At 29.0% G+C, this 119547-nt stretch overlaps 14 protein-coding genes across 22 annotated transcripts; 6 read left to right on the forward strand and 8 right to left on the reverse strand.

Annotated features, from left to right (window-relative positions):
• The first annotated feature begins 400 nt into the window (after window positions 1–400).
• LOC127250219 (cytochrome P450 86A22-like) lies at window positions 401–2873 on the forward strand. The gene is made up of 2 exons (XM_051273379.1): window positions 401–516; window positions 1145–2873. Exon 2 carries the CDS (start codon window positions 1196–1198, stop codon window positions 2765–2767), a length of 1572 nt encoding a protein of 523 aa, XP_051129336.1. The 5' UTR covers window positions 401–516; window positions 1145–1195; the 3' UTR covers window positions 2768–2873.
• Window positions 2874–3151: 278 nt separating this feature from the next.
• LOC127250220 (short-chain dehydrogenase TIC 32, chloroplastic-like) lies at window positions 3152–8628 on the reverse strand. Its single transcript, XM_051273381.1, has 8 exons — window positions 8463–8628; window positions 6836–7067; window positions 6603–6682; window positions 5631–5784; window positions 4997–5075; window positions 4569–4653; window positions 3682–3728; window positions 3152–3589 (listed from the first exon to the last, which is right to left on the reverse strand). Exons 1-8 carry the CDS (start codon window positions 8566–8568, stop codon window positions 3425–3427), a joined length of 948 nt encoding a protein of 315 aa, XP_051129338.1. The 5' UTR covers window positions 8569–8628; the 3' UTR covers window positions 3152–3424.
• Window positions 8629–14844: 6216 nt separating this feature from the next.
• Window positions 14845–22633, reverse strand: LOC127250525 (signal peptide peptidase-like 2). Of its 2 annotated transcripts, XM_051273854.1 has the most exons (15): window positions 22546–22631; window positions 22203–22461; window positions 19480–19635; window positions 19286–19397; window positions 19055–19174; window positions 18305–18456; window positions 18036–18221; window positions 17876–17910; window positions 17167–17323; window positions 17049–17102; window positions 16748–16840; window positions 16483–16625; window positions 16272–16342; window positions 15399–15482; window positions 14845–15309 (listed from the first exon to the last, which is right to left on the reverse strand). In XM_051273854.1, exons 2-15 carry the CDS (start codon window positions 22350–22352, stop codon window positions 15197–15199), a joined length of 1626 nt encoding a protein of 541 aa, XP_051129811.1. In that variant the 5' UTR covers window positions 22353–22461; window positions 22546–22631; the 3' UTR covers window positions 14845–15196. The 2 variants fall into 2 exon arrangements, with proteins under 2 accessions (XP_051129811.1, XP_051129812.1); XM_051273855.1 differs by lacking the exon at window positions 16748–16840 and having other exon boundaries at window positions 22546–22633.
• Window positions 22634–26612: 3979 nt separating this feature from the next.
• Window positions 26613–27608, reverse strand: LOC127250437 (uncharacterized). The gene has a single exon (XM_051273721.1). It carries the CDS (start codon window positions 27606–27608, stop codon window positions 26613–26615), a length of 996 nt encoding a protein of 331 aa, XP_051129678.1.
• A 4148-nt stretch (window positions 27609–31756) lies between these two features.
• Window positions 31757–38736, forward strand: LOC127250628 (kinesin-like protein KIN-14J). 2 transcript variants are annotated; one of them, XM_051274008.1, is made up of 19 exons: window positions 31757–32173; window positions 33191–33338; window positions 34231–34328; window positions 34411–34494; window positions 34591–34668; window positions 34749–34841; window positions 34932–34961; window positions 35391–35732; window positions 35815–35896; window positions 35993–36088; window positions 36160–36339; window positions 36423–36529; window positions 36616–36794; window positions 36878–37042; window positions 37133–37386; window positions 37473–37636; window positions 37714–38090; window positions 38159–38256; window positions 38342–38736. In XM_051274008.1, exons 2-19 carry the CDS (start codon window positions 33221–33223, stop codon window positions 38401–38403), a joined length of 2607 nt encoding a protein of 868 aa, XP_051129965.1. In that variant the 5' UTR covers window positions 31757–32173; window positions 33191–33220; the 3' UTR covers window positions 38404–38736. The 2 variants fall into 2 exon arrangements, with proteins under 2 accessions (XP_051129965.1, XP_051129964.1); XM_051274007.1 differs by having other exon boundaries at window positions 31758–32173; window positions 33178–33338; window positions 38342–38735.
• A 2010-nt stretch (window positions 38737–40746) lies between these two features.
• Window positions 40747–45135, forward strand: LOC127250485 (uncharacterized). Of its 2 annotated transcripts, XM_051273795.1 has the most exons (7): window positions 40747–40906; window positions 41018–41171; window positions 41310–41376; window positions 42248–43615; window positions 43693–43761; window positions 43843–44041; window positions 44134–45135. In XM_051273795.1, exons 3-7 carry the CDS (start codon window positions 41374–41376, stop codon window positions 44202–44204), a joined length of 1710 nt encoding a protein of 569 aa, XP_051129752.1. In that variant the 5' UTR covers window positions 40747–40906; window positions 41018–41171; window positions 41310–41373; the 3' UTR covers window positions 44205–45135. The 2 variants fall into 2 exon arrangements, with proteins under 2 accessions (XP_051129752.1, XP_051129751.1); XM_051273794.1 differs by lacking the exon at window positions 41018–41171 and having other exon boundaries at window positions 44134–45134.
• A 483-nt stretch (window positions 45136–45618) lies between these two features.
• Window positions 45619–49282, reverse strand: LOC127250438 (WAT1-related protein At2g39510-like). The gene is made up of 6 exons (XM_051273722.1): window positions 48927–49282; window positions 48432–48494; window positions 47502–47850; window positions 46705–46866; window positions 46279–46430; window positions 45619–45925 (listed from the first exon to the last, which is right to left on the reverse strand). The coding sequence occupies exons 1-6, from the start codon at window positions 49106–49108 to the stop codon at window positions 45619–45621; spliced, it is 1215 nt and encodes a 404-aa protein (XP_051129679.1). The 5' UTR covers window positions 49109–49282.
• Window positions 49283–62949: 13667 nt separating this feature from the next.
• Window positions 62950–67816, forward strand: LOC127250312 (AT-hook motif nuclear-localized protein 9-like). Of its 2 annotated transcripts, XM_051273514.1 has the most exons (7): window positions 62950–63176; window positions 63440–64037; window positions 64674–64741; window positions 65061–65192; window positions 66187–66348; window positions 67020–67259; window positions 67665–67816. In XM_051273514.1, exons 2-6 carry the CDS (start codon window positions 63539–63541, stop codon window positions 67251–67253), a joined length of 1095 nt encoding a protein of 364 aa, XP_051129471.1. In that variant the 5' UTR covers window positions 62950–63176; window positions 63440–63538; the 3' UTR covers window positions 67254–67259; window positions 67665–67816. The 2 variants fall into 2 exon arrangements, with proteins under 2 accessions (XP_051129471.1, XP_051129470.1); XM_051273513.1 differs by having other exon boundaries at window positions 67020–67816.
• On the reverse strand, window positions 67666–71913 carry LOC127250313 (probable glutathione peroxidase 8). Of its 2 annotated transcripts, none has more exons than XM_051273516.1 (6): window positions 71795–71913; window positions 71362–71438; window positions 70545–70606; window positions 69292–69410; window positions 68911–69078; window positions 67666–68834 (listed from the first exon to the last, which is right to left on the reverse strand). In XM_051273516.1, exons 1-6 carry the CDS (start codon window positions 71843–71845, stop codon window positions 68799–68801), a joined length of 513 nt encoding a protein of 170 aa, XP_051129473.1. In that variant the 5' UTR covers window positions 71846–71913; the 3' UTR covers window positions 67666–68798. The 2 variants fall into 2 exon arrangements, with proteins under 2 accessions (XP_051129473.1, XP_051129474.1); XM_051273517.1 differs by lacking the exon at window positions 71795–71913 and adding an exon at window positions 71530–71767.
• A 1782-nt stretch (window positions 71914–73695) lies between these two features.
• LOC127250676 (probable phospholipid hydroperoxide glutathione peroxidase) lies at window positions 73696–77087 on the reverse strand. Its single transcript, XM_051274074.1, has 6 exons — window positions 76806–77087; window positions 75636–75712; window positions 75095–75156; window positions 74747–74865; window positions 74078–74245; window positions 73696–73978 (listed from the first exon to the last, which is right to left on the reverse strand). Exons 1-6 carry the CDS (start codon window positions 77070–77072, stop codon window positions 73946–73948), a joined length of 726 nt encoding a protein of 241 aa, XP_051130031.1. The 5' UTR covers window positions 77073–77087; the 3' UTR covers window positions 73696–73945.
• A 5322-nt stretch (window positions 77088–82409) lies between these two features.
• LOC127250607 (octanoyltransferase LIP2p2, chloroplastic-like) lies at window positions 82410–85210 on the forward strand. Its single transcript, XM_051273970.1, has 4 exons — window positions 82410–82724; window positions 82807–83071; window positions 83971–84121; window positions 84894–85210. Exons 1-4 carry the CDS (start codon window positions 82606–82608, stop codon window positions 85208–85210), a joined length of 852 nt encoding a protein of 283 aa, XP_051129927.1. The 5' UTR covers window positions 82410–82605.
• LOC127250608 (glutathione S-transferase T1-like) lies at window positions 85103–92665 on the forward strand. Of its 2 annotated transcripts, none has more exons than XM_051273973.1 (7): window positions 85103–85251; window positions 89630–89703; window positions 89784–89844; window positions 90449–90499; window positions 90607–90686; window positions 91357–91562; window positions 92228–92665. In XM_051273973.1, exons 2-7 carry the CDS (start codon window positions 89676–89678, stop codon window positions 92420–92422), a joined length of 621 nt encoding a protein of 206 aa, XP_051129930.1. In that variant the 5' UTR covers window positions 85103–85251; window positions 89630–89675; the 3' UTR covers window positions 92423–92665. The 2 variants fall into 2 exon arrangements, with proteins under 2 accessions (XP_051129930.1, XP_051129929.1); XM_051273972.1 differs by lacking the exon at window positions 85103–85251 and adding an exon at window positions 87497–87649.
• Window positions 92666–94788: 2123 nt separating this feature from the next.
• On the reverse strand, window positions 94789–100488 carry LOC127250695 (probable LRR receptor-like serine/threonine-protein kinase At1g63430). The gene is made up of 13 exons (XM_051274102.1): window positions 99857–100488; window positions 99625–99763; window positions 99474–99545; window positions 98806–98949; window positions 98569–98718; window positions 98083–98199; window positions 97932–97996; window positions 97608–97862; window positions 97329–97534; window positions 96635–96767; window positions 96372–96529; window positions 96085–96300; window positions 94789–95244 (listed from the first exon to the last, which is right to left on the reverse strand). Exons 1-13 carry the CDS (start codon window positions 99942–99944, stop codon window positions 94999–95001), a joined length of 1989 nt encoding a protein of 662 aa, XP_051130059.1. The 5' UTR covers window positions 99945–100488; the 3' UTR covers window positions 94789–94998.
• A 10708-nt stretch (window positions 100489–111196) lies between these two features.
• Window positions 111197–116447, reverse strand: LOC127250600 (uncharacterized). Of its 3 annotated transcripts, none has more exons than XM_051273963.1 (9): window positions 116024–116447; window positions 115545–115745; window positions 115344–115466; window positions 115113–115153; window positions 114952–115030; window positions 112683–114764; window positions 112426–112584; window positions 112267–112307; window positions 111197–111523 (listed from the first exon to the last, which is right to left on the reverse strand). In XM_051273963.1, exons 1-9 carry the CDS (start codon window positions 116099–116101, stop codon window positions 111322–111324), a joined length of 3006 nt encoding a protein of 1001 aa, XP_051129920.1. In that variant the 5' UTR covers window positions 116102–116447; the 3' UTR covers window positions 111197–111321. The 3 variants fall into 3 exon arrangements, with proteins under 3 accessions (XP_051129920.1, XP_051129921.1, XP_051129919.1); XM_051273964.1 differs by having other exon boundaries at window positions 111197–111520; window positions 112683–114767; XM_051273962.1 differs by having other exon boundaries at window positions 112683–114767.
• Window positions 116448–119547: the final 3100 nt, after the last annotated feature.

Consider the following 119547-nt stretch of genomic DNA (forward strand, 5'->3'; position numbering starts at 1 on the left):
ATCTTTATATTTATATATACTTTTTTTTACAAATATCATTCTATTAGTATTACAAGATACTAATAAAAATATTTTTGCAATTTTTTTTAATAAAATAATTAATATTCAAATATAACACCACAAAATAAATGGAATCAGGCGGACGACATAGGTAGTGTAAAATATATAGAAAGAGAAGAAGAGTGGGTCAGGTCAGCCACCCAAAACCTAACCAAACACTTAACCCCATTCTAACCTCCCATCATTTTCCCAACCCTTTCTTCCCTACTCAATCTCATCCATTTTCCACTTAATTTCTCCTTACTTCACCTTAATTAATTTCAACACACACATATACATACATATATATATATCACATATAAATCCTCTCTCTCTCTCTCTCTCTCTCTCTCTCTCTCTACACAAACACACAGAAATCACAAATGCATGTTGATGAATCCACATGTATGCATGATTGCTCAACTAATCCTATTCAATACTGGAATTTATGAAGCTCCCTCTCCCTCCTAAAATTAGGTGAGTCTCTCTCTCTCTCTCTCTCTCTCTCTCTCCAACTAATTAATCAATCATCCACTTTCACATTGGCATTTCTATTTTCTGCAAATAAGCAAAAGGTAACATACATGATCATTTTTTCACCTAAAAACAACCAAGGGTTAAGTTTTCCATGATTAATTAATTGCATCCCACCCTTTTTAGAGTATGAAAATCAGAAAAATCTGCACATTCATGTAATCTAGCAAATCATCAGATTTGGAGGTGGGGTTTTAATGGTGTTGTTTGTGGACTCTTTCTACTAACCACCTCTGCTGCCATTTATTGCTATCTTTTTTCCTCACTATTTCTCCCTCCCTAAATCCCTCCCTCTCTCTCTCTAGAAATATGTATATATTTGTGTGTATGTAAAGATATATCAGCAGCCTCACCCCCCCAAATATTTATTGCCTAAGCCTCAGTTATCTCTTTATAAATCATCACTTAAATTTCTGCAACTCTGTCAGAACTCAACCTCTTTCTCTATTCTAAATTCCTCAAAAATTCGATCTTTCCCTATTCATCATTTCTTCAAGAGCTTCTGCATTTTTTTCTTGTCCATTTTATTTAGTTTTAATATTTTATTATTTCCTTCTTTTTCATAAATCAGGGAGAAGGAGAATTAATATTATTATTTCATTAAATTGAAATACTGTACCTGATGGAGATATCAACGGCCATGATCATTTCCGCCTTCATCGCAGCATACTTCGTGTGGTTCAGATCAATCTGCCGGTCTATGACCGGTCCGCGTCTCTGGCCGGTCCTGGGAAGCCTCCCCGGTCTAATCCAGAACAGCCACCGCATGCACGACTGGATCGCCGACAACCTCCGCGCCTGCGGCGGCACATACCAAACCTGCATTTTCGCCGTGCCGTTCCTCGCCCGGCGGCAGGGGCTCGTGACTGTCACGTGCGATCCAAAGAATTTAGAGCATATTTTGAAAATTAGGTTCGAGAATTACCCCAAGGGTCCGACGTGGCAAGCCGTGTTCCACGATTTGCTCGGTCAAGGCATCTTCAACTCAGATGGCGACACGTGGCTGTTCCAGCGTAAGACCGCCGCACTGGAATTCACCACCCGGACGCTTAAACAAGCCATGGCTCGCTGGGTCAGCCGCGCCATTGAGAACCGGCTCTGCCCGATTCTCCAAACGGCTCAGACCGGAAACAAACCGGTCGACCTTCAGGACCTCCTGCTCCGGCTCACCTTCGACAACATCTGCGGCTTGGCCTTCGGAAAAGACCCTCAGACACTCTCCCACGGCTTGCCCGAAAACGGCTTCGCGTCGGCTTTCGACCGAGCCACGGAAGCCAGCTTGAACCGGTTCATTCTGCCCGAGTTCGTGTGGAAGTTAAAGAAATGGCTCCGGCTCGGGATGGAAGTAAGCTTGAGCCGGAGCTTGGAACACGTGGACAAATACATGACCAATGTGATCGAGACACGTAAGCATGAGCTGGAAGAAGGTGGGGCCCATCAGGATGATTTGCTGTCAAGGTTTATGAAGAAGAAAGAAATCTACACCGATAGATTTCTCCAGGAGGTGGCGCTGAATTTCATCCTAGCCGGTCGTGACACGTCATCAGTGGCGCTGAGCTGGTTTTTTTGGCTCCTAATTCAAAACCCTAGAATTGAGGAGAAGGTTCTAGAAGAGATATGTACCGTATTAACGGAGACTCGCGGCGGCGCCGGCGACGGAGATGTAGCTCCGGCGAGGTGGTTCGCGGCGCCATTAGAGTTCGAGGAGGTCGATCGGCTGGTGTATTTGAAGGCGGCGCTGTCGGAGACGCTCAGGTTGTATCCTTCCGTGCCGGAGGACTCGAAGCACGTCGTCGCCGACGATGTGTTGCCGGACGGAACGTTTGTTCCGGCGGGATCGAATATAACGTACTCGATCTACTCGTCGGGGAGGATGAAGTTTATCTGGGGGGAGGACTGCCAGGAGTTCCGGCCGGAGCGGTGGTTGTCGGAGGATGGACGGAGGTTCGAGGCGAAGGATCAGTTTAGGTTCGTGGCGTTCAACGCGGGGCCGAGGATATGCTTGGGGAAGGATCTGGCGTACCTGCAGATGAAATCGATAGCGGCGGCGGTGCTGCTCCGGCACCGGCTGGCGGTGGCGGAAGGCCACAGGGTGAAGCAGAAGATGTCGCTGACGCTGTTCATGAAGGAGGGGCTGAAGGTGAATGTGGAAGCTAGGGATTTGGGGCCAATTTTGGGGAAAATTCGGCGCTAGGGTTTTCAATTTGTGAATAGGAATTAATATGATAATTATAATAAATCATAATTAATATGCTATGCGAAAAATGATGCATAATGATAATGATAATGAGCATTATTTATAGTACTCGTATTTACATAAATTCTTTTTTTTTTTTTAAGAACTTTAGTACTATTTAATTTTTTAAAAATATGATAGGTTCAAACCTGGCAGCCTTGCAAGGATTGAGTATTTTTTTTTATTATTTGATTTGAAGGATTTGTGGATTTATATTATTCACACAAATTTTTTCCTTCAAAAACATCAAATCAAATATCTATAATTTTTTATATCATATTAAAATATTAATTTTATATTCCAAATATCACATCAATACATATTTATATTATGTCATACAACTATTCAAATTCAAATTTTTTACGACCGCCAAACAAACACACCCTTAGCATTCTTACAAACTCAAACAAAAACAATCCCCCACTTAAGACAACATCAAATAAAAAGCACGGCGACGTATGTAAGACCATCGCTAGTTAACACAAAGCCGTAAACTAGCACTCCTTAAGTCGTAACTTTCACACAAACTAATCAAGACAACATAAGCTGTTGCATAGTCGTACAAACACACATCGCAACGACAACATAGTAGGATAATAATGTTATGGAACAGACTTACACGGTTTTGGTTAGATCCACGGTGAAATCCCACAACTTTTTGGCCAATTCCACGTCGGTGCCTAACACACTCGTTTTACTAATGTTGCTGTCTGCAAAATACTCGCCGCTCACTCCCTTAACTTGTGGATGCAAAGCTACATAACATGTTGTCGCAGCTCCCTGGAAGGTTGGAGCCAAATACACAAATTACTTCGGTCTGCTTAAGTTGAAAATTATTTGGAATGCCGGTGAATATTTTACGAGTGACAAACCTGAGGAATACTCTTAAGTACGTATTTACCAAACCAGTGGCTCAAACCTGTGAAGACAAAGATTTAACGATTATCAGACAGTCGGCTGTATTTCGATATAAGGGTTTTGAAAACACATTGCATAGAGTGATGTAATAATTAGGCGTACGTGACTTGATGTTTAAAATAAAAGCCAACAATTTTTCAAGGACCTTGGCGTGACTATTGCTGATCCAACCATTGTTTTGAGATAAACTGATAATACTACTCATTAGTCGAATGTTTTTATAAAAATCACATTAAATTCCTAGGATGTGTTCTTCCAACAAACCATTTTCGTCACGATCCCCGATTAATATTATAAAAATACAATATACATATACTCACATAAAATATAAAACATATATTCTATCAACTCAAAAAATTAACAATTAATACAAAATGTTACTCCCTCATTTCGGGATATAAATTATATCCATTTTTATCCACTAAACTTATACATAATTCATTTATAGTAAAAAACTTTATGCTTATAATTTTATTACATCTACTTTAACAAATACTAATAGCTAATTTACCTCTACTTTTTATACTTACCATATTATTCTTTTATTAACTCTTACATAAATTTATCATAATATCCTCGTTTTAATTTTTATGTATACCAGTTTTATATTGAAATACTATTATTTTTAAATCTCCGTACTCAATAAAAGTGATTTAAACATCCCGAAAAAGGAAGTAGTTTTTATAATATTGACACGTTTCTCCATATCTAACATAAAAAAGTCCAAAAAACATATTTAAACACAACCTAAGAACTTGGAAAATATTTTGATGCAAATTTTTATGATTTTTTTTTAAAAATTAATAATAATAAAAATAAGCAAAAAGGATAAGAGATTAACTGTCAATCACGGAATTGTGTCGCGAAAGGTTGGTGGGGATTGCTCCAGGATGGAGTGAGTTGGCAGTTATATTAGCCCCTTCTTCCTGTCCAAGTTGAGACCAAATGTTAAAAGATATGCAAAAATTAACTTTCGAATATCAGATGAAGAGCAAGCTCAAAATACATAATGTTGGATAGAGCTTAATATATAGAAGAGTTAGAGAAAAGAAAGAGGACATCATTAGGTGGCTACTGTGTAATGGACTCATACAACATATTTGGTGATGGAATGATATCCTTCGCCAACTAATAAAATTTTTCACGCCGCCCACACCCCATCCCAAACCAAATTCCAAAAAACCATAAAATTTAAATATAGTGGTCTGTGCCAATTGTTAATCAATTTGGGAACAAATTGTAGTAACTAGTAAGTAGTGTAGATATTACCTTCAAGCGCCTCGCGAGTTCGTTAGCATGGAGTATGTTGGCTAGTTTTGATTGTCCATAAGCGTAAAAGCTAGTATAACTGTGAGCATCGATGTGAAACAAGGCTTGTTTAGTGGATTCAAGAAATATAATATAAAGAAAAAGCCAAAACAATTAGGTGTGTTCTTTTATCAAATTTTACCAAATTTCTACTATTTATCAAATATCTATTTCTCATTTTTCATATCATACTAAAAATCAATTTTACATTTAAAATATCACATCAACACATATTTATATCACATCATACAACTATTCAAATTCAAATTTTTTATTATTCAAATCCCAAATCCAAACCCCAAACCCCAAACAACCACACCTAAATGTTTATGATCTTAGATCAAAGCAGGAATTCCTCACACAGGATCGTAATTATGTTTCGTAATTTGGTAATATTTACTTGGTTAAACTTTCAATCGAACAGTGGAATTTATGTAATATATGATGTTCATATGCACTAAGGCAATCAAACCTGTAAGATTTCTATCTTTTCAACACTCCCAAACTTCACCTAACTAAACCAAACAACGAAGTTATTGGAGGAAATATCTGACTGATTCTTAGAGCAGTGTGGTAAATCGCACCAAAAACTTACCTTGAACTATCATTAATTTTATCAAAGCGAATGCCTTCACTATATGCAAACCGATGACCCTCAGATGAAACATTTACAATTCTTCCTTCTTTCTGACTCTCTTGGGCAGTCTTCTTCATGTTATCCAGTAGAAGATTTGTCAAAAGAAAATGCCCTATAGCAGAAAGTAAAAAAGAACAAGCTGAAGAATAAGCTCGTTGTTTAGAGAGGAGGATGTCTATATCACATATATGAGCATTATAGCATTATACTTCAAACAAATATTACAAACAACAAATAATTAACTTTCATTGCAGTGGTCCACAAAAGAAAATAATCAAACTCACTTAAGCAGAAAACTGGAAAATTATGCCCATTTGGTAAGTAGGCAATAATAGTTACTTTTTACTTTTACAGTAAAAAAATACAAAAGTGTTGCTTCTTTTAGTAAAAAAGATAAACGGAAATATTTTTTTTATGACAACCAAAAAAGAAAATAGGCATAACTTTAGATGACTGGTGTAGTATTAGTTTTATACCAGTTGTATATTAATAAGCAAAGCTAAAAACTGTGAAAACCAGGTGAAAGACAGATAACCCTGGGTTTAGGAAACATTAGAACTGTGAATTATTCTTGCATTAGAAAAAAAGTGTCACGGTATGGTTGACATTCGAAAAGTGAGAAATTTTGCAGATTTTTTTAACCTTGAATAAAATTAGATACTGATATAGCTTTCTAATGTTAAATGGGAGTTTGCAGATGCCCAGTCCATGGTTTAAATAAAACAAAGAGTAAAAAAACATTAGAATGAACAAAAGATCATGCTCTGAGCAGATAATAGTCACTTAAAGCAGAAAAATCAGAGACGAACAAAATTTTAGTCAAAGAATTGTCGCTTTGATCTTGTTCATCCAAAGAATTCGTTACTGCAATGTTGCTCGTATGATAAGCACTTAAAGAAAGAACTGTGGGATGACATGTAATTAACATACCGACATGGTTGGTTGCAAATTGCATTTCTATGTTGTCCTGTGAAAGCATGAAAGGAGTAGCCATCACCCCTGCATTGTTACTTCAATTGAACAAGAATGTCAGTTTTAGACATCGATACAAGGATCTCTGATATAGCTTGATTAGAAGCAAAAATAAAACTAATGAGGCGTGCGCTCAAAGCACAATCTAGTATATGCTGTAAGTTTAAAATTTTAAATCGCAAACTACTCACATGAGGAGGTTTAGCGGAAGGTTTGAGGAGTTATACTCCGATGCAAATTTCCTAACAGACGCAAGAGAGCTTAGGTCAAGCTCCATCACATCAATTTTAGCATTTGGCACCTTTTGGATTATGCTTTCTCTAACTTTTTTACCAGCTTCCACATTGCGCACTGCCATAATTACATGAGCACCACACAAAGAAAGAACTCGAGCGGTTTCTACTCCAAGACCACTTGATGCTCCTGAAACACAAAGGAAAGATTAAGGTAACATACTTCACCATTATCCTGACCAGATGAGGATCCTTTCGGTACAATCAATCCATATCGATAGATATATCACATTTCGTCATCCTACTCGCTTACAAACAACATAATAGATCTTCATTTACTATCTACTGATATTTCAGGGGGCATGTAAAATAATTCAAACACTTCCCAGTAACCTAAATTCCTGGATTTTGCTCAGTCTATAAATCATGTAATATTTTGATCCAAGAACCATCTTAAACTAATGGAGTCAAATACAGCTTAAGTGGCAACCTATTTAATGGACTTTGGTAATGTACTGAATTCAACATCTCAAAACACAAGCAGAGATAATTTCATGCATTACGCCTCCAAAAGATAGCAGTAGAAATCAAGAATCTAAACTACGTGGTTTACAATCCACTCAAAATCTTGAAATGATTTATTTGGACCGAAACTTAAGTTTTCATTGGAAAAACTTTTATAAACTTCGAAAAAAATATGAAATACGCGAAGAACAGTACACAACAAGTTATAGCCATGTGCCAAAAGAGAAACAAGCATATTCTATATTAAACAATCGAAAACAATGTGACTACAAGGCTCAGCTCCTAAAATCACCCAAACACAAACAAACCAAACCCTATCCTCACTTCCGACCACAAAACAGCACGGTCAAACAATAACCAGCCTGCCTATTACTAAAACCTTGTCTTGATAGTCATATCAGCATCCACATCCACATGAGCCAACGAAAATTTATCAGACCAATTTATACAGCGAAAAATCCTTCTTTTATCTGCGTGTGGATTTAAATCCACTTGTAACAATAGCCCCATTACAAATCACAGGGAAGGTTTGGAATATCAACAAGTGAATCTTTGAATAGATATGTTTGAAGAAGTATTCGATCATCTACATTTTCTGGCGTCATCATCTCATTAGAACCAAAACAAATAGAAATATAGGCAGAAAGGAATGAAGGAAAAAAGAGTTCGCCATTCAGCAGCCACATCTTACAAAAAAATCTTGGAACTCAATGGATTAATGGACAATGGATGCTCAGTCAACCAACAAGAGGGCGAACAGTCTTCGCTGTGCGCGTTCAATTTCACTTAATACATACGAATAGAAAGAGAGGCGAATCAACCTAGCACCTATTAACACACTCCATCCAATGAAGCCATGAGCAAACTACAAACATTTTTCATATCTCAAAGATAAAAATCCAATTCAATCCACAATCAAATAAATCATCAACAAATGAAAATATAAATATATATAAATAAATTTTGCAATACATGGAAACCAACCGATCTGACAACCACTAGAGCGAACCAAATTGGTTTTGTCTTATAGGATTATGAGCACAAAAAACACAACCTATACCTGTAATAATGGCGGTGAGGCCAGAGGCATCGATTCCTCGAGCAACTTCCTCCGCCGTGGACGACGCCGAGAACCCCGAAGCTCCCTTCCTTCCGAAAATCCACATCTTCGCCGGCGCACGGAAATGGAAAGAGCACTCCACTCTAATATACGCCACCTATTTATACGTCTCAAAAACCGCTGCGTAACGCACAAGCGAAAAAACGAAAATCCTTTCATTTTTAATTTTAATTATTACTCCCTCGGTCGTCCGTGATATGATGTTCACATTTCCGTTTCTGTTAGTTTATATTTCATATCACTTTATTTTTTGAAAATAATTACATACTTTAATTTTATTTTTAATTTTTTAATTTTTTTTTAAAATTTTAATTAAATTAATTAATTATTTTAATTTTAATTTATAATTATTTATATTATAAAATAATTATTTTTCTTAATATCCTCTTAAATACAGTGTCTAGCAGAAATTGCATGTTAAATGGAGGTAGTATAAATTAAATATTTCATAATTAATTAAAGGATAAATTAGTATAATATTCTTTGGGTTTTAAGACTATATTTTATTTACTGTGTAAAATTTTTTGTGTTAATATAATTTGCATTAAATATTTTTTTATTTGATGTTTGATTCTAAATAAAAATTTACAAATTTTACATAAATAAATTTTTTTAATTTTTTTTAATAAAATGAATAATTGACCGATCATTTATATTTATAATTTTTGTAAAATTCAAATAACAATTTGTCTAAAAATTATAACAGGTTAATCAATTATTTATTTATTTATTTATTTTATTCAAACAAATCATTTAAGATATTTTATTTCTTTCATTTGTATAAAACTTTGTCGTAATTTAAATATTTATTTAAAATCAAACATCAGTGTTTCGTGCAAATTTTATATTAACACGTTGAATTTAATGTGTTATACTCTCTCAGTTTCATAATTAGATATTCATTTACTTTTTGCACGTAATTTTAGAAATATTAGTATTATATTAGGATGTAGTATGAATAAAGTAAAAAATAACCTTATTAGTAGGTCTGATATAAAGATAATGATATTTGTGTAATATAGTGTAAGTTGTAAAGATATTTGTAAAGTTAGGTAGATAGTACCGTTACTAAAATGATAAATTAATACTTTGTTATGAAATGGATTAAAATAAAAATATATATATACTTTATTACAGACGGATTAAAATAAAAAATAAAAAAATTAGATACTTTGTTATGAAAATAAGGAGGTATAATTTACCCTAAATTAAAAATTAGTACTAGTTCATACATAGCTTTGATGGCATCGCTCTTTTTCAATTCCTTTTCTTTATTAATATTATTTTATTTTTTATTATTGTTGAAAGTTGTGCCAAGGCTGACCCAATTATATAAAATAATAAATAAATACCGCACATGATATGACATAAATAAATACTTCATTAAATATAATATTTTTAGATTTTTTTAGAAAATAAATTAGTAATGAATTATTATTAAAATTAAGTCCAAAAATGTATTAGATAAAGCTTATGATTATAATAATAATAGTAAAATAAATAAATACATTCAGTTACGTATAACTATTTTATATTAATTAAAAATAATTTGTCCAAAATAGTGATAAAAAACTGACAGTGACAGGTCAAAAATATTCGACCATATCGATGGCGGAGGCAAGCAACAGTAGAAAAAACAATGATATGATAATATATAAATTTAATAATTAAAAAAAATATATTAAAAAATAATATAATAATAGTATTAAATTTTTATATTTATGAGTATGTTTATTTTGAAGAAATTAAAAAAAATTAAATTAAATTTGAATTTTAAGATTAATTTGAATTTTTATGTTATTTAAATTTTGTAGGTTTGGTTTGAGTTTTTTGAATTTTAATGTGTATTGATGTGATAGATAATAATTGTATTGGCGTAAAAGTGTATTATAATTTTATATTATTACTTTTAAATAAAATCAATTTTAAGAAATAAAAAATGAATTATATTTTATATAATTCGTGTTTTAAATTAAAATAAATAAATTTTGAAAATAAATTAAATTACTTTTGTAGTGATATTTTCCGGAGGTAAACAATAATATTATTACATGTCTCATTAAAATTTGTTATTTTTAATTTTTGTCCATCTCAAAATAAAATTATTATTTTTTCCATTTAGTAACAATACTATCCATTAAAAAATAAATATATATATATAATAATTACAATTATATCATTGAATATATTTACACAAAACTACAAAATTTAAATGGAATCACTATCATTTTTCTAAAGATAGTATAATTACGGATGGAGAAATTTACCGAACATATCGAAATATCGATTTATCGTACCGTATCATGTTGAAAATACTGAAAATTTCGGTACGGTATGGATATCGTACCGAAAACTTCAGTACGGTATCGGTATGAATTTTCAGAAAGTTCAGTATTTTGGTACGATACCGCACCGATATTATTTTTATTAAATAATTTAATTATTAATATTTTTTTAAATCATAACAAAAAAAATGTAAACTATTGAAAATTTATTGATTTTTTCATAATATTTTTGTGGTGGAAAACAATGATATTTATTAATTTTTTAATTATTTTAAAATTTAAAATTATATTTTCGGTATAATTCGTATATACCCGTATCTACCGAAATTTCGGTATAAGCGGTATATACCAATATCGTACCGAAATTGAAATTTTCGGTACAAACGGTATATGCCCGTACCGTACAAAAAATTTTCAGTATACCAAAATTCGGTATATTGAAACTTTCGATACGGTATTGATATGTATTTTAATCATACCGAAAAATTCCCTATGGTATCTGTATCGACCGATATTTTCAGTAAAGGTATGTCATCCCTAAGTATAATAATTAAATCATTATTTTATTTTATTTTATTTTATTTTATAAATAAAATAACTTACCGCTCAAATAAACATGAATCCGCCCCCGGCGGAGGCTGCTTTGCTGTCTCGTTGATATTAAAATGAGTTGTGAACCCAGATGGTCTTTGTTTATTTTTAATTTTATTTTGCATGTTTGAATTTCTATTATTATTTCAAAATAATATTTGTTTAAATTGATTTTTTTTTATATTATAAAAAATATCTTTTTTTTCTAAGTAAAAATTCATATTACTATTCTATTTTTTTTACTGTAAAAGCAAAAGGTACACTACCGATTTGTTTGACTAATTTTTTTTACATAATTAATATATATATTTTTATCTTGTCTCACAAAAATTAAAATCCAATCAAATCCTCCAAACAAACACACAACAAATAATATGAAAAAGTCATTCATATTATTATTTTTATTATTATTATTATTATTCAAACATACACATTAACGTGGATTTAGACTTTTAGTCTTCATAGTCAAAATAAGACATCTTTTTAAATAATGTGCATTAAGAAATGTAATGGACCCTTTAGATAGAAGTTTCTTTTTGAGTTTTATGGTTTTACAAATTTTAAAAAATAGTACTCCCTCCGTCCCAAACAAAGTGCAATATTTACTTTTGGCACGAGTTTTTAAGTGAGTAGTATTAAGTAGGATAATTTAGAAATTAGATGATGTGATGAAAAGAGAAATATATTTTTTATTTTTTTTATTTGAATGATGTGAGAGGATAAAGTGTGGGGTAGAGATTAAGTATAATTAATTATTTCCTATTTTGAAAATGTTGTAGGGTGTTTGAGACGTACCAAAAAAGAAATGTTGCAGGATGTTTGGGACGGAGGGAGTACAAATTTGAGTATCTAATAATTTTTTCCTATTTGGTTGTTTATACAATTTTGTTTGAATATGAATATTAATTACTGCAATACAAAGAATTTAAAAAAAATATAATTAGTAAATAATTAAAAATATATTAATAAAAAAGAATTATAAATTTAAATTCAAATAATTAATTAAAATTTTAAAAAATATATAAATTGAAATTTTAAAATATGACATAAAATGTGGATGGGACATAAACAAAATTGTGGCATGATGCGTGTGAGACGGGAGAGTAAAAATTTATTTTATTATAATTTGAAATCGATGACATCATCATAATTATTGATATTTAATTATACAAACATTTAAAATTATAAATACTACAATTGAACCCCCAAACATCTTTAAAATTTCAATTAGGGTGTGTTTGCTTCGGAATCTTGATTTAAATAATAAAATTTTGAATTAAATAATTATTTTATATCATATAAATAAAAATTAATTTGATATTTTAAATATAAAATTATTTTTAAAAAATATATATATTTAATTTAATATTTATAAGAGAAAAGAATTTGTAAATAATGAAAAACAAAACAAACCATCCAAAACTGATATGCTCACATTATGGCACGTCAATTGAATACAACAAAATCTCAACTAAAAATTCTCTCCATTTTGCCGGCTGTATAATAATAATAAATAGAGCCGTAGGTACTCGGTATCGGGCCGGGCATGTAAAAGTTGTGCCCGGCCCGAAGCTTCTACAAACCAAACCGGTTCAGTTGGACCGGTACATTTTTTTTGAAAAAAAATAAAACAAATAACTTTTAAAATGCATTAATATATATATATATATATATATATATATAACACAACTAATAAAATTCTAGGCACTTAAGTTTAAAATACAGTTGTATTGCTCGTCATTAATATTTTTTTTTTTTTATTCGTCGAATCCGTAATTACTATCTTCGGTGCGTGCGCTTTAACTAAATCTTAGTCGAACCTAATATGATATATAATGAATATTATATTTTAACAATAGTTTGTGATATTATTTTTTTATATATTTTCCTCGTCTCATAACTAGGTATTCATTTGTTTTTTTCATATAGTTTTAGAAATATTAGTATTATATTGGGATGCAGTAAGAATAAAGTCGAAATGACTAAAATAACTTTATTAATATGGTGTGATATAAAAGTAATGGCATTTGTGTAATATATTGTAAGTTGTAAGGATATTTGTAATGTTAGGTAGATAGTACAGTTACTGAAAAAAAAAATGAATACTTTGTTATGGGACGGACTAAAATGGAAAAATGAATACTTTGTTATGGGACGGACTAAAATGGAAAAATGAATACTTTGTTATGGGACGGATGAAGTATAAAAACTACTTTTGTTGAGGTGCAAATTCAAGTCTTACATAGAAAAATTAGAAGAAAATTTATCACCTTATAAATTCCGCACAAACTCCACTAATATGAAGTCTTTCGGAGCATGTCCAAAAACAAATATGTGTGGATTCAGCCTAAAGCGGACAATATCATATTTGTATTGAGTTAGCCCAGTCCCAAAAATTTTGACTTTGAGATATAAATTAATACTCTCTCCGTCCACCAATTTACTCTCATTTTTTTATTTTTAGTTTGTCCACTAATTTTGACAAAGTAAAAAAATCAACATTTAACTATTATTCTTCATTTAAAGCTTATTTACAATTAATGTTATTGTCTTTATTACATTTTCTCTCTTTATTTTCTCTAATTCTAACTAAAATTTTAAAAAATACATCAACTACCTTTTTATTTTTATCATTTTTTAAATAAAATATTTATTTTTTTAATCTCGGGAGACAAATGCTCACAAAAAAACAATTCTTTTGTATTTGAAGAATAATAAAATATCTTTTGAATAGACCATGCACTATGGATTATTATTATTATTGTTATTATTCTAATCCAAACCAAATATAAACCATATGGCTATGTTTCTCCAAGGGGGGTTTTGGCCCCATTTTAAATATAGTCCAAACCCCACTTTTTTTTTTTTTTTTAAACCCCACTTTTTTTTTAAAAAAAAAAATTAAAATTTTATTTAATATTTATTATAATTAAATGAAAAATATATACAATATATATGTCATTTTGTAGAAAATAAAAATTTTCTATAATATAAATAAATAAAAATTTAAATATATATATATGTTGGATATAATATAAATTCATAATCAAATAAAAAATAGGTGTTTGATTTGATATTTTTGGAGAGAAAAAATAGAATGAATAGTGTATTTAAAAATCCAATCCCCCAAACAAACACACCCAAATAATTTTCTATCTCATATAAATATCATATTAAATACTTATTTTAAATTAAAAAAAAAAAAAAAAAAAAAAAAAAAAAAAAAAAACAGAAGAAGAAGAAGCAGCAGCAGCTTCCTACCTTATATGAACATAGAGATGACAATGAGTACAAATATACTCAAATATCTGACTCGGACCTCATTACTCATTCCTTCAATTAAAGGCAAATCCATAATAAAATATAAACATTACAATCCTAAAAATCTAATCATACTACTTCATTTCATAATGATCAAGATCTTATACACATCTTCTTAAATAAAATGAAATTTCAATATAACATTTTACATAAAAAAAATAAATTAAAAATAAGTATTGAATATAATACATTTACAAAATATGTTAGACTTCTAAATCAGATCTCGATCCAAATTCAACTTGTTACATAATACATACATCGATCACCTAAGGGATTTTTTTTCTTTTTACTAAGTTCCTCCCAAATATTTTTTTTTTACCCACACACCGACTCGGGATCGAACTCAGACCTAACACTCAAGCGAGAAATATCTAAGTTCGTCACGAATCTTAAGACTTAACATATGTGTATAAAATACGTACTCGACTCTTATACAACACTATTGCTTATAGTGTGTCGAAATACGATTTTTCTAAGCTATTCTTGCATCACGGATTCAAGTCGAACATGTGGGCACAACCTCTCGGGTTCCCCTCTCTCCCATAAAATCCTCAAGTCGCCTCTCTTTCTCCCCAACGCCAAGAAAGTCCCTAAACGAACCAAAAATAATAATAATAAATAAATAAATAAATCGAGACTTCTCAAAATATTTCACATGATGAGGAAGAAATGGACTTACCGAGTGTGAACGGGACAATGTAGAGCAATGCCGGTTGCCCGTGGCCGTCCATCAAGTTTAGCGCGACATATGTAATAAGAAGACCTACCATACAACGGCTCCAAAAGTTATTACAACATATGGGAAGAAAAAAAAAAAAAAAATAGAAATACAATCTGGTCTTGTAAATGATACTCTTTATCATTTTTGCTCTATTATTTTTTAGTTTTTCTTTTTTCTAATTTCTTACTATATAATTCCACAATTCTCCGTAAAAAAACATACTAATTTTTTCCTAATAAAACATCACATCAGCCAAATACAAATGCAACCACAAAACTTAGTCATCACGATTCTTTACTGTATAATGTTAAGCCTTTTTTTACAAAACATCACATCCAATCAAAATTCAAATACAGACACAAATCAAACACACTATTCTTTGAGTGGATCATGTTTGAAAATGACGGTGTAAATCATCGTTGCTTCAATAGTCATAATTATGCAATTGACATCGACGCGCCCGCCCTTACAAAAAGTGATATAAATGGGCGTCACGCAAAAATATTTAAAACCATTAGAGCGACGATGAATGAGATACAAAACAATTTTCAAATACGATCAACTTAAATGAACAATAGTAAAAAGCTGAATATGAACAATTGTTTGATGAGATATAAATATATGTTAATGTGGTATTTTGAATATAAAATAAATTTGCAGTATAACATAAAAAAGAAAGAATTCTTTGATGTGATAATTTTTACGGGAAAAAAAAAATCTTAGAATAGTAAAAATCTGTCGTAAAACCCACAAAAAATCACAACCTATTATTTTCTACCTTCTTGAGGAACCGTAAAACTATTGTTGGTAGAAAGATAAATCAATGCGTACCTAATCCATATGCGACCATCGCCCACAAGAAGTATCCGGTTCGTAGCCTTTTATTCGCCAGCCAATCGTACCTACAGTGCGCAAAACGTTCTAAGTAACTAAAAAGTTTCGATCTTTTTAAATATGGAAAATAACTTCTTAACTTTTAACTTCAAACACAAAAATATCAAGAAAAAATCGATACAAATAATAAAAGGCTAAACAATCAAACCTAAGGGAAAACGCAACAACCAATCCGGGCAAGAGGATGTCTCCGAAGCCGATTATACTATAGCCACCCCATGGATCGAACAAGCGTGGGATCTTTAAAAGCATAGGGATCCCGTCCTCGCCACTTCTATCGCCGCGCGCTACCTATCAAGACATCATCGACGAGACATGTCCAAAAATACTTAGTCGCTCCTTCTCGCATTGTCTCGATCTTACAAGCTTTGAAGAAACTAAGGATCAATATATATATATGTATAAATACAGACCACAATCATCACGCTTTCTTTGAACAATTTCTTCGAGATAAACACCCAAAAGATGTCGTAGATGAAAGCGCAGCCTAAAAGAACTGTACCAACCTGAAAAAAAATATAAATATAAATCCAAACCATCGCCATTGCATGTAATAATTACGAACGGGAAAAGAGTCAGAAGACCCTCTCTAAATCGCGACTTAGTCATTGCAAAATGACTATCACCTTACGGGTTCGATCCAAATTGCATGCACGAATTATATTGTACTCCGAAAAAGAGCCATACAACATATTCGATCAGTTGAGTTATTACCTTGAGATTAGGAATCCGGACAATCTGAAGAACGGTAATTATAAGCGCAATTCCCTGTCCAAACACAAAAAAAGTTAAACCTGTTTCGATAGAATCGTCAGCTATATATCATACTTACGAGGATGTCCTGCCCGATCCACGCAAACGAGGCGTCTCTATAAACTGCCCAAACCACAGCAAATGCGATGCAAAATGGAGAAACGGCTAAAGTAAGATACGAGACAGCCCCCAAGACAGGAACTTTAACAAATGATTCCCCCGCTCGACTGAACCACCTAAGAGAATTTACACAAAAGCACAATTCCGTTAGTCGTTAGGCACTGGTTGGTTTGGGTGATTTGAGAGAAAGCGATTTCAAATATTTGTTTCAAGGATTTTGGAAGACTTCCACTGTTCATACAAAAGTTTCTTTCCAAAAATATTAAATCAAACACCTCTTTTTTATTTTTTTATATTATATTAAAAATAAATTTTACATTCAAAACATCACGTCAATAATTATTTATATCACATCATACAAATATTCTAATTCAAAATTTGTATTATTCAAATCCCAACCCAAAATCCAAACCTCCGAACAAACACAGCCTTCAATACTTCATAATACCAAACAGCAGATCTAAATTCCAAAAGCATTTCAAATTCAAAGTAATTCAAATTCATTCATTTAAAATCGACCGTCAAATACAAATACATCAAACCAAACAGAGCCTTAAGTCATTTTCTATAACCCGAGCATCGAGAATTTCTATAGCCACATATTAAGTAGAAATCAACCGAGAAATATTCTACTCTCTAATCGAGGTATATACCGAAAAATCATATACCTTGAGAGTAATGCAACTAAGCAAGTTTGCAACCCCTGCAAAATGAAAACACCATAAATTCGACAAGTCGAAGCTCTTTGAACGGATATTCCGATTTCCTAATAACAAAAAGATTTTGTATGTCTCGATTCTCAATACAACACGTGCAAAAGATTCGTACCTCTACGCCACCAATGCAAAAGAGAACCACCAAGAGTTCAATGAACCAAATCGACATTAGCTTGTATATTAGAATCAAGAAGCACGAAGCGACGACTACAAACAGAACGGCGGATATAGTGTTGATATCCACCACGCTGCTTCTCTCCGTGCTTTTAGTAATGTTCGAAAAATCGTCGGTAGCATCCTAATACATGTTTCGATATTACTTCCATAATTTAACAATAAAAAATTGCGGGAATCGAGAAATAAAATTCAAATCGCTTGTACCTTCAACAATTTATCTTGCTCTATGGCTGCTTCCCGAGCACTCCATGCAGACCAATAAGAAGCGCACAAGATAGTCCCGACTGCCATCAACCAAAGAAATACTTCGGCTATGTCGACCTCGGGTCTCTTCGGAGAATAAAGCTGCACGGACACTATACATAGAATCGAGCTTTAATGTTAAAAGATTTTAAATGAATGATAAGTTGGTACTTCCTCCGTCCCAATTTAAAGTATTTTTTTTACCATTTTCGTACGTCCCACTTCAAAGTATTTCTCTTTCCTATTTTAGAAAAAATAATCAACACTAGTATGAAAATACTTTAACTTTTTCTTAAATTACTATATCATTACGTATAAAATTACTAAAAAACAAAATTATAAAAAACTGTTACACACTTTCACTAACTAATAAAATACTACTATCTCCGTCCGGCTCTCTAAGGGTCTTATTTACTTTTTGCGTATCGATCTTTGAATATTAATCATTATACGAAAACATAGTACAAATCAATAAAAAATGACAAAAATATTTCTATTAATGTCTTATAATACAATCATAACAACATTTCTGAAGAAAATTATACAAATATAAGAATATTTTTAATATTAAGTACAATGCAAAAGGTAAATGAGACGATTAGAGCCGGACGGATGGAGTATTATTTTTTAATTTGCTACAAAATCCCAAAAGACCCCATTGAATTGGAACGGACGGAGTATTTCATTTCGATAAGGAAATAAAATCCCCACCTGACGAGCCGTTCGATAGCATTTTCTCCAACGTATTACCGGCATCTTGCGGGAGCATGACAGCTGGAATTTGAATATCAAGATCAGTTTCGTCGGGATCGCAAACCATCTTGTAAAGTTCTGCAATTTAGCGAAAATGAAGCACAGTTCTCAGGTTCGAACCATTGTTCGTCTATAAAAACACATTTCGACATACAAGAAAGGCTAGAGAAATCCACAGTGAGTCATTACCTCGCTCGTTGTTTACTATGAGGACAGCCGACGCACCTGCTGCTTCAGCAAAATTTGCCTTAACAGTGAATTTGCACTTACCACGATCCACCATTAGAATGTCTCCGGAAAACTAAAAATATAACAAGATCAGAGCTGTAATTAGCATTGAAAAAACGGCTAATGCTGATTACGAATGCAATAAAAAATAAAACCTTTCTTTTTAGCGGGCTGCAGCAGTCGCGGGGGTCGGAGAGGACGAGGTGAGTTTGGTTTGCATTTTTTTCCTTCGATACTATCTTGCCAAATCTAGCTCCAACCCCGACGAATTCCTCGTCTTCCATGCCGTCAATCCATGTCTGAACTTTTACCTGACACCGAAGTAAAAGTCGCCGTAGATGTAAACCATAAAGTATAATCATAAGATGAATAACAAAGAAGCTTCATAGGCTGATTTTTAGTAACTCGAGTCGAATAGTGTTAAATACTTAACGAGACCCACGACCTTTAATGCGATGTTTTGTAAAAAAAAAGTAGTAAATTTTTATTGAAAACCATGCTAATGAATAATGGTGATTTAAATAGAAATCTCAACCAAACAAACCTTGTACTTTGGTTAACATTACTGAAAATCACAAATGTCACTAATGCAATATAAAATATCTAACTTTTATATCTCTGATAGACTTCCACATTCCTACTATAAAAGAACACCTCAAATTAAACATACCAAGCGTTTGTTCCTTTTTATCATTCAAATTTAAATCAACGATATATACCCGACACAATTTCCAATAAAAATAATTATTTCCTCACAAAATATCATATTGAAATATTATTTAAATAAAAATTAAAATCAATACATAATTTTAAATCAATTTCAAACCCCATATGAACACGCCTAACATACCACATAAATATTTCCTCAAACCATCTCTAAAGCATATTATGCAAGAAATCAATTGAACTAAAAAATATTGGTCACCATTGTTCGTCAAGAGATGCCAACTTTTACACCCGGCATTAAAAGTGAAATTTCACTAACAAATACTTATTTCACTATAGCTATTGATTCATTCTCGCGACAAAGTACAATAGAAAAGCATCGCCATAAAAACAATACGAAGGCAGTCCTCATTGTAAGCAAAAATGGATAAAAAGCAAGTCATTACACAAATAGAGGGTGCACTTACTTGGTGATTTTGGGATTCTTGTTTTGGTCTAAATAGTAGATTAAACGTAATGTTTTGTGAGAGAAAAATGACGAGAATTGTGAGAATTACATATGAAAGAAACTGAAAGAAAAAGAAATCGAAGCAAATAATGCCCAACTCACTAGATAATTGCATATTACCCAAATTCAAGGTATTCGACTCAAATGCATCGACCAACAATGCAATTGAAACCACTCAACCACCACAATATGTATTTATCAAATTTTTTTCCTAATATCATCAAATGAAACATCTATTTTTTATTTAATAATATCTAGTATATGCTAAATGTATGCATGTTTTCCTTTTTGGTTTGTCTAAAAAAAATATTACAACAAGAAAAATCTCTTAAACACTCCCACACATTTATGCATTCAATTTATCTAAAATAAAAAATCTTACATTATCATATGGCTTGTTACTTTCCTACAATACCCTATTTTATGTCTCAAAATCTCTTAAACACTCCCACACATTTATTTTATCCCAAGCATTTATTGTAATACCCCCGGAGTTGAATAGTAATATGAGTTGGGGAGGATGTGATACCCCGAGTAGAATAAAGATTAAATGAATTAATGGTGTGTTTGTTTGGAGGATTTGTAAAGATTTTAATTATTCACCCAATTTTTTTCCCAAAAAACATCAAATCAAACATTTTTTTTTATATTTTTTATATTATACTAAAAATTAATTTTGCATTCAAAATATCACGTCAACGCCTATTTATATCACATCATACAACTATTTCAATTCAGAATTTTTACTATGCAAATTCCAACTCAAAATTCGAACCCCCAAACAAACACCCCCTAAATAGACTACTCATATCAACAATGTGCACATTCTTTTCGGAAGCCCTATTGAAAGAACTCTTAATTTAAGTGTGTTTGATCTAAGGTTATTTGAGACTGGGTAACCATGTGGGGCCAGTCCCGACATGGCCAACTTTGCGTGGCTTGGGGTCAGGGTGTCATATTTATATATTCAATTATCTAAAACAAAATTTTACATCATCATATCCCATGTTGACTTTCCCACATGTTTTACCATTTCTGCTCGTCCAAAAAATAGTCTCATTTCAATAAATAATCATATCACTTTACAATTATCCAAAAAATAGTGTCATTTCAATAAAGAATCTTTTATCTACACTTTCTACCGGAATAGAGAGTAGCATATTAATAACACTCCCTCTGTCCCTCTCGTTAAATTTAGTCAATTATAAATTTTAACAGTCAAATTTTCAACATTCTAAGCTAATACTTATTTACTATAATTCTCTCTTATTCATCCTTAATTACTAAGTAAAATTTCAAATATACTCAAATGGGCTATTTTTACAGATGGGTAATATAAAATATTTTAGTTCAAACTTTTACTAGTATTATGAAATTCAAAACTCAAATCCAAACATAAAAAAAAATAAAAATAAAAACCCTCAAAAAACAAGAAATATTAACGAAATCAAAAACAAATCAAACACCAAAAAACAAAGACATCATCAACACAGAACAACATTAATGAAATCCATAACAAAAATCAGCTGCAAGAAAGCCCATCATCTAAGAGCAAAATCCCAGCTACAAATTCCACTAATTCAGCACCACACAAAGAAATATAAGTCAAGATTCAATCTATCTAACTACCAAATTCAAATCCTAAAACTAAAAAAAGGATTTTACCAAAATAATAAACATAAAAAAAAATGGTAAAATTCTCACCAGAACGAAGTCATTCTCACATCCAGGCTTCTTCGGGGCCAGATCGTCGTCATGGACTATGTCACCGGCGGTAACTTTAGCCGGAGATTCTGAAAAAATCAACAAAACAGCGCACAGAGTAAGTGAGCAGAGAAGTCTCCGGAAGGCCATGGAGATTGATTAATTGTGGTCTGTGATGGTTGTTTTCGTCACAGCATCGCCACAGCTGCCTTCAATCGATTTCTAGAGCGAGAAAGGGGCAGTATTGTATATGATCGATCTGCAATAAAAGAATGGCGAGAAATAAATTAATTTTAAATAAATAAAAATAATAATAATAATAATAAAATCTGGAGTTTGTTACTGTGCTTTCTTCTTCATCTTATTGACTGTCTGTTAGCTCTGTTTTCGAAGGGCAAAATTTTTCGCCCATGCTTTTGACGCTGAAAAGAAACTGACAAGAAAGAGAAAGAAAACAAAGCTGTTAAAAATGACAATGGTTTGAGTTTCTCTAGTTCTGGGGCAGATTTGGAATTTTGGAGAATTCGTAAGTATTCAATTTTTTTATTTTAGTCGACAAAAATATCTATTTCCAAAGTAACTATATTATCTATTTAATTTTACAAATATTTTTACAGCTTATAATATATTACATAAATATCATTATTTTTTTATCACATGTACTAATAAAGTAATTTTAGTCATTTTTATTTTATTCCTACTATATTTTAATATAATACTAATATTTTAAAACTACGTGCAAAAAATAAATTGATATCTAGTTATGGGATGGATGAACTATTTATTTTGTCGAGGTTTCAAATTGATTTGAAATTAAATATTTTTCGTTTCAAGATCGTATGGACATTTTAGATATTAAAATAATAGTATTATATTGATAGTGAGGTAAAAATAATTTTAGAAGACCAAAATACTCATATTTTATGTAATTATTGTGAATAAATAGCTATAATTTTATAATAATGTGGGAGCTAGTTACAAAAATAGGAATGAAACAACTATTGTGAACCATGCTAAATAATAAAATGAGACTATTGTTTCGGGACGAAACGAGTATTAAATTTGATTTTTTTTTAAATAATATATTAGTATAATATTTTACGAGATGAAATTGTGTGTTTTATTTAAAATGTACAGGATAAACGTGTTATTTTGATTTAAAAAATTTTAAATACAAACATGTATATTATTCATGTAAAAATATAATTTTTCAGTTCGGATTAATTTTATCGTAAATAATATTTTAATTCAAAAATAAAGTATGTAAAAAATAAGTAAAATATTAGGATAAATTTATTAAAGAGTGATAAAAATGTGATATGATAATAATAAAATAATAATAAATTAGCTATGATGTCTTAATAATTTAAATATTATTGCATTAATCCGAAATTAAATCCAAGTCTAATTTAAGCAGTGAATATCTCATCACTTGATTTACAAGAATTTGTCTATTGAATTTATAAAATAATGCTCAAAACTTTTGGACACATATTTAAATATATATATATAATTTAATATTATTTGTGTATTTTTTTAAGAGTATAATTAAAATTTTAGTAATATAAATTTTGAATTACACTACATGGGTCAATAAATGTTGTGGATGTATATAGACAAATAATGGGTATAAAATTAGTAGTAATATAAATTTCTAATTACACTATGAAATAATGAATCTTGTAATTTAGTCTGTTTGTTTGGTGGTTTGGATTTTGAATTGGGATTTGAATAGTAAAAATTTTGAATTTAAATAGTTGTATCATGTGATATAAACAGGTGTTGACGTGATATTTTGAATGTAAAATTGATTTTTAGTATAATATAAAAAATGAAATATAAGTGTTTGATTTGATCTTTTTTAGAAAAAAAAATAGGATGAATAATGTATTTAAAATCCAATCATCTAAACAAACACAAATATGTTTTTTGATCGGATATTCTTTTGAAAAATATATATAGTTTATTTTTTTATAATTTTAAATTGAAATTAAGACTATTTATCTTGAATATTTTTAATAAAAATATAAATTTTATCTTATAAAATATTATATTAAAAAGAAATAGAATTATTATTTAATTTTAAATCAATTTGAAACTACTATCAAATAAATTCCAAATAATTGCTCATTGTTAACGTTCAAATTCGAGCTTCTGTTTAGTCGTGGGATTTATCATAATTTTATTATTTTTATTTTTTATTATTTTTAAAAATATAAAATCAAACATCTATTTTTTATTTATTTTAAGGTAAATTATATAACAATTTCTTTGTGCTTTTAGTAAAAATGCGCAAAACACCTTGTCATTTTATTTATTTATTGCGTGAAACTCTCTTATATTAATATAAATCTTGCACGAAACACCTTCATTGTCCAAAACTGATGTCTGGTTATAAATTAGACAAGTTTTATACAAATAAAAAATAAAAAATATCTTAAATATTTTTTTTGAATAAAATAAATAAATAAATAATTTATCAATCATTTATTTGTATAGTTTTCATAAAAATCAGATAAAATTTTGTCTAAAAAGACAATAAAACAAATGATTAATCAATTATTTATTTATTTATTTTATTCCAAAAAAGTTATTTAAGATAGTTTACGTTTTTTTTATGATGTGGGAGCATATAGTTTACTTTTTTTATTTGTATAAAACTTGCGTAATTTAGGTTTTTATTTAGAACCAAATATCATTTTTTTAACAATAAGGGTGTTTCGTGCAAACTTTACATTAACACAAGAGGGTTTCACACATTAAATAAAACATACGATATTTTGAGCATTTTTACTAAAACAAGAGGGTGTTATATAATTTATCATTAATTTGATTACACTAAAATCTAATTTTAGTGTTAAAATATCACATCAACGTATATTTATATTTCATCAAATAACTATTTCAAATTAATTTTTTTTATTAAAAATAATTATTATTATTATAATCTTATAAGGGTGTGTTTGTTTGGGGATTGGATTTCTAATCCACTATTCATCCCATTTTTTTCTCCCCAAAAATATCAAATCAAACACATATTTTTTATTTTTTATATTATACTAAAAATCAATTTTACATTCAAAACATCACATCAACACCTATTTTATATCATATCATACAATTATTTAAATTCAATTTTTTTACTATTCAAATCCCATCTCAAAATCCAAACTCCCAAACAAACACACCCTGGGTAAACACTATCTTACAATCGTGTATGTAATAAATAGTGCAATGGCCCATTCGGTTTCCTTCTCACATGTGATGGGCATCCCTTCCCTTGTATTCTTTTCCAAAATTATATATATATATATATATAATTTATACTTTCAAGGTTTAATTATTATTTATTAATAATAATTTTTTAAAAAATGGTATATTTTTTCCAGTCTCATTTTAATTGATATTCGCCATCCGCCTCCAAATCTAACTGATATTTACTTTTTGTATCATTGTATTAATATTAAAAATATTTTTATATTTGTATATATATATTTTACAAATATCCTTTTATTAGTATATAGAAGTATTTTTAGAATTTTTTAAAAAATTTGTACTACGTTTTGATATATTAATTAATATTCAAATATCAAAATACAAAAAAATAAATGAGACTCTTAGAACAAAAAATATGTAATACTTTTTATTTGAAGTCCATATCTAAGATAATAATATTTAATTAGTTAATAATACATCATTCGTCCCAAATCAAATAGTCCTTTGGAGTAAATTAAGAAATAATTTTCAATCATTTTACAAACCAAACACACCCAAAAATGTGTTTATGATTTAATTTTACTCAAAGATCTATTTAGTAGCATTATGAATTATTATAAAAATGTTGAATTGATAAAATATTCCTTCGGCAATAATTTTCAATAGAATAGTTTTTCATAAATATCATTAAAAATATACAAATATACATAAATATTAATATAATATAAATATTATTTATTTATAAAAAAAATAAATAATTTAAACATAAAATATTATTTTATGTATACATTAATATAATATAAATGTTATTCATTTATAAAAAAAATAAAAAAATAAAAAAAATTCACCATAAAATATTATTTTTTATATTTTCAATAGACGTAACCTATACCACATAAAATAAAATATAAAAATTGATGCATTTGCCAAAGATCAAATAAAATAAAAACAAATATATTTATCTCGAATCCAATGAGATAGGTTGTTTGAGCTATTATTATTATTATTATTATTATTGTTATTATGTATCCTCTACACATTACATTATATTAATATTTTCTATCTTTTTATTATTTAATTATTTTTTTATTTTTTATGGTGAGACAATTGAGATCTCCAAATGTTGTAGATGATTTTAAAAATTCAAAACCTTCAAATAATAATAATAATAAAATTCATAATCTTCACTCACCATTACTGATTTCTTTCCTCCGACGTGTTAGAACTCATCTTTTTCGACAGCGCCGCCACCGGAAATCCTGTTTCGACAGTCGCCGGCGGCGCTGTCTGTGGGCAGCTCCGAATCTTCAAACGAGGACAAGTTTGATTCCCAAAGCACATAAAATTTCCATATTGTTCGCCTTCACGTTTAAATCCTAAAACTCCCGTCTCGACATCCATTGCCTTAAAAAGTTCCGTGTCCGAGTTTAAACCATTTGTCCGAACTTGGTTTCCCGAGCTCGGAATTTCTAAGGATTTCGGCATCACCAATCCCGCCGTGTTAGAATCCACCGGCGGCATCGCACAATTTTGAATTTTTATTACATCATCGTCCTTAACTATCTTTCGATCTTTTGTCTTAGGCTCGGCCGCCACTTTCCCCTGTTTTCGACCCCCTTTTACCGTTATGGCAGGAATAGCCACAATACAATTTTTGGGTGTTTTCAGTGATTTTTCTTTTTGAGGTTGCGATTTTTTCCTTATACTTTTTTTCTTATTATTACAACACGGCGAGGATACTTCCCTTAACTGTCGGGATAATCCTTCCCGGACAGTGCTGATTTCCCTAATCAACGAATCGGAAAATTTCTTAAGATCCTCGAAAATCATTTCCGGATTTTTAGGATCTTCGGGTTTGCTCCGCCGCCGCCTCTTTCGACCACTCTCCGTCGTCGCCGCCGCCGGACACTTCTTCGATTTATTACCGGGTCTGCCGGCGGCAGCGGCGGCGGGACCGGCGGCCGGAGTCTTTTTCTTGGCTTTCCTTTTAGGGGCTTTGGTGGGGTTTAAGACATTGTTTTGGATGCCGGATTCCGGCGCCGGAGAATCTCCGGTGATATTTTCCGGCGAGAATAAGACAAGGCTTTTCTTCTTATCCGATGATTTCGAGGAATCCGAGGATGAGGAATCCCATACGTTTTCTTTCCTTCTGAATTCCCATCTCTGATCGAATCTTTCGTCACTGTTCATCGTTTTCTTCGAATTTTAGGATCTTGAAAGATTCTAAGAATACAAACACTCGATGATTTTGATGAGAATCTTTAAAATTAAAAATCCCCAAATCAGAAAACCCTAATGGGAACTTGGATGAATCGAAATTGCAAACCAATTTCTAGAAAATAAAAATAAAAATAAAAAAATAAAAACCTCAGATCTTGAATAATCAGAGAGAACTTCGTATAGTATTGAAATTTTCGAAGTTGTACGAGGTATGAGCTGCTGCATTGAGATAAATAAATAAATTTTATATTTAAAAATAAATAAATAAAAATTGATATTTGATTCCTCACACTTTTAAAGACGAGGATATTATTTCCATTTGTTGAATTTCTCTGAATTTCTTAGGTAAATTTTATTAATATTCTTGCTTTATTCAGAAACGTTTTTATTTTTTCAAGATTATACATATGTTTTTGGAAGTATTTTTAAGGGAGCATCATCTTTGAGATTTTATTTTTTCTACTAGGGTGTGTTTGTTTCAGGGGATTGGATTGGATTTATACTATTAATCCAATTTTTTTTTTCTTCCAAAAACATCAAATCAAATACCTATTTTAATTTTTTATATTATACTAAAAATCAATTTTACATTCAAAATATCACATCAACACCTATTTATATCACATCATACAACTATTCAAATTCAAAATATTTACTATTCAAATCCTAACTCAAAATCCAAACCCCCAACGAACACACCATTTAAGTAATTAAATTTTATTTATGTACATTAATATTTTAATACTCCGTCCGTCCCATAAATATAGTTTTAATTGGATTTGACACAGAGATTTAAGGAGTAATGATATTATATTGATAGTTGGTAAAAAATATAGCAAAAATACTTTTTTGTTGTTGTGAGTGTATTAGTGTAAAAAGTAGTGACAATTGTGTAATAAAAATGAAAAAGTATAGATAATTTTATAGTGATATGATTATTCATGGAAACAAAACTATTATTTTGGGCGGACAAAAAATGATAAACAGAACTATTATTATTGGGACAGATAAAGTATTGTTTATTAATATACAGTTTTATCAAATGTAAATATTTTTATTTCACAAAATATTCATCAAACATTATTTTTTATTCCAAATTTCGTATATAATTATCCTATATATATATATTTTTTTATCTAAACAGAGACTCTATTTACTTGTAGAATTTTATCTCTAATTTTACTATTTTAATTTTTTTCCCCTCCAAAACAAATACCTAATTTTTATTTATTTTATTACACTAAAATATAGTTGTACATTTAAAACATCACATTAGTATATATTATTATATAACATCAAATAACTATTTCAAATTAAAATTTTATTATTCAAAATCAAAATCTGTAGCACCCACTGATTTCAGCTGGGTGCAATTTTCTTTTTTATTTTAATATAATTATCTATTTATTTATATAATTATCTATTTATTTATGTAGTTATTAATTTTTTAAATATCATCAACAAAATAAAAAATTGTATCAATTTTTTATTTTGTTTATATTTTTATATTTTATTTATTTTATTCTTTTATTTATTTTGTTTTAAGTTTATATTTTATATATTTTATTTTTGTTACTTTTAATTTTATTATTTTTTATTATAATTTTGTAATTAATATTTATAGTAAATTATTTATTTATTTAATATTTATTAAAATTTATAATTAATTGATAATGGTAAATAATTATAAATTATATATATTAAATTTAAAATATTATAAGATTTATAAATAAAAAATAACATTAATTATAAAAAAATATCATAACATTAAATAAAAGATAAACTTAAGAATACAATATAAAATTATGCCTACAATATTAATAAATATAATTTTTCGGTATAATATTTAAAATATTAATTAAAAATATTATTATAACTTAAATGTATAAAAATAATAAAATATTAAATTTTATTTGTAATTTAAAAAATTGTGTAAAATAAAATATAAAGAGAATATTTTTTAACCCTGCAAAAATAACGGAGGGTATGGTTGGAGAAGAGACCTGCAAAAATAGAGGGTATGGTTGGAGATGGGTTACTGTAACCCTGCGAAAATGGAGAAATGTATTGTAGACCCTGCAAAAATGGAGTTATGGGTTGGAGATGGTCTTAATTCTATTCATCATAATTTTTCTCCCAAAAATATCAAATCAAACACTTATTTTTCTATTTTTTATATTATACTAAAAATCAATTTTACATTCAAAACATCACATCAACACACATTTATATCACATCATACAACTATTCAAACTCAAAATTTTTACTATTCAAATCCCAAATCAAAATCCAAACTCGAAAACAAACACACCTTAAGAGAAAATTCCAATATGTAAATAAAGGGTATGTTTGTTTCTGTTTGTAATTTGAGGTAGTTTTTTTTCCCTAATTTATACATGAAAAAAGTATATCATAATATAAAAATTAATATTTTATATTAATATAAATATAAGTTTTTACTATATAATAGTCCATCCGTTCCATAAATATAGTCTTAATTGAGTTGGACACGAGACTTAAGAAATATTGATATCATCTTGGTAGTTGGTAGAAAATATGAATAAAAAACTGTTTTGTTCTTGTAAGTGTATTAGTGTAACAACTGATTCAGTAGCACGAGCTACAATAAGGGCCCGGTGTCATTGTGTTAATAAAAAATGGCTCAGCGGGAAGTAGTGACAATTGTGTAATAAAAATAAAAAAGTAGAGGTAGTTTATGGTGATATAGTTATTTATGAAAAAAAGAATATTATTTTGGGACGGACAAAAATGGTAATAAGACTATATTGAAACGGAATGAGTACTTTTTTTTCTCAATACAATGTATTTTTTTATTATTATTTTCGTCCGTCCACTAAAAAATCTTCATTCGTCTTAAAATAATAGTCTTATTTTATCATTTTAGTTCGTTATAAAACAATAGTCCTATTTTGTCATTTTCGTCCGTCATAAAACAATACTCCAATTTTTATTTTTGTAACTACTTCTCTAACTTTTTTTCACAACAATTATATACTTTTACACCAACAATGAATATAATACTATTATTATTATTTAATTCTTGTATCCATTTCAATTGTCCTTATTGTTTTTGAATAAAGGGAGTACTATAAATATCCAAATATTTTTAATTTTTATAAAATATACTATATCCATCCCATAACAAAGTATCAATTTTTCAATTTTAGTCCGTTCCATAACACAGTATCCATTTTCTTTTTTAGTAACGGTACTATCTACTTAACATTATAAATACCCTTACAACTTACAATATATTACACAAATGTCATTACCTTTATATTACACATATTAATAAGGTTATTTTAGTCATTTATACTTTATTTCTCCTATATTCCAATATAATACTAATGTTTCTAAAATTACGTGCAAAAAACAAATGAATATTTACTTATGGGACGGAGGGAATATTAATTTTATTTTGTATTTTAAAGAAAATAAGATAAAAAATATTACATATTTCTACTGACGAATAAAATATTATTAATTTTTAATAAAATAAGATGAAAGAAGTACTACCTCCATTTGTATTTGTCAGTCATTATTTTTAATATTAAAAATATCATTATATTTGTATATTTTTTTTTTTAAATAAATCTCATTAGTATTATAAGATACCAATAAAAATATTTTTGTCATTTTTTTAAAATTTGTACTATATTTTGATATAATAATTAATATTAAAAAATTAATATGTAAAAAAAAGTAAATGAATAGATAGAAGGTGACGCCAAGTTCAATTCGTACACTTGTAAGTAATATGAATTTATAAAATTCTCAAGATATTTTAAATAAAATAATGTTTTAATTTAAAAAACTCAGAAATGCCGAATCTATTTCGAAGCTGAATTATTTGTTTTTTTTAATGAATAAAATATATGTTTTTTTTGTAATATTAATAAAAAATGTGTTAAAATTTTACAATAAAAAAACACACCCAAATATAATAGGACATAGTAATACTCCAAATACAAAATACCACGCCCTCAAATTTTTTTATAATTACTTTTTCGACCCGGTAAGTTCACGTAATAAAAGAAATGTGGTACAGATAAAAGCAGGCCAGTCGAAGACGGAAACGACGAGTGAAAGCCAAGACAAGGCGGGAATCGCATTCCGAAATATACTGCCATGGTGGCCCACGCCCCTTTTCAAATTTCATTCTACACTCCCTTTATCACAACACAATTCAAAAATCCCTAATTTGGATTCCACATTGCTCTCGCTTTCTGTTCAATTTCCCCCTTACACCAACGGAAATTTGGTCCATTTCTACTAAACGGAGAAATTTTGGAATTGGCTTTACAGTACGTCCGAGAAGGGGCAGACAAGAATCTTCTGGTAGTTCATCTGCTCGTCCTTTTCCGTGTCGCCATTTCCGCCGAAAAATTAAGGAAAAAAGTTGAGGGGTAATGTTACAGCGTGATATGGAAGGATGGAGGTGAAGAGTGGGCTGTAGAATTTGGGAACTTTAGATTTGCTTGATCGATTGGGTGGGATTTCTGCTGCACTTTTAGGTATGTGCGTTTTAATCGAATGTAATTAGGGTTTTGTGAAGCGTTCTTCAGATGTTCTTTCGTTTCACTTTGTAAATCTTTATATTCCGATGTAGATGAAGAAGTCGTTAGATGCTGGGTTTAATTTAGGGTTTGGTAAAGAATGACATTTGCACCTCATTTACTTTTAAAATGAATGAACTCGGATGTAGATTCTTGTTGGATTTGAAGGTGCTAAATGATCGAATCCCTTCGTGCATTTTGGCTTCCATGACAGATTTGATTTACAGCAGTTGAGTTTAGGGCTTCAGCCTTAGCTTTTTAGTAACATTCTTGGAGTCCAGTTGAGCTGAATCGATTTGGGAAATTCGAGAAATCTGTTTTGCTAAGTGAGCTTCTTAGGTTTGGTTGAGTCTGAACTTGGCCCCGATCTATTCGATTCGGCTGAGCTAGAGGGCTGAGAATAAGGGGATCAAATCAATGTAGACAAAGAAAGTGGCAAAGTTGCTATTAGAGATTCATTTTGCAGTTCGTAGTATTATAGTTCTTGGGATTGTTTAGGTTCAGGATAAATTTGGTATCTTTTGTTGCTTTGATATAAATTATTTTGAACTAACTCATTTTTCGAATTTCATTATCGAAATTTGTGCTCTTGGTAATCACTTGGAGTTCAGTTGAGTTGAATCGATTTTGAGAACATCTGTTTTGCTCAGTGAGCTTAGGTTTGGTTGAGTCTGATCTTGGCTCGGATTTATTCGATTCGGCAGAGCTAGAAGCCGGAGAATATAGGGATGAAATTAATGTAGGCTAAGAAAGTGGAAAGTTGCTATCAGAGTATTCAAGTTGCATTTCTTAGTATTATGGTTCTCGGGATTGGTTAGGTTTATGATAAATTCGGACTTTTGGTTGCTTCAATATACATTTGTGCAAACTTGACAAATGGTTCCATTTCCTAATTTTATTATCGATTGTACTTTTGATAATTATAGAGATAAATCTTCCTGTATTGTTTTCTCACCTTTCAGCATCAAAATCCAGTAGTGGCCTTTGGAAGCATTTGCCAAGCTTATGATGGAGCAACTTCCGGGTGTCAATGCATCAAAATACGGGGAGATTGGTAGCTTACATGAAGTTTGTAATGGCCTTGCTTCTGAAACAACGGAAACTTTAAATGGTTTGGCTGAAGGTACAGCTGTTAATTGTGATCTAGTCGGGAATTGAGAGTGTTCAACTTCAAGTCTGCTTACATGAGCATGTAGTCTTAATTTAGGACATCTTTTACATGATTCCGGATTTACGGTTATAGCTGCAAGACAAGTTTCTGTTGACAATACTACAAACACTATCTATCTATAGGATTTCATTAAATTTTCTTTTCTCAATGAATAATCTTACCTAACCTTGGAGTAGTTTTATAAAATATCGTAGAGAATAAAGGAGGAATGAATTGATGCTGAAGAGAACTCCATAGCAGATTGTGCTGGTGCCAGAGGATCTGGCCTGGCCACTGCTCCGGGTCTATCCTATCTTGTTTTCAATGTGGAGTCCGCTTGATTTATACGTCTTTGTAATGTTTATTATATCTTGCATTCCTAGGATGTTCGGCTGTTGTTTAATTGGGTTTGAGGTTTAGTTACTTTAGTAATAGTAGAATTTTGAATTTAAATAGTATTTGATTTGATATAAATAGATGTTTGATGTGATTTTGTGAGTAAAAAGTTACTTTTTGTGTAATATATAAAATGAACGATTGGTTATTGATTTGATGGTTTTGGTGGAGGGAGAGGTGAAATTTAACGAATAGTGTGAGATCAAAACCAAACCTTAAAAAACCAGTGAGTCTAGGATTTAGGTTATTATACTGAATCTATTTTGTGTTTATGTTTAGATAATAATAATTTTTGTGTTCTATCAATTGATTAATTTGATTCGACGTACTGATTTGAATCAACAATATCATGAGGTTTAGACATTGTTGTCATTTGGTTCATCTTGGTAAATTTATGGTTGCGTATATGTAGCCATCCTTCAGCTATTTCATATAAATTTACCATTCTTCCTGTGTTTGTTTCATGTAGGGGGCCATAATTCTGATCTTGTCCAAACAAAGGGTGGAAATTATGTGGAAATCCCGATTTCTAAGATTTCAGAGCTGATTAACTACGGGAGTTTCAAGGTAGTGTGAAAATGAAACCTCCTTGGATCACACACTATTGTTATGGAACATATTTATGCTTTAATGCACTTAAATCTCGCAGACCGCCTCTATCCCGGCAACATTCAGTATCATAAATAGGATGATTGATAATTGCATTGAACAGAAGAATGACGACATCCCTAAGGTATCGTATCACCATGAGTTTGCATGTAAAGAAAGTTCATCCTGTTTCTGTCGATGCTTGCTGATTACTTATAAACTGTATTTTTTTTTTTTGCAGGGTGTTGCATCCATTTTGAAATTACTTATTTTGGAGCTTCAGCAGCAGGTTTCGAAACAATCCCAAAAGATGAAGAAGGTAGCCTATTGTCAGCAATCTTATTGTCTTTTTCTGTCGTAAAATATAATTTGTAACTCTGCATTATGGTGCTATTGCAGCAAAGCGCTCTGTACACGTTTCGTGAAGAGAGGTGCCTGGAAAAGATTAGAGTTTTAGAAACCCTTGTGAGTGGAACCACCGAAGAAAATGAGGTGCGATTATAGAAGTTGCAATCTATATGCATGCTGGTCTTGAATCATCACTTGTATCTCTTTCAACTTATGAAATTTCGAATTCTGCAGGTTGTCTTGAACCAGCTCCAGCAATCAAAGGTTCTTGTCTTAATCGAGCAAATAAATTTGTTTAAATCGATTTATTACATTCTGCTTTTTTCACAAACTGAAACTTAAAAACCGTCGAGATTTTTTGGCTTTTATATTGCTCGTGTTCTCTCAGTCTACATATATATTCAATGGAAGTGGTGAATACTAATATGTGTTTTTATTTTTTACAACACAATTCTTTGTTTTTCGACATTTTTGTTTAGAAATTATAGTATCTGTCGTTTTATATGCCTATATCAGCTTTATAATTAATGTTCACACATGGTTGGTGCTTTTTAACCTTCTGTTTGATGAAATACTTTCTTATTCCATTAGTTTTTGAGTATCATTTGGGACATCAACTTTTAAGCAATCCTTTTCTTCTTAAAAGATTGTTTCAATTTTCTTCGATTACTAACAATTATTCGTCTCCTACAGTTTCAGGAGAGTAAATCCAAGGAGGAGAAGGAGCTCATAGAACAGGGTTTAATTACATTGAAGCAAGAAAAGGACCACTGTGAAAGTGTAATTTCATCACTCGAGGAAGAGGTAAAATTAGCGAAAAAGGCCTACGAGGAGAATTGCTCTCGATTGGAAGTCAGGGCCGAAGAAACTGAAAATAAACTACAGAAGAAAATACTTGAGCTTGAGTACCTTCTGTCTGATTCAAGGAACAAAGTGAAAGAACTCGAGGAATTTTCCGAATCGAAATTTATGCTGTGGAAAAGAAAGGAGCATGTATACAAGCATTTCATTGATTCTCAAACCGGATCTTTACAGGTGCTCGCCTCATTTAAATTTAATCTTCATTTCTATAATTAGCCTGCCTTCAGTGACTAATGTGTGTTCGGAGATTGATCAGAGCCTGAGATTGTCGACTGAGTCCATAAAGCAAGAGGTTTCAAATATTAAGTACAAGTATGCCGAAGAATTTCATCGTTTTGGTATGAATATATTGGATTATCTTTGTACACATATACTTCTTGAATTGCGACTCGCTTGCGATAATTTTTTTATTTTGTTTCATTTACTATTATTAGGTTTGAATCTAAAAGGATTGATCGATGCTGCTCAAGATTACCACACTGTGCTTGAAGAAAATCGAAAACTCTATAATGAGGTTCAAGATTTAAAAGGTTCGTATGTTCGGATGGGCCGATTATTAAGTCCTAGTAAGTTTTTTCATAATCCCGTTCATGTTTTCCAGGAAACATACGAGTTTATTGTCGAATACGGCCATTCCTTCCGGGACAAAGTCGAAAACAAACAACCATACAGTATATGGGCGAGAATGGCGAATTAGTCGTCGTAAACCCGTCGAAACCCGGAAAAGATAGCCATCGTCTTTTCAAGTTCAACAAAGTCTTCGGTCCTGCCGCCACTCAAGGTTCCTGTCGTACCGTATTTCAATTTACACTTCTTGCATTGAGGTTTTTTTATTCGTCATCCTTAAATCGTTCTTGTTCGCAGAGGAGGTGTTTCGAGACACTCAGCCATTGATTCGCTCCGTTCTTGACGGGTATAATGTCTGCATATTCGCTTACGGCCAAACCGGTTCGGGGAAAACTTACACCATGGTATTCATTTTCATGCTCGTAAAATCTATAAACGATTCGTCGCTGTTTCTCTTTGTTATTCTAATCGTATTCCGAAATGCTTCCAGAGTGGACCGAGTGTTTCATCGGTCGTCGATTGGGGGGTCAACTATCGAGCTCTCGATGATCTCTTCAATATCTCCCAAACAAGAAGTGGCTCTATCGAGTACGAAGTCGGCGTCCAAATGGTCGAAATATACAACGAACAAGTCCGCGATTTGCTCTGCAACGACAATTTTCAAAAGCGATATCCTTTTCTTTATTTCGTTACACTTTTTCGGATTTCGAATCTCTACCGTGTCGTATTATTGGTTTCTTTGACTCGCTTACGCTTGGGATTTGGAGTACTTCCCAACCAAACGGTTTAGCTGTCCCCGACGCCAGCATGCATCCCGTTAAATCAACCGCCGACGTTTTAGAGCTGATGAATGTCGGGTTAATGAATCGCGCCGTCGGCGCTACTGCCTTGAACGAGAGAAGCAGCCGGTCTCACAGGTTGGAATGAACGCTTTTTTTTTTTCGATACTTTCCGGGTATTTAGAATTTTGCGAGAATCTAATATCGATTTCATGTCGTTTGCAAAAGCATCCTCACCGTTCACGTCCGCGGATTGGATTTGGAGACGAATGCTGTGTTGCGTGGCTGCCTTCATTTGGTTGATCTCGCCGGAAGTGAACGCGTCGACCGCTCCGAGGCTACTGGCGACAGATTGCGCGAAGCGCAGCACATAAACAGGTCTTTATCGGCACTCGGAGACGTGATTTTTGCGCTGGCGCAGAAGAATCCCCACGTCCCTTACCGAAACAGCAAATTAACACAAGTGCTTCAAAGCTCCCTCGGTAAGTCGTAATCTAAAACGCACCCAAATCTTAATTTTTAACGGGTTTTCTTAAACAGTCGCAATTTTCGACTTTTTTCGTCGCAGGTGGCCAAGCGAAAACGCTCATGTTTGTTCAACTCAACCCGGACGTCGAATCGTATTTCGAGACTATAAGCACCCTTAAGTTCGCCGAGAGGGTTTCCGGCGTCGAGCTGGGCGCCGCGCGGAGTAATAAAGAGGGGCGGGATGTTCGAGAGCTTATGGAACAGGTGAACGTCGTGTTCGTTTCGGGAGATCCGTTGAAAAATCGGGTTATCGTATCTCAAAATTTTAATCGATATTTTAGGTAGCTAGTCTGAAGGATGCCGTTGCGAAGAAGGACGAAGAAATGCGGAGGATAAAATGGCTCGAAAAGATCGATTCAGCGTCTCCGATAAGCTATTCGACGATCGGTCCGAACATATATTCGGGCGTCGAAAACTCTTGTGACCCGGACAACGATAAGCATTCGGATGCCGACGATTTCAAGCTCCGACAAGACTTGTTTCAGCAAACGGGAACAGCTTGTGCAGACGGCGCCGAAAACTTCCTCGGAGATGCTGATTTCGAGAAACTCAGCGAGACATCCGACAGTCTCTCGACGGGAATCGAATCCGAAGGACCGACGAACAGCATCGCAAGGCCCGGGCGATTCTCCGAGATCGCTCGACCGTCGACCGAAAAGTAAGGATCTTTCTTCTTTTGTCGAATGTTCAAATTCCGTCGCTAAAATTTGTTTTATTCGATCGCAGGCGCAATGCACGTGCCGAGCTCCCGCGGCCACAGGTAAAGCAAGGCCAAACGCCGCTCCCTCGACTGTCGTTGCACAAAAGTTCGACGAAAGTTCCGAGTAAGAATTCTTTCGCGAATTTTCTTGATTTTGTTTCGACTCCGGCGCCGAATCGTTACTCGTTTTCATGAATTTTTTTTTTCAGCTTCGAAACGGGCGTCGCTCAGCAGTTTCTCGGCGATGGCGAAAATTCCGAGCCGCCGGTGAATTTCTAACTCAGGTAAGGTTTGTTTAGTATGATCGATGGTAGCTTGTGTAGCATGTGTGGTTACGGTCTAACTAACTAATTAACTATGGTTAGTTAATAGGGTTGGGTTGACTAACCATGGTTACTAGGGGTGTGGTTGTGTCAATTTTTATGTTGGTTAGGTATGGTATGGTATGGTGTTTTTCAGTTTGTTAGATTGATTGCCATTGAAGAAATTCAATGTATTAATGTTATCTTGTCTCTTGATGGGTCACACCTCAGCTGTTTTTATTATCGCTAATTTAAGTTTTTATTTTGAAAATAGGGAAAAATTTTAATTGAAAATAAATTATACTTTGCTCCGGCAAATTTATTTATTTATTTTTATAAAAAAGTAGACTAAATTTATTGGAGGAAGGGAATATATATTATTTTTCTTAGAAAATATACTATTGTATCATATGTTTTTATAGTATATTTTATTGAAAAATTATACTTCTGTTCCATATACCATGTTTACGTTGCCGTCTCTGTTTGTTTCACATTCCATATTACTTTTCTTTTTTGAAAAATGATTACACCCTTTAGTTTCATTTTAAACTTTTTAATTTATTTTTTTTAATTTTAATTAAATTAATTAGTTATTTTAATCTTAATTTATAATTATTTATATTATAGGATAATTATTTTCACTAATATATTCTTAATTATTTAGTAATTACACAATTCTTAAAATACCGTATCTACAATGTAGTAGACACGGTGTATGGGACGGAGGGAGTACTACTATAGGTTTTATTTTGTTGTACATTTATGCAATACTTTTTAATCTGTTAAACATTGAGGGAATTGTTTTACTATTTATTTATAATATACTGCCTCCGTTCAGTTTGAAGTGTGCCGTTTGTTTTTTGCACATAGAATTTTTAATATTAGTATTATATTGAATTGTAGTAAAAAGATAAAAAAAATATCCCTATTAGTATGGCGTAATATTAAAAAGTAATGACATTTGTGTAATATATTGTAAGTTGAAAATGTATTTATTATGTTAAGTAGGTAGTACAATTACTAAAGTAAAAAACGGTAACCTTATTTTGGGTCGAACGAAAATGAAATATATATATTTTTCTATAAAACATCGTATGATATGTTTGTTCTATACTTATTGTAGTTAAAATTAATGTTTAAAATACTTATTTCTATTATTGAAATAATTAATTTATTTTAAAATACAAAAAAAACATTTTCATCATACTTCAAAATTTCATATAATTCTTTCAATATGATTGAGAAATAAGTTATCAATATTATTTTTTTTTATAAATTTAAAATTTATTAAACATTTTATATTATTTATTTTTATTCAAGAATTTAAGGAGATTTTATACAGAATAAAATATATTTTGAAAATTAGAAACATTTGAATAAATGTATATGATAATTAAGAACATATATATATTTCAATGTAGAATAATTGACAAATAAAATAAAAACACGTGTACTTGTTTTTATTTTAAATAAAAATCCTTCCATTCAATTTGAGTTTTAATAAATATAAATTATTTTATTTGATAAAATATTAAATTATAATATTATTTAAACAAAATTTCAAATTAATATATATATATCAATTTCGAACTTAATCAAACAAATATTTTTATCTTATTTTTTATTTTTTCCTAGAAAAGTTTTAAAAGTGAAAGGTATGTTTGTTTTGTAAAATAATTAGAAATAATATTTTTTTAAAGTGAGATAAAGAAAGAATTGTGTAATAAATATATAAAAAATAATAAATATGTATAGTGAATTATTGTTTTGAAAAAAGAATATATAAGGAAAAAGATAAAAGAAATATATTCGAAATATTTAATATAATATTTTGTTAAGAAGGTACGTCATTTATTTATTTTTTCCTAAAAAAAATAAATACTACTAAAATGTCCAAAAAAATATGTATGTAAATAAATAAAAATTTATATAATTATTATCTATTATTTTATTTATTTAAAGCGTGTGACTCATCATGAAATTTTCGGTAAATACTAATAAAGTCTGAGTTATTACAACGGAATCTTATGACAAAATTTCAACGTTACTTTCAACTCATTCTTATCTGTCGTCATTAACTCTAATCTCTCTTCTCTATTTTAATTCAAATGTAATTACGGCGGCGCCGATTCTCTGCATCAGGTGCATTACACCACATCCATTTCCGACGCTCCAGATTTAGCTTCGAAATCCGCAAATAATCCTCACCGTTCATTCTGTTCCCGACACGTGTCACAGATAGCGTGTGGTTCACGTGCACCGCGTCGCACAGGATCTGTCGTCTCTGTTTAAAACCGCGCTCACTTTAGCAGAACACATTGTAGTCTTTTGAGAACTTTCACGGAAAAAAAAAATGATAATTAAAATATTATTTAAAAAGAAAAACCTCTAGGGGACGTATCGTATTCTTCGCCGGTGCGGCGTCGCCGGAAAACGCGTGGACGATCGGCGGTGGGTTGGTGCTCGGGGAAGGTAAAGAATTTTGTTCTAGAGTTAAAGCGCGAACTGCAATTTGTCGAATCGTTTTGATTTTTGATTTTTGTTTTTGCTTTACTTCGTTTGGTTGCTGCTTCGTTTTCTTAGGGTTCCGACTGAAGTCTGCTTTGATTGAATCTGTTTGAACCTCTGCTTCATTGTTGATCCATTGCATGTTGATGATTTTGATGTTTGCGTGCGGCTTGCGTTTGGCATTTTTCATTTTTTTAAATGAAATTTGGAGGGTTTGGAAGTTGTATTGGTGAGATTGAATTTGTAGGGTGAAGCATATTTTGTTTTGGTTGTGATATCATTTCGTTGTGTGTTGATTATGGTTTTGTAGTTTTGGATGTTTGGATGCCTGACATTTTCTCTTTGGCTATTGCATGTTCGGCCACAGGAGGTGAATGGGGAGTTCATATCTGAATTGAGATTTCTCCATTTGAATCTTCAGAAGAAATAAAATGGTAAAATTTGATGCTCTGCTGTGTATTTCTTAAATGATGTATTGGTTGTGTAATCCATTTATGGAATGAACTATGGTGTTATATTATCCTTCAATAGTCACTGATTGAAACTGTGCAAATTTTTAAATGTACCCTGGAGCTTTTTTGCTGGACTAAAATTGGGTTTGCTTATATAATGAGTATAGATTGTCATCTGTCGGAGTTTTCCATGTGTGTCTCTTTGGTAGAATGTGGCATGATTGAATGATGTGTGTTGCTGTAATTGGATATCTTACTTCAACTGTTTTTATTCTACTGTACTTTGATGAAATTTTACATCTAAGTAGTTTCTGAAATCGGTAGTTTGTCTAGCAATTGGAGTAATTTAGTTTGACGATACACAGTGTGTTAAAGTGTATTTTTGGCATGATTGAATGAAGTATTTAGATTTCCCACTTTACCTTTTGCATCAGTATAGTATAAGGAAGTTTTGCCTTACGACATTTCGTACATTCGAAGTTTGATTTAGCAATTGGAGTACTTTGTTTGAGGATGTAATATGAAACTATATGTGCACGTGTTTATATTGTTGGATTTTGGGATCCTTCAGTGAAGTTTGTTAGTGTTATTAGATTTTTGTGCTTTAACCTTTTTCCTAGTATACTTTGACGAGGTTTTACCTTCTGACATTTCCTACATCAGTAGTTTGATCTAGCAATTGGAGTACTTTGGTTGAGGACCTGCAGTTCACGATATATTTGACATATACTTATTCCTTTAAAATGAATTTTAACTTTGAATTGTGACGCACAAAGGTCTCTTATCTTTTTTGTTTGCTTTATTACTTTTTTCTTTACAAGATTCTGATTGTAATGCTTACATGGTTCGGCAGGCTTTCCAGAACAGCAGTGCTTGGCTGCCCAATAGCTCCATTCCGTTGGTTAATGGAGAGGTGTGCTACGGCACTTCAACAAGAGACAACAAACGCGGTCACCAGTGGTTTCTAGATGCTTTTGAGGAGGGTCTGTATTTCAACAAGAGGCAAGCAATAGAACCTCTTAAAGACGCTTCTGGACGTGCGGTTATGGACAGCTCTTTATGGATTGATGGGTCCATTTCTCAGTCAGATTGTCCTGATGATCCACTGTTCAACATCAAGCCTGTTCAGAATTCAGTTTTTCTTAACGAGAATGGTGCTACTCATTCCAGTGTTTCTGCTGCAGTGGATACACCAAACAATGGTTTTCTTAATCAGTCAGAAAATGATTCTTCAGTTTGTTTGACCGTATCTCACGCAATGGCAGATCCGTTATGTCTCAGCTCCGGACTTCGGAGGGTAGAGGTTAGTGAGGTTAGGATGTTGGACAGTTACTTGCATGAGCTTGTCGAGAATTCCTGCAATGGAGAGAAGGATAAAACGGTGAACATGGGATATCACAGCCTGATGCCTTCTGACAGTATGATTCCTCTGCCTACTTATAATATTGCAGACGGAAATACTATGTCAGTGAATCCTGCCATAAGTACGATGGATAAGAATTTTATTTCAGTTGGACAGACAGGCAAGAGAGACGGGAGTTTCATGCTAACGAATCAGATCTACAATGGCATGGATAACAATGCGCTATCCGTTGGTCAAGCCTTCAGTCGTGGGAATTACAATTTCAGTAATATAGGAGAACAAAATGAGAAGGAAAACAGCAGTTTCACGTCTATTGGTGGTCCTACTTACAGTGGGAGCTATCAGAATTTCTTTTCTGTTGATCCTTACAGTAGAAAAGTAAATGAGTCGGTTGTTCCAGCATGTTCTACTTATAGTGAAGGACAGAGAAATGTAGTGATTCGTAATCAGCAAGATGCTTCTGTTGGATCATTACAAGCTCATTACAACGATGAGAATTCTAGCATCTCATCAATGGTTGAAAATGTTAGAAAAGGTGATCAAACCACCATATCTTTCGGAGGCTTTCAGGATAAGTTCGAGGAGAGGAATCACTATGATCAGATCATAGGAAGTTACGGGGCTCTGCTAGCTAATTCCTCTGTTGAATCTCCTGGAGTTTTAGGAGCGCACAATCCAGTCGAGGTAAGCTCAAATGTTGCTGTTATAGCCACTGGAAGAACAGATAACGCACAGAAGAACAAGGAGCTTAAATCAAAGAAAGGATCGTCCAGCAACTTTCCGACAAATGTGAAGAGTTTATTATCCACTGGTATATTTGATGGTGTTCCCGTGAAGTATGCTTCTTGGTCAAGAGAGGTGGGCTGAAGCTGTTCTTATGTTTCCCGTTCTTGTTGCAGTGTTGTATATCGACTAACAAATACTTTTGGTAACAGAAAAATCTTCGAGGAATTGTAAAAGGGACAGGGTACTTGTGCGGCTGCCATGACTGCAAACTTTCCAAGGTCAACAATGTTTTAAAATATGAACATATTATTTAATTTCCGTAGTGTCAAACAAGCTATTGTTCGAATTATTGTGCACAGGTTATCAATGCTTATGAGTTTGAGCGTCATGCCGGTTGCAAGACCAAACACCCGAATAACCATATTTACTTTGAGAATGGGAAGACAATTTATGCAGTCGTCCAAGAACTGAAAAACACCCCACAGGACAAGCTTTTCGACGTAATTCAACATGTGACAGGATCTACAGTCAATGAAAACAATTTCACTGCTTGGAAAGGTGTTTTTTTATTTCTTTAATTAAGGAGGGTGTCTTCGATTTCTCATATTTTACTTGTCAAACAATATATCTCATTCATTTTCCATTCTCAGCATCGTATAGAGCTGCGACCCGTGAACTCCAGCGCATTTATGGCAAAGATGATGTGGTTGTGCCGTCTTGAAAGGTATGCTCTCGATCCCCTATTATCTAAGGTGGGTAAGATGATTGGTGTCTGTTTTGTTTGTGAACTAAATTAGTTATCTTTTTGCAATGCTTAGGAAGGTTGCTTAAGCATTTCTGGTTTATCTTCTTCTAACATATTTTGTTACCGAAGGAAAAAAAGTGGCTATTTTGATCAGTAATGGAAATTTTTATTTTGGAATCAGATTCATACTATTGCTAAGTTGAATGAAGTTTATATTTTCAGTGCATTGTTTTTACCTCCTTAAAATGCAGACCGAACCGATTGCTTTTACTGATTATGTTTACTTGCTTAGAATTTTGTACATTGTTGTTATCTTATGAACATAGCTTGCCTATAGTTTTATGATCTCTGTCTGATTTGAACATACTTGTTGATTGTAACTGTGCTGATCTTACAACTCTGTTCTCATACAACATCACTGGTTTGTATTCATTTATTTACATATACATATATTGGAGGATGTTTTGGATTTTTTGGGAGAATCGTGAAATTTTGGGCGCAGATCCTATGTTGATCCGGCTGATTATGACCGAATCAACATATGCCATAAAGGTAAACAATATATATTTGTACATAGTACGACAATATATATTGTGTGATAATATATCATATGTTCTGTTATCGTATAACATATGTTAGTATTATAATTATGTTGTTGGTTAAATCAGCACCATGCTAATGTGACTGGATCGGATCAGCATAGGATCCATGCTCAAAACTTTTAATATTTGATGTGATTTCTTGTGGAAGAAAATAGTTATTTGATGTCATTTTTTTTTTTACAAAGAAGTTCTTGTAGATGAATAGTGCTAGGAGTGACTTGAAAATGTATATATTTCTGGAACTATCGAACAATTTTTGTGTTTTGGTTTTTAGTCTAAATAGCACTTGAACGTGTGATGTTCTGGGATAAGATATTTGCCAGAGTTGCATATGAAAAAAGAAAAAAAAAAAAGTTATCTATGAACAAATAAAATTATAGATGTCATTAATCACATAAATATTTTTTTTATAAGAATATAATAAATATATTATCTTGTGGAGTAGAGAAAATAGAAGTATAAAATTGTACCTAGCATTGTAGGTGCAATTTCATTTCAGTTTGGATTGAGTTTGTAAATTTGGACATATGTTTAATGTGCAGATCCGATCATCTATCTCATTAACACACCCTATCCCATGTGTGTGGGGATAGAGTTTATTTTTCGGACAGAGAATCCCATGGGGTTTAATACGATATTTTATGAAAGAAAAAGAAAAAAAATTATTTTATTCTACTTTAATTGAAAATTTAGAATTGAAGTAGTAAAAAAACTGTATAGAGACAAGATAAATCCAGCCCATCCATCCCAATTAAGTGCATATCCATGTGTGCCATATATATCCACCATTAGACAGGTGGGAATGTTTTGTTGTCTGAATGGTGGTGGTGTTCTTGTTTGTCTGTGTGTTGTTGATCTTGATCTTGTTCTTGATTGGTAGTGATGACCACCATCGTCATCATCATCTCTTCACCAGATTTAGGCTGTTGTACTGAATCGCCATCTTCTTTATCATCACTATTATTATTATTATTATTATTATTATTATTAATAATGATATCCTTATTATTGTTCCTGTTTGTAATATGCTCATCTTTGGCTTTGCCCCATATCACTAAATACAACCCTACCACTATCACCATTGCTCCTGTCAACCTGCAATTCACACATTACATATTTTGTCAACCCTCGTACATATACATATACATATATAGAGAGAGAGAGGGTTAGAGAGTCGGACTTCTTTATTATTTTTGACATTTATATAGAAGGCATCTAGTTTATAAATATTTACTATTTATAAAGATTTTGGATATGCATAATATAAAAAATGGATATGTCTATCAAATTTAGGGTTTTTTTTAATTGGAGTTTTACAAACTTGTATAATAATAAAAAGGTTTAGTATTTAAAATAATATAAAAAGAAGCAAATAAATTATAGTAAAGAAACACACACAAAAAAAAAAGAAACAAATACTGAAAAAATAATCTACAATGCTCACTTACTTTCCAATATTCATTTCCTCGGCAAAAGCGAAAGAGCTCAAGATTGCGACAATAACCATACTTAGCGGATTAAAAGAAGTGACGAAGACGGGCCCTTTTCCCTTTATTACCATCCCAGCAACATAGTAAGCCACCCCGGACTGAACCAATCCCTAAATTACCAAACAAATGATCCATCAATAGATCATATATATATATATATATATATGACATTTAATAAAATTATCTGAACCAATCCCTACATTACCAAACAAATGATCCATCAATAGATCATATATATATATATATGACATTTAATAAAATTATATAGTCGCAATATAATTATTTAATTTTCTATATACACTAAATTATATTTCAATACTTAATATAAACCAGTATATTCGACGATAAATTTGTAATAGAATATGTATAATATATTTTTCTTACACTATAAAGATAGGCGAGAAGCTTATTATCCCATTGGATCGACCATACTGATAAGTTGCGCCTCTCAACCACAAGAGTCACCGCCGCCCCTAGCAATGATCCCGCGGCGCATATTAAGCCCGTTAGAGACAAGGCCGCGGGGTATGACTTCAATGTGATCGCCTGATTAAGATGTCAAACATATTTGCACAATAAATAATTTCATTTTAAAATACATATTATCAAACACACCAAATTTTAAATAAATTAATAATCATAATACTTCATTAGTCTCGTAAGAGTGATATTATTTTCTATTTTTGTCATTTCTATTTTTGTCATCTCACGTAATAAGAGTATAATTTTCTAATTTAGTAATTGTACTACTTACCTATCATAAATGTCATTACTTACTCCCTCTGTCCCATAACAAACTATCAATTTTTTCATTTTAGTATGTCTCATAACAAAAGTATTCATTTTTTTTTAGTAATTGTACTATCTACTTAACATTATAAATACTCTTACAACTTACAATATATTACACAAATGTCGTATCTTTATATCACACAATAATAATAAAGTTATTTTAGTCATTTTTATTTTATTTCTACTACATAGTAATATAATACTAATATTTCTAAAACTTCGTGTAAAAAGCAAACAAATATATAATTATGAAACGGAGAGAGTAATATTAATATTCATAAAAATATACATGCAAAAAATAAATAATGCTGATTTTATGCAACAGAGATAGATCAATTGTAACATATTTTACGATCAAATAAAAACACAATTGAATGACAGAGATATACCTGAAGAATGTAAAAGGAAGAGCAACATAAACAGCCAGCGGCGACCATGAAAGCGCCCTTGAGCTGCGAGTGATCGTGATCACGTGAGATCACGTGCAGGGCTTTGTGGGTCCAGGGCAATCGGACGGCTGGGCCTTTGACAAGTGTCATGATCATAGCCCCAGCAAATGCGAAGATGGTCCCCACAATCTTAGCCTGGCTGTGCCTCTTTCTTACATCTACTGCCTCCATCCTGGCCATCCACGCCAGCAAGAATGTCAACGCCGGAATCATGTTGCACATCGCCGCCGCGAACGTCGCCGTCGTGTAACTCATCCCACCGTAGTACAGATTTTGATCTATCACCGGCCTATACATATACATACATATATATATTTATTGTTACAATTATTTTATCAAAAAATTTAAGATAAGAGAGTTTCACGCAATAAATTTAAATAGATTATGTCTGAAAAGAGTTTCGTAAATAAAATTTTTTAGCTAAAATGGTCCTCTAGTGCCGAATTCGTCACACTGGTCCGCCGTTGCTGACATGTCATCGCCACTTAGATATCACATCGTTGGGGGACTATTTAGCAAAAATTTTTATTTATAGGATTATAAAAGATGTTATATACAAAACTGAAAAATAGTTTATCAAAATATTTTATGAAAGAAAAAAAAATCTACATATCGCTGACGTGGCATCTATCTGACGATGACATATTAACGAAAATTTTTTATTTATGATATTATTTTAAAAAAAACAAAGTCCTAATAAAAGAAATTATATAGGAAACTAAAATACAGTTTAACGTATAAAAAAACTCTGTTAGCTCCCTGGACTTCCACTCCAGGACGATCCATGCCATCAACGGCAGGACCAATCAGCAATGGAAAGGAAGTCCCGGGAGCCGGCAAGAAAATAAGAAGGGATAGGCGTATTTTTACTCAAGCAAGGCGAGCAGCACTATCTTGCACGCCACCGACCACGTCATCCTCGGCCGGATTTTCCTGCCATTGTTGCACATAACATAAATTTTTTTTAAGTACATAGTAGATGATATAAAAATAATAAATATGTATAGTGTATTAATTTTTTTAAAAAAATACTTTCTTTGTTGGTTTTTATAGGGCACATTGATTGATTGTACTTAATATTAAAAATATTTTTATATTTATATAATTTTTTGTACAAATATCTTTATATTAGTATTATAAGACATTAATTAAAGTATTTTTACAATTTTTTTTAATTTGTACTACGTTTTCGTATAACAATTAATATTCAAATACCAACGTACAAAAATTGATGAGACATTGGAACCGAACGTAAATACTACATAAGAAAAAAATAGAAAATAGAGAAAGAACCTCTTCAACTACAATTATTATTATTATTATTTTAAAATCAATTATCGACTAAATTAATTAAATTTAGATAACCTCTCGAGAAAAAATGCGAGAGGCGCGACGACGACGGCGGCGACGATGTTTCTGTAGACGGAAAAGGTGTAATGACTCATGCCGTGGTTGAGCGCCGCCTTGGCGATGATGGCGGAGCCGGCGGAGCCTAACTGCAGAAGAATTACGGCCAAATATGGCCGGAGCTCCTTAATGGCTTTCATCTCTCTACTGTGACTACCCTGCAGTTCTGTGCAGTGACTCAATGGATTTATATATATATATATATATTTGAAAAAGCGTGCTTGTGGTTTCCCGCGAATTAACTAATTGTTCCCAAAAGGGAAATTGGAGAGAACCACTGGAACACGACTTTGGTTTGGTTAGTTCCTAGGGTGAAGGGTTTGTTTATTCATCCCTCAAAATAAAAGTGTCTATATATAAGTAATTTTATCAAATCTAAATCTAAATCTAAATATAAGAAATCTAATTCAGATCAAATCTAAATATAAATCTACTAAATATTTAAAATATTTCAATGATTCTTTTCTACAAAAAAATATAATAGTTAATGTAAAATATTGTTTTTTTTAATTATTAAAATAATTATCTATATCTTACATAAAAAATTATTTTTCAAATCAAAACACTAAATAAACAAACTCGAAGTTTCGATTTGATTGTAAATTAAATTATAATATAATATATATTAAATATTTTGAAATTTAGACTCTTTTTTAATGGTATCAATGTATATATTTTGAAATATTAGTATCACTTTGTTGGTGAGGAAGTTTTTGTATTTTTGTTTTTAAAAAGTAAAAATAAATTTTTGATCCTTTTTATTTATATTTGGATCAATTTTAATTCTTTGATTTTTAAAATAATAATTTTGATCCCTTATTGATTTTTTATTTTTTTGCAAAAAATTAATAGATATACTAGTCATATACATTTTTATACAAATAGATTATCCTTAAAAAAAAGCTTACAAAAATTATTTTTTTTTTATAATATCTTTAACAAAGATGTATATGTCGCTATATTTAATATCATGCTTATATAAACAATATATATATATATATAAATATTTTATTTTTTATGCCAACAATTTAATTGATACAAACAACTAGCGAAAAACTATTTTGTTTTAGACTAATGATTTTTTATATTTTTAACGCAACAAAGGTATTAATAATTATATTTATTAATTTTTATTAAAACAATGGTTAAATAATAAAATAGAATTAATGATCAAAATTGTCATTTTAAAAATAGAGGAATTAAAATTGACACATCGCTAAATAAAAGAGACAAAAAATATATTTTATTCTTTTTTCTTTTAAACAAATAACAATATTTTTAAAATATAAAGTGGTTTTTTTTAAGCATATCCTATGTAATTTGTTCATTTATTTTTAAAAGAAAATAATTATACACTTTAATAATATTTAAATTTTATAATCTTAATTATATTATCTAATTATAATAATATATAATTATTTTTACTAATATATTTTTAAATTTTTTATTAGTTATAATTTTTAAAAAAATTCTTGTGTATTCGATAAAATAAATACTTTATGTCAAACATTGGAGTAAATAAAAATAATACTCCCTCCGACCCATTTGAAATGATTCATTTTATTTAGGACACGTTTTTTTTTTTTTTTTAAGATAGTGTGATTTAATTAGTTAATAACAGTAAATTATAATATTATTTTATTATATTTTTATCTGAGTGGTATTGTTAGTCATTTTAAAATAAGAATTAATATACATAATTAAAATAAATTTGAAATATGTGTTTAAATATTATATTTTAATAAAATATATGCAATATGTATATCATGTTGTAGAGAATAAAATTTTAATTAATATAAATAAATAAATTTATTTGTTTGTTTATAATTAAGATATATTGATTTTATAAAACTGGTAGAGTTTTAAATGTACATAAAAAATATTTGTTTACTGAGGAGAGATGTATAAATAAAAGAATTTTGAGTGATCCTACATGATGTGTGATGTTATATAATTTATAAAATTAATTAAAATGATTTATATTTATTAAATATGTTTATATTTAGTAAATTTTACGAAAAAAGAAAATTAAATAGAGACAATTAAAATGTGACCGGGAATATACATTTTTATAAAAATCGGTACTAAATATTTTTGTCGAAAGTAAAACAAATCTAAAAGTTTGAAAGTAGTGGTGTATGATTATTGGTGATTTTTATTTGTGGCTGAGAATTGAAGTGTGGATTGAATAAATTAAATTAAATTAAATTAAATTAATGGCTTTTTATTTTTAATATTTATATATATTGTGTGTGTATTTGAGAGTTTATTTATTTATTTTTGGGTTGTAGTTTTGGAATTTCGTCTAACAAATAGGTGACGTGATGATTGGCTTTAATTTTAATTTGTTTTGGAGGTTTGTTGAATTTGGATATATATATATATATATAAATAAATAAATAAATAAATAAAGAAGTTTCACTTTGGTTTTGTTATTCCATTTAATTTTATTTTCTAAGAAAATATTAAATTAAATAATTGTTTTTATATGTTTTTATATTATATTAAAAATTAATTTTACATTCAAAATATTAATAATTATTCAAATTCTTATTATTAAAAAAAAAATTCAAACCTAAAAATCAAATATATATTCTTGGATATAGTTTTTTTTTTTTTAATGATAGGAAAATGTAAAATTTCGTTTGTAGTTTTTAATTAAATTTTAGAAAAAATATGTTAGTGTTATATATAAATTGTATGTGAATATTTATTGTATTATTATGATATTAATTAGGAATAGTTTTTAAATATATATATATATATATAATTGAGTTGGATGAATAAACAAAAAGATTGATGTTAGGACACGATTTTATTAATAGAGGTTTTGGGATCCACGCGAGAGTCATTGCCCATTGCTAATTGGATAATATTTCTACTTATATTTTAATTTCCATTATATTTATTTATTTATTTATTTATTACTATTATTAATGGATTGGATATATATATATATATATATAATATGTTGGGACGTGAATTGGCGCTAAACCAATCAAATCTGGTATATTGTATTATAAGATATCATATGTTAAATTATAGTTTCTTCGTCCCACATAGTTTGTCCTTATTTTTTATATTTGTCCTTACCACATAATTTGTCTTTTTCTTTTTTGGAAAATTAATTATACACTTTAATCATATTTTAAAATTTAAAATTTAAATTTTTTTAATCTTAATTAAACTATTTAGTTATATCAATCTTAATCTATAATTATTTTTACTAATATATTTCTTAATTGCTTATTAATTATACTTTACCTAAATTCTCGTGTCTACATTAATAGACCCATATTACATGGGACACGGAGGGAGTAATATAAAATATGTTATTATAGTATATAATATATTGATTATCGATGCACTTATTTTACATACTTTTACCGAAATATAGATTTGTATATGTAAGAGTATGTTTGTAATTTTTATCAAAATATTAAAAAAAAAAATTAGTATTAGTGTGCGATTATTTTAATATAATAAAAAATAAAAACGATAAAAAAGATATTAAGTTGGGATAGAAGGAATATGTTTGTTTACAAATTTCTAATATGTTGTTTTTATATATTTGAATAAATTAATTTATTCATTTATATGATAATAATTATATAATACGTTACAATATTATATATATTAGTTAGATCTATATATTTTTCTGTTCATATTATGGATTAGATTGTTAAATATTTTAATTTGAGAGGTCTTTTAATTTTAATTTTAATTTTAATTTTTATTTACGTGAGGTATAAGAGAATTATTTTGATAATTTTAAAAAATAATATTTTGAATTGAATTGTTAATTTTTGTTAGAGAATAAAATATTAAAAAAATTTAATTGAATGAACAAAGCTAATATTTATACTATGTTAGTATATAATTTATTATACATTTTATATTGAAATCAATTGTAATATATGTGTGGCATGGAGAACTGTATTGGTAATATAAAAAAAATATTTTGTATTGAATAATTGACTTTTTATGATTGAATTATATATATATATACTATATTAACATGTGTGTATATTTATATTTTTTTAAATAATATTTATAATAAATTATTTCATTAGAAAAATGCTAGGTGAACAAACTGATTTATGTAGTGCTAAGTATATATATATATATATTTGTAAGGTCAATTATAATTATAAGTATATATTTTCTAAAGTCTAAGGTAAACATTTATTTAATTAAATAAAGTAGTGTAATTTAAAATGGATACGTGTGTCAAGCTGTAAAATTAGTGTAATGGGGCGTGACACAAAGATAATAAATTATGATTTATTTATTTATTTTTAATTTAATGTGTTCCAAGTGTAGTGCTTCCAATAAACCCATAACGATCAATAACACATTATTATTAATTATAATCACTAAACACATTATATGATCATGATATCCACAATTAGACATATTCTTTCCCAGTTTAATTTCAATTTTTTTAATTATACAATATTTATTTTTATTTTTTATAAAAATAAATAAATAAATAAAAATAGCACTCAAATTAAATAAATATGCATGCATGCATTGTGGTGCTGTCTGCGCGTCATTTACCTGTCCTTATCCTCAACCCTAACTATGACTTGGTTTTTCATTTTCATTTATCTTCTACTTCCTTAGTCTCATATATATATATATATATATATATTTGTTTTTACATAAAATTTTAAAAATATTAATATTATATTAAAATAAATTAGAAATAAAAGTAAAAAAATTAAATTAATTTTATTAGTATTATATGATATAAATGTAATAACATTTGTGTAATATATTGTAAATTGGAAGGGTATTTGTAATTTAGGTAGATATACAATTACTAAAAAAAGAAATTAATACTTTGTTAAGGGACGGACCAAAATGAAAAAATGGATATACTGTTAAGGGACAGAGGGAAGTATCAATTTATACATTTTTATTTTTAATAAATATAAATAAATTAACTAACTTTCTAATAAATAATTTGGGCTGTAGACACGAGAATTTAGGTAAAATATGATAAGTAAGTAATTAAGAAGTGTATTAGTAAAAATAATTATGGTATAGTAAAAATAATTATATATTAAGATTAAGATAACTAAATACTTTAATTTAGATTAAAAAATTATAAAATATAAAGTTTAAAATATAATTAAAGTGTATAATTATATTTCCAAAAAAAAAGTCAAGTTATGTGGGACGAACGAAAATAAAAAATATGAACAAATTATATAAGAACGTGGGAGTAACATTTTATACAACATACATTTAAAATTCATCTATATTTATATATCTATTCAATAAATAAATATTCTTATTTATATTTAAAATTCTTTAATTTTTTATAAGATTAATTTATGTTAATCATAAATGAATAAATAAATATATAATACTCCTAACGTTCTTTATCTATCTATTTGTTTGTTTTTTGAACTAATTTTTAGTAATATTAGTATTACATTGGGGTGTGGTACGAATAAAATAGAAAAGATTAAAATAATTTTATTATTATTGTGTAATATAAAAGTAATGATATTTGTATAATATATTCTAAATTGTTGGGTATTTTTAATGTTAGTAATAAGTATAGTTACTAAAAAATAAAATTGATATTTTGTTATGGAGCAGAGCAAAATAGAAAAATGAGTAGATTGTTATGGGACAAAGTGAGTATATTATCTAAAAGTATTATTCTACACGGTGATATCCATATTATATACTTCTTCTGTCCCAATACAATAGTCTTGTTTACCATTTTTGTCCGTTCCAAAACAATAGTCTCATTTCCATAAATAATTATATCACCGTAAAACTATTAATACTTTTTCATTATTATTACACAATTGCCACTACCTTTTACACTAATATACTCACAATGACAAAAATGTCATTTATCATTACTCTTTACTGACTACTAATATAATATCAATATTCTTTAAATGTCGTGCCCAATACAATAAAACTATATTTTGGGACGAAAAGAATCCTATATTTTATTGGGATATACTATTTAAAATATTTAAACATATATTAAAAAATTAACCATACATCTTTATTTTTTATTTTAAAAATATCAACTACAAAATTCACATAATAATATTATTATTTACTATTCAAACGCATCATTAAAAAAATATTGTCTAATAAATATTAAATCAGGAGTTATAATTCACTATTGGTGTGTTTGCTTTCAAATTTCAGAATTCTCAATAATATTACATAATTTTTTCTTAAAGTATTTAAAAATAATATAAATAAATTCTTTAATAATACTTTAATAGTTTTCAATAATTGACATTAAAACTCCAAAAAAAATACTTGATGAAAAAATAGAACCTAATATAATTCAATATTTTTTTATCTGTCGAATTTAAAAAGTTTATAACACATGTTTTCAACATATAAAAATAAAAAAACATATAAGTTCAATATCTATAATATTAAATTTATACTCCCTCCGTTCCAATACAATAGTTTTGTTTACCATTTTTGTTCGTCTCAAAACAATAGTCTCATTTTCATAAATAATCATATCACTGTAAAACTATTCTTACATTTTTATTATTATTACACAATTGTTACTATTTTTTTACACTAATACACTCACAAGGGCAAAAAAGTCTTTTACCCGTATTTTTTTACCCACTGTCAATATAATATTAATATTCATTAAATCTCGTGCCAAATATAATCCAAATTATAGTTCTCGGACGGAACTAGTATAATAATACAAGTAACTTGTAAAGTTAAAAATAACTTACACACAAAAGTAATTTTCATTATGAATTGTTTATTTCATATTGACTATTGAGTATTATATACCCTGTAATTTTATTTATTTATTTATTTATATATACAATATTACATTTATCCACTAGTATTTTTTATTTAAAAATAAATAAAAACCAAAATCAAAGCATAAAAAGAAAAAGCCTAAACTGATTAGACAAAAATTATTATTTTTAGGAAAACAAATTTAAATGCTATCCATTTCATATTTGCACAAGTTTATAGGCCACGATTGAGGAGTGAATATTCTCTATAATATTCTGAATTTTTTGTGATTTTTTTTTAAAAAATATTAAAATATTTATTTTTTCTATTTATGTGAAAAATAATGTATTTTTTATTATATATTTGCAATTTTTTATTTAAATAATTATTAGATATAATAAATATTTTTATAAAAAAAAAATTGAATTTTAATTTTTGCCTTATCCGACCTAATTTGTAGGGTATTAGGTTCAGCCGGGATTTGATTTGATTTACTTGTAAATTTATTTTCATATTATTTTATTTTCTTATGTTTTTTACGTAATAAATGAGAAAGTGCGTTTGTGATATAAAAAAATAAATATTTTCAGTTAATTTTTTTAATGAATAAAATATATATTATGTGTTTGATATAAATATATATTACATTTTTCATAATTAATCAAAAAGTATGTTTATTTTTTATTTTTTTAGAAGACTATACCCAATATTAGGCAATTATTTTTTATACAAAATATTATATAAATTTTTTTATGTTTTTATTTAAAATATTATATCTAATACTTATCATGTCAAATAAGTTTTTTATATTTAATTTTTTAATTATTATCAAACCAACTCAATTTCATATTCAAGTTTTTTCTTTTACTATTTTTAAAGGAATAAAAAAAATTCAATATTTAAATAAATATACTATATTTACTGACAAACTATTCTAAATAAGTAACAAAAATCTTAACAAATGTAATAAACAATAAAAAAATTGTAGAATTTATATTTTACTGTGAGATATAAAAAAATTATGAAAATATTATTTTAAATTGTGAATTTTTATTACTAATTATTATATATATTATATTGAATTTTTTTTAGTAATATTATATATATATATATACAAGAAATTTAAGAGACCCAAATAAATTTTGATTGCTATTATCACTTCAATACCAACCACAAATCCACATCAGTAACACTCATTCTCCAATTATGTATATCTTAATTAAATTAAATTTATTGGTTCAATCCTCCACTAAATATTGTCAGTTGTCACCCAAATATTAATGATTTATTTACACAAATACTCCTGTCCGGATATCGTGTCTGCTACACTGTAAACAAGGTATTTTACGAGGGTTATAATTAGTAGATAATTAAGAATGTATTAGTGAAAATAATTATCCTATAATATGAATAATTATAAATTAATTAATTTAATTAAAATTAAAAAAATAAAATTTAAAAATTTAAAATGAGATTAGAGTGTATAATCATTTTCCAAAAAAAAGAAAGTGACATAGTATGTGAGACGGACAGAAACGGCAACATGGACATAGTATCTGGGACGGAGGGAATACTTTTTAAAATTTTTTGACATTATTAATTTATAATATATATTTTTTTGAATTACCATATTAAATATATTTTATTTTTCTAACAAAACACTAAATTAATTACTAATCTTTTCTTATCTATTACTTTTTTTAGAAAATTAAAATTAAAATTTCAAATATCACTGTCTAAATGGACCATAAATATGTTTTCATGGCCCAAATAATTTGGAAAATTTTAAATTTATTTTATTTTATTTTCTTCTTCATTTCAACTAATTTTCTAAATATACAGTAACTTCACTTGTACTCTTCAAATTCTATTTATTTTCTAAATAAACATATATATATATATGTATATATTTGATTTTTTATGTTTTATAAATTAATTTATATTAATTATGTATATATATATTTTTTTTGTTTATTTATATTGTATACTACTATAATTTTATTTTGTAGAAATAATATATTGTATATTGCATGAAATATAAATTTTAAAATATTAATAAAATTAATTTTATTTTCAATAAAATGTATACGGAGTCATAATTTAATCTTATAATAAAACTGAAAAATAAGTGTTTGATTTGATATATTTTGAAAAGAAAAATTGGATGAATAGTAAATTTAAAATCCAATCCATAAACAAACACACCTTAAATGGACTATTAGCAAATATATTCTCTAATTGGATTCTTTTATAATTTCGGGTGTGTTTGATGTTGTTTTGAAATATATTTGAAATAAATTATTAATTTGAAATTTTATTTAAATAATACTTTCAATATGATATTTTACAATTTTTTTTGTAGTTTTATAAAAAAAAAAAAAACAAAATATGCAGAGTAAAAATATTATATTTCAGTTTGATATAACAAAAAAAAATTCCTTACAATTAAGCAAGTTTATGTTGTATCTTAAATTATTTTGAATTAAAAAATAAATAAATCTTGAATAAAAATATTTTTTGACTATCTTATTTTCAGCAAGAATTTTTATTATTATTTTTTTAATTATAATTTTAAAAATGAAATAAAACAACTCCTTTATTGGGCCAATAATGGGCTACACTCTCCATTTTACATGGACTTCTCTACAGCCCATTATCAATCAATATTCTGTACATTTTGGTGATTATCTATGGGGACAAAAAATGTAAATTGTTCCTTAAATTATTTTTTTCCCTATATATATATTTTTAATATAATCTCTCAATTTTGATAGACAAAAATCAACGGAAAAATCTCATATTATAATATATATTTATATAATTATTATTTTAAAAAAATGTGCAATGAGTTATTAATTTTTTTTTTATTTAACCTAGAGCTATTAACGATCTGAGCCGAGCCAAATTTTAAGTGTTCGTTAACGTTCGCGAACAAATCTCGTGTTCGTTTGTTAAGCTTTCGAGCTCGTTTGTAGTGTTCGAGCTCAGCTCGTTAAAAATTTTTGTTGTTTGAATTCGTGTTCGTGTTCAGCTCGTTTAAGCTAGATTAAGCTCGTTCGAGTTCGTTTGTCTTATTTTTTGAAATTTATATATAAATTATAAACAAAATTTAAAATTATTTTATTTTTATATTTTAAATTAATATTTTATTTATTTATAAATTATAATTTTATAGTATATATAATATATATAATAAATATATTATTTAAATGAATGTTCGCGAACAAAGTTCGGACTGTTCATTAACCAAACGAGCCTATTTATGTTGTTCGGTTCGACTCGTTAACGTTCGCGAACGAGCTTTAATCGAGCCGAGTTCACGAACGACTCGGTTCGTTTAACAGCTCTAATCTAATGCATAAAGGTATCTTTAGTTGAAAACTATGGCAATCTTCTTCTTTTTTGGATAACGTGGGAACCTGCAGCCGCTACCCGAAAGAGCGCACTGGATAAACTCCCGACCGAACCTAATACCCTGCAAAACAAGCCCAACGAAAAAATCACACTAGATTGCACTCTTCTTTTTAATTGTATTTTTCCTATACAATGTTTGTTACAAAAATTAAATAAAACTATTATTTAAAATACAAAACCAAATAAATAAAAATAAACCCTACACATTTGTATAACATGGCACCGCATAGTGCTTGAGAGTTGAAACCTGCTACGTACAACACATGGAAGCACGCGACAAAATCATTTTAATTCAAAGCCCTATTTATGGTATAAAGGTACAACTTTCCTTTTCGTGCAATCAAACAGGCACTATTTTGTTTGGTTATGTTCTTTACCTTTTTTTTTTTTTTTTTTTTTTTAACTGTATACTTTTATCATTTTAATAAAATTAGGGAATTTTTTAAGTTAAATTTTTATTTAAATAATCTTTATTTGATATTTTATTAAAAAACATATACTCCTTCCGTCCCAATACAATAGTCTTATTTACTATTTTTGTCCGTCCCAAAATAATAGTATTATTTTCATAAATAACTGTATCACCATAAAATTATTCATATTTTTTCATAATTATTACACAATTGACACCATTTTTTACACTAATATACTCACAAGGGCACACAAGACATTTATCTTTACTTTTTACCAACTACCAATATAATATCAATATTCCTTAAATCTCGTGTCCAACACAATAAGGGTGTGTTTGTTTGGGGGTTTGGATTTTGAGTTGGGATTTGAATAAAAAAAAATTTAAATTTGAATAGTTGTATTATGTGATATAGATAGGTGTTGATGTGATATTTTGAATGTAAAATTGATTTTTAGTATAATATAAAAAATAAAAAATAGGTGTTTGATTTGATATTTTTTAGGGGAAAAAATGTGATAAATAGTGTAAATCCAATCCAATCCCCCAAACAAACACACCCTAAGACTATATTTTTTTGGACGGAGGGAGTATACATTTTAAAGTATGTAAAATATAATTAGTAAAATATTTGAAGAAAAGAAATTTCAATAAAATAGACACATACTTGCTTACATACAAAACATAATACTCAATTCGTTTCAAAACAATAATCTCATTTTACAATTTTCGTCTATTTCAAAACAATTGTCTCATTTCCATTTATAGTAATCAACCTCTCACTTTTTACAAACCTATTTTCATTTTTTATATAATAATTATATAAAGTATGAGTATTTTGGTCTTTTAACAATACTTTTACACCAATTATCAATATAATAATATTATTTTTTAATTCTCGTGTTCATTCCAAATATCTCTATTATTTTGAAACAAAAGGAGCATAACAATTGTTTTTTATCTAAAAAAATAATCATAATTAAAACCTATTGGTATTTTATATTGTTACTTTTAGTTTGAAATGTTTTTATATTCATTATGATATATATATATATATACAGGTATTATAAAAAATAATGGATTTGTATGTTCATAAGTTTCTTCCTAATGCGATTTTTAATATATATTTTATTTTTTAATTAAAAATTAATATTTAATATAAAATATTATTTTTATATTATGAATATGATTCTTTATGCATTATATAAAAATAAATTCAAATAAAAATACTAAACAAATAAATTCAAATTTTTTATATTTAATTATTAGTAATTTTTTTAAATAAATAGAATAAATATTATAATAAGTAAAACAAAGTGTGTTGATATTTTTTTAAGTGAATAGAATATGTTTTATGTATTTTTTAATAATATTTTATAGAGAATTTAATCACAAAAAATTTTGGATCAACATATTTATTATATTTTTATTTTTATTTTTATATTATTTATCAAAAAATTTATATATAAAGAACATTGAGCGTTGTATTCGATTAAAAAAATCCGATACACTTTTACAACTAACATAAAAAAATATCTTAAATTTTTTTTTTAAAAAAAAATTATATAAAAAAAAATTATATATATATATATACTTTTTAATTCAATTTATTACTACTATCTTCAAAAAATCAAAATTTTATCCCTCCAAAATTAATAAACAAAATGGTCTTTAAAAGTTAATATATTACTCATATTAATTGTATTTAAACTACATATGCAGTTCTTTTATGCATTTTAAATTGTATCTATAGAAATACCAACACAATTTTCAACTTATTTTATTATTTACATTTTAATAAATAATAATCAATTTACTATTATTTTTTATATTCATTCAGTTATTATTTTCTTTGATCAATTTTAATAAATTTTTACAATATATTATCTTTGTATGTTAATTTTATTTTAAAATATTTTTTCCTATGTCACAATTCAATATATATATTTTTAATATATTTAAAAATAATACTCCCTCCGTCCCATAAAAAAATATCAATTTTTCCATTCTAGTTCGTCTCATAACAAAATATTTATTTTTTTTAATTTTTAAGTAACTATACTATTACCTAACATTACAAATACCCTTACAACTTACAATATATTACACAAATACTATTACCTTTATATCACACATATTATTTTAGTCATTTATACTTTATTCTTACTATATCCCAATATAATACTAATATTTATAAAACTACGTGCAAAAAACAAATGAATATTTAGTTCCGAGACGGAGGGAGTAATATATTTTTTTTCACGTTGCTGTTTCTGTTCGTTCCACATCTTATGTCACTTTTATTTTTTTAAAAATAATTACGCATCTTAATTTTATTTTAAATTATTTTTAATTAAACTAATTAGTTATCTTAATCTTAATTTATAATAATTTATATAATGTCTACAGTAGAAAGTATTAGTTAATAAAAATATATAAAATGACTTTTGATATTTTTTTATTAAAAAAATCAAAGTAATAAATATTTTTATAAAACGAGTAGCATTTTAATATTTAGATATAATTTTTTTGTTATATTAAAAAAAATATTTTGAATAAGATGAACAAAAATTGTAAAACCATACATTTTTTTGAATTATTAGAAAGAAATACTTTTTTATATAAAGTATAAATAATTGTATAAATAATATAAAAATAATAAATATTTGTAATATATCAATTTTTTTTTTTTTATAAAAAATGTATTTTTAAAGAATTGTGAAAATACACATTGAATGAAAAAAATGTAGTTTTTTTAATTATCATTACATAAATATTTGAAATGAAGGAATTAAGGGTGTGTTTGTTTGGGGGATTGGATTGGATTTACACTATTCATCCAATTTTTTTTTTCCAAAAAATATCAAATCAAACACTTATTTTTCATTTTTTATATTATACTAAAAATCAATTTTACATTCAAAACATCGCATCAACACCTATTTATATTACATCATACAATTATTCAAATTCAAAATTTTTAGTATTTAAATCTCAACTCAAAATCCAAACCCCAAACAAACACACCCTAAATAATTTTGTATTATTTCAAAATATATAAAAAAACTCAACTAGCAAACAAACAAAAAAATCCACGCTAATATATTTCTTATCATAATTTTGAAATAAGAATATAATAATATTTGAAAATTGACCGCAACGTTGAAATTCAAATAACAACATAAAAAATAAAATAATTCAAATAATTGCAAATATGCGGTGGGTGCAGAACCGGCGTGGGATCTGGGCTTTCGAAAGCGTCATAGGCGCGGGCCCCACAATTGAACGGTGGAGATGCATCGGGAGTCGAAGTCCTAGGATCTTCTAATGAAGCAGAGACCCATTTCAAAGTTAAAATAGTGAAAAAGGTGTGGGCTTCTTCTCCCTTACTTTAGTTCAAAAGCTCAACAAGATTTTCCATCTCATCTCCACTTTTGTCTTTATCCTCCGCCCTCTCTTCCCACGCTTCCCAATCTCTCACTCTCTCTCCTCCCCACCCACAGTTTCGCGAGCCCGCATTTCAAATCTAGGGTTTTTATGTGGCGTGCAGGTGAGCTGCTGTTGAAATTTGGGCGGAGAGTTTGCGGTGGTTGGGCGGCAGCTGGGGAGATTTTGCATTTTCGGTGAGTGTATTTTTTTGAAAATATTGAACATTGCTATGCCAATTTGGATTTGAATTTCGTTTGAGCAGCTTTTGGTGTCGGTTGAGGCTTGTGATTGTTATATTTTTGGTGAATTTTTTGTTAGAATTGTGTATTTTGTTGCTGTGGTTGGGGGGAAAAACCTGTGTTAAACCCTAGTTGAGGTTGTTCGTGTTAATCGTGTTGGTTTCTGTAATTTAAATCGTGTTTTTGTGGTGAATCCGTGTTGGTTTTGGATTTTTTAGGTTTGTGCGGCGGTTGCGTCGGTGAATCTGCTCCAGATTTGCGAATTTTGGGGGAATTTCTTTTCGGATCTTTGGCGGTGTTCGTTAGAAAATAAATGAATGGATGGGAGGGAAGGGATGGCATTACAAGGCTCGGCTGCGTATTATCTGAATAGAGGAGGGGGTATTGGTGGCTCCGGCGGTTCTGGTGGCGGCTCTGCGGCGGGGCAGCCTGGTGGTGTTCATACGCCGCCAGGTTTCAAGAATTTTGCTAATCCTGGAATTCCAGTGCATCATTCCAATGTAGGGATGAGCGGAGGTTCCGTGGGTGGTTCGCCATTCCACGTTGAGAATCCGTCGCCTGGTTTTCCTCATGGATTGAACATGTCTGGCGGAGCAGGAATCTCAGCTGCATCTCAAGGTCAAGGGGGTGAGATTGTGAAGAAGAAGAGGGGTAGGCCTAGGAAATACGGTCCCGATGGGGCTAACATGTCTCTCGGACTGTCCCCGTCGCCGATGCCGGCCTCCACGCCGTCATCGTCTGGGAATGTTGGTACTGGGGAGAAGCGGCGAGGGAGGCCGCCGGGGACTGGTTGGAAGCAGAAGCTTGCGCCTCTAGGTAAATTTTCTTGTGGTGGATGACTGTCTCGAGGGTTGTTCTTCGTTATGATTGAGATTTTTTTTTTTTCTTTTTGCGTAGTTAATAAATGCTGAGAAAGTTTGTTAGAACGATGTGATGGGTAAATTGCTTGAATAGCGAAATGTGGCAGTGATGGAAAATAGCTTTTTTCACCTTCTCGAAAAGGATTAAAATTAAGTTGGATTTAATTGAGCTTAAATTGCCTTCTCGTAGAAGGATTAAAATTAAGGATAATTTAATTGAGCTTAGATATACTTTTTACTTATTCTTTGATAATTAAATGTGATATGTATGCTTGAGGTTTTAGATAGCTAGTGACCTTAGAACTCATCCACGATAAATTTACTGAATTCGTAGATGCTGGATGTAATTCTGTAAATAACTCCTCGGATTTTGCATAAATGGACGAAAACCATAGTCGAAATGGATTGCTATTGTTTTTGTAAAATAAATAGTTCATTATTCTCTGCTGACAGTGTTCCAAAATCAAAATAAAGGACGAAAATTCCAAGTAGTTGTTTTTTGTTGCGGCCATCTTATGTCCATCTTAGATCAAATCCTCTTCTCGTTTGTTTAAATTTTTCACTAGGTACTTGAAATGTTTTCTTTAATCAGGTGAATGGATGAACAGCTCTGCTGGGCTTGCATTTACACCTCATGTCTTGCTCGTAGAAAGCGGAGAGGTACGTTTTGTGTTCCCATAATACCTAGTATCAATCATCTGCAACTTTTAGCAGTTTTATGCCCTAAATTCTTTTTGATCCCGTATTTATAAAATTACGTGCACAATCTCTAAATACAATACAAGGCACATGTTTCTTTTAGCAACACCCTCGGCTCAATTGAAATTATTTTGGATGCTATATGATGAAAAGTCATGAATTTTAGTACGCATAAATACTAGATTTCTAATGACTCCCAACTATGAGATTTAGATGTAAGCTTTTTCTCTGCATGTTAATATACTTTTACATTGTGAAAATTATGGGTTGCTATTTTCAGGATGTTGCGGCAAAAATATTAGCCTTTGCACAGCAAAGGCCGAGAGCTCTATGCATCTTGTCGGGAAATGGGTCAGTTTCTGCATTGACACTCCGCCAGCCTACATCTTCTGGCAGCAATATAACTTATGAGGTCAAGCCACTTCTTTTACTTACTCAGTTACAGTTTCTTCATTTGATGATTGTGTTACTTTCAATTTTCGACCCATAGAAACCTGTTTTTTACCACACAATGTTAAATTGTTCAGCAGGTGTATCTGTTATCTTGGTTTACGATTTTTTTAAATGTAATCGGCGCTTTTCTTGATAGGTGTGTTTGTGGCAAAAGTTGGAATTTGTCGATTGTTTTCTTGGGTTATGTTTCTTCTTGGATATTATAACCTCTCTCTCCCTCCCTCTCTCCCTATATATATATATATATATATATATTTTTTGAATGGTTTGCAATTTGCAAAAAAAGTTATTGACTCCTATTATAGGCCTTATAAAAAATGTCAATTTAATTTACTTAAATCTTAATGCATTTGTTTGATTTCTGTGTTTCATTGCGATTCATAATTCAGTTTTATTATAGTGATAATTCCAAAGAACTGATCACTTTTTTTCTTCTTTTTTTTTCCTGTCTAGTTTGTAATGTTTAAACTTAAATTATATTTCTCTCTGTTCAGCTCACCACATGCTAATTTAATTCACTTAAATCTTAATGCATTGTTTGATTTATCTGTGCTTCGTTGTGACTCATAATTCAGTTTTGTTATGTGATAATTCCAAAGTACTGATGAACATTTTTCCCCCCACCTAGTCTGTAATGTTCAAACTTAAATTATATTTCTCTCTAAATTCTTTATGCTATTTATTTCGTTATTTGTTGATTAATAAAAACAAATCATCAATTGGAACCCCCTATATTAAGAAAAGAAATGGCATTATGAGTCTCTGTATTAGATACAGATCAAATCGGCTTTTAAGTCCAGCAGATTATTTGATTGCTCATAATATTTTTTTAACACTTGTTTCTCTTTCCCCTTATTTCGATGCTGTTTGTGCACCGTCTTGTTTCGTATGCGCTAACTTTGCAACTTGTTGAAGGGAAAACTCATAATCGCACATTCTACTGTTATATTCAGGGCCGTTTTGAGATACTATGCTTATCGGGATCTTACTTGCTCGCCGAAGATGGCGGCCCCCACAATCGTACTGGCGGTATAAGCATATCTGTGTGCAGTCCCGACGGCCATATGCTTGGCGGCGCAATAGGCGGTAGGCTTATTGCAGCAAACCCGGTGCAGGTAAACTTTCAACAATTTCATATTTTTTAAATCTCTTTCAATTATGTATAAATCCATATATTGAAATAGAGCTGGCATCTGGTTGATTCGTGTCGAGTTGAATACATTCGACGGGTCAAATCACTCAACTTTAACCCGACTCGTTAATTATCGTGTCGGGTTTGTGTTGATTCTTTTATTATCGTGTTGGATTTGTGTTGTCCTGTATATATAATCGGGCCGAAATTCTTTATTCAAATCTAATTATTTCTTGTCAGATTGTCGTATTATGTTAGGTTTTTTTTTTTTTTTTTTGATAAATTATGTTGAATTATTTAAAATTGAACTTAGTTTTAAATTAATACATAAGCTAGTTACCAAATTAGAATTATTTACATATATAATAAATATATTAATCAATATTAATATATTATAATCGGATTGTTGTGTCTAATTTGAGTCGAGGGCCTCAAGCATAACCCAACTCATTTATTATCGTTTTGGATTCGTGTCAGCTCGTATACATAATTGGGTTGAAATATTTGATCAAAATCCAATTATTTCGAGTTATCATGTCGTGTCAGTTTTTGCCAACTTTATATTGGAGTGTTTCTTCAACCACACTTGTCCGAAACTAACATATAATCGGTCTAATTTAATTTCCCTCTGGCACAAAATAAACGTACGCGCAGGTGGTGGCTTGCAGCTTCGTGTACAACGGCCCAAAGGCAAAGAGCAATGCAGAGTCCGAAACAGCCGACAGAAACTATCTTCTAGAACATTCCGGCGACAAGGGGTCGAACCCTATCGGCGCTCCGGGTCCCGGTCGAAGCCTTGCCTCTGGTTCTGGAACGAGCGTCTGGCCCCTGGGGTCCCGACTGGACGGCAAAAATCCCCAGGCAGATATAGACCTGATGCGCGGATAATCCCGGGTACGTTATACACACACACATGGGCAGGCTATTTTTGTTTATATGGGTTGTTGTAAATGAAGCGTTCCCGTCGTCGTCGTCGTCATCTTTAAACCATCGAATCCCAACTGTCGGATCGTATCTCTCTCTCTATCCCCACCCGAAATGAACACTTGCTCGGTCCCTCAGTCGCTGTCTGCTAACTAACTAGTAGATAGTGAATCATGCGCTAACATATATATATATATGTATGTATGTATCCTGCGTCGAAATTTCATTTCTTTTCCCTTGTAGCGTCGCAAGCGATGCTTAAGAGGGTTTTTATGGTTTTTCGGGGCTGAAAGGATATCTATATCTATTATGTTATTATTATTATTATATATATATATGGGTATTGATCGATCGGTAATTTGTTATTTGTATTAGGTGGTGGTTGTTGTTATTGTGTCGGTATTGTACCGTAGCAGCGGTGAATTGGAGGTGTATTTTTCTTATCGTTTTCTTTTTGTTGTAAAACTGTGTTGTAGCCGGATGGATTTTCGACCGCCTTTGTTGTCGTATTGTTCACTTGACTTGAATTTTTATGCTCGTTTGTTTGTTTTGTTTCTTGTTTGGTTGATAGAATGAAATTTTGTAAGATTCTAACTAAGGTGATTTGGTTCTGTTTTCTTTTGTGGCCTAAAATATGGGATTTTTTATTGAGACTAGACAACATTTTGGGTTGGTTTGTTTATTGTTTATGTAATTTTGTTGTTAGATATGAAAATTTTGTGTTGTTATAGAGAATGTTGTTTTGTGTAGTGTTATTATTAGGTTTTGGGTTGTGCAAAATTGATTTGTTAGGATGGATGATTATGCTATTTATAGTGTATGCGATTATTCACCCGCTAAATTATTCCCTACATCACTTTAAAATGACGTGGGAATGTATTTTTGGTTATTTTTTCGGTAAAAATACAAAAAGTGATTTAGGGTATGTTTCTTTACATGTGTTTGAAAAAAATTTGGTTTGAATTTGGTATTAAAATAATATATTGATATAGTAAAAATATGGGATTTTGGGCAAAAGAAATATATTCTTAATTATTTATTGAAAAAGAAAACAGAAAAAACCGGGTATTTATTTATTTATTTTTATTTTATAGGATGGGAATTTGCTGTTGACGAGACAAGTACATGAGTATTTTAATTTAGTTTTATTTTTGTATTAGGTGAAATGCATTGCACCTTTATGTTTAATAATATAAATAGTTTTAAAATAAATTTAATATATATGATTTTTAAAAATTTTAAATATATATTTAAATAATTTAAAAATTATATCTCATCACATCAATTTAATTTAATATATATGATTTTAAAAAATTATGATATATGTTTAAATATTTTAAAAATTATATCTCATTACATCAATTTCAAACTACGCAGTTTTTAATAAAAATATATTATTTTTTTTTAGTAAATATTATATCAAATAACAAGTATGCATATATATATATATATAAATAAATAAATAAACATGTATTGAACGTACCGTACAAAATGATCACCATCAGCTCATCACAAACACAGCCCCAAAAGCTTTCTGATATCTCTCTGCACCAAAACACACATCAAATTCTTAAAAACAAAATTGCACATCAAACGTTGTTTATGAGGACAGCTTTCATACCTCGATTGTAATAGGCGATGTCGTCGGGTAGTAACGGTCGACAGCCTGCCCATTTTTATCGACTAAAAACTTAGCAAAGTTCCACTGGATATCATCCCCAAAGATTCCCCATTTTCCAGATTTCAGAAACTTGTACAGAGGATCGGCGCCATCGCCGTTCACTTCAATCTAACAAAGACACAGCAGGGCAGCATTAGTTATTGCAGTCCAAATTTTTCGATAGGTTCATTAGTTTGGAGTGGTTTTGGACAAAATTTGTCTGAGCGATTAAAAGTTTGCATGTACTGACGTAAATGAACGTCTTACCTAAAAATTTAAGCTGTTAGGATAAGTATCATTAATTTATTTATCTACAAATGGGAGTTCACCACCAATACGTACCTTACCGAAGATGGGGAAATCTGAGTTGAAACGAGCGCAGACAAATTCGAGGATTTGATCGTTGCTCCCGGGCTCCTCTTCGCCGAATTGATTGCATGGAAATGCAAGAATCTCCAGTCCTAATCAGTAAGAATAGGAACATAAAAATGGTTAATGCCAGGTTAGTAAGGCTCTGTTTAATTTTAGATTTTTTTTTTTTTCAATTTATTTATTATGCAATCTTTGCGATTTCCAATAAAAATATGATATTTCCTCTCACAAGACATTATATTTAAATTACTGTTCAAACCAAAATATAAAACCAAACGCACTTACGAGAGTTTTGGATTGGATTTGCAGAGAAAACTAGACCTTGAGATAGAAGAAATATCAAAAAATGATTCTTGTAGGTGTTTATCTATTATAATTCAAATGCATAGTTAGCGTGTGTTTTTTTGTTTTTGGTTTTTTAATTTTTAATTTTGTTTTTAATAGTGATTTGGATGTAATACTCCCTCCGTTCCATAACAAAGTATCTATTTTTCTATTTTAGTTTGTCCCATAATAAAGTATCTATTTTCTAACAAGTGTACTATCTACCTAACATTACAAATACTCTTACAACTTACAATATATTACACAAATGTCATTACCTTTATATCACACATACTAATAAGGTTATTTTAGTCATTTCTACTTTATTCCTACTATATCCCAATATAATACTAATATTTCTAAAATTACATGCAAAAAGCAAATGAATACTTCTTTTTGAGACGGAAAGAGTAGTTTTTTTAGAAGAAATATATCTATATTGTTAGTGGATGGACGGAGCACTAAAATACACATAGTGCCAAAACAAGTATGAAAGCACAAATAATACAATATTTACTTTGAGTTCTTTTTAAATTTTTATAATTTTTTTTCACATTTTTCACTATGTAATTTCACAATTTTCGATAAAAAACATATTAATTTTCATACAAAACTTCGCCTCGACCAACTATTTAACCCAAAAACCAAAGTACAAACCCAAGGTAAACTTAGCCTAGTGTTTGGTTTTGTGTTCTTTTCATCCCATTGTACTCCAATTCTAAGGTCTATTTGCTATAGTTTTTACACTGTTTGCTACATTAAAAAAACAAAAAATGTTTTTATTATTACCAAAACAATCTAAAACACATGAATACAAAAGAATGCATCATCAGTAATGTCTATATAACATAATTCACGGAAAAAAAAAAAAAGAAAGTAAATATGTGCAAAGAAGATACCTTGATTTCTGTACTTTTCATATAGCTGATTGAGCTCAATGTAATTTGAATTGGTCATACCACTGCAACAATTGATTCAAATAAATGTTAATCTATCTGCCATAAAAAAACTTCTTATTTGTATATCACTAAAAAAATAAATCCATTTCCTTTATTAACAAAAAATTATACCATATTTACCATGTTAACTATATTTTCAACCTTTCTTATTATAAAAATTTAAAATAAAACATCACATTAGAATTCGTATTCAAACCATCTAAATATCACATAAATATCACATTAAACATCTAAATATTTAGAATTCGTACTCAAACCATCTAAATATCACATAAATATCACATTAAACATCTAAATATTTTTTTATTCAAAATACTACCTAAATATAAAATATATATATTCATAGGCATGGATAGAAAATGTAACTGAATAAGAAGGGAAATGAAGCATCAATGCAACCCTGATGAACCTGAGTGAATCCTTTCTCCATACTCATACAATTCATATGGAATACAATAAAAATACCTTCACAAATATGACCATGAAGGGCGTGTTTGTTTAGGGGTTTGGATTTTTATTTGAAATTTGAATAGTAAAAATTTTGAATTTCAATAATTGTATATATTATGTGATACTATTATAAAAAGGTGTCTGATGTGATATTTTAAATGCAATTTCGAATCATTTATGAGTAAAAACAAAGCTTCCATATGGCTAATGAGCACTCTTTTCTCAGAAAGTAGAAGTTTAAGTTACAACTAATGCAGGATATCATCAACCAACACTTGAAAAACGCAGAATCAAGTAAAACAAATACCATTTCGAGGCTACATTGACAATCAGCAACACTTTGCCTGTATACAGCCTTAGATCCACATCACTTCCTTTCGCATCCTGAAGCAATTTAAATGAGAGATTATTCTGCTAAGCATCGACTAATCTGGAACAAGGAGGAACGAGTTTAACCATGGCTATATACAGAAACCTTTTGCATATTATTGGGGGAAATTAATTGCGATTTAAGCGTGACATAACAGTTTTCTATCAGCAATTACTTCAAATACCGATCGAATAAGCGCTAATGAACCCTAAATTGTAAACCACGGAGAAAACAGATTGCGCGCCGCAGGCGATGGAGAGAGCATCTAATTAGCGAATTTGTAGAGAAGATTTCCCAAATTGAAGTCGAAATCGAATCGCAAGGGACTTGGAATGAAAATCTGATTACGGATGCAAAAGGATGAACTAACCTTGACTGTAAAATCGAACACCGATTGCGATGGTGGCGCTGCCATAGCCATATCTGAATTTCCTTCGAACCCAATCGAGAGCTAGAAGTTCAAGTCAAAGCAAAATGAAAATTCAGTTGAATACAGTAATAAAACTAATTTTGAATTTTAGTTACATTTTCTAAAATATACAATTAATTAAAAAAATATATTTAGTAAATTATATATTAATTTTTTATATTTTATTAAGTATTAATGAACAAAATATTTCTGTTGTAAATATTTATGAAATAATTAATAATTTTTTATTTCATAATCTTTTTGTTTAAATAGATTACTTAAGATATTTTAATTTATTTCGTTTATATAACAATTGCATAATTAAAATCATGTATTTGCAATTAATTTCGGAGGGAAAAATGATTTGTTTTTCTTGTAAAAAGTTTTCAAACACATTTTTTTTTTTAAAAAAAATTACATATACATATATTATACATAGTTATTATTTTTATACTCTTTTCGTCCAACTAGAAAATATATGTATTTTTATTTTTAGACGTCCAATTACAAAATAAATATTTCATTAAATACTTTTTTTTCCACAAATACTCCTGTTTTACATCACCTCATTACTTTTACACCAAAAAGTAAGGACAAAAATATCATTACACTACTTTTAACTCTTTACTATAATTAAAATATTATTATTTCTTAACACCGACGCCAAAAAGTAATTATATACTTTATGTGTGGACGGAGGAAATATTATTTACACAATTTTTTATACCTTACATAATTATTATTATTATTTTTTGTTTCAAACTAAAAACACAAAACAAACATACCCAAAGCATTTTGTGTATCTTCTAATTTTACACAAACAAATTTAAGATAATAAATAAAACAAAAGTGTTCTGTGCAATTATATAAATTTTATAAGAGATTTTTTTAGTTAGAAATATATATATTTTATTAAAAATAATATTGTTTCGTTCTACATATTATATTACAATTTATATTTTTATATATCTCACATTTTATATCATTATCTTTAAAGAAAATAGAATTACACATTTTAATCATACTTTAAATTTTATAATTTATATATTTTTAAAATTGTAATTAGTTGTTTAATTTATAATTATTTGCATTAAATTGTAGTTAATTTTATTAATATGTTTTAAATTTTTTATTAATCATGTTCTTGCTAAATTTTCAAATGTGTCTATAATATTATACTCCCTCCGTCCCACATGCCATGTCCACGTTGCCATTTCTATACGTTCCCACGTTCTATATCACTTTCCTATTACACATTTTAATCTCATTTTAAACTTTTTCATTTTATTTTTTTTTTAATTTTAATTAAACTAATTAGTTATCTTAATTTTAACTTATAATTATTTATATTATAGAATAATTATTTTCACTGATACATTAAATACTGTGTCTACAGTGTATCAAATCCGTATGTGAAAAGGAGGGAGTATTTAAGACGAAAAAGTATAAATCCAAAATATTTTATATATAAAAAACTCTGGGTTTACAAATAAAAAGAGACTGATAGAGAGAAGAAAGTGAGTAAAAATTAGCAGCTTCTCTTATTGAATTTTATTTTACAATTTTACCCTAGACCATCTTAGATTTGGCCGGAAATTTTTCGAATATCGACTGCGGAACTATAATAGAAGGCCATCTATGTATATATTTGAAAAAAAAGCCTCGAAAGGGTCATTTATACATGATCTACCGTAGCTCCAAACCTCAAGCTTTCACTGATCAAATAGCATAACTTCTTGTGCCCGAGACAAGTTCATCGAGCGACAAAACTACCACACATAATCAACTAATATTCAATAAAAATGTTCGATTATTAACTCATGTAAAACCGAGTATCATAATCCATTGTAGAGGCTAAAACACAACCAAACACAATTTTGTAAATAAAAGCTCATCGAGCGATAAGTTATCACACATCATTAATTAATATCCAATAAAATTGTTTGATAGACTCGTGTAAAACCGAGTATCATAATCCATCGAAAAAAGACAACCAAACACGTTGTGTAATGCTTATTGTAAATGATAAACTTCACCGCAATGAATAAAACCTTATTCGATGATAAAATTTACTTTTCTTTTGTGTCGTTCAACTTACGCCGATATGATAGATCAAGCTTTTTCGAGGAGCTTCTTTATGTCCTTCTGCAAAAAAATGGAAGTTTTTATGTAATTAGTTATTATGGTCTACATGGCACGAGAAATAAACAAGTCACTTGGTTTTTATTTTTATTTTTTATTTACCTCGATGCTCATCGGGGAGGTGGTTGGGGCATAACGATTGACAACATGGCCATCTTTGTCGACAAGAAATTTGGTGAAGTTCCACTTAATCCCGTCCCCTAAAAACCCGCCTTTGGCTGACTTGAGGTACTTGTATAGAGGATCGGCGTTGGAGCCGTTCACATCGATCTAAATTAATAAAATACAAATCCCAAATGAGTCGAGAATACGCATCATTGCAAATAATATAAGAAATAATAGAACCGTTTACAAGTACACAAAATTTGAAATTACCATTGTATTCAAATTTCCCAATTCATTCTATCACATTTTCTCAAATTTCTACTATTTATATAAAAAAATTTCTCCCAAAACATCAAATCAAACATCTATTTTTCATTTTTTATATGATACTAAAAGTCAATTTTACATCAAAATATAACATCAACAACTATTTATATCACATCATATAACTATTTCAATTCAAAAAATTTATTTTACAATTATATAATCTATTGAAATAATATTAAATATTATAATCTCATTCTTTGGAATAAACACACCGATAACGACGCGGAATGAGACAATGGATATGGAGTGTAAAAAACACAACATAAATTATTGCACACATGCATATTCGGCTCAGTTTCGCATCATTAGAACTTATTCAATAAAATTTAAACTACATACCTTGCCAAACACAGGATACTCGGCCTTAAAACGGGTGCAAGCGAATTGCTGAATCTCTTCATTAGTTCCCGGTTCTTGGGATCCAAACTGATTGCAAGGAAATGCCAGTATCTCCAAACCTGAGAAATACAGCAGAGATATATTCGAATTACGATTATACTCTATGGTTTAAAGCCTTCGAAAATCAACACATAGTTTCTGATGAGGGTTCCGATTGTTGCAGCTGCAAAATCTGATGAATGCACAGTTAGGATTTTGAAATGTGGTTCGAACCAGAAGAAGAAACAAAATTAGACAATAGATGTAAATGAAATAAAACAAGAACTCAAAAGTTTAAAGAAACTAAACCTTGATCCTTATATTTTTGGTACAAGTCAGTCAGCTGGGAGTAATTTGAATTGGTCAGGCCGCTGTAACAAACAGTACGGTACAATTAATCGATACACAGTCGAAGAGAAATGATAATTGACTCGATAGATTAGAAGTTTAAAGATGTTTCAATGATAGAACATTGTAAAGTGAAGATCAACAGAAAAGGCAGAAAGGGCATCGAAACACACAATTGTCCGAAATTTCGTATTTGCATACTCATTACTTATTTATATGCAAATCTAAACATATGCCTTTTCAAAAACGACGGCCCGGTGTAGAAAATATGATCAGTAAAACTATAAATGCATAGATAATTTAACTATGTATAGCATCAAAAGCTTATTACTGTAAATAATATGCCTATTCAACGATCTTTTACGGAGCACAATCTTAAACATAAGATTCAAAACAGGATTCAACAGAAACACACCATTCTGTTATATTTCCATGCTTTGTAAGATTACAATATTTGATCGAACGTGGAACATAAAATATTAAATAAAAGACACAATTATACCATTGTGATGCCACGTTGACGATTAGCAGAACTTTCCCCTTGTACTTGCTCAACTCAACATCATTTCCGCTAGCATCCTGCATTTGCCAGTTCACAAATCAATATGATCATGCATTGGAAAAGCCGGGTATAAACAAGCAGGTTTGAATGAGAATTGAAAACTGTAGCAAGGAAAAGAGTTTTCAGAACAAACTACAGCAATGTTGGAATTGATATTACACAAAAATGTAGATTTTAAATAAAACTAAGCAACATTTCAACCATATCTAAAAACTTGCACATATCCCATTTCCTAGCAACACTGAATTTTTTAATACAATAGACTCAACTCCATAGATGATTGATTTGGATTCTAAGGTATGAAACAAACAGAATGCTGCTTCCAGAAAAGGTGCTCTTTCTACTAATTTGAATCGAAGCGAAAATTCCACACTCCAAGTATCCATTTCTATCTCAAAATTGTTGAACAGAATTGGGCTCTATCAATATATACAATTTAATTAATATATATATATATATCCAAGTGTGGTTAATATATTTATACATTGTTCAACAGATTATTAATTTTTTGTCTTCAATTCAATTCCCAACATAATTCACATATTTACACTACTGAAACAACCCAGAAGAATCTAAATATAAATTCTCCACTGAAAAAACGCTTAAGCTTGCGGTGTGCTCTTTCACAAATTCCCAAAAACACATTTTTCAAAAAAATTAATATATTACATTACCTAAAAAAAAAAAAAAAAACACTTCAAACAATTTTACTAAACAAAGTGTTTTTTTTTTGTGTTTACGATCAAAAAATATTTTTACTATTTAATCTTTTATATCTTTTCCATTAACATGGCATGAATCATTCTTTTTGCATACAAAACTTCTCGTCAAACAACTATTCACTTTAAAAATAAAAATCATAACACAAAATCACAAAAAGCAAATCCTCAGTTGGATGTAAATTTATTAAATTCAAACTTCCAAGCTAAACCAGTTCAAATTCAAAGTTTTAACAAACGACAATCAATTCACCCAACCTAAAACTCCCCCAAACCACCATACACAAACACATTCGAAATCGTTCAACAGGAATCAACAAATTCCAACTACTAATAACAGGAAGAATCGAGAAATGAACAGTTATTAACAAGAAGAGCAAGAGTACAATACCTTAACGGTGAATTCATGGACAGATTGAGGCTTTTCTGAACCACTGGCCATCGTATGATCGAATCTCTCAACCGTAAACGACGCCGAGTGTCTCGAACTAATACAAGGCGTAGAGCACAAAAACGCCGTTCGAATCGGCTGAGAAACGGAGGAAATCGGCGAAACGAGCGCAGAATATGTACGCCGTTCCCTCAGAATCGAAGAAATCCGCGCAGAATAAATCAGATTTCGTCTTATTGTGAGACAGCGAAATGGGAAAGAAGTCATGGGGGAGAGACAGGATATATATATATATATATATATGTACGTCAAATTTTGGGTTTAAAGAGGGGAATTGCAATAATTTGCGATTTCCGTAGAAAGGAAGGAATACACGTGAAGGTCCAGTTTACACGTGTCATCATCTTACGCGTGCCACGTGGATCAAGGGTAACGTAGTAAGTGCTTCTTTGGTCTTGCAACTATTGTTTGTCTTCCTTTTCTTATACAAGATCTTTTGAGCTTGTTTTACAACAGTGGATGTATTTTACTATTTCCACTCTGAATTTCTAGAAAAAAATATATATTTTTTTTTATAAAATATCTCATCAAATATTATTTTAATATCAAATTCATATTAAAATTTTATTAAATTTATCAAAAAAAAACATAATTGGAGTAATTTTTATTTTTATATATATAAATGTTAAATTAAAATATTTTTTAAATCAAAATATAAATTATAAATTAGCATTCAAATTCAAACCTGAATTTTCTTTTTCATTTTTATTTTAATAGTGGTTGACTATTTATGTCACAAATAATTGTGACTTACCTTGTCGGATCTTTGCAAGTTTATCTAAAATGTGTGCGTGTGTTTTTTTTTTTTTGATGCGAATTCCTATATTATAAAATAAATTAATAATAAAAATAATTGTATTTGTTTGTCAAGGTAAAAGATGACATGGTAAATTGGGGTGAATCCGTGATCAATGTTTGCTTTTATATTTATTTATGGAAAAAATGAATAATAAAAATTAAATGAAAAATCTATATAAATTTTTGGTGTGTTTGTTTTTATTTTTTTATTTGAATAGTAATTATAATATAGTAATTTGTAAGTAAAAATAATATTCTCTCCCTCCGTATAAAAAGAGTTGTCTTGCTTTTTATTTTCGTCTGTTCTAAAACAATGGTCATGTTTTCTTATTTAGTAATCTTAGGTCCCGTTTGGATTGGCTTCTAACAGGAGCTTTTGGTGCACCTGTTTCCATTGACTTCTGTCCAAAAGTAGAAGCAGCTTCTGAAGTTGAAAAGTGCTTTTTTTAGAAGCACATTAGGGGTAACTTCTGAAATAAGCAGTAGCACTTTTAATTTAAAATTATTGTTTTATCCTTAATAATAATAATAATAATAATAATAATAATAATAATAAATACAATACGATAATATAATATAATATAAAAATAAATAACTTATATATTATATTTTAATAAAAATTAAAAAATATAATAATTATTATTGTTAATTTATGTATTATATTTGGATTAAATTTTAAAATTTAAACAGGAGTATATAAACTTTTTAATTATACTTAAATTACTAAATATAATTTATAAAATTTTAAAATAAATTATAAAATACAAATTATTTAATATTATATTGTAATTTTATGTTTAATCTATATATTATCCTTATATTACAATTTTAAAATATAAATAATCAAAATTTAAAACATTTAATTTTGTTCATTTTGATTTGAAATTTATGAGAATTTTTCTTATTAATTATTAAAAATTATAAAAATATTATAAAATATTATTTTTCGTATATTAACTATTGTTTTAATATATATAAATAAATTAATAACCTTTATTTTTTCTATTTGATTTAGTTTTAAAAATTTATATATTTTACAAATAAAATAATTTATATGTAATAATTAATAATAATAATTATTTTAAATTTATAAAAATAAAGATATAATTTAATAAATTAAATATATTAAAAATAATTAATAAATACTGCTATAAAAATATATTTATATGTATAAAATATATAATTAAATTTTAAGGGTAAATAAAGAATAACTAAAATTAAAATGAAATTAAAAAATAGATGAACTTTTCAGAAATTAGTTTTTTTGTCCAAAAAGCTCTTTAAAAAGTTAATTTACCAAACACCTAAATTAGCTTTTTGACCGGTCAAACAGTTAAAAGTTATTCAATAAGCTAAAAAACTTTTCAAAAAACTATTTCTCAAACACTCTCTTAGTATTTTACATTCTAATTTATACAAACTTTTATTAAAATACTACTCCCTCCGTCCCAAATACCGTGCAATATTTCCTTTTTGGTATGTCCCAAACACCCTGCAATATTTTCAAAATATGAAATAATTAATTATACTTAATCTCTACCCAACACTTTATCACATCCCATCACCCAAATAAAAAATAAAATAAAATATACACCCCTCTCTATCACATCACCTAATTTCTAAATTATCCTACTTAATACTACCCACCTAAAAACTCGTATCCAATACAAATATTGCACCTTTTTGGGACGGATGAAGTATTATTTTGTAATTTCGATCACAATTGTCGACAAGACATCTTTTATAGAACGGAGAAAGTATTGTATTTTATAAAGAATTGTGAAAATTTCATAGTAAAATTTTAAAGATAATTACCAATTAACACATAAATTTTACCTTTTGTTTAAGGTGTGTTTGTTTGGGAGATTGGATTGGATTTATACTATTCATCCAATTTTTTACCTCCAAAAACATCAAATCAAACACCTATTTTTTATTTTTTTATACTATTATACTAAAAATCAATTTTACATTCAAAACATCACATCAACACCTATTTATATCACATCATACAACTATTCAAATTCAAAATTTTTACTATTCAAATCCCAATTCAAAATCCAAATCTTCAGACAAAAAGACACCCAAATTGTGTGTTCTTTTGGAGTAAGTTTATTTTTATTTATTTAAAAATAATATTTTGTATGATAAAATAAATAAAATATTGATTGATTATTGCATTAAAATTTCATAATTATCGTATTTAACGTGCATTCCTTTTAAAAGAACTGCAATAATTATGTTAGCAAAAACAAAAAATTACACTCTCCCTATTTTAGAAAATTAAATTATTATGCATATTTAAAATTAAACCCTCCGCATTTGAGAAATTTAATTTTAGTAGGAATAATTTGCATTATTATTAATTGACATTCCTAATATGCAATAATTAAGTTGGCAAGTCATAATTTGATATCAATAACACGACGGCGATTAGGTGTGAATTGTCAACATTTTATTTAATACTCCGGCGTCCCAAATAAAAAGGGTTCTTCCGAATTTTGAAGTATATTGCTCCGTAATATGGGTGTATTACCGTAGTCACGGGAATTTAGGTAAAATAAAATTAGCAAGTAATTAAGAAGTGTATTAGTAAAAATGATTATTATTTAGTAAAAATAATTATAGAATAAAATTAAGATAAATAAATAATTTAATTAAAATTAAAAAAATTATAAAATTTAAAATGCGATTAAAGTACATAATTATATTTCCAAAAATAGAAATGACAAATTACGTGGGACGGACGAAAGTAGAAAATAGGGATAAATTATGTGGGACGGAGAGAGTAAAAAATAATACTCCTTCTGTCTCAAATAAGGCTCAATATTTGCTTTTGGCACGAATTTTTAGATGGACAGTATTAAGTAGGATAATTTAGAAATTATGTGATGTGATTGAGAGAAATATATATATATATATTTTATTTGGATGATGTGAGGGGATAAAGTGTGGGGTAAAAATTAAGTATAATTAATTATTTCATATTTTGGAAATGTTGCATGGTGTTTGAGACATACCAAAAAGGAAATGTTGCAGAATGTTTGGGAGGAATGGAGTAATATTTTTTTATATTTTTGTCGACTTTATATATAAAATAATTTTATGTGTAATGTTATATTCCCTCTGTCCCATTGAAAGGTTACCATTTTTCATTTTCGTCCGTCCCAAAACAAGGTTACAATTTTCTAGTTTAGTAATTGTACTACATACTTAACATAATAAATACCCTTTCAACTTACAATATATTACACAAATGCCATTATTTTTATATTACACCATACTAATATGGGTATTTTTGTCTTTTTTACTACAATCTAATATAATACTAATATTCAAAAATCAACGTGCAACAAGCAAATGCCACCCTTCCAACGGGACAGAGGGAATATTTGTATTTAAGTAAAAATTAAGAGTATTTTAATACTCCATTCCGTCTCTAAGGGTCACATTTACCTTTTGCGTAATTATACTTAATATTAAAAATATTCTTATATTTGTATAATTTTTTGTACAAATGCCATTCTATTTGTATTATAAAACATTAATGAAATGATTTTTACAATTTTTTCTTGATTTGTATTACGTTTTGATATAATAATTAATATTCAAATATCAACACGCAAAAAATAAATGAAACTCTTAGAGTCGAACGGAAGTAGTATTAATTTATGATTACTTTTTTAAAAATAAAAAAAAATACTTTGAATTAAGACAAACAAAAATAGTAAAAAATTGTAACGGAGAGAGTGAAAATGATCCTTTCATTAATGAGATGAATTTAATGGTCTAAATTTTATAAATACAATTTAGGTCATGTTCGACCCTCAAACTTTATTTATTCAATTGTAATCCAATAAATACAGTTGCTAAAATATTTTTACTCTACCCACAACTCTATTTTTACTTAAAAAATATATTTTTTAAATATTCTTTAAAATATTTTTACTTCACCCACAACTATATTTTTATTTAAAAAGAATATTCTTTAAATATTATTTTTTATATACTCATTCCGTCTAAATTCAAAGTCGATATGTATTTATAAACTCAACAACTTCAAGATCATTTTTACATTATTAGGTCATTCTTATGGGATAATATTTTTTGTATTTATTACTCATTGAATAGCCATCCTTCATCTAGACTTACCAAAACAATTCAAACCGCTCGTTTGAATAACGATTTCGGTTATAGTTTATAAATCTTCGATTTCGATTTACAAACTACCGGCTACGGTTTGAACCGCTGATTTATATATATTTATTTCAATACTATTTTTCTTTTTCCTTTTTTTTAATTTAAATTTTATTTAAAAATAATTAATTTCAATATTGATTTTATTTAAATATATAGTTATTATTTATTTATTGTAAAAAAATTATATAAATAATAATTAATTAAATTTATATAATATAAAAATAATTAAATTAGTAAATAATTAAATTAAATTTTGAATTAAAACAAATAAAAATAAATTATAAAAAGTATTGATAATTATATAATAAAAAATATACAAAATATAAATATAAAAAATAATACTATTATTTACTATTAATTTATATCATTAATAATTATTTACTATTATAAGAAAAATAATCATAAACATACTATTATTATTATTATTATAAATACAGAATTTGCCCTAATATGTACTATTATTTCTTTTTTTTCTTCTTCTCTTTTCCAAACTGGTTCTGCTGCATGAAAAAAAAAAAAAAAAAAGGCCAAACCGCCGGTTCCAACCGAAAACCGGCGGTTTGAACCGGCGCGGGTCGAAACCGAACGGACAAGTCTACCTTCACCTTCGTTTGCTCCGCCGCCGCCGCTTTCCTGCTTATTTTGTTCACCGGAATATATGGAATACGAATTGGAAGCTAGAAGAATCTGTAATGGCATCACTGTCTTCCAATTTCATCCAATTGCATAGATAATATCGAAGATGTTACTGCCGCTGATTCCGATTTTGAATTCACTTCCATGGCGCTTGCAAAACCGACCCCAATTTCATCCTCGTGTTGTTAATTCAACTGTTTCTTCCAGCCCCAGCTCCAAACGAAGGTGATGATACCCAACCCTAATTTTATAGGTTTCGCTGTTCCTGATGGAACTTTCGACTTTTTTATTTTTTGGCGAACGCCAGATGCGATTTGTACGATTTGCACAAGGAGCTCGTTCCGTACGCCGAAGCCTGGGCATGGCAGAATGCTATTGTCGAAGAGAAGAAAAAACTAAATAAAAGCGATGAAGATTTTGCCGATTCTCTGATAATTCTTCAACACCATCCTGTTTACACTTTGGGCGCCGGAAGTTCTGAAGAATTTCTGAATTTCGATGCGAAGAGTTCTCCGTTTGATCTGTACCGTACTGAACGCGGCGGTGAAGTTACCTATCATGGCCCTGGTCAGGTATATTCAATCACCAGTGATAGATACAGTAGGTGTTTACTTCATTGATGTATGCTCTAATTGTGAGGATCGATCCAATTAACCTTAATTGAAGCTTAGGTTTTGCAATGAGAAGCATTTTTGTGATGATGAAGTGATATCCGAATTGGATTTTGATACTGAATTGGCAATTAGAAGTAGTTTTCCATGAATTGGAATTTGTTACATTTTTTATGATGATTTGATATTCAAATTGGATTTTGTTACTGATTTAGAAATGAGAAGCAACTTTCCCTGATAAATCGATTTTCGGATTGGAATTCGTTACATTTTCGATGATGAAATGATTTTCAAACTGGATTTTGTTACTGAATTAGCTATGAGAAGCAACTTTCCATAATGAATTCATTTTCAAATTAGAATTCATTACATTTTCAATGATGAATTGATATTCAAACTGGATTTTGTTACTGAATTAGCTATGAGAGCAACTTTCCATGATGAATACAATTTCAAATTAGAATTCGCTACATTTCCAATGATGAATTGATATTCAAACTGGATTTTGTTATTGAATTAGCAGTGATATGCAATTTTTCATGATGGATCGATTTTCGAACTGGAATTCATTACATTTCAATGATGAATGGATGTTCGAATTGGATTTTTAACTGAATTGGCAATAGGAGCATTTCTTGATGAAGAAATGGATATTTTGAATTGTATTTGGCAATAGAAGCAATTTTCAATGATAAATGGATACTCAAATTGGAATTTGTTCCTGACTTGGCAATAGAAGCATTTCTTGATGATGAATGGATATATGAGTTGGTTTTGGCTATAGAAGCAAATTCCGAGATGAATGGATGTTCGAATTAAATTTTAGTACTAACTTGGTATAATTGTTTGTTGTTTTGTAGCTAGTCCTGTATCCTATTCTCAACCTTAGGTATTACAAGATGGATCTGCATTGGTACCTGAGAGCACTCGAGGAGGTCATCATTCGTGCCTTGTCCTTCGAATTTGGGATTGAAGCTTCTCGTATTAACGGCTTGACTGGCGTTTGGGTTGGTATGTCTTGCATCCCAATAAAGCTATTTGCTTGAATTCGATGAATTTATGTTAGATTTCTTTGGTTTATTCAAAAGTATCGGCACCCATTTTCATAGAAGTTTCGTAAGTTTTGGAGTTTTAAAAAAGTTAGAAAATTGTTTATAACTCCTTTGTGGTTTCGAAATTTAGCTTAAATATCCCTTTTACTTTAAAAGTTGCATGACGTTCCCTTATACTTTAAAAAACATTGCATGAAACCCCTCTGTGGTTTCGAAATTTAGCGTGGATCTTCACTTTACTTTAAAAGTTCCTTGGCGATTTCTTATACTTTTAAAAATATTGTATGAAAACCCCGCCGTACAAAAAATATAGATAGAAAATTATCTTCTAATCGCACAATGCAGGTTTCATAACGGTGGGATTTCATTTAATGTTTTTTAAAGTATAAGGGAGTGTCATGTAAAAACATTATGTGAATAATAAAAAGTTAAAGTATTATATATAATATTTTGTGATAGAAAAAAAGGTATTTAACTCGATGTTTCTTGTAAAAAAGTTACATGAATAGTATCAAAAGTTCTAAAAGTATATGTGTCTTGTGGTAGACATTGACAATTTTTCATTGAACTTTTTTCTTTTTGGTTTCAAATTGAAAGACATCGAATTTTTTTTATCGGTTTGAAACTGGAGATATGGATTGCTTCTTCCTCAATAAATCATAGTATTTTTCTTTTTTAATTTTCTTTGAATCGATGTTTTTAGTTTATATTATGTTGTTGAATCCCTTCAGGCGAGCAGAAATTGGCGGCCGTTGGTATAAAAGTATCTCAGTGGATAACTTACCACGGCTTGGCATTGAATGTGACCACAGATACATCACCATTTCGGGATATAGTTCCATGTGGGATTCGGGATCGCCAAGTTGGCACCGTAAAGGGCCTTTTGAAAGAAAACTTCGGGCTCCCAGAAGATATACTTGCCATTAATGATAACCAATTGCTCGAGATTACTTATAAGTCACTAATTGATGCATTTTGTGAAGTTTTCCAGGTTGAGCTTCAAATGAAAAATTTGAAGAACTCTTTAGTTGCCGCGCCAATGAGCTAACGGAAGAGATCCACGACCGCAGCTTCAAAGGGTTGCATACGGTAAGTTGGTAATATAGTGTGTTTATCAATGTTTTTCGAAGTATTTTGGAGTTTTGGATTGTTTTGAGAGTAGTAGAAAGGTGATAGAAAATGGATTTGATGCGAGTTTTGGATATTATATTTATAAGGAAAAATAAGTGTTGGTTATTACCTCTCCGTCCCATATCTATCTATCTGTTTATTTTTTTGCATAAAGTTTTAGAAATATTAGTATTATATAGAAATGTAGTAAATATAAATGTAAAAAAGACTAAACCAACCTTATTAGTATTGTAAGATATAAAGTAATGACATTTGTATAATATATGATATATTGGAAGAATATTTGTAATGTTAAGTAAATAGTACATTTATTTTAAAAAAAATTGATACTTTGTTATGGGATGGACCAAAATGAAAAAATTGATAGTTAGTTAAGGAACGGAGGGAGTATATATTTTCGAACTATTTTGGAGTTTTGGATTGTATCAAGAGTAGTAGTAAGTTCATAGAAAATAGATTTGATGCTATTGTTTTGGATATACTTCTTACTTCCAAGAAGTAAATATCCATTTGTTTTTTGCACTTAATTTTAGAAATATTAATATTATATTGAGATATAGTAGGAATAAAGTAGAAATGACTAAAATAACTTTATTAGTACGTGTGATATAAAAGGTAATGACATTTGTGTAATATATGGTAAGTTGTAAGGGTATTTGTAATGTTAGGTAGATATTACTATTATTAAAAAAAAATAATAATACTTTGTTATGGGACGGACTAAAATGGAAAAATGGAGTTCGGTTGTGATTATTTTAGAAAGAAAACTGTCAGATGAATAATACCAAAATAAAATAAAATTGAAAGATAAGTGATTTGGGAAATTGTTGATGAATAAATTTTCCTTAATGGATTCTCTTCATGTATCGTGTTTGAGCTTTGTTGAATAATTCTTTTATGTAATATAAATATATTAAAACGATGTCGAATGATTCAAATTTAGAACATCGTAGAATGATGTTATGGTAAAATAATTACTATTAGATGCATCGTGTTTGAACGTCCATCATTAGTTTGATTTTATTTTATTTTATTTTATTTTATTTAAGAGAATAGTCATTAGCTTGACTTTTTTTTGTTTCAGAAATCATTTGGGATTTTGTATTACATTAAAAAAAATTATTTGTTAGTGAAATGTGAAAGATGTTTTGATATTTTTGTCCCTTGAATTTACGTAAAAAATAATTGTATATTTAATAATATGTTTATAATTTAGGTAAAAAATTAAAAGTATTTTGTTATTGATGTATAATTATTTTTATTAAAATAAAAAATAAATACTTTGGAATGAGATTTACAAAAATGATAATTTAAGACTTTTAAGTTGAAAGAGAAAGTATTACTCCACCTGTCCATAAAGGATAAATTATATAACATCCTTTTGTGTTTTTAGTAAAAATGTACAAAACACTCTATATTTTATTTATTGCATGAAACTTTCTTGTGTTAATGTAAAGTTTGTATGAAACACCCTCTTTATCCAAAATTGATGTTCGTGTCTACATAAAGACCTAAATTACGCAAATTTTATATAAATAAAAAATGTAAAATATGTTAAATAATTTTTTTGAATAAAATAAATAAATAAATAATTAATTAATTCTTCATTTTATACTTTTTAATGACACATTGTTATCTGATTTTTACAAAAATTGTAAAAATAAATTATTGGTCAATTATTTATTTATTTATTTTATTAAAAAATTATTTAAAATATTTTTTATTTTTTATTTTTATAAAACTTGCATAATTTAGGTCTTTATTTAGTTTCTAACATCAATTTTGAACAATAAGGGTGTTTCGTGGAAAATTTACATTAACTAACACAAGGGATTTCATGCAACAAATAAAATACAGTGTATTTTATGCATTTTCACTAAAATACAAGTGAATGTTATATAATTTACCCAAAAATAAATGAAACTTCAAATTCGGGACGAATGTAGTATTTAAAGTCCAAGGAAGAAAAATTCAAATCCCAACATTGACGTGGAAAGGACACGTTAAGTCATCACCATTAAAACTGGACTTTTCAAACTGTCTGCTCGCATCTTCTTCTTCTTCTTGCAGTCTCTCTATCTCCTATAAATATAGATACAGATATATATATATATATCATCATCGAAGTAGAGAGAGAGAGAGAGAGAGAGAGAGAGAGAGAGAGAGAGAGAGGGAGAGGGAGAGAGAGAGAGAGAGAGAGAGAGAGAGAGAGAGAGGGAGAGGGAGAGGGAGAGGGAGAGGGAGAGAGAGAGAGAGAGGGGGGGAGAGGGGGAGAGAGAGAGAGAATGGGGGATGAAGTGAAATTGTATGTGGATCACATGTCACAACCTTCACGAGCACTAATCATCTTCTGCAAGTAAGTTAAGTTGCTTTTATGGGTGTGTTTGTTTGGGGGTTTGGATTTTGGATTGGGATTTGAATAGTAAAAATTTTGAATTTGAATAGTTGTATGATGTGATATAAATAAGTGTTGATGTGATATTTTGAATGTAAAATTGATTTTTAGTATAATATAAAAAATAAAAAATAGGTGTTTGATTTGATGTTTTTGGGGGGAAAAAATTGGATGAATAGTGTAAATCCTCCAAAGTCCTTCAAACAAACACACCCATATGTATCTATGTATTATTGAAGTTGCGTAGGTAACTACGGACACTTTTGGAGTTTATAATTAAAAAATAATACTACTTTCGTCTCGTTTTAGAGTTCATTTGCTTTCGCGTATCGATTTTCGAATATTAATTATTATATCAAAATATAGTACAAATTAAAAAAAAATTACAAAAATATTTTTATTAGTACCTTGTAATACTAATAGAATGATATTTATACAAAAAAAAAAATTATACAAATATAAAGATATTTTTAATGTTAAGTACAATGACGCAAAAGGTAAATGTGACCTTAGAGGCGGACGGAGGGAGTAATATTTTATTGATTAGTAAAAGTGGGTAAAAATATTTGAGAATTTAATATTATTATATTCTCTCAATCCCATATTTATGTATCCGTTTACTTTTTGCATGAAATTTTAGAAATATTAGTAATATTGAAATATAGTAGGAATGAAGTAGAAACGACTAAAATAACCTTATTAGTATTATGTGATATAAAAGTAACGATATTTGTGTAATATATTATAAGTTGTAAATGTATTTCTAATGTTGGATAAATAGAACAATTATTAAAAAATAAAATGAATATTTTTTCACGGGACGACCCAAAATTAAAAAAAAAAAAAAAATTTATTAAAGGACGGGCGAAGTATTTGAAAAAATAAATTAATATTTAATTAATATTTTTTATTTAATAATTATTTATAATAAATATCATTAAGTTTATTATAATTTTTATTTATTTTTTAAATTATTAACTAAAATATTAAAAATAATTTTACCTATCTTTTTATTTTTTTTAATCCTCGTGGAGAGACATATGAGTTGAATATGATAGAAGGAGAGAGTAATTTATGTAGTACTATATGAATTTTATATAATATTCTTACGTAAGTGAATTAGATTTGTGAAATAATAATTTTATATGACATTTTATTTTATTTTAAAAAATATATTATATTTTTATTAAAAATTATTGAAACTTAAATAAATAACAACCTAAACTATTAGAACCATTTTATTGTAAGTTTAGAATGTAGTTGCTTCGTTTAGACAAACAAATTTTGAAAATTTTGAAGTTTTCTAAATTTAAAAATAATAAAAATTAATATTTTATACAGTGTATAATAAAGATATAATTAATGAAAATAATTATAGTATAATAAAAATAATTTTAAATTAAAATTAAGATAAATAATTATTCTAATTAAAATTAAAAAATATATAAATTAAAAATTTTTGAAATCTATATGTATCTGATTACGTCTACATCATACATAGAGTGCCCAAGCGCTAAAAATAAAATTAAAAAGTGTATAGTTGTTTAAAAAAAAATAATAGAATAAGTAAGACAGATATAAATAGAAAGGTGGACGCATTATAGAGTTTAATAATTTTGGAAATTTTTATAAATAGTACTCTCTCTGTCTCATATTTATATATCTATTTTTTTTAAAGAGTTTTAGAAATATTAGTATTATATTGAGATAAAGTATAATATATTGTAAATTGAAAGAGTATTTATAATGTTAAGTAAATAGTACAATTACTAAAAAATGAAATGGATACTATGTTACGGGACGAAAAAAAAAAAAAAAAATTGTTAAAGAAACTGATGATGTAAAAAATTAAATATTTGATATAATATTTAAAATAAATAAATAAATAAATAAATATCTAATATAGCATTAAAAAGTATATATTGTGTTAATTAATTGAAGGGCAAATGGAATAGAGTTTGAGGAGGTCAAAATTGAGATTGTAAAGATGCAGCATCGCTCCCCTCATTTTGCAGGTTCATTATAAAAATATTTTTATTTTTTTATTTAATTTTATTTTAATAATAAATATTTAATTAATTTTATTTTGATCCAGAAATTAATCCCATGAGAAAAGTTCCAGCACTTGTTCACGGTGATTTCAAGCTCTTTGAAAGGTGCCATTATCTTAACTTTTATATATATATATATATATATATATTCATTTACTTTTGTTACATAAATTTGAAAATATTAATATATATCGTACAATTCATTTTAATTTAAATAATATTTTAATATAATTTTAATTAAGATATAAAAATCTTTTAAAAATAAATTAATTTTGGTCATAATATAAATAAAACGTATCAATTTTGGTCTAAATATAAAAAATAATTAATTTTAGTTCTATTATAAACAATTTTAAACAATTTTGGTTCTATCGTTTAAAAAAACAAACAAACATTGCTGACGTGAACGTAATGAAGTTGACGTGATAACTGATTTTGAATTATAATGTTATTAATTGATGAGTTTTTATATAAAGATCAAAATTGATATATTTTAATTATATTGGGACCAAATATATTTTTTTCTGGGTATTTTATTATTTGTGCGAAGATTATTGTTTATTATATTAGAAAATAAATTTATTAATGATTAATGTTTATGAAACTTAAACACGCTTTTGGTGTTTCGTTTAGATTAAGGCGTTGTTTCCTTATAAGTTATAACCAAACGCGTGTTTTATAACGGATGTATGTCGTGTTTGGCTGGCAGTCACGCTATTCTTATTTACCTCGCATCTACCTTCGGCGTTGCTGATCACTGGTATACACTTATTCCCTCTTTTCATTTTTTGGCTTTATCTTTTTATCAAACACGTCCCTGACAGCTGTATATATATATATATATATATTGTGCGCGTGCTTTTCCAGGTATCCAGCTGACATTCGAAAGAGAGCCAAAATTCACGCAATCCTCGACTGGCACCACGCAAATCTCCGCCGTGGCTCAGGTAACTACGCAATTGAGCGGATAACGGATTCTATTTCGAATTTTGTAGAAATGTTTGCAGTTTCAATTCGCTAGCTTCTGTTAATAGCTGCGTGACGGATTACGAACAGTGTTCGAATGATTTTTGTTGAAATGCCGGCCTCTGTTAATTAAAATTTCGAATTCTAATTCAAGTTCTAATTCAAATTTCGGAGAAATATGTGCAGTTTCAATTTACTTACTGCAGTTAATGGCTGCGTGACGGATTATTAACATTGGTACGAATGATTTTTGTAAAAATGCCTGCCTCTGTTAATTCAAAATTCGAATTCTAAAGTTCTAATTCAAATTTCAGAGAAATGTGTGCAGTACAGTTTCAATTTGCTAGCTGCAGTTAATTGCTGCATGACGGATTACAAACAGCGTTAATCGAACGATTTTTGTTAATGCCTGCGTCTGTTAATCCGAATTCGAATTCTAATTCAAATTTCTGAGAAATGTTTGCAGCTTCAATTTCCTAGCTGCAGTTAAATGCTGCGTACAGTGTTAATCGAACGATTTTTGTTGAAAATCAAATTTCAGAGAAGTGTCTGCAGTTTCAATTTCCTAGCTGTTAGTTAATTGCTGCGTGGCGGATTTACAAACACTGTTAGTGTTAATCGAACGATTTTTGTTGAAATGCTTGCCTCTAGTCGGACAGCTCTTCTACACGAGCCTCGCCGTGGCGTACGGCCTGCCGCTCGATCTGAAAGCCGCCGCCAAAAGCGAGGAGCTCCTGTCGGCGTCTCTCGCCTTCATCGAGAAGCATTTGCTCGAGGAGGACAAGCCTTTTTTGGCGGGAAATTCTCAGCCGTCGATCGCGGATCTGTCCCTGGCCTGCGAGATTATGCAGCTTGAGGTATTTTTTTTTTAGTAAATTTATTAATATTAAATATATTTACAAACAATTTTAAGGACCCATCTTTAAGTGAAAATGAATAAAACTCTTAGCATTTTATTTATAAGGTAAATTCTTTTATATTAATATAAAATTGGTATAGAACACGTATATTTTATACAAATAAAAAAATAAATATATTCGATATTTATTTTTTAATATAATAAATAAGTAAATAATCAATTAATTTACTATTTTATAATTTTTTAAGATAAATTCTGATTTTTAAAAAATTATAAAAATGAATTATTGATCAGTTATTTATTTATTTATTTATTTTATTAAAAAAAATCATCTAAAATATTTTACCTCTTTTGATTGTATAAAAATTGCATAATTTAGGTCTGTATTTACAATCAAATATCAATTTCGGACGAAGAAAGTGTTATTTGCAAACTATACATTAATACAAAGATGTTTCACGTAATAAATAAAATATATTGTGTTTTGTGCATTTTTATTAGGTGTTATATAACTTACCATATTTCTAATAAACTTCATGATTTCTTTAAAAACAAGTCTAAAATTTCAAATATTTTTAAAATTTTCATCGAAAGTTTTGTAAATTTATATGAAACCAAAATTTGATACCTTGTTAGAATTAAACGGTATTTCTTGCAACTCAGGCCGGAGACGATGAGGATCTTGAACGGATTTTGAGGCCGCATAAGAAGATACTCAAATGGTTGGAGGATACCAAGAATGAAATAGCACCTTACTTTGAACAAGTTCACGATTCAATCATTCCTATAACCAAAGAGATGAACAAACACCTCAGATCACAAGGTATGGCTAAACTCAAATTAAATACCGAAAATTGAAGCAAAAGCATGCATGCATGAACACACCGCGTAGAATAATTGAAATCGAAATTTGTGTCGTGTTTAAATTTTTTGAATGAATTATAATAATGATATGTTGGTGTTCTATGAATATAATGTTGTTGATAGTTATAAGATATAAAAGAATATATAGTTGGTTGCCATATATTATAGCATCCAAATTTAAAGGTGTTCAATTTACTTGAGAATATGATCGGGCAATAAATTTGTAGCCTTTCTTCATTTTATATTCTTTTATTAATGAGTCGTGTTTTAATTCTATAAACATAATTGTTGTTACACATTCAAGATCAATATGCCATATATATACAAGAAACACACGAATTAAACCAAATGACTTAAAGAATCTTTTATTAAACGAAAGCATATGTTCGGACTCAGGTTATCCAATCTAAAATTGATCCTAACACCCACTGTAATGCACAATAACAACTCAAACACAACCGACATCCACGGAAACGCAACAAACATGCGAACCAGACCACGATCTAACGAAAACACAAACGATTTAAGCCTAACCCTTCGCAACAGACAATTTAATCAATACACTGTAAATGAATGCTCGAAACCGTAAATCGAACCGAGGAACAGCCTCAGCACAGGCTGCTTATCAAGGAGCTCAGTCGAACCAGTCGAATCGCCGGTAAGATCACCGGAGAGGACTCAAGGAAGATCGCAGGAAACCGTCGTCGCGATTAGGGCTTCTAGAGAGAAGATTTGAGAGTTGGGGAGAAAGAATACGCAAGAGTGAATGAGAGTCTGGGTGTCTCCCTCAAACCGGGCCCCCTGCCCCTTTATATATAAGCCACTGAACCGGACCGGGTTCGATTCAGCTGTGGACCGCCGGTTTCACAGAAGACCGGATCTGGTTCGGGTTACAGGATCCGGGTTTCGGGTTGTGCGGGTTTGTGCATTACCGGCCTCACTGGTCATTGGCAAAAAAAAAAAAAAAAACTCCACAATAATTAATCCAATATATAACTAACATATAGCTAGTACAACATATGATGAGTTATAATACTCTATCCGTCCGCCTCAAATGGTCACATTTACTTCTTACATTATTGTACTTAACATTAAAAATATTTTTAATTTGTATAATTTTTTGTACAAATGTCATTCTATTAATATTATAAAGACACTAATAGAAGTACTTTTACAATATTTTCTTAATCTGTAGCACATTTTGATATAATAATTAATATTCAAAAATCAACATGCAAAACATAAATGAGACCCTTAGAGCCGGACGGAGGTAGTATAATATACATTTCTCATAAATATGCTGATTAATCTATAAATATATGTTGATTACCTATATAGTATGGTGATCTGGTCAAATCAACACCATATTGACTTGACCGGATGAACAATTGATCGTTAACTATTTGAGCTACAAATTCCAATATATTGTTGTAGCTTCATTTATTATACTCGTTTCGTTCACGAAAAGTGTCCATGTGAGCTGCACATGAATTTTAATGAATATAATATTATATTTGTTGATTATAACATAAAATAAGAGTATTTTGAAATTCGAAAAGTACATATTCATTCAATATATAAATAAAAGTGGTTATTGTATTAACTTGAACAAATTATCATGAGTTTAAGTAGAGCCGACAAAAATTGACCCGACACGAAATAGTTGGATTTGAATCAAAGATTTCAACCCGATTATGTATACGGGTTGACACAAACCCGACACGATAATAAACGGGTCGGGTTAGGGTTGAGACTCTCAACTCGAACTCGACACGACAACCCAATTATAATATATTAATATTGATTAATAGATTTATTATATATATAAAATAATCATAATTTAATAATTTTTTTATAAATTAATTTAAACTAAGTTCAATTTTAAACAATTCAACTTAATTTACGCTTAAACCAATAAAAATTAACATAACATGACAACAAAACAAAAAATTATTTAATTTGAATCAACAAATTAGACTTAATTATGTATACGGGTCAACACGAGTCAACCCGAACCCGACACGATAATAAACGGGTTAACACGAACTCGACACAATAATAAACGGGTCAGATTAGGATTAAGTAATTTAACCCGTTTAAAGTATTCAACCCGACACAAATTGACCCATTGCCGACTTTAATTTTAAATATATATATTTTTATTTCACGTAGTTGTCATATTAGATAGAAATATATATATATATTGTATAAGTATATTTCTATAATATATATAAAAAATATACTATGTATTATATTTATATTATTATATTAATATAAATTATAAATTATCCGCTTTTATATAATAGATCGTACTTTTATACTTAAACAATTCAACACAAACTATTCATAAAAGTCGACAATGAAGCGCGTAATACCATCAACCACACTTTCACCGGTCGCGATCGCACAAAAACACCATCGACAAATTTTCTGTTCTTACATCAAACGCCATTTACAAGATCTCGAGAGTTGCCTCTGCATTCCCAAGAGATCGCCGAGATTCACAAAGAAAAATAACAAGTACCAAAAAAAAAAAAAAACCATTAGCGCGCCTACACGTTCCCGGCTCGCTACGAGGACAGCGCGAGCTCAGCCCAAGCCAAAGACGACGACTTAATCTCGGCAGCTACCGACGTCTCGATCCCACATTCGAGCATGTCGCACATATTGCTCACCGACATCCTCGTGCTCGTGCTCGGATGTAGGCATAGATTCACGACATCGCATATCAACTTCAGGTCTTCGTATCTGAAGTGCTTCAGATCGGGATCCACCACGTACGACAAAACTTCCGGCACCTCCAAGAATTCCTTCGCCTGCGCCATTTAGACTATGAAAATTAGAAGAAAAAAAAATCGATGTCTATATATATATACACATATAAGCGAAATTATTTATAACACACTTATAGTTTGAAAAGTCGGTCACAATTTTTCCTATGATTTAGAAACTGAATGAAACTTCATCATATTTTAAAAAATATTGTAAAGAATCCCTTAGAAATGAAGCGAAACTCTTTCGTATTTCCAAAATATTGCATATAAACTCCTAAAAAAGATTTTGTGCAATATTTTTTAAAACACAAGGGAGTTTCGTGTGTGTGTGTATATATATATACATATAAGCAAAATTATTTAAAACCCACTTATAGTTTGGAAATCGTGCACAATTTCCCCCGTGATTTAGATACCGCATAAAACTCGTCATATTCTAGAAAATATTGCACAGAATCCCTTAAAAATTACGCAAAACTCCTCTGAATTTCCAAAATATTGCACATAAACTCCTAAAAAGAGATTTTGTGCAATATTTTCTAAAATTCGAAGGAGTTTCGTATATATATACATATAAGCAAAATTATTTATAACACACTTGTAGTTTGAAAAGTCGTGCAAAATTTCCCCCGTGATTTAGAAATTGCATAAAGCTTCATCATATTAAAAAATATTGCACAGAATCCATTGAAAATTACGCGAAACTCCTCCGTATCTCCAAAATATTGCACATAAACCCATAAAAAGAAATTTTGTGCAATATTTTCTATAACACGAAAGAGTTTCATATCAAATCACAGGTAAACTATAAGCAATTTTGCCTATATGTGTATGTATATATGTATGTATATATATATATATATTTATGGCGATCGATTGTACCCATTCGACCAAGCATCCTTTATTCTTGCAAAACGGAGGTCTTCCGCTGACGATTTCGAGCAAGAGAATCCCAAAAGCGTACGTGTTTCCCTGTATGTCAAGACATCGCCCTTCCAAGTGTTTCGGAAGTACGCAGTCGGCACCTTCATTGCTTACGGTGCCCGAGCTTTTCTCCGACCGGGAAATGATCGTCTTCCAGCATTCGAAATCGACAAGCTGCGCCAGAGAGCAGAAAGTAATCAATCGTCGAATAAAATTCACGCAACAAACAGATCTTCGTAACGAACCTTCGGAGAAAAATCGTCGGTTAAGTAAACAGAACTAGAGTTCAGTTCGGATATCGTAAACGGGGGCTCGAGTTCCGTGTGAAGGTACTTTAATCCCCGAGCAATCCCGACAATAATTTTCATTCGCCGTGTCCAAGAGAATTGGCATCCTTCGCCATCTGTACAAGAGTTCATCTTAAAAGAGATTAGATATGTATCTCCGAGTTCGAAAAAAAACGGACGGGATTATATCACGACAATAAGGCTGGGAATTCGCAGCATACAGTGAAGGTGCTCGTAGAGCGTCCCGTTCGACGCATACTCAAAAACCAACATCCTCGTGAACGGAATGCTCTCTCGGCAATACCCGAGCAATCTTCCGACGTTCACGTGATCTAATCTCGCCAAATCTGCTACCTAGACAACAGTGAATTAAAAAAATACGACGCATAATGCTCGATTCGAGCAAAACGAGCTACCAACTTAAAAACGAAATAATCAACTACTACAATAGACACATTTTACGATTTTGGATGTAAAAAAAAACAATTTTCTCCCGAACTCATAAATAAACAATCAAGTAGAATCGGATCAAAATTAATCAAATATCACAAATAATATGAATATTTAAAGCATGCGATTTCTGACTATCAATATAATAGACACATTTCACGATTTAGGATGTAAAATAACAATACACATGTAATCTTACTCGGTAAGTCTAAACCTACAATATTCATAAAATATCGTATCATTTCACGTAAAAATACCAAAGTACCACTTTCAAGATACATTCTTCACTAGATGTGAATCCTTACCGTCTAAGGGTATTTTAGTCTTTACACATTTACGCTACGATAAATGCATCTATTCATCGATAGAAGAAGTACAATTTTACATCTATTTCGACATTTTCACAACACCATATTACTTAACTTCGTGATCTAAAAAATTTAAGCTATCGAAAAAATCGAATACCTCTTTTTGAAAATAAAGCTCGAGGTATGGAGTCCAGTTCTCTTCTTTGATGCAAAGTGATATCACGGCAATCTCGGGTCCGCCTTTTAGGGTACCTTTATAAACCAAGCTGTCGGGAGAGGATCCGATGATGTTGCTGAAATCTTCACACGCAACTTCGAGTTCTTCCCGATCGTATCTCACGACGTCCTTCAGCACTTCCGAGTCTGCGAAATGCTTTCGGTTAGTCGGAAACGGTAAACATTTAAAAGGAAATCAAATGATTGTCTCGGCACTAACCGACTCGAATTGCCATATAGTCCTTCGAGCTCGAGGACTTCTTCCACGGGATAATGATCGAAGGATTTCTCTTCCACTTCTTTGAAGCCGTCAAGAGTGCAACGAGAAAGACCACCCCGACGAGAAGTCCCGTCGTAATTTCTAAGGCCAAAAGCCACGGGGGTTTATTAGAATTGGCCGGATTCCGCGAAACGTCGTCGGCGGGCATGTGTTTTGCGTTGATCTCGGAGTGAGCTTTCGCGGACGGCACAGAAACTGCAAATGAAATTCCGTGATTACCAAATCGAATTGATCACAATAATGGGAATGAGGAGATGAACCTACCGCATTGCGTAGCTGAACGCTGCCGAACGTCTTTTTCTCGAAGGCAATTGCCCTGAAAACTCGATCTTTATACCGAAATCAAAGTTAATTATATTAACGAAAACTATAGCCGAAAAATTAACGAATGCGAAGAAAGTACGTAAAATAATACCTCGGAAGATAGCCCAAGCACTTGGGAATGCTTCCGACCAAAAAGTTGAATGAGAAATCGGCAACTTTTAGTTGGGAAAGTCGACAAATGCCCATGAGATTTCCGGTCGAAGAATACCTAATGCAGTTTAGTAGGAAGAGACCTTAGAACAAAGAATCCATTATGTTACAAGTCGACGACAAATATATATATATATATATATACCCTTCAAACTTTTAGGACAACATTACAAATGAGAATCGAACCCGACAAAAACATTAAGATTTCATACTCAAGCCAATTCAAATAATTGGGTAAAGAAACAGTTCATCGAAACTTCGATTTCACCCTTTGCCAAATCACAGCAAATTTTAGTCGGTAACGAAAAAAGTTATAGTGGGATCAAAGCTCAAGTTAAAATTAACGGCGTGAAAGGCAATCAAGTTCAGCTAAATCATATTACCGACGGAAAAAAAAAAAAAGCGTCAATTTCAAGTAATTCCTCACATTCCATCCATGTTCGAAGGATAATCCGAGCTGTTCGCAGCAGGCATCATCCCAATCAGCCTATTCCTGTCGAGACGAAGCTCCTGAAGGCTTTTCAAATTCCCGAGCTCGGACGGCAACCTTCCAGTCAACCCATTCGATTCAAGATTACTGCACACAGTTTCAATATATAAGAATTACGACAAAGATTGAACACAAAAGAACTTTAAAAATAGCGCAAGAATATCGGCTACTAACATTTTCACAATGCTGCTCAAGTTCCCGATCTCGGGAGGGATCGGTCCCGTCAGCTGGTTTGAGCTCAAATCCAATACTCTAAGGCTTTTCAACGTCCCAATTTCCTTCGGGATTGTGCCTATCAACAAATTACCGTGCAAAATCCTGCCCGTCCACCCGTATTTATACACAATCAGGCTATGTAATAAACTTCATTTGAAACCAAATTGTCGACAAATTCAAAAACACTCACAATTGTTGTAAGTAATCATACACAATCGGCCTACATAACAAACTACATTTGAAAGAAAATCTTCGACAAATCCAAATCCTAAAACACTCACAATTCTTGCAAGTATCATACATAATAAACTACATTCGAAACCAAATCTTCGACAAATCCAAATTGAAAAACACTCACAATTCTTGCAAGTAAGCATAATACACAATCATCTCTACATAATAAACTACATTCGAAATCAAATCCTCGACAAATCCAAATCCAAAAACACTCATAATTCTTGCAACTAATCAATCATACACAATCAGCCTACACAATGAACTACATTCAAAACCAAATTTGTCGACGGAATCCCAAAACACTCACAATTCTTGCAAGTAATCATTTACAATCTGCCCTACACAATAAACTACATTCGAAACTCATAGGAGAAACCAAAAAAACTCACAATTCTTGCAAATTTGAGAGACGGCTCAGCTCCGGCGCAATGAAACCCTTCAAAGACTCCCCGGAAATGTTCCTGCAAAGATTCAATTCCCAAATTCATCAACAGCTGCTCCATGGTAATGATTAGCCACAGAATCAACAGATAGTCTTACATCTTTACAACATAATCTCCATTTACCGAACAGCCAATTCCAGACCATCCACAAGGCTCTGGATCGACAGGATCCCAATCGGACAGCACCATTGTCGGATCTTCGATAATAGCTCGTTTGAATGAAATCAAAGCATTAACTGCAAGAAAAATGAACAGAAATCAAGCCACATTGTAGTCGATTTCGAGGAGTGATTCGAGAATAGAAAATCTGGTGAATCGGTAGAACATACTTTCGTCTCTGGGGAAGAGACTGCAGTCGACGAGAAGAAGCCCTAAATTGAGCAGAAGAAGTAGAAAATAAGAAGCCACAGATCTCATGTTTCTTCAACACTCGATCAAATGATTAAAATCCCATCGACGAATAAAGCAGTTTCGAAGAAACGAAGAATGAATAAATTAAAGAATCTTAACCACCAAGCCAAAATTGGAGAGCTAAAACGAGCAGCAAAAAAAATCCCCAAATACCGAAAGTTCAAATGTCGTTTACCCTAAACAGAAACTTAAAAAAAAAAAAAAAAAAAAAAAAAATCGAAACGAAGAACAGTAGCGAGCTCAAACTGCAAATCTGGAAGAATTCCGAAGATAGCGCAGAATGAGGAATCCTTTGAGAGAGAGAGTAACAGAAGAAGAAGAAGAAGAACAGCAAAATGAGGATAGAATTGAAATGGGGGAAAGCAACCAATTTCTTCACGAACACCAGCTGCACTCCACGCGATAAAGGGCGTTCGATTGGAATGTTTCGTTGGCTTGTACTGGCTGGCGGTTTCGCGTCGAATAAAAAAATTTCAACTCGGCATTGCAGTGGGTGAATCTTGATTCTTGCACCAGGGAAGAAAATTTTCGAATTGGGGGTTTAGTGGCGTAACAGCTTATGCTTAAGCTAATGATTGTAATCATGGCGGATTTATGGTTTTTGAGAGATCCCGGGACTCTCTCTAGAAATAGATCTACACCGTCTGTCTGTTGGTCGGGAGGGAGTAGATGCGTCTGGCGTTTGAGTCCCGGACCTTCTGTATTAACTTGCTCTGCAACTATTAAATTTACGCTGAATTTAACCACTTTATTTATAAACTGAAATTTAAACAATTAAGCGTGTTTCGCTGCAAGATTTAATTTTGGATTTTGGTTTTAAATTTTCGCTTCATCCCATAATTAAATATATATATATTTTTTTTACAGGGTTAAAATAACCTTATTAATATATATGATATAAAGGTAATGATATTTGTGTAATATATCGTAAGTTCCAAGGGTATTTGTAATGTTAAGTAGATAATGCAGTTATTAAAAAAAAAATAGATACTATGAGACGAACTAAAATGAAAAAATAATACTTTATTATAAAAAGGAAAAATATCAACAATTTTAAATTAAAATCATTGTTTCATATCATATAAATATATATTAAAATAATATTTTGAATGAAAATTTAATTTTAATGTAATATAATAAATAAAAAATAATTTTTAAATTTAATATTTTTTAAATAAATAAATTATAATTAAATTGAAAAACAAATCACACACAATCATTTCAAAAGTTTTCTAAATTTAAAATTAAAATATAAGCCAGTATTTATGCTTTTCCATTTTTAACCCGCCGTAGAGGCAATTATAGGTGTTTCATCAGGGGCAAATATGGAATTTCATGTGAGGGACGAAGGTTCCACGAAGCATGGCATGACGCCGGGCCGCCGGTAGTGATCATATCGTGCGCTCTTATTGTTGGCGCACGTTAGCAGCGCCGCGCGGGAATAGTGTGGTTGTGCGCTGTCTCGCGATATATGAATCTCCGTCAAAATCTCGCGATATGAGAAAATTAGGAATAGTGAAAAGGTGAAGACAAAATGGCAGCTGCACAGCTGTTAAACACATACTTAAAATTAATTGCCTATAAATTTAGCTTAATTAATTGAGATCTCACTTTAATTACTCTTATTAGGCCATTTAATCACTTTATTAGAGTATGTTTTTTGGATAATAAATAATTAATAATATATTAGTAAAAATAATTATTATATATTAAAATAATTATATATTTTAATTAAAATTAAGAAATTATAAATTATAAAATGTAAATTGTAAAATGTGATTAATACGTATAATTATTTTTCAATAAATAAAAAAGACAAATTATGTAGGACGAAAGAGAAAAAATAGACATTTTATGTAGTACCCGATAGAGTACTCTTTATGTCCTGATTCGACGTAATTTATATATATATAATTTTCGTTTCCTCACTCAAGTATTTACTTTATATATAAATATCAAAATATTTTAAATTTTTACAAAAATATTAAAATTATCTTACACGATTTTTATTAATTAATAAAATATTTTCTTAATTTACTATAAAAAAAAAAAAAAACAAGTCAGTATTTTGAAATAAGACATAGAGGGTGTAAATTTGAAAAGTTTTGAAATTTTAAAAAATTTAGTGATAATAAAAAATTAAATATTTGATATGTTATGTTGTAAGATGATTTAATGTGATTTTTTTAAATATATATTATTAATTAATAATGTAAAATTTTTACAAATATTTTTGCAAATAGAGCTATAAAAGATAAATACTGCCTCCGTCCCATTGGAAGGGTGTCATTTGTTTTTTGCACGTAAATTTTTTAATATTAGTATTATATTGAATTGTAGTAAAAAAGACAAAAATACCCATATTAGTATGGTGTAATATAAAAGTAATGACATTTGTGTAATATAATACAAGTTGAAAGGGTATTTATTATGTTAGGTAGGTAATACAATTATTAAATTAGGAAATGATAATTTGAGATAGACGAAAATAGAAAATGTTAAAAAAAAATAAAGCATTTGTCTGTTTGTTTGCATTTTTAATATTTTCACTATACAATCAATAATAAAAACTACTCTTATTTATTTTTATTTTCTATTTTATTTTCGTATTATTATCAATTTTTTTCTAATTCTTTCAAATATTCTTTCAAATATCATATTCAGCTGTCCCTGAATTTTGTCTCATTTATGTCACATATTCTGTGTGTTTGTTTGTGCTTTGAATATATTAAAAATTAAAATAAAATTTAGAGAAATATACATCAAATCTCTAATGTTTTAAGTAAAATTTTTTAAATAAAAATAAGTGTTAACTTTTATATAACAGACAAATTAAAATTTTTATTTTATCAATATAATTAAATAATAAAATATTGCTATATATTAGTGTGTATATATTCACTTTTTACTAACGAAGTAAATGAGAAAAGGTCAAAAGATTGTCAAAAAGTGTGGGTCAGCCATAAAGCTTGTTTGATTTTATTTTCTAATAATAATAATAATAATACTTCATTCGTCCCACATACCATGTCCATGTTGCCGTTTCGTACCACATTCCATCTCACTTTTTTTTTTTTGAAAAATAATTACACACTTTAATCTCATTTTAATTTTTTTTAATTAAATTTTTTAATTTTAATTAAACTAATTAGTTATCTTAATTTTAATATATTTTTAATTATCTACTAATTACACCCCTTAAAATACCGTATCTACAGTATAGCAGACACCATATGTGAAATAGAAGGAGTAATAAATAATGATAGATATGACAAACATATCCTGACATGTGATAACATATTTATACAATATATTTTCAAATATTTTCTATAAATAAATTATTTGTGTAAATATTTTCTTCTTTTATAATTTCAAATTTACATCATCACTATTTAATTTATGGGACTTTCATAAAAATATATTTGCAGCATACATAAAAATATCTTCTTTTTATTATTATTATTATTTTCATCTCACATAATTTATTTATTTATTTTAAATTATAGATGTGTGTTATTTAGGTTGTAATTAAATATATATTTTTACGAGTTTCGACATAATTTATTAATAATTACTCTCTTAAAAATATTATGTCAAATACCTAATTTTTATATAAAATATCATACTAAAATTTTATTTGTTACATATACGAAATATTACAATTAATATATATTTATACCATATAAAATAATCATTTTTTACTATTATAATAAATCTTCGATGCCCTAAAAACTTTCGAAACTTTTATCTAACATATTTATTTAATTATTTATTTATTTACATGCAATTAAGGACAAGTTGTACAAAAGCACAGTTGTTGTGCATGAACAATGAGTATTAAAAAAAATATAAAAAGTCAAAATTGATTGAATAAGAAATAGTCAACATATACTTTCACATGACAAAATTTAATAATAATCAATTATTAAATAAATAAATAAACATATAGAATATATTATTATTATTATTATTATTATTATTATTATTATTACAATCAATTTAAATTCACAGTCAAATAAACTAATTAGATACATACTTTTTTTTTTTCCACCAACAATACACATTTTACTAAATAGAAAAAAATTATTATTTAATATTTTATCCGTCCAATTTCTATTTTTCTAAAGTATATTTATACAATTTTTTAGGTGATTGTCTTTTTGTTATGGACAAATTTGCCCTTAAATGTATGGTAGAGATTAAATGTAATAAATGAATTAAGAAGTAAAAATGTAAAATTTGTGATTAAAAAAGAAATAAAACAATAGTTGTTGGACGTCTCAAATAGAAAAGTAGGACATTAGTTTGTGGACGGAGGGAGTATAAGTATTATAATATTAATAATATTTTAATTTATTATTTGAACATATGCATTTGAAAGAAAGAAAGAAATGCATCTCATATTCTTTGTTCCTTTCACTCTTAAATTTTATTTATATTAATTTATTATATTAGGTTTTTATAAAAATATATATTATTTTTTTAATTCAAAATTTACATTAATAAACTATGTTATTTTAAAATATATAAATTATATAAATTAAATGTAATTTTTTTAAATATTACAAATATTAATTTAACATATAGTTTATAAGAATTCACTCTTTATATATAAAAAAAAAAAAAAAATCATCTCACAAAATATAAAGTCAGACTATTTTAAATAAAAATACAAATACAAAACAAAAAAAAAAATCATACTTTATTCCTCCCTTAACAATCTATTAATTTTTTCATTTTCGTCCGTTTCATAACAAAGTATTCGTTTGCTTTTTTTAGTAACTGTACTATCTACCTAACATTACAAATATTTTTCCAATTTATAATATATTACACAAATGTCATTACTTTTATGTCATACAATACTAATAAGGACAATTTAGTCATTTTTACTTTTATTTCTACTATATTTCAATATAATACTAATATTTATAAAACTACGTGAAAAAAATAAATGAATATATAAATATGGAACGGAGGGAGTAAACCATAACACACATCATGTATTAGGGTTTGTTTGGTTTGGATGTGAAATTAAGATGATTATTTAAATTTTTTGTTTAAATAATATTTGGATGTGATATTTTATTAAAAAATAATATATTTTATTAAAAATAAATAAATAGTAGTTTTATTATTATTATTATTATTATTATTATTATTATTATTATTGGTTTGGCCATATTTAAAATTTAAAAATAGGAACTAGAGACAATTTTTAAAATTAGTGGAGTGGTTGGTATGCTGTCCTTTCATCATAATTAAACCTGAATTAACCATACAAATTTAAATATGTTCAAAATATAAAAATTAGGCCGTGTCTATATCAAGTTGGAAGTTTTTTTTTTTTTTTTTTTTTGTCAAAAAATTTTGAAAATATTTAATAATTAAATAAAATAATAATTTTTTAATATAATATAAATATGTATTAAATATAATATCGGTTTGTTCACTTATTATTTTCAAATGAATTGATTTTTTGTGTGTGATATAAGAAATTGTATCGGTAATAAAAAAAAATAATACTGTATTTTATATTGAATGATTGATTTTTTATGAGTGAATAATATATATTATATTAATGTGAGTGTATAATTATATTTTTTTAATAATATTTATGAAGAAATATTTATTAAATAATATTGAATGAACATACTGAATATTTATATATAAAAAATATATTTAATTTGATATTTTAAATAAAAATAAGTATATAATTTAATTTTTTAAGTAAATCTACTTGTTAACGAAAAACCTTAAAACTAGGGGTGTGTTTCTTTTGTGTTTTAATTTAATTTAATTTTTTTTTATGTAAGATATTAGAAATTATATAGATAATATAAAAATAATAAATATATATAATATATTAATTTTTTAAAAATATATATATATATTAAAAATTGAGTTAGTAAAATTGTAATTTGGGTGAACAAAGTTTTAATATTCTCATAACATTGTATATACTAACATCAATTTTTATTTTGATTTTTATTAATATATTAGCATAAATTTATAAAAATATATCAAATTTTTTATCAAAAAATAAATAAAAATTTAAAAATGATGATTAAATATAATTAATTTGATGAACGCGAGATCAAAAGTCAAAACTAAATTTTATAAATAGAGAGATAAAAATTAAAATAGGTGATAGTAGGGTTATGGGTTTGTATCCTTCTAATTTAATAAAATAATACTCCCTCCGTTCACAAACTAATGTCCTATTTTTTTATTTGGAAAGTCCAACAACTATTATCCTATTTTATTTTTAAACACAAATTTTACATTTTTACCTTTCATTAATTTATTACTTTTAATTTATGGCATACAATTAAGGACAAATTTGTCAATTCATAACAAAAAGACAATCACCTAAAAAATCGTGCAAATATACTTTAAGACAATAGAAATTGGACGGAAGAAATATATTTTTATGAAAAAAAATTGTATGAATTTAATAATAAAACTTTTTATTTGAACCTAAACCAAACCCTGTGGGTTTATTTTTTTTAACTACAAACTTTAATTATTTACTATTTGAATTTTGCGTTTTTTAAAAATATGTATATATTTTTTAAAAAAATATCTCATCATACATTATTTTAATACCAAACTCAAATCTAAATTTTCTAAACTACATCAAAGAAACATATTCAACATATAATTTTATGATTTCTTTTAATATAAAAAAAATTGTTTCATTCACTTACTCCGTCCGTCCCATAATTAAATATATATTTGTTTTTTGCACGGAGTTTTAGAAATATTAGTATTATATTTGGATGTAGTAGGAATAAGTAGAAATGACTAAAATAACTATATTAGTATGTGTGATATAAAGATAATGACATTTGTGTAATATATTGTAAGTTGTAAGGGTATTTGTAATGTTAGGTAGATAGTACAGTTACTAAAAAATGAAATAGATACTTTGTTATGAGATGGACTAAAATGAAAAAATAGATACTTTGTTATGAGACGAAGAAAGTATTATTATTTTCTTTTGAAATTTATAAGAATATGTTTCATTTTATATAATATAATATATTCATGTGAATTGTTATAAATGGTGAAATATTTTATGGTAATATTTTAACTTTATTATTATTATTATTATTATTATTATTATTGATCACCAACATAGAATTCTTATAAGACAAGTAAAAATGATTTTGTATCCATAATGAAGTCTTTACAAGCCATGTTTAAAAGTTGATGGATAGTTACATTTTGTCTATATACACACATAATTGAATATTGCATTTTTTTTTAAAAAAAATATTAAGGTAAATTATTATACTCATTCCGTCCCGATTCAAATGGTTCTTTATAATTTTATAGTAAATTAAAAAATAATATTATTTTATTTGTCAGTGAAAGTGTGTAATAGATTTTGACAATTTTGGCTTTTGAATTTATATATAAAATAATTGTATGTGGTCTGTATGTAATTTAAATGAAAATTAATGATATTTTAGTAGCTAATGAAATTTTAGTATTAATGTATGATTACTTTTTTTAAAATATAAAAGGTACTTTGAAGTGACACAAATAAAAATGATAGAAAATATACTTTGAGTTGAAACGAATAAAGTAAAATTGAAAAAATTATAATAATTTTTTACTTTTATGGTAAAAATATCGAAAAAATTTATATTTTTAAAAAATGAATATAAATTTAAATAATGAAAAATGAAATTAGTATATGATAAGAAAGACTTGTACAATGCTCTTGTAAGAATGGGCTTTGATTTGACAAAGATATAAGATTTGTCTTAGAAAGATGTCTTGAAAGTTTAGAGAAGTTTTTTTTTTTTTTTTCAATAAGAATAAATTAAATATTAAGTTGATATTTTTATAAAAAGAAAGTATTAATGCCATGTTTATTTAGAAAAAAATAACTATTAATGAAATATAATTTTTTTTAAAAAAAAATTATAAATAGAGTTATAATATATGTATATTGTTTTTAATATTTTAATATTTTTAAAGTAAAATGTAATATTTATATGCATGTGGTAGAATGAAAAATAAAAACTCCTTAAATATATTTTAGGCAGAGATAAAAAAAATATATATATATATATTTTAGATTTAATTTGGTTGGAGCATTTTTAAAGATTTTACTATTTTTTAAAAATATTATATCAAATATTTAATTTTTTTATTATGTATTATATTAAAAATTAATATTTATTTATGTTGCTTAATACAACTATACGGAGATATTTTGTATTTGGGCCAAGTTGATGGGCTACAAAAGATGCACAACTTTATCATTTTATTGTTATTGAATACTATTCTCTTGTTTAACATTTTGCATTCGATTTGCGTAGATACGAATTTAGGTAAAATATAATTAATAAATATATTAATAAAAATAATTATTATATAATAAAAATAATTATAAATTAATATTAACTAACTAAATAATATAATTAATATTTAAAAATTATAAAATTTAAAAAAATATGATTAAAATGTATAATTATATTTCCTAAAAAAAAGGACAAATAAGATGAGACGAACGAAAATATAAATATTGAACGAAAAAAATGGAATTTAGAGAATATAATTTTACAAACTAAAAAATAAAAAATAGTATACTAATGATAATATCTAAAAACAGAGATTAAAAAATGATAATATCTTAATATAAAAATATGTTAGGTAAAAACTAATGTAGGAATATTATAAAAAAAGTTATTAATAAATTAATAATAAAATTGTAGAATAAGTGAAAAAAATAATAACAAATTCATTATTATTTGTAAAAATAGAGATAATAAAAATTGTGAATAAATAAAATTATTTATTATTAATAAATTATTCATAAATTTAATAAACAACAAAAAGAATAGCATAATTAGTTTGGAGGGATAAAATATAATTTTATAAAAAACAGTGAAAATTACCTTGACAATTAAAAAGTCTTTACTCAACATATAAATAACAATAATAATAATAATAATAATAATAATAAATTGAATACTCCTTCCGTTCCAATACAACAGTCTTATTTATCATTTTTGTCAATCTTAAAATAATAGTCTTATTTCCATAAATAATCATATTATTATAAAATTATCTTTACTTTTTCTTTATTATTACACAATTGCCACTACTTTTTACACTAATAAACTCACAAGGATAAAATATTTTTTACCTGTACTTTTTACCTACGTGTCAAACACAACCCAAACTATAATTTTGAGAGAAAGGTAATATAATATAATGATCCCTCCGTACTTAAAAATTGATTTTGAATGAGCCTGTTTGTTTTTATTATGTAATATTGGTATAATTTAAAAAAATTTAAGTAATTCGTAACTCCTATAAATTTAATATAAATATTATTATTACACATTTAATTCAAATATTTTAAAAGTTTTGGTTCAAACACTTTAATTATTTAAAAATATTTAAAAAAAACATAAAATTAGAGAAAACAAACTAAAAAGTTATTTGTAATTTCTTTTAAAAAAATTTAAAATTATTATATACTTCCTCCGTCTCAAAAAAACTATAGTTTGGGTTGTGTTTGGTACGGGATTTAAGGAATATTGGTATTATATTGGTAGTGGGTAAAAAGTACGAGTAAAAAACTTTTTTGTCATTGTGAGTGTATTAGTGTAGAAAGTAGTGACAATTGTGTAATAATAATGAAAAAGTAACGGTAGTTTTATAGTGATATGGTTATTTATGGAAATGAGACTATTATTTTGGAACGAATAAAGATGATAAATAAAACTATTATATTGGAATGAATGATGTATTATTTATATATTATTTATATATAAAAAAAAAAAAAATTCGGCTTCCACCATTATCCTCTAGATTAATATATCTATTTGTTTGCTTAATAGATTAATAAATAATACTAATACTCCGTCTCGGTGCAAGGTTTCTGTTTACTTTTTGCACGTAAATTTTTGAATATTAGTATTATAATGGATTGTAGTGAAAAAAACGAAAATACCCCTATTAGTATTGTGTAATATAGTGTAACTTGGAAGAATATTTATTATGTTAGGTAAATAATACAATTACTAAATTAGAAAATAATAACCTTAGTTTGACATAGAATAAAATGAAAAATGACAAATCTTTCGATAAGATGGAGATATTATTTTATTTTATACTAATGATACTGTTCAATTGTGGGTAGTTTTAAACTAATAATTAATATAATATGATCTTAATTTTTTTTCAATATATAGTTAAATACTTTAAAAATTATATCTTTATAAAATATAGTATATCAAAAATAAAATTTTATATAATACAAATAAATATATTTATTTAAATATAATTAACTTGAATTAATTTATTAAAAAATAATTTTTTAAAATATAGATATAAATATATGTTCATTAAAAAGAAAAATTAAAATAAAATGATTTTGAATGAATCTGATATATTATATTTATATTTATTAAATATATTTTAAATATATATAATTTATTATAAATAAAACTTGCCACTGTTGTGATACAAAACTAAGGGAGTATATGGTATCAATTTATAATATTAAATTATTACTTCATCCGTGTCACCTACCATGATTATATTTCTGTTTATGTCTATTCCATATCTCATGTCACTTTCTTTTTTTAAAAATAATTATGCATCTTAATTTCATTTTAAAATTTTATTTTTTTTTATTCTAACGAAACTAATTAATTATTTTAATTTTAATCTATAATAATTTATATTATATATTAATTATTTTCACTAATACATTCTTAAATATCTACTAATTATAGTTAATCTAAATTATCATGTATACAGTAACCAAGACATCCATTATGGGACAGAGGGAATATTATTATTATAATCCACACAAAAAATTTATAAAACAAATGTATATATTTTTGCAATTTTTTCTTAATTTCTATTACGTTTTAGTATAATAATTAATATTCAAATATCAAACACGCAAAACATAAATGATAGACCCGAACAGAGATAGTATATATACTACCTTTATTATTATTTTTTAATAATATTTATGGGACATAAAAAACACTCGATCAAACCACCCCCCTTTAAAATTCCTTCACTCACAGGAACATCAATCCAAAAATCTAAAACAACAAAAATGTATCATCATAGACCATAACATTTACAAACTTATTACAAAAAAAAATCATCGATCGATCATCAATCGGGCGTAACACCTTGAAATAACAAAATCAACCCGAAAAAAATGAAGAGAATATAGTAACGGGAAACAAAACAAAAGAATGCTTGTCGAGAAAATGTACAATCCATTTATTGATATCGAATACCACAATGCACAAACCTTACCAATACTAATAATAAACTATCAAAGTGCGATAATATATATATATAATGCTTACCTTAGTTGTAATGTACCATGTTACAGGCTCTTGTTCGAGTTTGCAAGGTTGCGTAGTTTTATTACAAGTTGTTGTCTTTCGCCCTCCACCTCGGCGAACCTTAGGCTAATCTCCGAATACCTTTCGTGCATGTCCCTAAGTTCGACTACCATCAATGCATCCCTCTCCTTAAATATTGCAATTTCGGTTTTCAATTTGTCGATGAGTTTGTTGTCATCGTTGCTGCAATAAAAGAACAATGAAATATTAGTTTGGGATCCGATATTTTTGGTATGTTCACCCAACAAAATTTAATATTATGACTAGATACTCCTTTCGTCAGCCAAAATTATGTAACTATTCATTTTTTATCGTTTATGCATAATCTATTTATAATAAAAAACTTTATCTACTCACTATTTTAATACATTTGCTTTAGCAAATAATAACCAATTTGATACTCCCTCCGTCTTAACTCTACTATTTTTATCATTTTTTGTTTCTCACTCAAGAGTACAGTTTTCTACTTTAGAAAAAGTACTCCTACACTAATACCAAAATACTTTTAATTTTTATTTAAATTACAAATATATCATTACATATATAATTACTTTATTTATAAAGTCAAAGGAACAAAAATGTCAAAATATCTTATAAACTTCTACTATACAATAAAATATTATTATTTTTTAATCTATTACAAAATCCCGAGCCCATTGGGATTGAATGGAGGGAGTACTATTTTTTCTACTTATTCCAATTCTTTAATAAATTTTCAATAATATCACCATCTTACTTTTTATCTGCCACACTTTACTATTAAAAATACCATTTTTTCTTAATCTATATGTCCAACTAAATTTACATAATTTTATCAGACGGCGGAGAGAGAGTATAATATACACACACAATATATATACTCAGGCTTCCTTATATCTAAATAAAATATATACGATGAACGTAATAAGGTGTTGCTAAAAGCATACCTCCTCGGCAATAAGGCAGCAAATTCGTTCTTGTTATGTATCTGCAAGAAAAAGATCCATAGCTTAGCAATGATAGGAAATCGAGTAACTTGTAAAATTCGAGGTTCAAATTATTATCGAAACTTTCTTCATGAGATGAACTGAATGGATTTCACTAACATCTTCTCCGGCTTCATTCGAACAAAAATGTCCGTTGCTTTGATCAATTGTTTCAAGTTTTGCCTCTAGCTCCAAAATTTTACGACGAAGATCATTCTCCTTTTCCGTAAATGAGTTCACCGACATTTCAAGAGCAGTCTCCTTCAACCTTATCTGAACCTGTCGAATATCCGAAAACACCATCGACCAAAATCAACAATGCAGTCTATAAGCAATGGACATGTAAATAAAGAACTCTTCAGTCGAGCATTTCTTACCTCTAGCCATTTTATCCGTTCCTTCAGATTTGCGATCTCTTTGGGTCCGTGAGGAAGAGGCTTACTATTTCTCGAAGCTCCTTTCGCTATTTTCTTATCTGCATTTTTGTATGTATCGCCTCTTTTACTCGGATCACTTGCCGATTGAGGGAACTGCTTCCTTAATTTTTCTTTGTCAAGTTCGCTCATTAATAATGATCGCTTCAGCTCTGTAATTTGTGCTTGAAGAAAATCTATTTCTGACTGTAGATCAGCGATGATCGACTCTTTTTCTTTCACCTGAAATCTCAATTTATTCAAGTCCTTATTTGCCTCATCAACCTCATCGCGAATCATGACAGCCCGATTTTTCAGTTCAATACTTTTGTTTAGCTTTCTCATCTGCTCCAGCTCCTGCACCAAAGTCTCCCTCTCGTCTAAGAGAAATTTGTTCTTAGCTTTGTGCGCGTCGATCTCCTCTTTGAACGTTAAATTCTTCTCCGACAAGACCCTCAGAGTTTCTTCGGCATGTCTTTTATGATAATCAAGCAGCACTGTCTTGTCCACAATTTCTAACTTCATCTCTTCTATTTTATTCGTCATTATAGTCGCCTGATTTGCAAGTCGATCGATTCTAGCTTCGTATTCAGCCTTGACTGATTGATGTTCTCCAGAAGTTCTTCGAAGCATTTCCTCGAGATGGCTTTTCTGTGATTGAAGCTTATTTGCTTCAACAAGAATTTTTGAATTCAGTTTCTCGTTGGCTTCAAACGACGATGTCATCTGACTCGAAAGCCTTCTCAATTCCTCCTGAAGCCGATCGGCTGTTTCTGCATTTTTCACCTGCAACTTTTTTAAAGTTTCTTCAGCTATTATTGCTCGATGCTCCTGTTCGACCTTAGCCCGAGTAAGAACTTCTAAGTCGGCTTCGAATCCTTGCGCCTGCTTGTCAAGTTCTTCCTCTAAGCTTACGGCGTGTGCTTTGAGTTCCTTTATTGTGTGCAGCGAATCCGCATATTCTTTTGATCGTCTTTCCAGCTCGTTCTCAAGGTTTTCTATCTGAGTTTCGAGCTCGTGTGCAACAGCAAGTTTTTCCTGAATTTGGCACTGTTCCAGCCGATGTAAAAGGTCGTGATTTTCCTGCCTCACAATTTCGTAGTCAAGTGCTAGCTGCTCCAATTGCATCTGTATTTCATCTTTATCCCTTCTGTAGATTTCGATTTCGCTGTGCATGTCCATAATCTGCTGCTCGAAAAGATTTGCTTCCTTGGCATCACTATGGTCCTTCACTAGCTCTTCGAGCGCCTTTTGTTCTTCATCGTCATCGTCGTCTGATCGACATACGGTGCCCCTTCCTTCCGCCAATGCTTTGTTTGAGCTCAATTGGTTCGGGATTTCACATTTTTTCTGCAACATCTCTTCAAGATCTCGTACGGCAAGGATTAGTTCAGAATTCGAATCTTGTGTCTTTTGAAGCTGAATTCTAAGGTTGGCGTTCAGTTCGTTCGCATGATCTAGTTCTTGCCTGAGCTCGCTAACCATTGACTGAGACTCCAGTCCATCGAACAGCAGATTGTTCTTTGTTTTCGATTCATCTGTATTTCTCTGGAAAACTTTGAATTGCTCACACTCTCTCTTCAAACCATCCCTCTCTTCTTTCAAACAGACAATTTCTTTCCAAAGTTCTTGCCCTCTTTTGTTCTCTTTAACAATCTGCCTTCGGAGAGCCTGCAATTCCAATTCGGATTTCTCTGCTTGCCGGGATAAGGCAACAAGATCAGATTTCAACTTCTCGGACACAAAACCGGGATCCTCCTTAGATGGATGCTTCAGAAAGGTTTCTCTTGGAGTGCTCGAAGAGTCATCAGTGCTGCCTTCACCAGTCGAATTCCCAACCCACTCCCAAGATGTCTGGTCCTGTTCCGATACTGGTGTAGGTGCATCACATTTCATCTCCCGTTGGGTGTTGTCACTCTTCATATGTGGCTCCCCAATCCCAGAGCTGCTTTCTGAACTTGACGTCGTAATGTCAGACCCACAAGATGCCACACGATTCACGTTCTGTTTAGACATGCCGACAATGGTATTGTCAATGGGTGTAACCTGCTAATACAAAGGAGTTCAGAGGTCATTACTTCCCCACGCATAATCCCGGATGATCCTAATGTCCCTATGTCGGATATACATATATATAAATATACAAGTTATCTGTAAGGTACATTTTTCTTGTGACATTATAAAATGCTGTAAATTGTAAACATGATAAAGCCCGGCCGGGACAGGATACTACCTCTACAGAATTTCTTCTGCCGATTGCTTTTTCAGCAATGCCAAAATGTGACCTGTGGATCTCACTTTCTTTAATCTCCCTGAGAAAAAAAGCCAACATTTGTAGAGATGTGTACGTAAAGAAAATAGAAAATAATGCATGAACCTAGAATTCATCGGCACCTGTTTTCTGTAGCAGTATCATTTATCCTCTGGATCGATACCTGTTAAAATGTATTCTTAAATCAGCCATCATCCTACACAAACCAAGACACCTAGGAATCTGTAAATTAACCTAACAGGCTTCACAACTATCAGTTCAACGATCAAAGAATCATCAAACAATCATCGACGTTGCATCAGACAGAGACAAAAGAATCATTTACCCCCTCTTGATCACATTGAGGCACTTACATTCAGTACAGCTTCTGATTTGGAGTTCTTGAGGGGAAGAGACACCAGTGAAACTTTCGTCGCTTCGGCATAGCACGAAAAATCAATGGCAGCTTCCCCGACATTTCCAGCTTTGGATGAGCCCTGGAAAGCAACAAAACAGTTGGTCATGTGGCAACAGAGCAATGACATAAACTTCTATTGCTCTGCAAGAATTCATACCGTCCCTACAACAAAGTAGTATATCTTCCCGTGAATCTTCCTAGATTTTGGATCCTGATTGAATTTCACGGTCTCGAAAACTGGATTCTCCCAGAGACAGCTTCCATCTCTTACTGACGCCTTGTCCGATCTAACAATGGGCTTTCCAGCATCAGCAGGAACAACTGATATGATCAATCCATCCTCTCCACTCTGAGCCAACTGCATTTACAGAAAATATCATCTCACTAAATTATACCAACAAAATCCATTGCCTGTACTCCAAATGCCATATGTTCATAGTAGTTTTCACATTAAACGCGATTCAAACGCAAATTTGCATCAAATCAGAAGATTGAGCAATATAACCACAAAATTCACTAATCGAAATCACCACTACGGAAAATGCAATTAAATTGTGAATCAAACCACATTTCATTCAAACACAAACATAACAATCCTTGTTCCATTAAAACCAAATAAAACTCAAATTCTCATACCCGAGACGCATGAAACTGCAACTTGAAAACAACTTTGATTCTGTTCTTCTCGCTCCACCATCGCGCTCGGTTGAACATAATTACCACTCCACCTTCAGCCGCAATTTCATCCCCACACCGACCGGAGCTCCACTCCGACAAAGCTCGCTCCGATATCAAACTTTTCCCCTCAAACACCCCCTAAACCAAAATCTCCAAGCCAAAAAACGGTACAAAACTCACAGAATTCCAAACCAACTCATCGGAGCAATGCCGACCCAAAACGCAGCAAATTATCCACACTGTTAGCAGGTCACACCGAAAACTGAGTCATCGGAATCCAAAAACAGATCTGACGCCATAAATTCCGGTCCATCTCCTCTCCTCTGTCCGTTCATCTGCTGCTGCCGTGTGGGTAATTGTGTTCCCTGCGAATGAGGGGACTGTCCACTCTCCACTGTGAAAGAAAGCCTCCACTATATATTTTTTTAATATATTTTATTTATTTATTAATTCTGGATATGAAAAAAATAAAATAAAAATAAAAGTAATTCGTGCGGAAGCTTCTGTGGCTTATTTTACGCGAATATTAAACTTATGAGTGAAATGACATATTTATCCCCCACTTAGTTTGTTTGGGATTATTACTGTAGCCGTCCAAAGTAATAAAAAATAATTGTAATGTTTTAGCGTTTATGTCCTATTTAATTTGTTCACTATTTTTATTTTAGTCTATTTTATTTAATTTTTTATTTTTTAAATATAATTATACATTTTAATCATATTTTAAAATTCATAATTTATAATTTTTTTAATTAAATTATTTAGTTATTTTAATTGTAATTTAAAATTATTTTTATTAAATCATAATTATCTTTACTAATACACTTTTAATTACCAACTAATTACACAATACTTAAAATTTTGTGTCTAATCTAAATGAGTCAAATTTGTCGGGACACAGGGAGTATTAGTGAGTAGAAAAGTATAATAAAATTTAATATTTTTTTATTTTATGTATAAATTAATTATATGACTAATGATAAATTGATAATTTAAATTTTTTTAAAAAATATTTTGATATTAATGTATAATTAATTTTAATAAAAAATAAAAATAGGTACTTTTAAATACAATAGACAAAAATGATAAAAAAAATATATATATATTCCCTCTTTCTCAGCTATTTTGTCTCATTTAGTTTTGGCAGAGAGTTTTAGATATTGTATAATTAGTAATTAATTAGAAGAGTATCAGTGAAAATAATTATGATTTAATAAAAATAATATAGATTAAGATTAAGATAACTAAATATTTTAATTAAAATAACAAATATAAATTATGAATTTTAAAATGTGATTAAAATATATAATTATATTTTAACAAAAGAAAATGGCAAATTATATGACACTGACGAAAATAAAAATAATGAACAAATTAAGTATGACGGAACGAATAATATTTTGAGTCGAGAAAGTATTAAATAATGTGTTTATCCAACCAATTTTTTGGAATCTAACAACTACAATTTAATTGGTTTGTTTGAATTATGTTTGAAATTTTTATTTTATTAATTTAAATAATATTTTGATGTAATATTTATAATAAGAAATAATGTAGTATTATTGAAAATGATAGTAATTACATAATTTAGAAAACAATTGAAATTACAAACCAAATGAACTACTTTGAAATTTAAGACTCCTAATTTTTAAAGTATATTTATAATATATGTATTTTATTAAAAATTTTAGGATTTGTTTGATTTTGATTTGAATCTAAATATTTATTTAATTTTAAGTTTAGAAAATATTTTGACTTAATATTCTTGTAAAAAATATTATATATTTCTCTTTAAAATGTGGAAACTAAATAATATTGATATTAGTTTAAAATATGAACCAAAATATTTTGTATAAAAGATATATATTATTTTTTACATAAGTAATAGGTGAAAAATATTCTATTCGTCCCATATAATATAAGTCTATTACAGTAGATACGATAATTTATATAAAGTATAATTAATAAATAATTAAAAATATATTAGTAAAAATAATTATTATAAAGTAAAAAAATTATAAATTAAAATTAAAATAACTAAGTAGTTCAATTAATATTAAAAAAAATTACTCCCTCCGTCCCATTGGATGGGTGACATTTGTTTTTTGCACGTAGACTTTTTAAATTAGTATTATATTGGATTGTAGTGATAATGACGAAAATACCCTTATAGAATGGTGTAATATAAAAGTAATAACATTTGTGTAATATATTGTAAGTTGAAAAAGTATTTATTATGTTAGATAGGTAGTACAGTTACTAAATTAGGAAATTGTAACATTGTTTTGGAACAGACGAAAATAGAAAATGATAACCTTTCAATGGGACGGAAGGAGTATAAAATTTAAAATTTAAAATGTGATTAAAGTTTTCAAAAAAGAAAAAGACAAATAATGGGGGACGAACGAAAATACTCCCTCCGTCCCACATACCGTGTCTGCGACACTGTAGACACGGTATTTTAGGAGGGGTGTAATTAGTAAATAATTAAGAATGTATTAATGAAAATAATTATCCTATAATATAAATAATTATAAATTAAGATTAAGATAACTAATTAGTTTAATTAAAATTAAAAAAATAAATTAAAAAGTTTAAAATGAGATTAAAAGTGTGTAATCAATTTCCAAAAAAGGAAAGTGACATGGAATGTGGGACGGATAGAAACGACAACGTGGACATAATACGTGGGATAGAAGGAGTAAAAAATATGAACAAATTATATAGGACGGATGGAGTATAATTTTGGAAATATAATTTTTCGTTAGGAATTTTGGAAAGAGTAATATTCCCTTCGTCTCATATCTATATATCTATTTGTTTTTTATACTAAATTTTAGAAATATTAGTATTTTTTTGATAAAGTATAAATAAAAGTAAAAAGACTAAATTAACCCTATTAATATTGTATGATATAAAGGTAATGACATTTGTGTAATATATTGTAAATTATAAAGATATTTGTAATATTAGATAGATAGTATAATTACTAAAAAAATATATATATAATTTATTATAAACAGACCAAAATAAAAAAATAAAAAAATTATTAAGGGACGGAGGAATATAAAATTTAATTTCCAAGGTCAAACCAAAGGTAGACTGTCATTTGAATTAACTGCGATATTAAAGATTAAATTTAAATAAATTAGTTGAACGCGAATTCATTAATTAATAATAATAAATAAAATAATTAATTTGTTGTCCCTGATAAATACGGAAATTAAAAAACGTAACCCCCAAACTATTATTACATTCCATAAGGGGAATGACATTATTGATTCTTTTTAAGGCATCTGATGTTTGTGCTCTCTGCTATTTTTTTTGTTATTATTATTATTATTTTTTTTAAAAAAAGTGTTTTAATTCAATATACTTTCAAGGTCCATAATAAAATTTTTATTTTTTATTTTTGTCCGTTTCATAAAAAAATATTTATTTTTTTTAGTAATCGTACTATCTACCTAACATTACAAATACCT

Source organism: Andrographis paniculata, unplaced genomic scaffold (genome assembly GCF_009805555.1).
Source record: "Andrographis paniculata isolate CXL003 unplaced genomic scaffold, ASM980555v1 Contig37END, whole genome shotgun sequence".
Classification (NCBI taxonomy): domain Eukaryota; kingdom Viridiplantae; phylum Streptophyta; class Magnoliopsida; order Lamiales; family Acanthaceae; genus Andrographis; species Andrographis paniculata.

Excerpts from the sequence above, each read along its gene's own strand:
- LOC127250607 (XM_051273970.1), top strand. The coding sequence starts at position 82,606 with ATGTTACTGCCGCTGATTCCGATTTTGAATTCACTTCCATGGCGCTTG. Across the intron at positions 82,725-82,806 it reads AGCCCCAGCTCCAAACGAAG|ATGCGATTTGTACGATTTGC; the intron begins GTGATGATACCC and ends GGCGAACGCCAG. Across the intron at positions 84,122-84,893 it reads CTTGACTGGCGTTTGGGTTG|GCGAGCAGAAATTGGCGGCC; the intron begins GTATGTCTTGCA and ends GAATCCCTTCAG.
- LOC127250485 (XM_051273795.1), top strand. Across the intron at positions 43,616-43,692 it reads ATGCTTCTTGGTCAAGAGAG|AAAAATCTTCGAGGAATTGT; the intron begins GTGGGCTGAAGC and ends TTTTGGTAACAG. Across the intron at positions 43,762-43,842 it reads ATGACTGCAAACTTTCCAAG|GTTATCAATGCTTATGAGTT; the intron begins GTCAACAATGTT and ends TATTGTGCACAG.
- LOC127250437 (XM_051273721.1), bottom strand. The coding sequence starts at position 27,608 with ATGAACAGTGACGAAAGATTCGATCAGAGATGGGAATTCAGAAGGAAA.
- LOC127250313 (XM_051273516.1), bottom strand. The coding sequence starts at position 71,845 with ATGGCTATGGCAGCGCCACCATCGCAATCGGTGTTCGATTTTACAGTC. Across the intron at positions 69,079-69,291 it reads ATTTCCCCATCTTCGGTAAG|ATTGAAGTGAACGGCGATGG; the intron begins GTACGTATTGGT and ends TGTCTTTGTTAG. Across the intron at positions 68,835-68,910 it reads CATCGCCTATTACAATCGAG|AGAGATATCAGAAAGCTTTT; the intron begins GTATGAAAGCTG and ends GTTTTGGTGCAG.
- LOC127250312 (XM_051273513.1), top strand. The coding sequence starts at position 63,539 with ATGGATGGGAGGGAAGGGATGGCATTACAAGGCTCGGCTGCGTATTAT. Across the intron at positions 64,038-64,673 it reads GCAGAAGCTTGCGCCTCTAG|GTGAATGGATGAACAGCTCT; the intron begins GTAAATTTTCTT and ends TTCTTTAATCAG. Across the intron at positions 65,193-66,186 it reads GCAGCAATATAACTTATGAG|GGCCGTTTTGAGATACTATG; the intron begins GTCAAGCCACTT and ends TGTTATATTCAG.
- LOC127250608 (XM_051273972.1), top strand. The coding sequence starts at position 87,579 with ATGGGGGATGAAGTGAAATTGTATGTGGATCACATGTCACAACCTTCA. Across the intron at positions 87,650-89,629 it reads GCACTAATCATCTTCTGCAA|GGCAAATGGAATAGAGTTTG; the intron begins GTAAGTTAAGTT and ends AATTAATTGAAG. Across the intron at positions 90,500-90,606 it reads TTCGGCGTTGCTGATCACTG|GTATCCAGCTGACATTCGAA; the intron begins GTATACACTTAT and ends GTGCTTTTCCAG.
- LOC127250525 (XM_051273854.1), bottom strand. The coding sequence starts at position 22,352 with ATGGCCTTCCGGAGACTTCTCTGCTCACTTACTCTGTGCGCTGTTTTG. Across the intron at positions 19,636-22,202 it reads GTGAGAATGACTTCGTTCTG|GTAAAAGTTCAGACATGGAT; the intron begins GTGAGAATTTTA and ends CTTCGGTGTCAG. Across the intron at positions 16,626-16,747 it reads AAGAAAGCGTGATGATTGTG|GTAGCGCGCGGCGATAGAAG; the intron begins GTCTGTATTTAT and ends ATGTCTTGATAG.
- LOC127250220 (XM_051273381.1), bottom strand. The coding sequence starts at position 8,568 with ATGTGGATTTTCGGAAGGAAGGGAGCTTCGGGGTTCTCGGCGTCGTCC. Across the intron at positions 6,683-6,835 it reads CTTCCGCTAAACCTCCTCAT|TAACAATGCAGGGGTGATGG; the intron begins GTGAGTAGTTTG and ends GTTCAATTGAAG. Across the intron at positions 3,590-3,681 it reads TACTTAAGAGTATTCCTCAG|GGAGCTGCGACAACATGTTA; the intron begins GTTTGTCACTCG and ends CCAACCTTCCAG.
- LOC127250695 (XM_051274102.1), bottom strand. The coding sequence starts at position 99,944 with ATGAGATCTGTGGCTTCTTATTTTCTACTTCTTCTGCTCAATTTAGGG. Across the intron at positions 99,546-99,624 it reads GGAGATTATGTTGTAAAGAT|GAACATTTCCGGGGAGTCTT; the intron begins GTAAGACTATCT and ends GAATCTTTGCAG. Across the intron at positions 97,863-97,931 it reads GCGTTCAGCTACGCAATGCG|TTTCTGTGCCGTCCGCGAAA; the intron begins GTAGGTTCATCT and ends TTTCATTTGCAG.
- LOC127250600 (XM_051273962.1), bottom strand. The coding sequence starts at position 116,101 with ATGTTCAACCGAGCGCGATGGTGGAGCGAGAAGAACAGAATCAAAGTT. Across the intron at positions 115,154-115,343 it reads AATCAGAAGCTGTACTGAAT|GTATCGATCCAGAGGATAAA; the intron begins GTAAGTGCCTCA and ends ACATTTTAACAG. Across the intron at positions 112,585-112,682 it reads AACGGATAAAATGGCTAGAG|GTTCAGATAAGGTTGAAGGA; the intron begins GTAAGAAATGCT and ends GATATTCGACAG.
- LOC127250628 (XM_051274008.1), top strand. The coding sequence starts at position 33,221 with ATGATGGAGCAACTTCCGGGTGTCAATGCATCAAAATACGGGGAGATT. Across the intron at positions 35,897-35,992 it reads CGAAGAATTTCATCGTTTTG|GTTTGAATCTAAAAGGATTG; the intron begins GTATGAATATAT and ends TACTATTATTAG. Across the intron at positions 37,387-37,472 it reads AGTGCTTCAAAGCTCCCTCG|GTGGCCAAGCGAAAACGCTC; the intron begins GTAAGTCGTAAT and ends TTTTCGTCGCAG.
- LOC127250219 (XM_051273379.1), top strand. The coding sequence starts at position 1,196 with ATGGAGATATCAACGGCCATGATCATTTCCGCCTTCATCGCAGCATAC.
- LOC127250676 (XM_051274074.1), bottom strand. The coding sequence starts at position 77,072 with ATGACTTCTTTCCCATTTCGCTGTCTCACAATAAGACGAAATCTGATT. Across the intron at positions 74,866-75,094 it reads CCAAAAATATAAGGATCAAG|GTTTGGAGATACTGGCATTT; the intron begins GTTTAGTTTCTT and ends TGTATTTCTCAG. Across the intron at positions 74,246-74,746 it reads AGTATCCTGTGTTTGGCAAG|ATCGATGTGAACGGCTCCAA; the intron begins GTATGTAGTTTA and ends TTATTAATTTAG.
- LOC127250438 (XM_051273722.1), bottom strand. The coding sequence starts at position 49,108 with ATGAAAGCCATTAAGGAGCTCCGGCCATATTTGGCCGTAATTCTTCTG. Across the intron at positions 46,867-47,501 it reads CTTCCTTTTACATTCTTCAG|GCGATCACATTGAAGTCATA; the intron begins GTATATCTCTGT and ends CATCTTAATCAG. Across the intron at positions 45,926-46,278 it reads GAGGAAATGAATATTGGAAA|GTTGACAGGAGCAATGGTGA; the intron begins GTAAGTGAGCAT and ends TGTGAATTGCAG.